This window comes from Pollicipes pollicipes, unplaced genomic scaffold (assembly GCF_011947565.3).
Source record: "Pollicipes pollicipes isolate AB1234 unplaced genomic scaffold, Ppol_2.1 Scaffold_5724;HRSCAF=6776_pilon_pilon_pilon, whole genome shotgun sequence".
NCBI classification, from domain to species: Eukaryota; Metazoa; Arthropoda; class Thecostraca; order Pollicipedomorpha; family Pollicipedidae; genus Pollicipes; species Pollicipes pollicipes.
The window spans coordinates 23,400,273-23,515,417 of NW_023596746.1; the positions used below are offsets into that span (position 1 = coordinate 23,400,273).

The window sequence follows — 115,145 nt, forward strand, 5'->3', positions numbered from 1 at the left end:
AGTGGTCGGACCCGCGCATTCATCAGAGTCATGCAGTGGTCAGAGTCATGAAGTAGCTAGAACCTTCCAGTGGTCTGAGTTAAGAATTGGTTAGAGTCGTACATTGCCATGAGGCTAGAAGCGGTTGGAGCTGTGAACTGGCCACAGCCATGAGGTGATCACAGCCTTGCAGTGCTCAGAGTCGTACAGCAGTCACAAACGCGAGGTGGCGCCATCGCGAACGGATTTATTGACGGCTGTGACTTGTTTTGACCCAAGTAGGACCGTTGCTACCTGACACCACGATCCAAGTCAGACGGTTGTGACCCGACACGATCCAAGTCAGACGGTGGTGACCCGACACGACCCTAGTCAGACGGTTGTGGCCTGACACGACCCAAGTCAAACGGTTGTAGCCCGACACGACCCAAGTCATACGGTTGTGACCCGACACGATCCAAGTCAGACGGTGGTGACCCGACACGACCCAAGTCAGACGGTTGTGGCCTGACACGACCCAAGTCAAACGGTTGTAGCCCGACACGACCCAAGTCATACGGTTGTGACCCGACACGATCCAAGTCAGGCGGTTGTGACCCGACACGATCCAAGTCAGACGGCTGTAGCCTGACACGACCCAAGTCGGACGGTTGTGACCCGACACGACCCAAATCAAACGGCTGTGACCCGACACGATCCAAGTAAGACGAGAACCAGGCGGTTGCCAGACGAGATGGCATCGAGCAGCGGTAGAGGTCTTGCCGGATAAGGAATGACAAGAATTCGGCAGACAAGGCAGAATGGAATCGGTTAGACAAGATCTGCTGAAGCACGGACGAGATTAGATGGGACCGGATGTGGACGATCGACTGGGAACATGAAGATAAAAGCGCGCGGCTGGCCTCGACCTGTTCATCGCAACGGCTCAAAAGACGGATAGACGAACTGTATGAACTCAATACAACAGCACGTGGGACTACATGGCATAACATGGAATCGTTGGGGCACCACTTTGATGAATCGATGCTGTTACAATGCGGATTTGTGCACGTTTGATTGTATGACTGTTTTGGTCATTTCCCGGCTAGCTGCCCAATGCCAAATGGACAAATGCTGCAGAGCATCATGAAGTTGGTGGGAGGCGGATCAGGGGAAATATATAAGCAGACGATAACTCAGATTTCACCCCGAGCAAGTTCGAACGGCATGTTTTCTCTAACAATGTGGCCGAGACATCCCAACAAGTTTTGTGTGGCGTGGGCGGATGCATCATGTCAGGGGGCATCTATAAAGCTTAACGGAAAAGCGGAAATTGTGTGATCTATACGCAATGTCAACACCGTGCGTCACGTTAACTTCCCTGAGTGAAAAGGATGTCGTCAATTTTGTGCCATTTCTGCCGAGCATCGCCCAGGATGCATTCGACTATGTTCTATACTATATTTTCGGAATGCTTGGACTCAGCCTCCCCCTAGTTCTCACGCTCCTGATCTACGCTGTACCATAGAGTGAGTTTACCCCGCTCACTTCGAAAGTCCTACATCCACGGATGGTCAGGAGCACTGTCTCGTAGACCGATCCAGGTTCAGGGAGAAGGTGCCGCTTCAGTGATCTAGGGGAAAGGCGCTGAATTCGTGGTTCAGGGACGAGTCTCCAAACGGATGCGTGGTCTGGCCTGACTGACATGGAAAGGCAAGCCCGGAACTTGCCTGACTGACATGGAAAGCCAAGCCCGGAACTAGCCTGACTGCCATGGAAAGCCAAGCCCCGAACCGGCCTGACTGACATGGAAAACCAAGCCCGGAACTAGCCTGACTGACATGGAAAGCTAAGCCCGGAACTGGCCTGACTGACATGGAAAGCTAAGCCCGGAACTGGCCTAACTGACATGGAAAGCTAGGCCCGGAACTAGCCTGACTGACATGGAAAGTAAGCCCGGAACTGGCCTGGCTGACATGGAAAGCCAAGCCCAGAACTAGCCTGACTGACATGGAAAACCAAGCCCGGAACTAGCCTGACTGACATGGAAAGCTAAGCCCGGAACTGGCCTGACTGACATGGAAAGCTAAGCCCGGAACTGGCCTAACTGACATGGAAAGCTAGGCCCGGAACTAGCCTGACTGACATGGAAAGTAAGCCCGGAACTGGCCTGGCTGACACGGAAAGCCAAGCCCAGAACTAGCCTGACTGACACGGAAGGCTAAGCCCGGAACAGGCCTGACTGACACGGAAAGCCAAGCCCGGAACTAGCCTGACCGGCATGGAAAGGCAAGCCCGGAACTAGCCTAACGAGCAGCAGCCCGGCCCGGGGTGACCGTGCAGTGTGTCAAAAGTCTAAATTTGCTGTTGAAAAATGACGTTTTACGGACGACTTCGGGCTCTCAGTTTAAGACATATTGGTATTTTCCCTCATTGGTGGGTGGATTAAATTTTGTGCTGATTTCGGTCTCCTTTGGTGCTTTAACTGAGACATATCGATCCTCTTTGCATCTTTTTTCTGATTTTGATACACAGCGACAGCGCCATAGCGTCGCACGACACATAAAACCTCCACACAGCTCTGACGCACAGGTCAGGAGCAAACTCCTCAGATAAACCAAGCCGGCGCAACTTTTGTCGTGAACTCAGGGCACAAGAAACAAGCTCCAATTGTGCCGAAAATAGCAGGCCCTTGGATGCGACGGGGCGCGAGCAAGCACACAGATGAAACAATCAGAGGAAGGCCAGGATTGGCACGGGTTCCCACGGGAAGGGATATTAAGGGATAGGAAGGGAAGGGAAGGGATATTAAGGGAAGGGATATTAAGGGATACCAAGACACTAAGACATTCCATGGCGCAGCGTGGGTCAGGAATGCGTGAACTGGGGGTCTCCAACTTTTTGAAAATATAACATTCATATTATTTCATGTTTGGTGTAAAAATGGTGGTGCGGAAAGATGCCCTACATGAATAGACAGCCACGGATACATGTACATCTTGTCGTTGCAGCCAAAAGACCTTGGATGTCCGAATAAAGAGAGGAAATATTTACCAGGGAAATTTGTGTCATCGTCTTGCATGTCACGTTAAAAATCACAAGCGCTGTTCGGCAAAGGTAAATTACTCCATAGCTTTGACAAACTGGCTGACGCAGTTAGTGTCCTAGCATGTTATCCTGCGCAGGTAGGAAGCAAACGCGGTGCTGAAACCTTCTAAAAAAATTCGGCTTTCACCTGTTGTGATAAACGAGAGCATTGGTATGTTCCTCGCAAATCCGTTCGCTGCAGTGGCAAAGGTTGGATGGACACGTGTTGCCGTTTTTCCAGGTGTTACCGCCATGCCGGCCATATCAGTTAGTAACATGCGGCAGATGAGGTGACTGTCGACAGAGGATCATATAGCTGCATCCAACAGCACGCCTGTGCTGGATTACAGCCGTTGTCAACAGCATATCTGCAGCGAATCGCAGGCTCAGCAGACAGACCGTTTGCAAGGGATCGCGGCCGCAGCAGAGGCAGCCCCTGTCTGTACGGGATTACATCCGTAGCAGGCAGCCTGTCTTCGGTGAATCACTTTTGCGGAGGACATCCTGTCTGCACGGGACTACAGCCGCAGCAGACAGCCTGTCTGCGGTGAATCACCTCTGCAGCAGACAGCATGTCTTTGTTGGATCATAGCTGCGACCGATAGACCGTCTGCGGCGCACGACATCTGCAGCTCGCAGACTGAAGCCGACCACAACTGCAACGGACAGTCCATCTGTGGCTCGCGACCGCAATCGGACCCCGTGAATCACAATTACTCACGACCAACCGCCCGCGGACCTGACACAACTCTGCCGCCCGCAGCGTTAGGCTCATGAGCTCATCCGTCTCGGGCGTCCAGCCGGCCCGGATCAGACAACGAGAGCCGGATGGGCCCAGCGGCCATTAACTCTTCGGGCCCGCCCGGTGCATCAAAACGCGAACCCTGGGACACCGCTCAGGGCACGATCTGGGAACCCGACGGAAGGCGGCGGATCGACGGGACCGTTCACCAGCCGGCGGAGCGCGGCCCGCCGCAGCGACGGCTGGCTATGCGACACGCCGCACTCGCTGCCCGGCCGGGCGACGGCGGCGCGCGGCCACGACCTGCTCCCGGCGGCGGAGGCGGGCGACTGCGGGAGCGGGCCTGCTACGGCAGGCGGCGCGGCGGCGGTGCGCAGACCTGTCCCGGCGAGGCGGCGTGCGGCACGACCTGCTCCCGGCGGCGGCGGGGTGCGGCAAGACCTGCTCCGGCGGCGGGGCCTGCGGCACCGGCGGCAGGACGGGGCGGCGAGGGCAGCATGCGGCCCGGCGGCGGCGGCCGTGAGGGCACACCCTGCTCCCGGCGGCGGAGGGCGAGGCGCGGACCTGCTCCCGGCGGCGGCGGCGGCGGCGGCGGCGTGCGTGCGGCACGCCCTGCTCCCGGCGACGGCGGCGTCCGGCACGACCTGCTCCCGGCGGCGGCGGCGTGCGGCACGCCCTGCTCCCGGCGGCGGAGGCGCGCGGCACGCCCTACTCCCGGCGGCGGCGGCGACGTGCGGCACGCCCGTATGGAATGGTCAGCGCTGTCTATCAAGATGCCAGACGTCACGAGCGCGTGGAGGGCATCGATCTCCCGTGCGCTTCACGGCCCGGTGATTGCGGTACTTCGGGAGCCCGCGGGCACGACTGCGACTCGGTTCTGGTGACGCACGCAGCTGGCGATCACGTCACACGGCCTAAACGCAGCCGTAGCTCGAAACTGCCCGCCAGCGCCACCAGTGTCACCGCAAGATGAGCTCGATGCTCCTCTAAGAGAGTAACTTTGTGTACGGTAGTTTGATATGATATTTCGTAGCATAATTCATTTATCACGCCTGTGTGTTATTTCACACGTCATTTACACCGACATCCGTGTGGTGTCTTAGCACGGATTACATGGACTTGTGAGCTTATGCTCAAATGCGTCACTAACTTATTAGTTCAAGGTCTGAGTCGGAGGGCTGAGTCACGTGGTATCCGAGCTATTTAAAAAAAAAAATCCAGACCTGACCAGTGCTCGCCAGTTTAAGCACAGACAACAGTCGTTTGACCTCTGCCTACAGCGAGAGGCAACATGTTTAGCTGATTGCCATTCATGAGGCTATTACTGCAGTCTTTATGCAGCTCCGGAATATCTATGGTGATTAGTTATTCAATGAAAGGCTGCAATATGTCGCAAGCGGGTGTGCAACCCCTACATTGTGTGGCAACATAATAGATGAGCCCTTAAAATTAAACACATGGAGGACGAGGGGACAGGCGTGTGCTTTGAGTACTGACCTCTGTATAACTTACCCCAACGCGATTCAGACGTAAAAATGTATAACGCATGCACTTCAAATTTTCTGATCGATTGCTGTAGGCGAATAGTCGTGAAGCCCCGTGTTAAACATAATATGATTTTGTTAGCATTATAGCATGCGTCTTGCCTCAGCGAGTGAAGTAGGAGGGATATTTTCGAGAGAATAAACTGGAATGTTTTTATGCATGCATAATGTCATCAACTCAAGCGTAATCATTGGCCGTTTCTACTGCATCAACGCCTTTTAAAGATGATACAACGATACAAATTCGTTAAGTAGAAGTGTGGGAGCTTCCGAACATGTCACCCACTCTTTTTATTCTCAACTGCGTGATAGGAAACTGCCCATTAAGCAAAATCGTAACATATACAACATGCTTTAATTTTGTCGTTCGGCAGCCTAGGTTCTGACAGCTCGTAGCGGAGTCGGAACTCGTGGTTAAGATCCGCGTGCTCAGCGACCTATCATGAAAAGTAACACTGCAGCCTGGACGCAGGCTGACTTGGATTTCTAGTGCTCATTTCGTCCGACCTATGTTGAATAACTACGCTCCTGCAGAAAACCATGCTAGAAACGCTCTCTTCCGCTAGGAGCGATCAAAAATGTCTCGTAGCCAGGCGCAACTTTTGAAATACCTTTACACATGACAAACAAAGGAACCTTTTTCACCTGTTTGTACTTAAAAACCCGATACAAAATCAGATCAACGCCCTTTTCACATGTATATTTAAAAGGACATATTGGTCATTAAACAGGGGTCATTAACCAGGTCGCATCCAGACTAGAATTCATGTCAACCTGGTAGCATATAGCTGGTGCGGCTCTTAAAGGAGGGGACCACCTTGCCTACACTGGCCACCTCTCCCCACATACGCCAATCTATCTCATGGACCTGATGAAGAGCTGCACAAAAGGATCACATTTTCTGAGTTTCACGAGCAGTGATGCTGAACTGGTCTAACGATACTGCTGGAACAATGGAAAATTATAGGCAAATACTCTATGCTGGAGATCTCTCCTCAAGGCAGTGGCCTCCGTCAAGAGAATTTCTGCGGGCCAAAATAATCATCATTAACCATGGCTAAAATTCAGGTCTTCGAGAGTAGGTAGACCCATCTCACCAGGATATCAAGCCCTGCGCTTAGAGATCGGTTTTGTGGTAACATCTTCGCATTATTTCCCGTTGAGTGTTTGTTCCATTCTGGTGACTAAATGATTATCTGAGTGGTGTCGTGCGGCTGTGCCGAGTCTTGACCTGGTTCTGATCGCATGTTTCTAGAATTCTACCGTCGGCACCCGCCGGGCTGTTCCCGGTTCAGAGACGGATTTCATGCTCAATTTATCTTGGTATTGATATAGTGAGTGACTAAGGGCGACAATGATAGCCCCCATAAGCACTCTGAGCGACCATGGTCCCTTTGAACAACATTCGGGAGTCATTGGGGCGCCTGCCTTGATTGCACTCGTTCTAGCAGTATAACTAATGAAAATACTTCCCGCCTTCTCAACACCCTATTTTTGTCTCCGACTTAGTGACTCGCACAGCACAAATGTGGTCTTTGACGCGAGATATCTACTTATCTTCCTACTTCAACATCTGCCCGTCTAATGATTTCCTAGGGCAATGTTTCTCAGTGCTGGTTTATTCTGTCCTCCGCATTGTCGTAGCATACTTAGTTCCTGAGATAACATAAGAGGATCATCCAGTGTTACATAGCCCTTTGACCTGATTTGATCTGTCAGAGGCCATATTTAACATTATTGCCACATCTATCATACACGGTTTCACGGGCTTCTCAATGCCGCTTTCCTTGGCTCGAGTCTGCCTACTTATTGTAATTTTAGGGGACCTCTGAGGCCCCCTAATAGTGAAGGTCTTAACCTTCCCCAGGGTGAGGGTTAACGTGTTCTAATGCCCAACGCGATCATTCCTACCCCCTGATGTCGTCTGTCCTTTAGCGTACCGCATGCAACCCCGGTCAAGAACAAAAATAGCGAACGTTTAGAACGTCCATCTCCCCGACCCTCTCCCTCCCCCCCCCCCCCCCCAAGGGTGAATGTGAAGACAGTCGCTCCAAGCAAGTGAGCTTCTGAGACCAGCTTAATTGCTGACAGGTTGTTTTTTATTTCATATTATCAGACACGGATGTGAAATCAACGGAAGATCTTGCAAACCAAAAGCCGCGATAGGAAAACAAATTGATGGCTATAGCGCTTTCAACCTTTAAAATATTCTTCCAATTTAACATAAGTGTTTACAGTGTGTGGTGTGATCCAGAAAGTAAACCAAACTTGAAACGTGGCACGATGGACTTCAATTTGAAATTCTACCTCAAGATAAGAAAATTTTAAGCAGTCTGGCTCAAATGTCCGAACACAAATGAGAGCATCATCCATTGGACTGAAATTATGTGCATCGCATGCACAGCCAAACGGAGGGGGGGGGGAGACGGAAGAGAGCTTCATGGTGGCTTATGTTGCAACGAAGACTAAGGAAATAATCATTTTTGGTCGGTTGACTCTGTTTGAAAGCGAGCACACGGCGCCTGGGTCGTGCTAGATATGGCTGCTGCTCGCTGCAGCTTCTGGCACCAGCTGCATCCGGCCACTGCCGCTGGGATTTTGCGTTAACAAAAGGGGCCCGCCGAAAAATGCCCGTCATGGGCGGCCATCGCGGCGGAGCCTTTGATCTCCTTTCAACGTTAAACCTTCCAGGCTATTTGTAAAGCTTAGTGGAAAGGGATGTTACTTTTTGCCAACCTTCGAACTCGGCGAGATTATAGTTTGTTATTAACGGACTCATATTGCTTCGACGGCTGCGTCCGTTAATATCAGTCATTCTTTGTCGGTTAGACGTCTAATGTAGGCCCATTAAGATGAATCACAGCGAGACGTATTTGATATTTTTAAGTGTCCAGATATCCACGTGCTTTGGTATCACCGTGATCTGGCGCCTGGGGCGGCCAGACACCTGCAGATGCAAACAGGGTCCCGAGAGCGAAACTCCATTATTTGGATTCAACCCAATAAGACAAAGTGGTTGTTGCTGTCCCCAGGGGTGCCATCCGAGGCCACAAGAGGACCACGCTTCCTGGCTGTCATTGAAGGCGGAGAAAACTACTCGCAATGTCCAACGTGTTGTCAACGGAAACGCAGGTTCGATTTGAAAGGCTGTTGAAAGTTTCACAAATCATCATGATGCAAAAGTTGTCTTTTCTGCATTTTCGTTATTTAACTCACATTCTCTCATCACAGCCCGAAAGTGGCAAGCTCTCAAGATAATAATTCGCTTTAGTTTACTGACTGAGCTTGTCACTGAAGTGCAACATGCAAATCATTTTAGCTATGTCATTTACCAATGTATAAATATCGAACACATTGTACTAGTTCTTAAAACTGATGCAATAGGTTTCGCACACACAGCAACATCGCATGCTGTGAAGGAACGGCTGCAATTCGGGGTGAACGTGGCCTCGATTATTTCCACGTGGCGCCGTAGATTCGACGTCAATTTTCCAGGCTAGAGCGGCTGCCACTTTACCCCCACCCCCCCCCCCCCCACCCCCCACCTACTCTCCGCCATTCCTGGTCTGCCATATTGGTTTGAGTTATATCAGGTAAATGAACTCAACGGCACAATTTGAGGTAAAAGTGACTGCAGTGATTAATCTCAGCATGCATTCTGATAATGTTAACTACCCTCAGCCTCAACCTGAGTTTGTGGGTGAGTTATATGCCAATTAAAACAAATAATGTCACAATATGGTATATAAGGTGTATGTCGCCGTCCGTGGAATTCAACTGACAGAGCGTTTAGCACTGACAGATGTTTGACAACCATGTATGTTCACGTCCTAATAACCACGCTCACGTGATCATCTTTGAGGGTCAGCTGACACTGGCAAAAAGACCCGGGCTGAAGAAGGGTGTCCATGCTGTGACCTTGTGTGGCCCATGATATATTCTGGCTGAAGTTTTCAGTGGAACTGAAACCGGTCTGTCCGAGTGCTCAGCCTGAGCCTCTGCAATGAGGTATGCTTAACATGAGCTTCTATCCCAAGTGCATGCCTGCAAAATACTCGGGCATATCTCCTTAAAAACATGCTGCACTGACTTCACCTCAAATGTGGACATAGCTTAGGTGAGTACATGACTTAATTGAGCATCGCTCAGAGCTCATCGAACTCGAACAGGACGTCATCACGCCTTTAATTGTATCTGTTCAGCTGTAATAAAGCACATATTGAGTATCTAAGCCTATCATTTTGCTGTCAGTTCTAGGTAACGGCAAAAACCTGATCAGTGCGAAGGTTAAGGTGCAGTTGACAATAGTTCCACTTATGATAGTTTTTCACCTAATTACGCCTGGTGCGGAAATACGCCGATTTTTCACCATGCCTGTAAAATTTTCTGGTTTGCCGGATATATTTCAGGGCAAAGGGTTTCGCCCACAGTTTCAGCGGGCGAGGCGACATGGTTGCTTTGTTGTCAGGTATGGTTTGGCGAAATATGATTAGTTATGTGTTTTATGGCCGGAGACACTCATGGCCAATCCAATAACTAGGCCAGGTCAGCTACAAAGCCGATCGTTTTTCCCGTCCAACGCAGAGCAGCATCCGACGTCCAGACGATCACCAGACGCCGCCGTGACCTTTACACGACGCCGGCCTGGGTCGTCGGGCAATCTGCATCCAGTCACAGCAAGGCCGCGCGTTTGATCACGCGAACGGCGCATGATGGGAGCCATCCGGATCGAGGACAACCGAAGCCCCGCAGGGGTCACTGGGCCCAGTCTCGTGTGCAAGTGTGGGAAGTACACGTGTGCGAAGCGCCCTAGTTTGTTGGATGAGTCAGCAAACTGTGGCGGCGCCCAGAAATACCTGTCAGACCCATAAATCTTACAGAGCGTCAGGCGGCTTACATTGCCACGTGGGATGTTCGGGGCCGCTCAGGCAGGGCTCGGCTTGTGCTGCGCCAGGCGCGAATCGACGCGGTTTGAGATCGCGTGCCGCATCTGCAGCCGCCCCTTGGCTGGCCTGCCTCCGTAGGCTGTACCGCACGACCGCAGCGTGCGGCGGGACGGTCTAGTGTCCATGGTCCGAGCAGAGGGGCCGCCCGCCGTCGGCGGTAACCGCCTGCATGCTGCGCCGCCACCCTTGTCAGCAAGCAGGCAGGCATGGGTCTGAATAAGAGATGCAACTTTCTCTAAAGTATCAGCCCGCAGCCCAGCCTGCCCCATTCAGCAAGTGATCCAGCTCGCCGAAGTCCACTGTGCTACAATGCTGACCCACCATTAAAGGGACTGTTCCTCATGTGAAGATGATATCGAAGCAAGCGGCAGATATGACGACTTAAGCTCACTTATAACTATCGGCATGCTTTAAGTGGAAAAGAGTGCTCTAGACAACACAATTGCACTGTTCGATAAAATGCTCCTCAATGCATCATTGCTTGATTGCGTCATCGTGCATTCCACAATATTGATTGAGAGCCACTTGACGGCCGTTATATCTGGAAATCGTGTCCACGAACGCCTGATATGAACGACTCGACAATTTCCGCATGGCCAATGGAATGGCAGCATTTTAATGACGTTATTATGGCGTCATGGATGCCTGGGCGACCTTGAAATAGTCTCCCCGAAACAGTCTGGACATCTTCGCGGGCATGTAGCTCAGAAACTAGAGGGGCGTAGGTCTTAAGAAGGTTGGGCTGAGAACTGCACCAAATGATCTTCAAGGTGGCTATTTCAGTTCAACTCCCACACAAATGTGAAACGCTTCCCTTAACCTAGCAGTACTAGATTATTGTAAATATGTTTTCTATTTGGTCGCAATTTTGGCATTTCACCATTTTGCCTTTACCTTAGACGTATACATTAAAGTGTGGATAAAATGGCATGTCAATATCATCTTATACATAACATCGTCTGGCTAACACTGGTGATGTAGCTGAGAGAGCAGCTATCAAAGTGCCTGGATAATGGGATTTTTAATGCACCATAGTAGATCTTAAACACCTTGATGGCAATTTTCGACTACAAATGAGAAGATAGAGGGTGAAAATTGAATTTGTCTATGCTCAAAATATACAACAGATTTCACCTTCCTACCTCACTTCAATAGCCTGCAGGCCATATCTTTTAAAATTACATGGGTCAATTGATGACCTTCCAATGACAGACTAAAAACGCTGGATGTTTCAAGTCATGGAAGGCCCCCTCAGGTCATTGCGCCATGAGTAAGAAAACATAATTCGATCGCGTCTCAATCGCCACAATCTTATGGCTTGCATTGAAGAACAAGAGCCAGCATCTGCCATGGTGTTTGCTGTCCCAAAGTGGATATATGATGCAACAACGTCAAATAAAAGAGCACTGTAGCTTTGAAAAAATTCATATTTCTCACTAAGCACTATCCTTGCTCCACTCCACAATCACTGCCGCGCCGTTTGTATAACACTGTGTGAAAGCAAGAATAACAATCATAGTTTGCTCACGAATACTTCTCTTTTCAGTGACGTCATTGACATTTTGCAATGTTACCAATAAACCAAGACGGTGAAAATAATTTTCAGGAACTATGTCCACATTTCACATAGCCTGCTGAATACAATATTCGGTCTTATTACATTGCTTCATTGACGCTATATGTTGAGATGATTTTTCACACAAAGCTTTCATAGATACAAATAGTGGCAGAAATAGACAAATAAGACAGAACGAAAACATTACTTAAAAATATGTTGAGAAATAACGACAATAATAGCAAGGGAAAACCGCATTAGATGTCGTGTTCTGTTGTCGTGGTCATAAATTGCGTCTTATTCACATGTAAATACATATACACATACATACCCTTCATATATACTTAATATATACATACATAGACAGACTTTACGCCACCATTTCCCCAGTTTCGAAAACGGTTGCACATTTGACACACCAGTAATGACAAGCTTTATTGCCAAGTGAGTGAAGCTAGGGCAAGGAAAAGCTCACACTATCCAATGCATTTCATCGATCATGGATACTGGTTGTAGTTTGTGAGGTATGGTTTGTGTGTAAATCAAGAAAGGTTGGGTGTGCCAGGAGCTTACAATGCTATTCAAGTGCAGTTTATAGTTATACTTATGTTAAGGGCGCACCCAGCTACTGCTAAATAAAATCAGGCCACAGTTTGGAAAATGTTAGTTGTTTTTAATGAATTGTTTGAGTGAGGTGTTGATTAAAGTTGTCCAATTTGTACAACCTGGCTTACTGGTGTCATGTATGCCATGGGTTTTTGTCTCTGGTGCTCTTGCTATAAAACAATGCAGATTAGTTTATTTTATGTTTGGCAGCACACTCCGGTTTTTGGATAATTTGGAACTTAAGGAATAGCAAACAAATTATTTTAGATTGTTAAAATCTTTGACGAGCAAGAGTCCTCCAAGTCTGGCCCATAACCCAGCCAAGCTATGGATCTGCATGCATATAGAACCGTTTCTCCATCAATGGTTGAAGAGCGTCTGCACTTGAGGCTTGAGCCAGGGGTCGCCGTCCACCTATAAGCTCTGAACGCCGTTTACTTCCACCTGAAGCACCCCTCTGCTAGAACATTGGAATGCTCCTCTGCCAATGCTAGCGGTGCCACTCCAGATGTACTTTGGGGGTCCCTTCACCCATGGTTGAGTGCCTGGCTGTCTGGACTTAATGTCAACAGATCACCACGGGTCACAGTCGGTGCGCAGGCAGAAGCGTCTTCTCTGACCAAGCTTTGTACGGATATTTGTCAAGGATGAGGGAGAGACAGCTTTCCACAAGGGCTTAGAGTTGCCCCCCCCCCCCCCCCTGAGCTTAGGGTTGTCCCTTCGCTTGGGGTTAGAATCGGCCTTTCACTTGGATTTTGAGTTGCCACTCTGCTCGGTTCCTACAGCGCACATTTTTGGCCTCCTGTAAGGGGGGCCGAATGATGCAATTTTAACTTGAGTCTAAACCGGATGAACTAGCTGCGATTTCGATCGAATAAGAGACGTTGCGATTTGACCTAATCAGACGAAAGAGCGCCAAAACTACCCGGAGTTGAGAGGCTGTTACTGTTGATGTTTATTTGCGCTGTAATGCGCGTTAACTACAATGGTCATTTTGCGCCCACCATTGTTGATAGGGTGGCGGGTCGTAATGCTCTGATTGGCGTTGTATTGACTCATGGACCAAAAATGGCTTATTCTAACGGATGTGTCATGTTCATGAATGAGATAGCAATCGCAAGGCCGACAAAACGGTTCGCTTCCTGCTTTCTACTTGCCACGCTGCAATGTAGAAAGCAGTCAGCTCGCAAGTCCGCTTAACACGCGCCCGGGTGGCCGGCTAGATAATCTTCGCTCGGTTGGGGGTCAATTTTACCCCCCTAAGATCTTGGGAGCTAAGAAAGCTAAAGACACTAAATTTACAGTGTCTTGAGCTGTACGTAAACTCACTTATGTCAAAGTCTGAGCTTCCTAGGTCATGAAACTCAGGTCAAATAAGAGCAAACAATGTCAAATTCCAGGTTGGTCTCCACAGTGCCCCCAGAACCTAGGAAGCTGTTTCTTAGCAAAAGGTTATAAGCCCATTTAAGGTCAGTGACCTTGTTTGCCCTTTCGAAGGTCATGGTGACAAAAATCATGCAAGACTGCTCTGAGTTTTGCATTTGAATAAGCGGGAAAGATAACGCTAGACAGCATGTTTCTAAAACAAAATGTCGACCCGGGTCATCTTAGGTCAATAACCTTTTCTGACCTCTAAGAAGTCAATGGAAGATGTATGATGCGGTTCCTGTTGTTAATAAATCCAAAATGAGCACTACAATCTATCCCATAAAGCAAGCCCTAGAGTAATAAAAAGTGTTGGTTGTGACCTTGGTCTGGCCTTCATACATGACCTTAGGTCAACATAATTTGCTCATTCAATATTTTTGGCGCCTAAGAAAGCGTCTCAGAGAGATATATGGCTTTGTCAAATACCCCCTTATTGCATTAGATTGGACGACTCCCCAGAAATTGCCTTTGCTGAAACCATGGCCTGACTCGGACCTGCCATAGGTCAGCGACCTTACAAGGTACATCTAAATTGTTTATGCCAAACGATTTTTTTATTCGATGTTCTACAGCTATGCAAAATTTGGTGCGGCTACGCCACGCCGTTCGGAAACCATTCCGGAAAAACCTTCGGAGGGGGTCAATTTGACCCCCGAGCGCGTGTTCATGAATCAAGACCCTTGTTTGCGCTAAAAGACCCACTGTTTTCTTTTTAGAAGTAGTATATCGTGAAGTCATTGGTGGCTTCTCTCATGTTAAATGGGCAACTGTCGAAAAAAGCAAAATACAAATATTCTTTCCTCAAACCAGACGATTCGCTTAAAAACCTTTAGGAAGACGCAGGCAGCTAAGGGGTCACCGAATGGCGTTACCGGGCCGGGTGTTCGCTGTCACCCAGAGACGGCTGTGGGACCCTGACCGGTGACGGGCGCGTGACCCGCCTCGGATAGTAGGTCGGACGAGTGGGCTGTGGTCGTGGGTTCCCTGGTGGCGATGTGTGCTTTTCGTTATTGTTAGGAGAGGCGCTCAGACTGAGGCGCTCCGCTTTTGCATCAATGCACGCACCCGCGGACTCCACAACCGACGTACCCGGGAAAACGTCGAAAGATAGGGTCGTAGTTTCGCACGTGATCTACACGCAGTTGGTGATTTTACAGCAGCTCTTACGCTCACCTGTGAGATCATGTTAAACTGGATCAAATTTAAAACTGCTGATGTGGCCATGGATCAAACTGTGCTTTCGCCGTCCTCGTGGCTCCGCTCGCATAGGTGGAGTGAAGCCAATACAAGTCAAACCCGTCAAAATCGAGCCGTTTCTACACCCTCGTTTTATCTCTAAGGGGTACAACAAGACCACGTGAGGCAATTTCATAACCCCACATGGTTGATTTCGGATAGGCTTGCACTTACCATTGATGATACCGAGACGGCAATGTTCTGCACTTACGATCGACGCCGGTGATATTAGTGTACTGCCAACACATTTTTTTAGCTGTTATGAAGGCCTCGTCTCACGTGATTACCATCTTGAACAGCTTTCACATCACCATTGGTACGCCTCACTGCTTAGATTTGTGAGGTAGTGTGTCATAGAATATTTGACGTTATCTTCAAAATTTTACCCAGTGCTCTAAACCATGAATAATCGTAGGGAAGGTCATAGACATTGGGGTCGTCCATGACCCCGCCCCCCCCCCCTTCTCTTCATTCAGGATTACTGGAAGCAAAGATCCGGGACACATAGAGCAAAAATGCGTCGCAGAAGGGCAATTCATCGCATTTCCACCGCACAGAGTATTAAGAACGAGGTCATAAATCGGTGCACTGATATCGTAGGGACGACAAATTTCCAGGTCAAGGTGTAAAACATTGTACATTTTGCTAGCCAAGATGTCACTACAACTCGCTGCGTGGTTGCTAAATGACTCGGAAATCAGATATTTTGGGGGGACTTATTCCGTTCTGGCGATGGTAAACATTTTAAACTTCTCGCGCTCGGGCTGGAACGGGTCAACTGGCAACCCCCGAAGGCTCTCTCCAGAATAATAACCGAAGGGTGTGGTGCATGTGCAACAAGCTTTGGACGGATATAGGCAATTCAAAATATTTTAATGAGAAATTAGATGTACCTTGAAAGGTTGCGAACCAACAGGAGGTCAAAATGAATCGATGGCTATGAGAGAAGATGGTTCCTAGAGAAGCACTTAACCTCTTTCGGCAACGGAGTGTTTGACCTATTTATACAAATTTGATATGGTTTATTAAGGCAACGCTATTGAAGTTATGATTATCATTACTCATTTCATTTGCCCGAAGTCATGTGAGAAGCTCAATTCAAGGTCAAAGCCAAACCGCTTAATTGATTAGAAAAAGTCGCTACACGGGATCAATTTTGGCGCTCAATTTTAGAATTCCTTGACCACAGGGACAAAAACAGACTAAATCTGGCTTCATGAAAGCCAGGAGGGGTCATTGGCCCAAAGTGGCTTCGGCCTTGGTTTTCAGTAACATGTCGTCTAGAGTTGTTCTAAACTGTTTTCAGTTCAAATATTAAAATCTTGAAGCTTTTTGGCGACCCTTTTTGCCTTTTGATGGCCAGATAACGTCACTGACCTATAACGAACACAGGTGACCTTTTGCTTACAAAAATATATTTAGGTTAAGGCTTGTCGCGTGAGGTCTGGGGCATTTTATGCACATAGGTTGAGTTGGACTCGTTGACCTTATTTGATCAAAAGGTCAGGACCTAGGTGTCTCAAAACTTGACACCAATGAGTTCACATAGATCCACAACTATCTTGCCAATTAAATGACTAGCTCCATCAGCTTTTTTAGATCTCAATGTTAACTCAGTCCCCAATCCGTCCGCGGCGCGTTCAGTCTTTAACACGGGCGTGTGGTAACACACAACTGGGCGTGGAAATTTCCCTTTTATGAGCTGCGCCATGCAAAAATACGTCCGCAAACGAAAAACTGTGCACGCAAGGTGGGCCTTGCACAAAACGGCCATTGCCCTCTCTCTCTCTCTCTCTCTCTCTCCTCTCTCTCTTTCTCTCCTGCTCAAAACTCTATCTACTTCTCGCTCTCTTCCTCTCTCTCTTCTCTCCTCTCTCTCTCTCTCTCCTTCTCCTCTCTCTCTCTCCTTCTCTCTCTCCTCTCTCTCTCTCTCTCCTCCTCTCACTCTCTCCTCACTCTCAGTCTCTCTTCTTCCTCTCTCTCTCCTCTCTCTCTCTCTCTCTCTCTCTCCTCTCCTCTCTTCTCTTTTCCCTCTTCCTTGTTCTCCTTCTCTCTCTTCTCTCTCCTCTCTCCTCTCTCTCTCCTCTTCTTCTCTCCTGCTCTCTCTCCTCTCTCTCGTCTCTTCTCTCTACTCTTCTCTCTCTCTCTCTCCTCTCTCTCTCTCTCTCTCCTCGCTCTCTCCTCTCTCTCTCTCTCTCTCTCTTCTCTCTCTCTCTCTCTCTCTTCCTCCTCTCTCTCTCCTCTCTCTACTCTCTCTCTCTTCTCCTCTCTCTCTCTCTCTCTCTCTCTCTCTCTTCTCTCTCTCTCTCTCTCTCTCTCTCTCTCTCTCTCTCTCTCTCTCTCTCTCTCTCTCTCTCTCTCTCTCTCTCTCTCTCTCTCTCTCTCTCTCTCTCTCTATCTCTCTCTCTCTCTCTCTCTCTCTATCTCTCTCTCTCTCTCTCTCTCTCTCTCTCTCTCTCTCTCTCTCTCTCTCTCTCTCTCTCTCTCTCCCCCCCATCAGGGCTTACCTCTCATGTAACAATAGGCGACGCTCTTCATGTTCTTCCTGGTCAGCACCAGCAGATTGAGCAGATTGCCCACGATGCCCAGAGCACAAATCACCGGCATAGCCACACCGTACGTGTAGTATTGGAGCGCTCTTCATTTCCTCCATGTGGTCAGACGCAGACTCGTTGGCGGCGCCCCAGCGGCGGCGCGTCACAGTAGGCCATGCTGGCGGCGGTGGCGGCCAGCAGCTGTCCAGACCTCAGGCTCATGGCACCAGATGCGGCCAGAGAGCGCCCGGCCTCGTCCAGCTCCGAACCACGTGTTGCCAGGAAGGCTCGGCTGCTCTGCTGGCGGTGTACTGTTCCGGCAGGGGCGCACTGGCGACGGCTGAAATTTACCGTCTGAGTCCCGAGAGTACAACCTAGGTCGGATTCCAAGAGCCCCGGATCCAAATGGGCACCAGCGCTTATTTTTGAGAGCCTGTATATAGCTCGGAAGCCACCCGAAAAGTCTAGGAGCACTTAAAGCTCCCGAGAACGCACAGGGTCTAAGGTATCCAGAATGCCTAGAAACATTAAAATGCTTGGAGTTCGCAGCCTACTTCCGCGTGCTGTGAACCTGTCCAAACGTTTTGAAAGAGCCGTCTCGTCCTGTCCAGTGCAGGCTCAGATCTCACCGAGCGTCCTACAAACGCTGAAAAATGAAGGGAGAGTCCTACAAACTCCTCACTTTAGCGCATTGCTGCGGGATGCGGGAGCGCCAGGACGCCCGGAGCCGAGCTCGGGTGGACTGTGAGCATCCACCGCACCACAGAGTCCTTCACCGCACCAGAGCCTCAGCAGAGTTCAGGTCGAGTCGCACCCAAGCTCGACCCAGCGGCAACGAGTCTGCAGCGGCCAGCGACGCTCAGAGCCTGGGTGACAGTCCGCGTCTCACACCGCCAACAGGCTGTAGCGGGCGGTGCACGGCGGGTCAGCCGCCTTGCGCGCCTGCGGAGCCGGGGGCGGCGCTCACCGACTCTCACAGAGCCGCGGCCCGGAGCGCGTGCCGCCTCTCTCCAACAGGCTCCGCGGCGTCGGCTCCGACGAAATGGCCCGTCCGGCTGCCGCCGCTTGGCCGACCGGACTGATCGTCAGCCGACGGGCGCACGAGGCGGCCGTCGGCGGGACACACCCACGCGCAGCCCGCCGTGCGTCTGCCGTCGGGGCCCGGCGCGCGGCTCTCAGTCAGCACCCACGCTGATCTCGGCTCCTCCGGCCGCGGGCCTCGAGGGAGGCTTGGCGAACGGCTGATTAGCCACGCGCTCAGGTATGGTATGCCACAGGCTTAGGTGCTACAGTACCCTACAGGGTTTGACTTGCGTGGGGAAAAAATCCAGAAGCTGTACACAGCATCGGCTCGGGACACCGCGCGCACAGCTCGGATAGCGCGGAGGCTAGCTCTGGTCGCGGTCGACTTGGTCCCCCGCTATCCCGGTCCCGGCCTGGACCGGGGCCACCAGGATCTCGTTTCGCGTTGGACCGGCTACGCCTGTCCGGCTCGCGACTGGGCGTGGGGCGCCGGCGAGAGGAAGAAAAACAAGCGACACGACGGTGCGACGACTGTATTTGGCGTACAAGGCGTTGCCACCTTGACGCCGTTACTGTGGCTCTGGCGACGAAGTGTTCCAACATACATATGAGTACATCGAGCAACCTCTTAACATACACTGCGGCACACCCAATCAACGCCGCCAGGATAAAGCGGTCCCGGCCTGTTAATATTCAAGCGTACCTCAGAATAACATTCTCGTTATACGAACCCTTAGACTATACTCTGTAAAGGCACATGTTATCAGGAGTTATATGGCATACGAACACAAAAATACACTTCAAAACGCATACAGATGCATGTGCCGGCAAATTAAGTCAGACGCAACTGCACTTTCCCAAGATCAGGGGTGGTTCCCTATTAGATTGGGCGTGTAAGGTGCGGGTGTGGGAGGATATAGCCGCCGTCCACCTTCCACAGTAAGCGGGCCAAGTCCAGGGAAAGCCTCATATTATATATATATATATATATATATATATATATATATTCAGCTTATATTTTTATCATATATATATATATATATATATATATATATATATATATATATTTCCATTCAGCCTCCCCCTGACACAACACATTGCATTCCTGTCTCAGGCTGCATGAAGAAGGAACGCGCGGCGAGTGCTTCATTTTCTGTGTTCAGACCTATCTTAGTCCAGTATCTCAAAGCACACAACAGCATCACAACAATCATGGTCTCCCGACGACATTGTGTCGTATGCCGCGAAGACCTCGGCCACATTACATGCTCCCGAAAATAGCGAGCAAAACCGAGATGAGCACGTCCCAGCATTGGTCATTTGTACGAGACGCCCGGAATACACAGAGCATGCGACCGCAGAGTGCAGAGTATCTTGTACAGATAGTCGTATGCTGAGCCTGTGGACGCCTGCGGATATAAACATCCAGATATCCAAATATCCAGATGATTGCCAGAGAAGGCACAACACAAGACAGATCCAGCAGCGGAGTCACGTGGGGCGCTACGCCCATGCACCTTCCTTGTAACCACACGCATCACGCCGCGTATCACCCCAAACCATGAGTGCACGGGACGTGCAACCAAATGCTAGCGCACTAACCAAGCATGATACAGCCAACCACACGGCAGCCGCGTTCCCAAGACCACAGCCGCCGTAGCTTAGATCCTATGAAACTTGGTCTGGAGAAAGGATCGCCGGGGAATTAATGACCGAACCTTCCGATCCGGCTCTCGCAGTTAGTAGTTAGCGGAACGGACACGTGGCGAGTACCTACACACGGCGGCGATCTAAAAAAGCTACGCACATCATTCGAAAACAACACATGAGAAACATTATCGCCGGCACAGCGCGTGGGGCCACCAATGGCGCATCTCGGCCACCAAAAGGTCTCCCATCATCAGTTCGAACATGCCAACTCACTCGGCAAAGACGTTCGCGAGTTAATGGAGTGTCATTACAACCCACTATCCAGGGAAGGCAGTGCCAATGTGGATGATATCTTTATGCTGTAGTCGTTGAGTTTCAGTTCCCGTGTGATCAAAAGATGGCTGTAAACAGACAAACAAGTAACACGCCAAGGCGCCACTCAATAAGCGCAAGACACACTCAGCGTCACATTGGTAACATCACGTTTGCGTAACAGTCAATATCAGCGGCAGGACACGGCGCCTAGCCCGCATTGGGTAGCACACCAACGAGTGCCACCCCGGACAAACACGCAACAACACCACGGGACAACACGTTTGACACCGGCGACGAGTAGATGGCGCTGCGCGCGCGCGCGACGGTGCCGGGCACCACAACACCGGAGCATCGAACATCTGAACACTCCCAAACCAACACAGCTGGTACAGGCGACGCCGCGCTTTGCACCAGTGAGCTGGGCACGCGGCGTCCCACAGACAACATACCAGGCCGTCAGCCAGATCAGCGGACTGGCCAGGTGCTACGCGTGGATGCTGAGGGTGGCTGTCTTCGGAGCGTGTGCAGTCCTCACGAACAACTAATTGGTGAAGCTTTGGAGCGTGTGCAGCCCCCACGGAACAACTGATTGATGGAGCTTCAGGGTGTGTGCGGCCTTCAAGAAACAACTGATTGATGGAGCCTCAGGGCGTGTGCGGCCTTCAAGAAACAGCTGATTGATGAAGCTTCGGGGCGTGTGCAGCCTCCACGGAACAGCTAATTGATGAACACACACATAAAAGACGACGAGCACTGTGGCGACAAGCAGTTAAGACTATCCATGAGAAAACAACACATTTGTGTGCTCAAAATACCGTGATAGACACAAAGACCTACGGAGCCAATACGGGTCTACCCCAAAGGCCACATCAGCGTGCAATGCCTTGCAAGAGTGCTGCCAGGAATGCGGCGGCGCAGGGCGAAGCAGGCACGCCGGCGCTGGCCAGGCGCGCGGACGGCGCACCGGCCCGGCGCCGCTCACAGGTCCGCCAGCTTGGTGAAGCCGCCGTCGCCGCCGCCTTCACCGGCGCGCATCACCTCGTCGTACGTGGGCGGCGGGTCGTAGTCAGGCGCCTGGCAGGCGGGCGCCGAGGGCGCCGACGGCGCCGACGGCGCCGACGGCGCGAAGTCGTACCGCTGCGCGCTGGTGACGGTGGCCGGGTGCGCCGGGCTGGGCCGCGGCGACGGCTGCCAGGCGGGGCCGGCCGCGAACGGCTCCGTGCCGATTGTGAGCGGCAGGTGCAGGTTGATGTGGCGCGACGAGACCTGGGGCACAGACAGCAGCGCGCTCTAGACCGAGCAGCCACGCTTGGGGGCGCGAAGACCAGCTGCGCTTTGGCCATGGGTGCACACTTAGCCGCTTGGACACGTGCAGTATGCCTTGGCGTGTGGTGACTAATCATCGTGGTACCCATTCACGTCTAAACACGACACCTCGAAGAAGCACCCTTACAAGGTTATACCACGAAAAACGGAAAGCGCTAAGCTTGTCGCGTCGCTGTGCGGTTCGTCGTGATCACTAGAGCAATCAGCACATGGCGACTTATTTGGATCCAAACAGCTGCTGTGTGCCGTACTTCTGAACAAAAATGCTGAACGGATCACACTAAGCCAAGCTCGAACGGTTCTCACTGACAAACTAACATCAAAAGCACAGCAGAGACAAAAGGGCCGTAAAAGCATCAGCAGCAGGAGCGGGCAAAACGACCCTAGGTCGGCGCGAGCTGATCCGTCACACCAGCCGCCCCGCGGACCAGCGCTGGCCGCGGCGGCCGCCCACCTTGATGTAGTAGGTGACGGTGATGATGCGGCAGGTGGTGGCGCTGATGGTGATGGCCTGGTGCGGCGGCACGGTCAGCTGGAGCCTGCGCCAGCCGGACGGCCGCTGCGGCACGCCGGCCACCGTCACCGCGCTCACGTCCGTCTTCGTCTCGCGAGTGCGCCCATGCGCTGTGCACACCGTCCTCTGCGGGCGGCGGCACATCGTCGAAGCACGGGTCCACCGATAGGACGCCTCCCAGGCCCCAGTCGCCGCACGCGCTGGAGGCTGGGGGCTGCGCCAGTCTCGCTCCTGCTCTCGCGTCCGAACACACGCGTGATACCACGAGGCAAATGCTGCAGTGTCAGAGCTGACGGCGGCGCGCACCGCGTCTGAGTGACGACTGGCTGGCGGACACGGTAGCACGGGCAGCTCAGCGGCCGGCGCCGGCAGCGATGCGCTCGGCCGTGCCCCGACTCACCTGCTTCAGCTTCACCACGCCGCTAGCCTTGGCCATCTTCTGGAAGAGGCGGTCGGGGCCGTCGATGGTAATGTCGATAGGCTGGCCGCCGATGAAGCCCTGACGCGACATGGTCATCCGAAAATGGCCGATGGCGTGGCCGAACAGCGACTGCTCCGCCTCGCGCTCCACCACCAGTGGCTCCTGCAGACAGACGTCTGTCAACACCTGCTGACAATGCCGCCTCCGCTGTCACACAGGCGTCAACGACTGCTGGTACTGTCGCCTCCGCTGTCACACAGCCGTCAACGACTGCTGACAATCCACAAACAGACAGCCCTCAATGTCTGTTTACACTCTACCACCACCGGCACCAGCCACCACACAGCCGTCAACGTCTGCATGCACTCCACCACCACTGGCTCCTGCCACCAGACAGCCGTCAACGTCTGCTTACACACCACCAACAGAGAGCCGTCAACGACTGCTCACCTTCCACCACCAACAGCTTCCGTCGCCACACAGTCGTCAACGTCTCCAGACACCCCACCACCAGCGGCTCCCGCCTGCTGGCCTACTCGTGAAGTCCGAACCCCAACATAAACGCCTAACGCCGCAACACACACATCGCAAGCGGTCAGGATGAAGACGGCACACCGCACATTTCAACGTCGCATCACGCAGTAGCTGCGAAGACAACTCATGGACTCATGGCACCAATGACACTTCGATGCGCTGCGTCCGAATCACGATAACGCGCCCTGAGAACTAGCTCACAACTGACGCGGTATCCCGCTTCTCTCCAAAGCCAACATCTGCCAGGCTCCAGCGAAACAAAGCTGCCGTTCGTCTGCTGGGGCTCAGCCTTCCAGCCCGCCGAGAGCTCTCGGAGCTCGGAGCCGGCAAAAGCGTCGCGCCGTCCGAGACGTCGCCGCCCCCGCCCTTTCCCTCGCGGCCCGCTCCTCACCGCCAGCTGAGGCTCCGCGTTCAGATCCAGCAGCGGTAGCACCGTGAAGGTGAAATCCTCCTTGCCGTTGAACGAGAAAAAGTCGCTGCTGATGGCCCGCGCCTTGCACATGTAGCTGATCTGGCCGAACTGCGCGGAGAACGACGGCGGCAGGCTGCGGCGCAGCGTGTATGAGAACGGGTACTGGTACGTCCCCGGGTACAGAGCTTCCACGGTTGGCCCTGCAGCGTAAGGGCCACGGTCGTCCAGTGACATGCCGAGAGGCCTTCGCAACGGTGGTGCAGCAGGTGACGGTCGGACAATCGGCGCCAGGCACAGTGGTGAGACCGGATGAGACCGCCCGACCCAGCCTAGTGAGGCCGCCCGACCCAACCTAGTGAGACCGCCCGACCCAGCCTAGTGACACAGCCCGACCCAGCTCGGTGACACAGCCTCACCCAGACTAGTGACAGAACACGACCCAGCCTAGTGACACAGCCCGACCCAGCCTAGTGACACAGCCCGACCCAGCCTAGTGACACAGCCTGACCCAGCATAGTGAGGCGCCCGACCCAGCCTAGTGCAGGACCGCCCCCGACCCCTAGAATCTAGTGACACTGCCCGACCCAGCCCAGTGACCACAGGCATGACCCGGATTAGTGACACGGTCCGCACCCAGCCCAGTGACCCCAAACCCAGCCCGACCCAGCCCCCTAGTGAGGACGCCCGACCCAGCCTGGTGACACAAGCCCGACCCCTAGCCCTAGTGACACCCGACCCAGGCCTGGTGATACAGCCCCGAACCCAGCCTAGTGACACCCCCGACCCAGCCTAGAGAACACAGCTCGACCCCGTGCCTAAGTGACACCGCTCGACCCAGTCTAGTGGCACAGCCCCGACCCAGAGCCAGTGACACAGCCTGACCCAGACTAGTGACACTGTCCGACCCAGCCCAAGTGACACCGCCTGACCCCGCCGTAGTGAGTGACACCAGGCCCGACCCAGCCTAGTCAACACACCCCGGACCCCGCCTAGTGACACCCCCCCCCCCCCCCCCCCCCCCCCCCCCCGCCTAGTGACACAGCCCGGACCCAGCCCAGGGACCCAGCCTGACCCAGCCTAGTGACACATCCCGACACAGCCTAGTGACACAGCCTGACCCAGCCTAGTGACACAGCTCGACCCCCGCCTAGTGACACAGCCCCCCCCCCCCCCTAATGACACAGCCCGACCCGGTGAATTGGTCGCGACGGAGCCTGGCTCAGTGAGAGGCCGCAGGCCGGTGCGATGGCGGAAAGCATTGTTGGAGACTATGAAAACGTGCAACTGGCCCGTGCAAGTGCGGACCTTTGTTACAGTGACGTTCCCGGCAGTCTTTACTTCTCACCGCGCGAAAACAAATCGACCATGGGCGCCGCAGCCTTGGCAGCGGTCGCCGCGACAGGGCTGGCGAACCGTTTCCCTCTGCGTCTGATTTGATCTCACATCCGAACTCAAGAAATACGGTGCTGACAACCCGCGACACGTACAGTTCTGTAGAGCATCGTAGATGGCCTTTCCTCATATTATAGAAAATAGTCTCGAAAAAGACCAATATCCTACTTTGCTTTGCAGCTTCTTCAGAGCAGCAAAATACATTCCCTTTTTCGGCCCGTATCTACGATACGAGCAAAAACTTACTATGCTTCGCATTCATTTAACTTATCCGGTACCTGTACGCTAACTGCAACATCTACAGCTACGTCTCATGCAGGCCATTCTGCTTTGTTTCACTTGAGAGAGGGTAGAGCAGTAACACTATACGGCAGGGCTGTATCCGAACTCCTTGTCACATCGCCTCCGCTCCTGTTTCATGACAAAGAATACTGAGCATGCAGACAAAGACAGGCGCTGGTCTTCTCCACAATCGCACTACCTCGGATGAAGAAGATGTCTTCCCGTAAGAGCCACAGGTCTTCCGTGTGCGTTTTGGTGTGCCGGTTCTTCCCTGAGCCAGAAGACGTCTTCCATCTGGTTCTAGCCAGTCCTCGCACCTTCACCAGCAAGGCTGCGGCCAGACCCAGGCGTTACAGAAGCTCGTGTTCGAGGCAGCGATGGGGTGCAACCAGTGTTGGAAAACTTGACGTTCCTTGGTATAATGTATACCAGGAGATTTTGTACTCTAGGATTGTGACTAGGTAAAACGAAACATTTTGTAACATAGCGCAACACAGTCACGAATAGCCACTGCGACGCCCTCAACCTCCGCCGGTCAAATATCTGACAGAATGGGAACGGTGTCTGGTGCCTGCTCAGCTGGCAGCACTCTGACAGCATTTTGGCAGCATGATACGCGCAGCAAACATCTTAGCAGGAACGAAGTCCAAAAGCAAGTAAAAACAAACTACATCACATGGCCCTGTGCAAGTCTCGTCGGCCAGTTTGCTGTCCGCTGGATGTCAGGCAGCCAGACAGCCCTACCCGATGTGCCCGCCGCCGGCCGGTGCGCCGAGGGGGGGGGGGGGGGGTACTCACAGGACAGGCTGTGGGGATCCCGGCCCCCGATGGTGAGCGTCATCACTCCATGCAGAGTCTCGCCAGGCCGGTAAGCGCCCGAGCCAGTAAGGCTGGGGCTGAACGATATTGAGATCGACTCAATTCCCATTCTGCAACCAGAGGTGGGCTTGTGAAGCACAGCATGTACTTTGTAAAGTGCAGAAAGCATGACTATGCATGTGTGCACAAGCATGAAAAACAAATACCTGAGTCTTTGAAATGTAGGACTGGTATAGCTACTAAATCATTCCTTTGACTGCATCTTCCACATCAAGACTGCATCAAGAAGTGATATGCATATAATATGCATACACATTATATATTGGTATACTCCAGCCATATATTTTTGCTCAGACAAACCATTTGAGCATGTCAGGTGGAGCTTTTAACAGTTATATATATATATATATATATATATATATATATATATAATGGGACAATATTTCCTATAGGTACAGATGGTTATATGTCAAGGCACAATTGATGACGAGGCAAAACTCATAGACAATGAAGAATGTTTCCTGAAATGTTGTACTGGAATTGTTTGAAAGCCCTGAAAAAGACATAAAAGATAAAATATGCAAAGAAACCAATAGCAATAGCAAGGGCAAGAGGGAGAGCACAGGAGCACAAGTGGACAGGAGCACAGGAGCATGGGAGAACAGGAGAACAGAACAGGAGAACAGGAGAACAGGAGAACAGAAGAACAAGAGAGAGAGAGAGAGAGAGAGAGAGAGAGAAAAAAAAAACAGAAACAGAAACAGAAACAGAAACAGAGACAGAAACAGAGACAGAAACAGAGACAGAAACAGAAACAGAAACAGAGACAGAAACAGAGACAGAAACAGAGACAGAAACAGAGGGCAGAAACAGAGGACAGAAACAGAGGACAGAAACAGAGGACAGAAACAGAGGACAGAAACAGAGGACAGAAACAGAGGATGGAGAGAGAGGATGGAGACAGAGGTCAGAGGCCAGAGATGGAGACAGAGACCAGAGATGGAGACAGAGACCAGAGACCAGAGACAGAGACAGAGACAGAGACAGAGACCAGAGACAGAGACCAGAGACAGAGACCAGAGACAGAGACCAGAGACAGCAGAGACAGAGATGGAGATGGAGACAGAGACAGATACAGAGACAGAGATAGAGATAGACACAGAGATAGAGATAGAGATAGACACAGAGACAGAGACAGAGACAGAGACAGAGATAGAGACAGCAACAGATATGGAGATGGAGATGAGCCTAAAACATGAACATCAAAAACATTTGTACATACCCAAATACAATAAGATGATGAAACATGGGCAGAATCCCCCTATCTGTAATGCTGTAACGTTAACACATTGCTCCACAAGCACCCCACAAAACTTGGATATTTTCACCCCTAAGACTTAAACCTCAGCAAGTGCAATGGTGCTTTAGCTTCACACTGCTACTGTACTATGCCACACAATTTCAGATTCAGAATCAGCTTGATGGTGCGAAGCCAAAAGTTTGAAGCTAGTGCCTGCAGATTTAACATGATGCTTTGAAAACATAACTGTTAACTTCCACAGTGGCTCCACCTTCACAATTAAAGCTTCATGTCCACTGCTTTCGGCTTCGACTTCTTTTCAAGTTATTGTCTTGGTTTTGGATTCAGATTTGAAGTAAAAACCCTGCCATTGTGCCATGCTTGTTTTGGACCAGCACTTAGCCACACATATAACATTAAGCAGCATGTACCTGACCCTTGGGGTTTTGCACTCGGTCAGTTCCACAATTTTCACCTTTTTTGTATGTATTTGCATGTATTTATTTCACATGTATTTCACATGCAAGCCAAATGAGGTAGAAATGCATCTATGTGAAACTTTCATTTGAATGAGCTTCTTATAAAAAGCTCACTTATTTATGATGAGTTAAAACTTTATAGTGCATTCTATTCTTCTCAATTAGGCAGAAGCATTGATTTCAGATGGATGTGACTTCCAACATTATTCTAAATAATTTTTCATATCGGCAGGGCTTGGGAAACTTATAATTCAATAACCAATAGGCCCAATACAGGTAGCATAAAAGCCAATAAAAATGACTGATAACAACTGTCATTAAAAATGGCTTGGCTTACTACCCATCTACCAGGTTTGCTTTGATGCCAGCAAACCAGCACTATGAGGAGATTGGAAACAAAAGTCCAAGTATCTCCTGAATTTATTACTGATTGTTTATTCACTTACACACACAATGAATAGCTTGTATGTAAACAGGTTTCTATCACTGTACTGACTGTTAGTTGATTGGCATGTATGTATGGTTCACATATAAAGCATGCTTCTTCATCACTGCAGATGAATTAGGCTGGACATTGGCTACATGCATGGTACATATGTTTGTGATAATACTGAGTCTATCAAAACCAGACAGGCACAAATCTTCCATTGTAATGTTTACCAAGCTCCATTCATCAATGTTTATTCTGCAATGTTTAGTAACCCACTCCATGGTAATACTGGACAGCTTCTAACTTCGAAATCGAAATTACCCTCACAATTCTTCTTTGAGGGGACTCCTTCACCTCAGTGTACATCACTTCTTACAAATTGATGTTCAGGATTTATGTTGTTGACCATGCTAGTTGGATATACATTAACACACCAGCTTGGGATGCAACACTCCTGTTCTCACCTCCGCACCATTCAATCACCCCGCACTCACCTAATCACCCACGGGATAGTCAATGGAGCTTCGATACTCCAGCACTGGGCATTTCTGGCCTTGGCACTGGGTTATGACTTCATATGCTTCGGGGTTTGGGAAGTCCTTGGCCGTCATTGGCCAACCGATTGCATGTTACAACCTATGACGTCATAGGTGGTGGGTCTACGTCATGCACGGGCGCCCATGTTCATCCACGGCTCGAACGTTACGAATTTATGTACTATTCTTACACAATTTCTACGTCATACGAAGAGCCTTTCTTCAGCCGGTAGAAAAGTTGAAAGTAAAGAAATGAACCGCATCGCGCGACACAACACGACAGTATACGCCTTAATGACTAATCCAAGGCCTGACTGACCTGACTTGTCCTCATTGCGCAATGTTTGTGACGGCGGCGCGCTGCATCATCGCGGTAATGTTCTGAGAATACCTAGAAAACCCTCTTTAGTTGCGCAACATCAGCCACACGTATGACCACGGAGGATGCGAGTGGTCGGTTTCCCGATGGGAATCAGTCCAGTGGCTTAGCCAAATAGGGAACTCTTGGGATCATGCTCGCGGCTCCCACTTAGGTGGGGAGGGGGGGGGGGCGCGGGGGTCATGCAGGGTTTTCGATTTTTGTGAATGATTGCGGGACCAGCTGTGGGATTGCGACCTGTTGCCCCACCCCCCTTTCACAACCAGTTTAGTCATGGCTGGAGGTCCTGCGAGGGGGGAGAGTTTGGACCCCGGGCCCCGCAAAACCTAAAAGGTTGGTGGGGTCCGGGGTCCGAAGGAGGTCGGTGAGGCGGCCCGAGGGCTCCATGGAAGAGCTCTTCAGCTAGCGCAACGCAGAGACAAGATGACCACACTGACTGAGGGACGTGCAAAAATAGACCGCCAAAATGGAGCTTTCGACAATAACAAATTTCCCCTCTGGATATTCACAAGGTCCATTCACAAACCATGGTAGCCCACCCTTTCTGGCCACCCGGGGCATTGGCAAGTCAAGGGCTTTTATAGCTAATCGGGGCCCTCTGGACTTTTTGAGGCCCACCAGAACACCAAGGGACCTCAGACTACCCAGGAAGTCTGGCCGCTAAGGGGTCGCATTGACCGCTCGGGGCCCTATGTGCAGTTCCCTTTTGGTCATTGAGGGTCTCCTTTGACTATTGAGGGGTCCCCAGCCGGTAGTATTTCTTTCGCTTTGACTGTTGAAAGCTGCTCTGGCCGCACAGGGTCAACCCGGTCACCAAAGGGCGTCTTTATTGGTTGAGTGGCCCTTAAAACCCCTGAACAGATTAAGTACTCGTCGCGCACGCAAGTACTCGTCTGGCCATGGAGGGTCCCCTGGCTGCTCAGCGGCCCGTCTGGTCACCAGAAGCCACAAACGTTGAGCTGTATCAGCGCGACACTCTGGACACTAGGGATCTTGTTAATTGCTCAGAGTCCTCTTCGCCGCGCAGGCGTCCCCAACTTGTCAACTCAGAGCAGCCGCAAGAACCCTTAGAGGGAACGACGAGATTACGGTAAGGAGAGCCGACAAAACAGCCTTATGCGTGATTGTTGACAAGTCTGATTACCATAAAAAGAGCAACGAAATAGTTCCAGATGAAGTCAAGTATGAACACATTAAGCGTGACGCTACATCCAGCTTGAAAACCAAAGTAAATAAACTGATCGACTGCGCCAAAGCTGTCAGGGATGGTGTTCATTTCCGGAAGATTATTGGAGAATATCAGCCCGGCTACGCCTATGGCAATGCTGAAATTAATACAACAGAAAACCCACCGCGCCCGATCATTTCACAATGCCCAACGCCAACCTACCAACTGGCCAAGCAGCTCAACTGCCTCCTCGCACCGTACACTCCTATGAAACATAGCCTTAAGTCAACGGACGAGTTCTCAGACACGCTAAAAAGCACGCAATCTTCTGGCTTATTAGCATCACTGGACGTCGAGTTCTATTTATGAACGCTCCGGTAGAAGCAAAGATACAAATCCTATTTTAAAACACCGATCAACACCCAACCATCCCTCCTCCTAAATTCAGTCCCTCCTCCCTGGAGAATCTCCTGTGAGCATGTACGACGGATGCACCATCCCGTGCACCGGACGGCAAACTCTGCGGATAAAAGAATGGAGTGGCCATGAGGTCCCCCTAAGGTCTCCTTTTGTCAACGCCTACATGTGCCACGTGGAGAACAAAGTCCTTGAAAATGTATCCGTTCGTCACGCACTTTACGCACGATATGTCGATAATTTCGCAGACGTTAGTGACGAAGGCCAACTGAATGAACTAAAAAATGCAATGGACCAAGCCTTAGTTCTCCGATTCACCTACGCACTTGGCGGCAATAACCGTATTCCATTTTTGGATATAGATATCACTGCTGACTAACAGCGATTCGTGACAACATTGCACACAAAGCCAACAGATGCTGGAGGATGTCTTAGTGCAAAAGGTGAATGCCCCGATCGGTGCAAGATCAGCGTATTGCGCTCCTGCCTTCGAAGAGTCTTTAAACTCTGCTCTGAGTGGACGCAACTACACTGTGAGCTGCGGCACACCAAACAAGTCCCCGTAACTAATGGCTACTCCAATAGTCAACGGCCATGATACCAGCAGCTTCATGTAACGATACCAGACAAAAACTGCCGCCATCAAACATAAACCAAATCCAATCAAGCTGTTCTATCGGAATCAAATGTTTGATAGTTATAGGACAGACGGGCGAATCCTCAAGAAAATGATGTCTGAAATATTAAAGCCAATCAACCAGGAGGACAAGATAACGTTCACCACCTGCCACAAAAAAAAAACAGAGATCACCCAACTCATCAAGAAAAATAACCTCACAGCCAACTCTGATCCCTTGAAACGAGCTAACGTCGTTTTCCAATTTCGTTGTGACAGGAGATTGCAGGCTGCTAAAGCAATCAAACCACGTTGGTGTCACGACCACTACACTTTCAAGGACGGTTGACGATGCGCTCGGCTGACGGTGGTCCAAAAGAGAATGTGCCTAAAAGAACATGGCCGGAACATCAACTGAGACGACTTCACCAAAAACACTACTATCATGACACCATCATCAAACAGGAGGAATCTTCATGTTCTGGAGGTCCGTCACGATCAAACATCGTCACCGGAACTAAATACGCAAACCAACTCCTCAGTCAGTCCTCACCTCATCTAGGGACGATCAATAGCATCCGTAGATGGTACATCTAAAATCAAACGGTGTTGGTCGCTTGCATTCTCATGCTCCTAAAAAATGCTAACCTTGTATGCTGTGTGGGTTACTTTGAAAATGGAACATGCCGTTCCGAAACGTTAGTACAATCAATAGATGTCAAAAAGCGGCGAGCTTCTGTCTGTCTGAGTCTCAATAGGAAGCAGAGGGTCATAATTAGAAAACTCGAGCAGGACAGAAAACAAATTATGAAATGTACCTACGCAAAGGTCTTGAACGGTACTTGCACATGCATGTATATGCATATATATGCATACACACATACACACACACACTCATACACACACACATATATATATATATATATATATATATATATATATATATGTGTGTGTGTGTGTATGAGTGTGTGTGTGTATGTGTGTATGCATATATATGCATATACATGCATGTGCAAGTACCGTTCAAGACCTTTGCGTAGGTACATTTCATAATTATATATATATATATATATATATATATATATATATATATATGTATATAACTAATAACCAGAACATTAGGCGCGAAATCCGGAGAGCTTTTGGCGCTGCCCGTATGGCCTCCACGAATCTAGCCCCCCCCCCCCAACCATTTTCAGACATTGACGCCCATGGAAGCAAGAGATGCATTTTGCCGGAGCTACCCACCCTCTCGCTTAACCTCACTATTATCTCATCCTCATTGTCGGCGCGCCCCGGCCTTGGTGCCTGATCCAGAACCAGCTTCAGGCAGATGCAGAGGTGTAAGACGGGCTGAGCGTACGCGCGCCAGTGAATCACCCTGCTGACGCGAGCGACACCTGCTAACACCCACAGGACTGATCTGCATTTGAGAAATTGGAAACTCCCACCGTAGCCCCAAGTGGGGGAAACGTCCAGCGCTGCTCTACGACATAAAATGAAGGCCAATGAATCAAAAGATTCATTGTTTTGCCCGCTTTAATTTATGTTTATTTTTTACACCAAACTTGTCCGTCCCAGTGGCTCAGTCGGCTAGAGCGCCTGCCTTCCGATGCGCCCACCCGTGGTGGGGTGGGTTCGAGTCGCTTTCGGACGCTCGCTATTTGCCCTTGACAGGTATGGCATGGAGCCGGGGGCAGCGGTCGCGGTAAAGGCAACCTTTCGCCACACACACAAAACACGAGAATCCATCCCAGGTAACTGAGACCAGGCCACCTGCAACTAGCGGGCGATGGCAGGAGAGAAATTTCATATATGTAACCACAAGTGCCATGAGTTATGGGCCCTCGGAGACACTCAAACCCCAAAATTTTCATCTGATTGATCCACCGGGTGATTCAAGGCTGGGCATCCCACTCCAGGACACAATATTCAGGATCTCAATACTGCAGTGGTCACACTCTCCACCACTTGGGCGCAAAATGACCGCTGCAGTCGACGCGCCCGAAAACTCCAATGAATAACAACACTCTCCACCACTAAGACCGCGACAGTCACCTTCGGTTTGTTTCGTCACGTGCGAGACAAATTTCACATAAGCCGCACGATGACTGCAAAAGATGAGCAGCAGCTTCCTATACAGAGGCACCCGTCAAACCGAGCAGGTGCGCGCGGGCGCTGAGCGGCGGGCAGTGCTGCCCCAGCGGGCCTGCGGGGCGGACCCCGAACGGTGCGCCGCCTGCGCCCGGGGACCCGTCCTCGCCAGACTCCATCCCGTCCAGACTCGTCCTTATATTTCCCGATATCCCCGCCACAGAGCAGCGTCAGATGGTGCCCAGTTCTACACAGACACACCGGCAGCACCGCTGAAACAGACTAACCCCGCTGTGGGAAGTGGAAGAGTACGCACAATACTGGAAGGGAGCGGTAAGTTGGGATTTCGGTTTCTTTCGCGGCGGGCGGTTGAACCGATTGCAGCAGGATGGACGTTGGACAAGGCCGAATCAACCAAAACGACGGCCACAACATTGCCAATGAATCATAACTGCGCCATCAATTGCGTGCCATGTCCAACCATTTCCGCACATTCAATAGCATGCCTTGTTACGGCAGATCGTTGTGATTTCATACAGTAACGGGGTTGCAATAGCATGCTACTGCACTTGTCAAACACAAGATATACTGATTGACACCGGTGATCTGCGGGCCGTTGTGTCCACCCAAAGTATAATGCAGGCGAGTTGCATACTAAAACCAAAATAAAACTACTTGATAAACATTATCAGGCGGCTCAACGCAGGAAAGTGGGAAGGCTCCAAACAGCAAGCTGTCGCCAGCTTCCATTAAGGCGGACACTCGAAACACCTGACAATTGGGGCTGTCTAATACGCGGTTAGCTATTACAAGGTGCAGTTCCGTAACAAACGCGTCTTCCCAGCACGCCCGCTACCAGTCCTAGCAGCATTTGACAGTCTACTTGGGTTACGTGAAGAGCTTCTGGGCAAAGATCACCGGAGGCAAATGAGAAGCTTCTGTGCGGTTAAGCTGGCAACATGAAACATTCGCATTCCATTAATTAGGTTTAGATACTTATCGATACTCTCAACGTTGCTCGAGTCAGATAAACTGTGCGACCACTGCCGACCACACATTCATACCACCATCCACCACACAAGACACACAGATTTCTTGAAATTCACAGAGGCCTGATTACCAAAAACCGTCCTTTAAAGGCCCACGGTAGCGTTTTGCAGACAAACAAATAACCGAACAATTCAGCGTTGCACGCCACTTGTAATCGTAGCCACACCTTTTGCCGTCATCAGATAGTGCAGTCAGGCCTTTTTGCGGCCGATGGATGCGGCAGCGACCTGTAACGTGGTCGCTGGATACGCAGCCGCGTGTTTTTTAGTCCACTGGAAACGGGGCAGCTGAGTGTCCCAACTATCACTGATTGCCGCGGCCACCTCTTTTGGCGTTCACTGGATGCAGTGGCTGCGATAGGTTTCACGTCCGTTAGATACGGTGGCCACGCGTGTTTTGGCGTCCATTAGATACGGTGGCCACTCCGTCCTGACGTCCACTCCCCCGGCAGCGCGTCAGCGTCGGCGCGCGCGGCCCGCCGGCGGCGTCCGCGGGCCGCCTAGTTCCGTTGGCCCCGGCCGCGCCCCCGCTCACCGCGGCCGGCCGGCAGCTCCTCGTCCTCCTGCGAACGGGCCACCGTGCCATGAGAGATCGAACCGCGCCACACACTCACGCCATGACGCGGCACAACAGGCGGCTGCACGACTACGAGCGTCCTAACGGTGGCGGTATGCACGGCGGTGCATACCGTCCTGTAGCACACATCTTGATGGGAACGACACATTGGCCGAATATAGATCATGTCAAGTAGAAGAAATAGTGTACCATCGTACGTTCCAGGCGAAACGGTAATCAAGTTTTTCCACCTGAACCGGAGCCAAACACGCGTGCAAAACAATCCACATTTATGGCCTAAAAGGTGGAAATTTTACGCAAACCGTACCAAACTATTGCTTGAACAATTATGTCACGATACAATTTTGATTTTTTACAATCATTGCTTTCTTCCTTCAAGTGCATATCACAAGAGGAAACAACGGACGCATTACATTCTGGGTTAGCGTCACCAAACAGGCACCATTAATAATTTGCACATCACGCCACTTCGTTTGGCGTACACTGCGGCGCTGACGCCTCGCAGCCACCTACGTTGAAAGACACCAATTCAATGTTGGGTGGATAAAGTGTCCCAGTCGTTTTTAACAATTTATGACACTTTAAGGAAGCTGAATAGTACACGAATTCCAGTGCATGCATTAGCATGACGGCGTCATGCAGAGCATCACGTTTATAGGAAGATCTTACATAGCTTTGTTGAAATATAACACTTCTGGAAACGGCACAACTGGATGCATCACTACTGCAAATGTCTCCTTTCGCAGTGAGTTTCTTGTTTTTGTTTTGGCGTAGTGATGCTTGTTTCCCAGCTGAAGACGCTCCGGTGACAATGCCAGTCAAATTTGTGTTCTTCCAGAGAAATTTCGACCTATAGCCACCAATGTGCTGTAGCCACCAATGTGCTGTAGCCACCAATGTTAGACCACCCCCAACGTCTCAGCTGGCTTAACTGCATGAAAGTGGTTCATTTTTGGACCTCTCAACGACGGATTTTTACATGATCGCATTTGGGCATAACTCACGGGCCGTTGTAAACATGATGCGTGAATAACGGCAACGTCCGGTAACCAATTTCACAAAGCAGAAACGGAGGTCGTAAAGCCTCTGATTTCATCGTAATCGTATCGCGTCTTTCGGATATCAGTCAATAACGTTTCCATTTTGCCGGCATATCATATTCATCGAAGGCATAAGGGATCATATGACACGCTAGGTCCTATATACATCAACTCAACATGTATGCATCGTGATATTAAAAAACAATGTACTTAATGCGCATTTATGTTTTTCCGGTATTGACCTGCGATGCTTCCGTATAAGGAAAACTTCTCAGGTATTTGAAGGCATCTTGTTATTTACGTGTGCTAACGGCATTGGTGCTGGACAGCAGAAACACACCCTGCGTTTTCATCACACTCGATTTACTCTGACGGACTATCACGCTTGATGGAATCACACACAAAGTTGCTGAAAGGAAAGCTTATAAAAAAACGTTAAGTGGAACCAATACGGCTTTGCTAAATGATGCATTTTAAGAACGCAACAAAATCGTTAACAGTGTCAAAACAAACACAAATGATGCACAAAACGCCTTTTTACCTCAGCAGCCTGTGCTACTTGCGTATGTTTTCATCAGTCTGGGCCAATCAACCTACCCCAAATGGTGGGACAGACTAATCTTGCAATATAGCTTATCAAAAGTGATCAATCCAGCTCTCGTATCCACATAACAAACATGAGTGATAATTGGGTTCAGCATGTGATGGGCATAGACCACTTCTCAAGGCGTGACATCCACTTAAGCTAAGGGTTGATCTCAGTTCGTCTTTGTTCATTGGTTTTAAAATTCAGTGTTTTTGCAGTCAATATCAGTGATGCACAGGATTTCCAACACGAAAGCTTTAATACTTGTTAGTGAATGAAAGTATCGACGTGAACAATAGTGAGATTCGGAATTCCTCCCTCTTCGTAAAAATCAAAGTGCGCACTTTTCAAAATCGGTCACAGCCGAAAACCTAGGGGGGCACAAAAACGACAACAAGAACTTGACGATACTGAGGGGGAGCAGAAATTACGCTCACGTCTTAAAATTACGGCAGTGGCTACGCAAAAGCCGATCATAATGCCTTATGCAATAGAAAGCGCGCCATATGTCTTTTCTCTACCGTCAAACGAGTCGCGGCAACTGATTCAGTGCCGGAGTAACTTAGTTTCCTCTTTAATTTGTGCACAGACAGCATTGACCGCTGACAGCAGAGTCTTAAATGCTACGCATTAACGTCACGTCACGTCACGTCACGCCACGCCACGCCACGCCACGCCACGCCACGCCACGCCACGCCACGCCACGTCACGTCACGTCACGTCACGCCACGCCACGCCACGCCATGCCACGTCACGCTGCCCAAAGTCACGTCACCGTCGCCGTCACCCGCCGTCACCGTCACTGCCACTGTCGCCATCATCGTCACCGTCACCGTCAGTCACCGTCACCATCACCGTCCACGCCAGCGCTCATCATAATAACGCCATTAACGGTGGTCCTCATCTCTATTTGATCCGAGAGCTTAACTCGCATGATGCTCCGTTCCAAAGACGTTGGATGGAAGTCACTTTTGACAAACGGAAGGCCTTACCGCCGGTCCTGAACGTACCCGTACGTGCGTAACTCTCCATATACCAGAAGAAAAAAATGGACATTAATCGCGGGGCAGAAACTTTGCAATAATCCAAAATTTCTAACTTGGATCTTCGCGGGGGGAGATCGCCACTTCTGAATAGCACGCAAAACGGCGCGTGGCGTGCCGATGTACAAAACATCCCTCGTGCCTACGAGTTACGAATAGATCTTCTCCCGTAAACAAAAAACAGAATTAAATACATAACTTGTTTCATTGCCGAGAGGGAGAGGCGACATGTCGACCGTAGCGCGGCCACACCTCCGCGTTGACATCGGCCACAACGCTCACACGCAGCCCTGTACTGCGTCAACTGTGTCAGAACGTCATGTTTTTTCGAAAATATGCACAATGTGTGCACATGCTGAGGAAACGTTGGGCAGTGTGTAATGCCCATGCCGGCACGGATGGAGAATGTGATATGGGGACATGGCAGTGCCAACACCCACTCTCATTGGAATTAGTCTCATTTTAAAGGAAACATGCACAGTTGAAGACATTGAAGCAAGCATCATATACGATGAAATAAGCTCACTTATACCAATTGTATAAGCATACTTTAAGTGGATAAGACCGCTCTAGAGAACACAATTTCTTGGTGTAGTAAATATACTCCTCAATACGTCATTGTTTGAATGTGTCATGGGACCTTGCAAACACTGAGGACAGCTGGTTGAAGGGCGTTATATCTGGGCGTAATTTCTGGAAATCATAAGAAACCACGAACGTCACATGTGAACGACTCGACAATCAAATTGTTAGCCTCGATCACTGCAAGGCTAATGGAATGGCAGAATTTGAATGGCGTTACTATGGCATCATGGATGCCTGGGTGGCCTTGAAAAAGTCTGCACGCCATAGTTTGCACATCGCCGCAGGCGTCAAGCTCAGAAACTAAAAGGGTTTAGGTCATAAAAAGGGCAGGGCTGCGAACCACACCGAATGATCTTCAATATGGCTACCTCAGTTCACACCCCACACACATGCGGAATACTCCCTTTAACATTTAACCATTGAGACATACTGACCCAAGCGCCTTCACCACACATTCTGCTTCGCATTGTAATCCCATCAATGTCGGTGTTTCATTGACATTTCGCTGAGCGATTGGATGAATGAATGGCAAGCGCATCTGGAGAGTGTTAGGAGCAGAGTGAGGCATAAATTACGTGACACGCACTATTAACTGTGGACAATGTGCAGTATAACCTGCATGGAACAAAATTACTAACGGCAGAACGAACAAACACTTCATGAATGCGAGCCTTGCACGATTCTGCATTTAAACGGTCGAAATTTCTCATCCAAGTAAATAGCTATATTCACCACTGCTTCCAGCAACAGCACACTAAACTTCGTGCAATATTCCGGTGAAACCACTTAATAGTGAACCATGAAACAAAACCCTGCCTTAGTTTTTGAAGAATTAGCACTGCAGCAGGACAGCTAGCACTGGCGGACGCGGGCGGTCATGCTTATCATCGTCGTAGGGAAGAGAATCGCCATTAAGGTTGAAAGCTGCAGCTACACGAACATATGTGGACTAGTTTGCCTGATTGGTACAACAAAGCTCATCTTGTTGAGCACTTCTCAAATTGTTCTCTCTGACTCGAATCCTACGCCCATCTTCATAACTTACTTTCTTCATCCACAAAATTAACCAAATGATTTAACACACCAACGGCCAAAGTTCTGCTTTAATGGACTAACCCAAATTGTTTGACAGCATTTGGATAGTTTGCATCTTATGACCTGCGTCTGACACCTTATTTCGATAAGCAGTCATTCAGAACGTTCCAAAGCAGCCAAGGCCCATGCACTTCAGCTGTGGGGCGTAATACAAATCACTGTCACGTCAGCAACACCGAAGCTCCGCCCCAAGACTCGCGGCACGTTCGCTGGGACGGCGGGAAGGTCGTCCTGTCCATCGCTTCTCGATTGCCTGCCAGCCATGGCATCAAAGCTACACTGATTCTTTGCTGCCCTCCACAGGGTCAGCCGCCTTTTTTGACTCGAAGTGTTATAAAACGAACTACTTTTGTGTGTTGACGGTACCCAAGGTTTATTATTCAGTGTTAGCGATGGAGATAATTCTTCTCGCACATTCATTACGCAAGGTTTCCGAGGTGTATACAAAGGTGGCACCATGTGCATGCAGACAGTCAGTAAATACACTATGCGAATTTGACTCGAGTCAATTAAAAAAAAAAAACATTGGATGGAATGGCCCTACGTGGTCAAATCATAGTATAATTTTGGGGGGACCGATACGACCATGACCACTCTCTTAGATCTCACCGAGTAGCATATTACACATTTGGTGAAACTTTCATCATTTGAATCAAGCTGCACCAAAATGGCAGGTGGGTGGCCTTGTTTCAGGTGGCCCGGCGACAGGTGACGTCACTGGGGACATGCTGCACGTCACGCTAATTCGTTCTTCAAAGTTATGTCCGTCATTAATTTCCATTTAACTTTCATAGTCGGCCGTACACGGGGCTGAACCTGAGCATACATTTAGTCAGCACGACATTACTGCTGTGACAATCCTAGTCGCAAAATTTAGCCTTATTGAGTTGTAGGCTTGCGCGCCATAGAGTGGTAGGTAGCTCTTACAAGAGAAGGGAACGACGCTACGCAGTATGTATTCCTGACAATGATGCTTGCCCTGCTTTCACGGGAGACTTTAAAAGGCATTTTATGAATACGACCTTTTACAATATTGTATACTACTACTACTCCATACATCATACACATCAACAAACACCAAACAGACCTTCTAGAGTGTCTTACACCATTAGGCAGTGGGTTCTCTGAGAACTCAAAATCTGGCATGGTAGACTGTGTTCTCCTCTCCTCCAGCAAAACTATGAGAACATGAACAATGCTGTCTCCGGAGCTTTCCGCTTCTTTTCCACGATATAACAGGCAGCACATATATCAAGGTATAAGTGCGTGCTACTGTGTAACCTCATGACACGTTTTTAACGTGCCCCACCAAAGTTCAATGCTCTTATAAATGGCCACAAGTTTGAGAGTAATTGCACGCCATGTTAAATTTCGCAGCATAGACTGTCCGTCTCTTTGCCAAGACCATTGTCAAGTCATTCATTGATAAACAAACCTGACAAAGAATCCCACAACTTGCTTTCAAACACAACTCGGAAGCACGTTACAAATCCTACATGGCGTAACTTGACCTTCAATTTGAACCTGAACTTGAATTGCGGAACTTTCGGATAACGCATCAAAGTACCCCTATCACGGTACGAATTGAGATGCATTTAAATACATAACCATTGAGGCAAACCCCAGCGAATGCTGAGTGGCTCCATATGCTTCAGTGAAGTTGTTTGCTTCTTCGCAGTTTGAGGCAAATGCATAATGGTGTTAACACGACCCCGCAGACACATGTGTTAAGTCTCGCCATGTGGCAACTGAATGCATCACCGCTCCGCCTGCCTCGCTTCGGGCGCCAGGGCGGCAGGTCCACCGCCCGGCGACAGAAGCGGCACGTACCTTGGCTGCGTGGTGGGCCTGCGGCTTCCGACCCTCCTCCTCCTCCTGGCGCTGCTCATAGTGCACGAAGTCGTCGAAGATGGAGGTGCGGTGGCCGTACGAGTGCATGATCTTGAGCACCTGGCGGCCCTTGTCGGCCGGCACCTCCTGCGTGTCGCGCGAGTTCGTCACCGGCTTGTTCTCGTTGTTCTCCAGCCGGATGTGTCGCAGCTGCGAGTTGGGCACGTCCTTCACATAAATCCACTTCACTTTGAACTGTCCCTTCCACTTGTCCTGCGCCCAGACGGACACAGACGAGTTATAGTCCAGCGACGAGAGCATCTGCGCCATGCCGCAGAAGTGTCCGCTGCCATTGACCGAGAACAGCAGGTAGATGGGGCCCTTCCCGTCGCGCTCGCGGAACGCCGCGTCCAGCCGCTTGTTGCCGTGCTCCGTGCTGCACCAGATCTCGTACTTGATCGACCGGTGGATGTCGTCCTCCGAGTACGACTTGATCACGAAGAAGCGGGCGTTCTTCGGGTTCAGGTCGAACTCCTTGGGGTTGTACTCGTTGCGGTCGCGCAGTTCGTCGAGCACGGGGTGCGCCGGCGGCGGCGCCGGCGCCTGCTGCGCCGGCATCGGCTGCGGCGGGTAGCCGAGCGGCGGCGCGCCGCGGCCGCGCGGCGCCAGCCAGCCAGGTCGCGCCGACGCCGGCGGGCCCACCGGCTTGGGGCCGCCGTTCTTGCCGTCCCACATGCCGATGGCGTCGCGCGTGCCGCCGCCCACCAGCGGCATCACCATCTTGTTCGCGAGCGGCACGGGCCGCGCCGGCTGGCTGGCGATGCTGGCCCACGACTTCTTCTGCGGCCCGCCCGGCGGCGCCAGGTCGCCGTACACGCGCGGGTCGTGCTTGGGGTCCACGCTGAGGCGCTGCATGCCCTGCTCCACCTGCTTGATGCCGCGCTCGTCGGCGCCGTAGGCGGCCGGGTCGCCGCGGTAATAGTCAGTCGTACTTCCGACCGACGCCGCTGCCCCAGGCTGAGTAGTCGCCGTTACCATGGAACGGGCCGTAGTTGAAGCCCGGCTGGCCGAAGCCGCCGAAGCCCTGGCCGCCGAACATGCCGTCCATGTTGTAGCTGTCGGGCTGCACGGGCGGCTGGCTGTAGCCGCCCATGAAGGCCAGGTGGTCGCCGCCGTTGGACCAGGCGCCGTCGCCGACCCCGAACGTCTGGTACGGCGGGTAGCCGGCCGCCGTGCCGCCATAGTAGTTGGACATGTACGGGTCGGCCGAAGCCATGCCAGACATGGCCGTGCTGTAGCTCGGGTGTTGGTGCGTGCGCCAAGCATCGAACGGCTCCTCCGGCTCCGCTACCACTCCCTCCTTCGGCGCATTTCCTGCAAGGGCAGCTGTGATCAACGCCCAAAAACAACCACCGCAAGCGAATACGCTTACTTTCACATACAAAAGGCTGTCAAAACGATAACAATCAGTCAGAAATCCGGCCTCCCCCTTCCTCTCTGCCTCCTCCTCCCCCCTCCTCCACATAGGTCTTGGCTAAGAACACCCGTAACCAATTAAGAATCAGCGAGATAACGCAAACATTGTCGGGCATACAACGAGCAGCAGCTATCAGTAAGCTTTCCACCGGAGAAGGTTTCGACCGTCTTTGGAAAGATGGCATTTATGCGATTCAGATGAGTTTTCAAACATACGGCATCTGCGGGCACCCGGGCATCGGCGAGTCGTCAACAGTGTAGTGAGGTGCGGCCCGGTAGCGGAGTAGCTTTCGGTCTCATTCCGGCACGTCCACCCTTCTCGGCACGTTGCATTATGCTAGCAATGGCAAGATGCTGGAGAATGCATTTTCCGCCTTGTGTGAAAAAGCTATGCCATCAAAGACGGCCGACAGGACATAAAAACCTAGACAAAGCACTAGCATTGCATGTGCTGGAATGTTTGTTGAACATCATCCAGCCAGCAATCACTCTCTTGGTATGGCATGAGGTGCCGACGAGTTTTACTTGTGGTGACCCCGCAAGACCACGTGACGTCAACAATCGAACAATCCGCCAATTACCAGCATCAAACATCATGTAGCATGCTCTCACCTTGAGGCTGCTGGTTCTTCCTCTGCAATGCAAGAACCGAGTTAGTGAACATGGCAAGGAAAGATCGTTTTCACAAGAGCCATTGTTCATAGTTTAGCAGTGGGCGCGAAAACAAGGCAGTACACGCATAGACCTTGAATGAATATGAGCACATCGCAGGCCTGAAAGGATGTGTACGTGAAGAGAAGACAAACCTTGTAGGCTGGCAAGCGCTAGACAGTACACAAATGTTTATGACTCAGACAAGACACTCATTAGTTATCAGCCTCGCTTAGGATTGGAAAACGTCATCACGACCACCGTAAAACGTTATGTACACCTAAAGACTGCCATACTATGCCAATCCATACTCGGAGTCACCATCCAATGTCATTACACAGTCAAAAAGGAATGGCTGTAAAAATGGTTTATAAGTCTTGAGACAAGACATCATGTCTCAACGCGGATGAATTGCAAACCAGGATCTGGTCCTCTTTGCACAAGCGTCGTGAACCTATCAAAGGCTACGCCAAATTTTGCGGCGACATATGTCCTTTTTCGCGGTCCCACAAATGCCAATTGAGGTTGTTGTGACACCCGCTTTAGCGAGAGATAAGGGGAGAATGACACTTTTTACGTCGATATTTAGTCGCTGAAGTATGTCACCAGGCTATCCAATTTACAAGGCAGTGCAAGATGTCTCTAACTGATAGGAACAAGCTCCAACCTTTCATTCCACTTAGCATTTTGGGCGGATTTTTATCGGATTTCTCGAAACACTATCCCAACACATTTGCTGTTACAAAATATTTGTTGGGGTTTCATCCACATGCGACCAAAATAATTCTCGCCAAATTTGCGGGAAAATTGACTGTGCAATTAATAGCGTGGGAATACCTTATTTTGACGAAAATGGGTCATTCATCAACATCCAGTCCGGTATTATCCCTCAAGTTGAACCTTGGCACCACGACAAATTTCATCTTGTTAGCAGTGCAGACTATCAATGACAGCGAGCTTCTAAAATATGGTCAGGGTCTTCCAAACAACTGACCTGGCATTGGTTATCAACCCATGCACTACACTGGTAGTCATCTGACATAAGATGGTGCTGACCACAGCTTTGATCATTCACGTTTTAATCTGCATGTTATCTAAAGCAACTGTTTCATGCTTGAAGATATTGAAGGAAGCATCAGATATGAGAAAGATCACTTGGAACATTTGGTAATGCTTTTGAGTGTAAAAGGCTATGATAAATTGCACAGTTTCATTAGTCAGTCATCATGGTACTCGATACATCATTGCTTGATTCCACAATAAAACATTCTTATGACGTCAAAGTCGCTGACAGTGCAACTAACTTGTGATACTTCTATGTGTTGCAAGAGGGCACTGTTGATTTATGGATGTTAATTCAATGTGCAAGCATCATTTGTGTGTGTTTTCATACTTTCCTGTGTTGTACCCATATCTTTTTACATCATGGCACCTTCCAGACTTACATTTGCATTTTTGCTTGCCTCCCTATTTTTCAGCTTATCATTTATCAGCCTCATGTTCACCATATCTAGTAGCTGCCCAAAGGCCTGTTATTTATGGGAAAACTGGCTTCATGATTGAGACATGCAACCAGCAGCCCAATCTGGCTGTTAGCCAGGTGCCTTCTAGCATTGGAACATATGGTACTGCATCACTGCAAATTTGAGTGTTTAGTGGTCATATTTGCATCAACCATGGGCACAACACAGCCAATGAGGCGAGGTGATAGTGTGACATCTCTATGACAATCATATATGCCTGGGTGACTTTCCCATAAATAACATGAAACAGGTTGCACATATTCATGAGTATGAAGCTCAGAGAGGATAAGAAGTTTAAAAACGGCATAGTTGTAAACTGCAGAGAATGATCATGGAAATGGCTATCTCAGTTCATTACCAAGTACCAATGCAGACAGTCTCTTTCACTTGCTACAGCTTTAACATTTCACTTGCTTTGCTTGCTTTAAGGTTTCACCAAACACAAAATGTTGCAGATGTAGGGCTTTTTATTTCTGTCAGGGATATATGAGTGTTTTTGGAAGAAATACAGCTACTCCATCTGCCACACATTATTACAACACTGAAATCCCCAACTGTACCAGTATCACACTGTGGCTGGTATAAGATTAGCACAAATATTGACTCCAAATAAGTGCATAATTCACAACCTTTAACAACAAACAAATGAAGCCCAGGTCACACCCACAGAAACTGAGGAAACTCAGCACTGATGATCATGCCTGGACTTGGGGGCTCACACACACTTGTAGATTTTGTACATACTTCTCATTCAGCCTGGCTGGCTTCTCTGTTAGGCCATTGGGGCATCCCCTTACCAATGGCAGGGGGCATCATTCTATTTAACTTCAGGAGCATTCCCCCACATGGCCTCAGTGTTCATCTTCACTTGGAGCCAAAGTAACCACATGACTAAGGGCTTTTACCATAAGTAACCAAAAGACTAGTCTTTACCTGCACATAGTGCCCTCCCCATCTGAGCCCCAGGTGCACCTTCACCTGAAATCAAGGGATGCCCCTTCACCCAGCCTTGGGGGTCTTCTATTTAGGTCTGGGGCAGCCCTCTTCCTGGGTTTAGAAACAACTTTATTTCAGGTTGAGGGCACTGCTAGGCTCATATTTTGTGCTTTGTTCTGATTTGTGAAACACATGTGAAAGTTCTGTTTAGTTATTGACCTTTTATGTGCTAGGAGATACTGGTTGAATGATGTTACAGAGCTAAACAAAGAACATTTTGGTGGAACTATTTTGGTCTGTGCTTATCATTCAGGAGATGGGAACTTCAGGAACATGGAAACTTTGGACATGCAAACAGTTCTATAGCCAGATATTTACCTGTTCCATGCATGCATATCTTCCCAGGTCTGTGCGTACCCTATGAGCCCTATTCATATGTCTTGTGCTTTATAAGCCCTTCTTACATTCTTTAATGCAATAAATATTTTTAAAACAAGCTTCTTGCAGGTCCAATCAATACACACTTTCTGTAGGTCCAAATGCTTAACTCCTGGAAACTGATTAAATGTAACATTCTTACAGACTTCAAGTTAAATATATTATTCTGGCAATGTTTGATTATAGTAATAGGGGCAACTGAAGCTTTATGGTGCTTTCACTGTGCAGTCCTATTAAGGTTTGGTTACCAACTGGTGAAGATTTACAGTTCTTATCCTAATGAAAGCTGTGCAGAACTTCATATCCTAAATGCACTGATAACACAAACTGAACAGCTGAAATTGTGTTTTGAACTATACAACACACCTTTAAGTGGTCACGGATTGAAAGGCCATTTGGCCATCAGTTTTGCTTTTCTGTTCGAGGTAATGAACAATGTAATTTTAGGGATCTGATTGCTGAACATAGCAGAACACCAACTGCAACAAAAATGTTGCCAATGGAATGCATGATTTTCAAATAATTATCATCCATTGTTTGGCCCAAGCACATGTTGCAGTGTCCAATCCACACCACAAGGATTTACCTGACATATATTCTGATACAAGCTTGATGGCATGCAGGTTTCAGGTACTTTGTATGACATGCCCTTAAACCACATATGCATTGGGCATGCCATCTGACCTTTCCAATCTATTCCTTGCAGGAGCCAGCATACAAAACCCTTTCCACCCAACTTTTGATCTGTGTGCCTTGTTAACCAGCATGACACAATGATCTAGAAAGTGGGAACAATATTTCCAAACTTCCCAACAAGCATGCAAGAGACAGCTATGTAATACTGATATTGTAATGTGGTTTGAGGTATGTTAAATGCAACTGTTTTTATTTATACATGCCTATTCTTTATCATTGTAGAGATAGAACATAGTTTCCATGGATGATCTCACATGCATGGCTTGGTTTTGAGACAGCAAAATCTAAACCGACACAAAATGCATACAAGCATATTTAAAATGAATAAGTTGGTATACGCGTACGCACCTGGTCCTGTGCACCGGCTGACATCCCCTCCTCACGCAATAACTAAATTGAGGATTCGGTAACGTCAGTCTAACTAAATGCTTTCCAACACTGAGGATGATAGTTACCAAACCGAATGTATGCAATGTAACGGGGAGGGAGGCGCGAGAATAAAGCGGCGCAGTTCAGCGCTCACATCGGCAGCAACCCACGGACATTTACGTGTACGCTGTGGGAGATTTGGAGTGAAATATGATGCAGCCAAGTCTTATATATCTGCAGATTGTCCGTTGACCTTGTGACTCTTCTCATGAAGTCTTGAAATAGCATCTTGAGAGCTAGTGGTATTATGACAAAATTCTTCAGAAAATGTGCGATAAGACCAAGATATTCTGCCTTTAAGCCAGCATTTGGCAGCAAAATAAGGACAGCCGGAGCCCAAAATTGATGATTACGGGACAAAATAAATTGACAGCCAGAAAGACAACCTCCATCCCCAAACTACACCTTATGATCAACAACTGAATTAGCGAGCCGAAACGGCCGATTTAGCACTAGAAAGGCCGAAACACATCAATGGTGCCAGTTCAAATGTGGTATAGTAAGCCGACCAGACGTGACGTGAGAGCTAATTACATCCAGAATACGTGAGAGCTATTTATATCGCGCAGGTTGAAGCACATGAACAATCGCCGTACCTTACCTTACCTTACCTTAGTGATCGGGAACATAGAAGGCCACTTGGCCTGTCGATCCCGGTTTCGTTGAGCTACCGTTCAGATAACTGGACAGTCTCAAACAAGGGATGTGATCTGTGCGTGATGTCGTACATGTCAGTCCAGTGTAAATTGAGCCCAGATGTTAACTGCTCAATTGGTGTTGACGATACCATTTTAGGTGGCAGAGCATTTCCATCATTGACGACCCACGTCCTGAACGGGTTTCGACGGGCGAGAGCCTCGGTTTGAGGTTTGCTCAGCCTCCATTGGTGCCCTTTTGTGACCTCCGAGTTGGATCTTGCCGGGGCCTCCTCCACCGACAGCGTCATGCCTCCACGAAACATTTAATACGCGGCAAACACGTCTCCCCTGCGACGGAGGAAGCACAGCGAGGGCAACTGGAGGAGTCGGAGCTTCTCCAGATACGGCCGGTGCCTCACTCTGTGGGCACGACGCGTGACCAGTCGTTGTACCCGCCGGTAGCGCAGGCGGGAGGGGGGCACGTGCCCCCTGTGGGCTCAGGGGGCACGTGCCCCCCTTAGGCTCAGAGGCGGCCATTCGGGCAGCTCAGGACGTATGATTTTATTCGGGGCCGGACACTTAAACGCCACCCAGAGGGCGCCGATCGACTTCCGGAGTCGATAAAGGCCTATCTATATGTTGATCAGACACCGCTAAGAACGAACAGTCAGCCCCGTGTCGGCATGGGCCTGAGGGTCCACTCCCCAAGCAGGGACAAGGCAGGAGCCAGCGATTTACATTGGTCGGGGTCCCAGGGTCTACCAGGGCCCCACAGCACCTAACAGGGAACCATTATCCACGGTTAGCATACTGGCATTAGAAATGCCTGGGTGACCTTGAAATAGTCTCCCAGAAAAAGTCTGCACATCCTCGCGGGCGTGTAGCTCAAAAACCAGAGAGGATGGGTCTTAAGAAGGGCAGGGCTGTGACCGGTACCGAGAGGTCTTCAAGATAGCTTTTTAAGTTCAAAACTCCACACAAATCTGAAACACTCTCTCTCTCTCTAAGTTTGTGATCAACGGAGATTCCGAGGTCCTTTTCGGTGGCTGCGACCACGATTTCACCAAAATGAATGAAAACGTAAGAAAAGCACAACCTGTCGTCCTCCGTAGTTAGATTGGTATCAGCTCCTGGCGACCCAACCCACCCGTGACGGCATGGGGATCAAGTCACTATGCACGCGGTCGCAGGGATACGACCACAATCCTCTAACATTATATTCGGGTGGGGGCGGGGGGGGGAGGGGGGCAGCCCAGAGTAAATTCATCACGGTTCTTTTCTATTGTCAGGAGTCATCTTTGGTATGTAAAGAGAAATGCGGCGCTGAGGAATGGGGTAGGAGAGCGCCCCAGCATGCTCTCATGGCTGCGCCCATGTGTGCTCACTAATTGCCCCCTGACTTGGATAGTCTGCGGCGGGTGACAGCTGTTCAATGTCAGGGAGGTCAAAAGGGCAGGCGCCAGGCCGGCTATTTTCGGACACAGTCAGGGCTGGGCAGATTTTGGTGGCAGCACAGCCCGGCCTGAGCCATACTAGTACCCAATGTCTTGTATGAAACGGATTCAGCTGCGGTACTTCTCAGGCAAAACCGAGCTTATGCCCAGCCGGGCGTGAAGCACACTCTTTTCTGCGCGTACCGCTGCAGAGTGTCAGAGAGGTATGGCTAAGCTCGCGTCGGCCCCCCAGTCGTATTGAAATTCCGGCGCAAGGTTTGCCAGCAGCCGCACGACATTTCCATTCGGCGGGCAGTGGTGTGAGTTTTGGGGTGTCGTCGTGAGCGGCCTTTCTGTTGTGGGCTGTCAAACCAAACGAAGGCGTGTTGAGCCGCACAGACATCCAGGCAGGCTGACTGCACGCCCGTTAGGACACCCGTTGTCAGCATGCGGTAGGTCCAGGTATGTTCAGAACTCATTTTTGAACAGTGGGTCGAAAAACATTAGGCTTGCGTTATCAGTTTCATCAACAAGTTATAAAATAAAGAAAATGGAGATTGTCAACTTAATTATATTTTGTAGTTTTTGTAGTTTTCACCTAATTTTAGATCACACGCGCGACGTTTGATCAGACACGCCAGTTTTCTTGAAATCCTTCTGAGTAGCTCAGGATTGTGATTGGAAGTAGCCGCTACTGCGGCGAATTCTTATTGGGCTCCCTGATCACCACCATGAAAGCGATACCCTTTATTTGCGTTGCTTTTTCTAACCTGTGTGTTTTGTAATGTTTGTAACACACTATTTGTCAGAATGTTTGTGTAGGAATTGAAACGAAAGCTTGAAACATTCTGCTTAGACAAAAATATACGAGGGCATGAAGCTATTATCCCGCGAATTCAACGAAACGTTTTACTATAGCTTTGATTTCTCCACTACGGCGTGTATGAAAGTGGCTCTTATCGAAGCGCACTTCGGTTTGGGAAGTGGAACATCATGTGGTCTATAGTGACGCAATGGTCCAAACTTCAACCAATGTGATGCCGGTAACTGGCCTTTGCCGCCCGCTGTGCCAATCACAAACGTTTGTTTATACTGATACCAGTCAGTAACAGATGACAGAGGAGTGTGAGCCCCTTTGGACCTGGCCGGTACTTTACCTCTCGGAAAATACGCGTAGCTCGTCATTGAACCCACTCCAGCCACTTCTGATCCAGCATGCCGGACGGACCCCAGGTGATGATGCCATACATTCGAACAGTTTCGTCAAAGCCAGCATGCCGTGATCATGACAACAGTGGCAGCGTCAAAACGCTTATGTCTGGGAATGACAGTCTTACGACGGCCAGCATTTGGTTGGTCTAAAACCACATTCGCCGTTTGCATGTGGGACATGAGCTTGCATGAGCCTCCACGAAAATTTCAGGATACTTTTCAGCGGACACGACCTCGATTTCGGTGCCGTTAAGGAAGTAGATCAGTCGCGGGTTGCAAATGCTGACGTGCGTGTGGAATGGGAGCAATCGCACTCCTCCGTCCACTCGACCAGGCCATTGAGGTCAACCTAGAGAGGAAAAGCAGCCGGGGCCTCAGAACACGGCAGTACACCTTAGTTCATCCGTACACATCTTGACCGCGCTTTGCGCTTTCGGTAAACCGTCGACGAAATTGATGAACAGAGGCTGATTGCATATCAAAGCTCACGTGAGTTTTTTTTCGTGAGTTTAGGAATATGGGTAGAATTTTTACTCGCTGGCTTGCACCAGACAGCTGAAATAGAAATGCTTGCGTCGTTGAATTTACTCAAGCATCTTATCACAACCAAATAAATCTGAGTCGCAGCGCACGAGTAAAACCTGAAAAATTGGTCTGCCGTTGGTCATACGTGTTAGAAGTGCTTCGCAACTGCCACAAGTTTCACGAAAGTAAAGCAGCAATACACGGAGGACCGCGCCTCGTAACTTTGATGCTGCGACGCCAGTCTGGCGTGTCACGTGTTGTGTAATGGGGCTGAATGTCCTTCTAGTGTTCTCGTAAACATCATGGAAGATTTTGATAGCTTTAATGATGCGGTATTTAGCTGGTTGAAAGCCCAAACCTTGAGGGCGGTTGACTTGATGTGGCCGGTGGCCAGTCCAAGGGAAACACAGAGGATTCCGTGGTAGGACTAATGTAGAGTGGCCCATGCCACCTGCATTCCGGTAGGTTCACGTTCCGTTGCTAATAATAACAACATTAGGCACCTGAAATGACTTGAACAGCCTCGTAGTATTGCTATCAGTGATTTTGACTGCATAAGGGGAAGAACATAGAAGTGCTTAATTACCGATGGGGTGTTTTGCATTATACTTGCCTAGTTCCCAATAAATGCAGGAATTGTATGGATAGCTTTTTGTCCGTAAAAATGACAATATCGCCAAACGAAAAACTAGACAAATAACTTTGACAAAAAATTGTGTCTGACATTGCATTTTTTTCTAACAAGCCGAGACCGGCCGTCTGGCCGGACAGTGGGTGCTTCCAAAGCATTCACTACCAAACTTTGAAATATTCTTCCCATTCAAGTGACAGTACCTGCGCACCCGTTCAATGTCCTGGACCAGGCGGAAATTCATAATCTAGCGGATCTTATAGCGCTTCACCAACGAACGTTCCTCGTCAGGCATGGCCAGGAAAGCGCGGTGGCGAGCGGCCAGCGCCTGCCGATCCGGATCTTCTCGGTCCAGGCAGGAGTCTTGGCTGCTGATCTGTTGTGGCGCGGGGACTAGGCGTGTCGCGATGGCTGGGAGACGGTCGTGCGGGCGAAAAGCTTTTGTTCTTGGCGTCAAACACGTCAAGTTTTGTCTTTGCTATCTCCCAGTCTTAACAAAGGCGGATGTTTTTTTATAGATATTGTCATTCCCAATCATCCCGAGGACACAGGATGCCTGACCCGACGTATGAAGGCAGAGTGTTGACAGAGTATGTAGACATGACCATGGTTTATATAGATACCCATCGCCCTTGAATGCTCTTGCATTCTTCTCTTTTGTAACTGTGCACGACTCTATTTTGTGTCGACCCTCACTGTAATGGACCCGCCATGCTCTTTAAAGCTAGTACACATGCAAATGAGCATATGGGCTCTATCGGTAGATATTGGTAAATATGTCATTTGGTACTACAAAATTCCAATTTTGTGCTTGTGAACAATGCTTTCTCGTGTATGTTGCAGCGGTGATAGGGAAAAAGGAATATTTTCAGGAACTTTATCTTGAAGTGTATTACAGTTGTTCACAGGACTTCGAACCATGCATTTGCTGCTTCTCACTAGAAGCAGGCTTTAACTCTATAGCTTTTTCTACAACTTTAAAGAGCTGTGGTGTGATGCAGTCCATCTATTGTCCAGATTCAAGTCCTATCCCTCGAAACGTCTGTCAGCATTTGCAGGCTGGCATAGCGTTTGATCGAGTGGACATGGCAAATAAAGATAAGCCCTTCTCACATTAGTGTTATTAAACAGGGGCCTAATTTGCCACCAAACCTGAGTTGCACGAAATTTTTTATCATTTGTCGACAGATCTATAAAAACTGCAAATGGTGCTCTGATAGCCATGCGAAACTCGCGTTCCACGTCACAGTGAGCACCCCCGTTGCCACGCTGCATTACTGGCTGTTATCAATAAACGGGCTGCGAACAGAATCATGTCATGTGCCGCCTCTCACACGGTCGGGACTGTATCAGGATGACGTGCCTGGTGACGAGGCGCCGGTCGGTGGCTTTATCAGTCATGTGTCTCCAGTCAGGGACCGTCCCTGTGGTTGTTTTACATCGGGCTGAAATTCGGTGTTTCGTAGCTGCGGCGGAGGTCAAGTGACCACGGCAAGGATTCCGTTGGTTTTTTTCTTTCTGGACATCTCCTCCATGTATTTGGTGACTTAAGTAGGCATTGCGGTAAACAACTTTGTTGTACCAGTGGTGAAAGATCCATATAAATGCCATTAATCAAAGCGGCGGTTTCATTCAGATTGGTGGTAAATGTCCGTTTGGTTATTCTAAGTACATTTTGTAGACTGGTAAATCCGAAGCCATTGTTTACACTCCACGAAACTGCGAGCACCAAGAATATTCGGCAGCGACACAGCCAGCACGTTACAGGGGTGTAACCTTTTGTGAATGGCAGGAAGTTGGGGCCGAGCTTAGGGCCCGATGACCTAACTCCCCTATTTTTCTCAATGTATCTAGCCCACTTTGACACTTTATCTTGACCAAACGCCACCAGCAATACTACTTGCACGTGATATTGCCACGTCATGGCAGTTGCATACCCCGCATCGGACATGGTCCGTGGCAGGGATGGCCGCACGCAGCCGCATTGACATTTGCAACATCAAATCAAAATCTCGTGGGCCCAACTCAAAGCCTGTCACTTTTACCGCGGTTAGTCGCCGATGTGACGCGTAGGCCGGCCGTTAGCTCTGCGTTGTGAGTGGGTGATTTGATCACAAATGGCTCTGTCTGACAACGAAAAATTTACATTGCCGGCCAAGCATTTTACCCCAATAACATCGTTACCGTCAGGCTGCACGTTCCGTGCACAAATAAATGTGTTTCAAATTGAACGCAGTATTTTTGCAAATCACCGCTCCGGCGTGCAATGAGGCATTGTGTGATACGCTGTCAGGGAGTTGACCTGCAACAGGTCAGCGACCTTGCATAGGACATCTAATTTTTTGGGCCGAAAGATCCGCTGTTCAATTGCCTATAGCTGTGCGAAGTCTGGTGCGACTGCATCGTGTTCGGATATTATTTTGTAAATACCATCAGGGGGAGGGACAACCATGATTGCGGACATCGTGAATGAATCACGCTTTTCTGCGTATGTGTGAACATAATCAACGAAAGGATAAGGCGAGGTATATGCGTAAACGTTAGACCTGTGCAGCCGTGAAGTATTTGTTTTTGTTGTTGAGTTTGTGCAATGGTACAAGGGAAGACATCGGCGCTGAACTAAAGAATACATCACGTTACCCCAGTGTGATCTTCGCCTTTCATCCTATGTGAAACGTGGACCGAGCTTCGGTCGCGACCGTCGCTCCTTGTACTGCCAAGCCAGGATCGCGACAGGGGTGCGTCGTATACCGCGTTAGGGCTGGACCACGGCACATGCGTAAGAATCTGCGTGGTCGTGTATTGTCCGACTAATTTGACAATGCGAGCGACTGAACGACGCCACGCGAGGGCCGCGCTCCCGCCCGGCCCCACGACATTAGTACTGCAACTGAAACTCTTGACGACGAGAGTGCTACCATATGACCTACTGTCAGTACGCGGCATTAGTGCCAGGTGACAAAACTCACGCCGCGAAAACTTATGCTCGTCATCACTTCTACTGTGAACGCTTACACATTTATCTACGTCGAGTGGTGACCGTGATACGGCGGCCCGGGAGAAAACCTCGTAGTGAAACCACAAGATTGCGACTGTGCGCGTCCCATAGCTCTGATGTAAAGCTATCAGCTGTGCGCACAACACATTCGTCAGATTTTGGTTTGCCATTGCATTCGGCCTACCCCTACAGCGTATCACACAGTAGTCACTGATTGGCTTGAGCAAGGATATGCGCATACACGGCATCCAATTTGAAATACGTTTATTTGTGCTCGTAAGGTGTAATGTTGCAGTAATGATGTTGCTGTGGGAACGCTATCGGCCTGACAGGCAATTCTTGCATCGGCACACGTGACCTTTTTCATTCAAATCCCACCTTGACAGTGCGCAGCCAACGGGGGCGGGCTGCGCGCAGTGTGAAGGTCATGATTCCACGGCCAAGGGCCATGATTCCACGGCCACAGCTTGTCATCAAACCTACATATTGCAGCTGTGTGCATGTGATCGCATTTGTAGAGGGCTGTCAGGGTTATAGGTAGAGGGCTATATACTGCTAGTACAGCGCGTGCGCAAATGTTGGTTTGGGTTATATTTGGTCGGCCTTCCGACAGAGTATCACGTAATGCTGGCGGGCCGGTTGGAGCGGTGGTTTGCACAGATGTGGCGTCCATTTTGGAAAGGTTTTGGGTGTGTAATGAGGGTGCAGCCTTGCACCAGCGATTTTGGGGGGAACATTATCAGGCGTCAATGGAAGTGTTGCATCTGAAGAAATTACCTTTTGTATTGAAGCCATTGTATTGTGTTGCCACACTCGTCACAGTTTTCTTTGGATTTTGTTTATTTGATCCCCGTTGATATCCCCAATGATGAAGGCCTAGCTGGAGTAGTGAGCTTTCCCCACTGGACGACATTAATGTCTTTGAATCACCTTTAGTAAACAAACATTGTTAACTCTACGCTGCCGTTACAGAGTAGAGTTAACGGCAGCCGGCCATCAGGTGATTACGTGTGACCAAGAATGCGCTTCTATGCATTCAATAACACTGGTATAGGGCTACGAGCTGCCTTTTAAAAAAAATCGCTAGGTTTTGGTTTCGATTTTTCTGTCGACCCGTGAACTGCGTATCAATGAATGCTGACGGACCGGCTGGAGCGGTGATTTGCACAGACATGGCGTCCATTTTGAATTCCTTAACATGCGCACGAAACGCACAATCCTACGCTAACAATGCTTTTATTGGAACACTATCGGCCAGCAGCAAAAAGTCCACATCGGCAGAATAGTCCTTTTTGAACAAATCATACAATATAGCGCGGAAATTACGGAGGCCGGCCAACACGTACAGGGTGATTGTCATAATATGACGGTCCGGGAAAATACTTATAACCAAACTCCAAGATTGCAACCGTGTTCATTCTAAAGGACTGGTATAGGGCTATCAGCCGCTACCGCAACACACTCATAACATTTTGCTTTCTGTTTTATACGGTCGACCCCGACAGCGTATCTCGGAATGCCAGCTGGACGGCTTGTGCGGTAATTTACAAAGATATGGCGTCCGATTTGAAATACTTTTACTTGTGCCACGTTACGGTAACGATGTTATTGTGGCAGCACTATCAGCAGCCCATGTAAATCTCGCATCGGTGGATATGACCTTTGTCATTCAAATCCCTACTGCGCAGCGCAGAGCGTTCGGCGGCCGGCAAGCACGTAGAGTGAAAGCCGCGCTGCGACGGACCGGGAAATTTGCTTATCATCGAATCCGATGATTACGACCGTGTCCGCCCGATGGGATTGGGTAAACGCTGCGAGCGACCCGCCAGCAGAGAAATACTCAGTCGGTGGCTCGACCGACAAGTGGAAACCAGAATCTGTCGAGTGTGCTGTACAGGCACTTGATAGCTCTAGACCAGGCCTTGTGTTTCGAGATTTTATGACCGGATCAGCAATGTCAAAACGCCAATCGCTGACCGTGGTCAACAGCCACCAGAGGGGGTCTTAACGGTGAACACGAGGGAGTTCAGAACAGCACAGGAGGGTGGGGTAATCAAACATTTAGATGGGCGTTTGACCACCTGACCTTCCAGGAGCAGGCAAAGTGACGTCCGGGATGATAACGTCCATCGTATAACAGCACCCAGCACCACCATTCTGCTTCCGTTGAGCTCATGGCTACCGCTCTTCCGACACGTTTTCGATGCGGCCAAACTTCGTAAACAATTTGCGGATGGTGGTATGCTGGTGACCCGAGGTTGGATGCTACTTGTGATATATTCCAGCTATACCGAGCTCCCCGTACAGCTGACCCCGTCGGTAAATTTACTGGAAATATATCCGACTTCGGATATTCAGGGTCATGTATGGTCGCATAATTAGCATTCTCCCTGCATCAGCACGGGTCCGGGAATCAAATCGAGTCCCGAGAAGAATCGGTAGGTCTCAGGGTGGGTCAGAATTTCAGCTTTGTTAATAGCGTACCCCAAAGTCCAGACTCTTGACATAACCTATGACACTAAGGGACCAAGCGACGCGTTCAAACCACACGCACCACCATTGGACTCTGGTCAAACCTGGCCAGATATCACCATACAGTTGCGTGTTCTGCATACCATGCCTGACTGCCCTGTAACCTGTGCACACCTGTAAATCTCCATCTGCAGCGTGGTGCCTCGAAGTCCATTGTGAGTCTCGACGTGTTATCGTATAATGAGCACAATGCTGGAAGGGCATGCTGCTGTCACGTAATGCTAGTTCGGTCCAGGTCGTCTCTGCGATTCGGGACAATTAACTCGTCGATCCTTCAAACGGTCGATGTTTATTGTCCCCTGTAAATCGGTACATATTTGTGTATCTCTGTATGATACACAGGTAAATGAACGTTGCCTACATACCCAGCAAGTTATTGAATGCAAACCACGACTTAAAAAAACGATCGCGTCAAGATTGGCATAGCATCACGTCATGATGCTGCTTCGTAATATCCACACAAAGATCACTCACTTAAAAAAGTTATGCCAAGGAAAACAGTGGTAGAGCTGTAGACATGTAAACACCACCTACCTCCCAAACACCCTGGTCCAGCTCATCCCAAGTTCACTTCGACTATTCCCCTATGCCTACGGCGATGAGGTGAGAAAAGACATGAGAAACAGAAAAAAGGTGCGAAAGTTGTCAGGTACAGGTCCATCCGAAGATTAAGTACTCCATCCTTAGTACGTTGGCAACTGGACAAGGACGACTTGAACAACTCGCCGCACAGAAGAACAGTGAGGACTGAGGAAAATCCCATCGAAAGTAAAACAACAACCGTCACAGGTGAGCCCAGCCACAGCCTCGATGGCCACTATGGCAGTGTTCCCATCAACTATCACCTCTATTGCCACGAGCGCACTGGTCCCGACGGCGCAACAGCTGTCACTGGGACACAGCCCCGCGATCCGAACATCTGAGGCAGAATGTTGAGTCAGGACGCTGGTGTCAAAGCGGCCTTCACATGAGAAGAATGTTTTGACTTCTCGCAACTTTCAGCAACCACAGAAGCCAGCGGCCTTCAGTAACAGCCTTCACGTAATCATTGCTTCACCGAGCCATCAACGAGTCAAGAAAACAGCCTCGCCAGGCTAAGCCGCCGTCGCCAATATAGCCGGAGGAGGCTCTGAACACGATGGCCAACGCAACCGTCGCCGGGCCCGCGCACAACTGTGACGAATTCCAACGGCTAAGCCACACGACAAGACCGCTCAGCTGACACGCGGTAAGGCCGCTCAGCTGGCGTGACCTCCGACGTGACACCTAGTCGGCGGCGCTGTAGTCGCCCTGCAGGCGCCGGTTCTGCGGATCGAACGGCGGCTTCAGGTGCAGCTCTGCCTGCACGCGGCTGCCCATGACGTCCAGGGCCCAGCTGCCCTCGCGCAGGAAAGCGTTGGTCACCTTCTCGCCGGCCGGGTGTCGGACGTAGCCGTACGCCACCATCTTGTCCAGCGCGAAGGCGTGCTCGGCGCGCCGCACCATACCCACCACCTGGTCGTCGAGCAGTATGGCCTCCAGGCCCCACATGGGCACCGGCTCGCGCGCCGTCAGCGTCACCAGCTTGCGGTGCACGCCCTCCGCCTTCTGGCGCTCGACGGCCGCGCGGCCCTCGAACTCCTGCGCCGTCTTCAGCTTGCAGGTGAAGAGCATGCCGGCCTCCTGCGGCCGGTCGTCCGGTCGGATCTCGGCGTGCCAGTGCTTGTAGCCTGGCAACGAGACGCCAGCGGGTCAGGGGTAGCGCGGGGGGCACTGACCGACCTGCCACGACAGACGTGAACGTCCACGTGATCATTCGTCCGTTGTCCGCTGATTGGCGCTGTTGCGCGCTCTAAGCTGCGCTGAACGTTCTCGTCGCACACGCCAGAATGGCAAACTCGACCAGAGTCAGATGAGTCGGAGAATTTGTGTCGTCATGCATGACCCTGATGACGTCAGAAGAGGACACTGACACAAACACAAGAGAAATATACGCTACCAAACTAAAGCTACTGGTGTCCCGGCAGTTGGCCCAGCTCCCCGTTATGCATGCCTTTCATCGGCCCTGGCAGCGGAGTTCAGTGACCGGTCGGCCACGTACAGGCGCAGTGGCTAACCTTTCTCGGCACTCAGGCTGTCCATGGCCCTGTAGCCGGCGTCCACGAGGCCGCGCTGGGCGCCGGCCTCCTTCAGCAGACGGTACACGGCCAGCAGACTCTCAGACGGCACGTGCAGCTCCCAGCCTGCGGCACAGCGTCAGGTCAGGTTAAGTCAGGTCGCGTTTCGTATGCGGCAGCCAGACTCTCAGACGGCACGTGCAGCTCTCAGCCTGCAGCACAGCGTCAGGTCAGGTTAAGTCAGGTCGCGTTTCGTATGCGGCAGCCAGACTCTCAGACGGCACGTGCAGCTCCCAGCCTGCGGCACACCGTCAGGTCAGGTCAAGTCAGGTCGCGTTTCGTATGCGGCAGCCAGACTCTCGGGCGGCACGTGCAGCTCTCAGACTGCAGCACAGCGTCAGGTCAGGTTAAGTCAGGTCGCGTTTCGTGTGCGGCCACCAGACTCTCAGGCGGCACGTGCAGCTTCAGCTTGCACAGCGTCAGGTCAAGTCAGATCAAATCAGGTCACACTTCGCACGCGGCCAACTGACTCTCGGACAGCACATGCAGCTTCGGTCTGAACATCGTCTGGTTAGGTCAGGTCAGGTCACGCCTCATACAAGATCATCCCCCTCGAACGGCACGCACAGCTTGAAGCCTGTGCAGCTTAGATTACGTCAGGTCAGGTCAGGTCAGTTCGAGTGACGCCTCGCAGACAGTCGCCGGACCATCGGATGTCACATGCAGCCCTAGTCTGTACGGCGTCAGTGTCCGGGCCTCAGTGAGGCTCAGGTACGGTGTCGTCTCCCGTCGTGCTGATGCAAGAGCGCGCGGTGCGTCTGCACACTCCCGGAACAGTCTTGGTTATCTGAGGTCCGTGTCTTGGGAAGAAGAGAACCCATAGCAAATAACTACGCATTGATGACTTGGTATAGATGATGGACATGTGGCGGATATATATATATATATATATATATATATATATATATATATATATATATATATATATATATGATGGATATGATAGACACCAGCCGAGAAAGATGCACCGTTCAGCACAGAAGTAGCTCAGAAACAAACACATCAAAGATGGAGCATAGTATGTCAATAGGCCGTCATCAATAAGCAACCATAGGCCTCCACAGCCAACCACAATGATGGGAACATGACTTAGTTACAAGCACCTGAACATGGTCAATGGGGAGCAATGTGCATTAAACCTCACACGCCATTCCAAAGAAACAGAACTCCGCCACACTTCAGGGCTCATTAATTTCTAAAACACAGAGAAAGCGTTCAAATTAATAACACTAGCAATAACATAACAAATAGCATATCACGAGAAGCGATGAATTGAGCCGACACGAAGGTACTGCTGGACGGTACCGGAGTAGCTCACCGAGCTCGCCCACAAAGCTGAGCCTGAGAGCGCGGCACTTCATGCCTCCGACATCGATGACCTGGGTGGTCCCGAAGGGGAAGCTGGTGTTGCTCAGATCAGTCGGGGTCAAACTCTGCAGAATTTCTCGGCTGGGGAACGGAATAACATCGTCGTCCATCAAATGATAAGCAGATAAGGTACTGCATTTCGAAAATACTTTGCATTGGTGATCCTACCTACAGTCAGCAAGCATAAAGCGGTTGAAGTCTACGTGATACCTTCACGACAGACCTTGTAAACAAATGACGACCTTCACCAAAAGACAGTATGCGCAAGCCTCATTTCTCGTTAAAACACGCTAATGTGTCCTTGCAGCGTTTCGTTTCGAGTGGTTACAGGACAAACATTTCTGTATAGAAAGTCAAACAACATATGCAAACTAAATCGCAGCTTCTGGATGACGGGTTGCGTGGATAGAAGCCAACAGGGACAGACGTCAAAAAGAAAATTAAACAGCAGAAAGCAAGCGTGATGTAAGAAAACGAACAAGTGAGGGATTATGTGAAACAAACAAGAAGTCAAAAATGGCATGTTAACAGGAAAAAGTCAAACAGGTCAATACATTTCTTCGAATGGGTTCCGCTGTTCTGCTTATGGTTTAGATAGGTTCGGTTCTGCGATGTCTGTTGGTGAGGGTGGGGACCGGCACGGACTGGGCCAGTAAAGGCAGAGTCCCATCGGACCAGAGACAAAGGCAGCAGGAACAGGACCGAACTACACTGAACCGGGTTCGGCGGACTGAACGCAACAACACGGAACGAGAAAAAAATATCAAGAGCTGGAGCGGACCAGAGGCATTGACTGGCGGAACAGCGAGGGGACAGGGCAGGAGAGGACGGAAGGTTGCAGAACAGGAAGTGCGAAACATAATAGAACGGAACGGGACGCAGCGGAACGGAAGAGGACAGAATAGGCGGGACAGGGATGGGGCAGGGAAGGAGAGGACGGAAGGATGCAGAACAGAACGAGCGAAACATAGTAGAACGGAACGGAACGGAACGGAGCGGAACGGAACGGAACGGAAGACGACAGGATGGAACAGAATAGGATAGGAGAGGACAGAACAAGATAGGAGAGGGCAGAACAGAACGGAGCAGGATAAGACGAAACAGAAAAGGACACGGCAAGAAAGAACAGAGTTGAACAGGGTAGGGCAGGCCAGGGCAGGGCAGGGCAGGGCAAGGCAAGGCAGGGCGGGGCAGGGCATAAAAAACAGGGCAGGATAGAGCAGAAGGGAAACACCACCACTAACAGCTTGCAATGCAACAGAAAAAAGGTATGGCAGGGTTTCATGAGCCCCTACACCAAGGCAGGAATGAAAGCACTCTCCGCTGGCAGAAACGTCTGAACGTAACACGTAGCCCATCGCAGTCCCGAGAACCGCCCACACAACAAGGACAAGACTTTTCAAATCTGAGCTGTACAACCGTAACGGCGTTACCACGCCCCTGTCGTGTCACACCGTCCGGGGCCGGATGTGACGCCAGCGCGGTCCCACCTCTTGGGCCCCTGTACGGAGAGCAGGCCCATGTCAGTAGAGCGGTCCGTCACCGTCGCGTTCAGCTGCCGGTCCTGGATCGCCGTCATCATGTGCGCGCGCACGTGCTCGGCGAACCCGCCGCCCACGGCCACGTAGAATCCACGCCCCTGGCGGCACCGGCGGCACTTGCGTCACTAGGATGCCGGTAGCGTAGTGGTTAACAACGGCGCGTATGGGAAACCAGAGGAACGGGGTTCGATTCCCCGCAGCGTCCGCCCTTCTGACCAGGGTGAGAGGCAGGCGACGCCATATAGTCTCAGCAGCTGAGTGCGTCGTTAAGTCCCTACGACAACAATAACTTGCGTCACTCGCCCCGACACTCACGTCACTCAGCAGAACTCTAACCAGACCTCTGACTCTCCCCCTGGAGACTTGGAGGTCAGCCCCTTTAATGTTGAACGAAATACATACAAACACATGTGTTTGCCATGTTTGGAGTCCGTTTTGGGGGCGTGTTTGTTCCTGTAGCGCTCGCCCTACATCTCCAATGGATTTGACACGGAACACATCCCCTGCATCCCCAATCCATTTGACACGAAATACATCCCCTGCATCCCCAATCCATTTGACACGAAATACATCCCCAACATCCGCAATCGATTTAACGCGAAATCCCACGGGTTATGTCCGACCAACGCAGTCCTGAAAACCGGCCAGGGCTGGACAGCCGTGACCTGACTCGGCCGGGTGTCGCACTGCAGAGGGCTGGACAGGTCGCGTCCGTTCGCACCTGGAAGGCGGGGTCACAGGCGCCGCCGTCGCCCGACTCCAGGACGCTCACTGTCAGGTCGGACTCGATCCCTCCGCGGCCATTCAGCATGCACGTGTACACTGAAACAGCACAGCACCACCTAGACATGCGCTGCAAACGCAAAAAGAATGATAAACGAAAAAAGAGCAGAGAAGGCAGCACATCATTGCAAGCCAGAAGACAGCAGTTCAAGGACAGTGAATGATCTTGTAAGAAGCGTACGGAATAACAAGGCTGTCACCATTGCAGGGGGGGGGGGGGGGCATGACGATCAACATCTAGCGTTGCCCATCCGTTGAGCGTTGTTGGAAATGGGGAATAATCATTTCACGGAGCTATGAACATAATTTGCACCTCATGAAACAGAAGGGGAAGGCTTCACGGCTAGTGAAATTGTAATACGACTATTGTATTGTAAGATGCCAAATCGCAGGAGCATCATATCACGAATGTCTGTCTCAGGTAATATGCATGTCCATCTGAGCTGAAATACAGTCACCATCTTATTCTGAACATGATCGAATATCCTGCGGGGACGGTACTTCGGAATCAGAATGCTTCCTAGACATGGTTTGATGCCAAAAAACCGGATGAATCACCCCAAGAAGGCTATTCCAGCTCAACGACAGCTTTCGCCTCGGCCTGTAAGTCAAATAGCGTCGAGGGATACCAACGCGCTTTGCTATGCGATGAAGCAGTTATGTCGTGCCTGCCTGAACCTCCTAGCCGGTTGCCAAATAGCAGCCAATGCAAGCCACGTAAGTGCTGTTCCGGGGCGCAAGATCATACGTCTGCCAAACAGTGAATAAAATGTCCCGCGCCCAACCCGCTCGACAGCAGGGATGCCAGGTTCCTCTTCATGTCCCGACACGCGAGTCCCTGTCCCCGTCCCCTGTTACTCTACATGTCCCCGGCGGTTTGATGGATGAGCTCAGGCCCCGCCGTCTGCTGATATCAACCATTCCGACGCGCAGCTCCACCACAGCACCCGACCCACCGACGGAGCCGGCCGGCTTCTGCAGGTCGTTGGAGAAGATCCAGTCGACGGCCGCCTGCGCGTCCGGCCCGGTCACGTAGTACTTGGCGAAGTAGCTCATGTTGAAGAGCGCGGCTGCAGACCGACATGCCAGGCTCTCGTCCCGAATCTGGCGGCGGCGGCGGCGGCCGGTCAGGCATTATGAAGGCTGAGTTGGCGAACTTCTACAGGGAGAGCGGACCGTGATAGAATCCGAATGATAAAATTGGAGAGAACACATGTTCGCACTAGTGGGGTTGGTGCTACATTTTTTCTCATGATTCATGCTAAGTCCCTGTCCGTAGGCGGGGACGCTGCCAATGGGGGAAGAGCCAGGCTTCCCGTCCTGAAGTCACGCGGGGCTCGCTTGGCGGCCGCAGAGAATCTACTGTTTCATCGGTCTGTGCCTGGAAAACATCGGCCTCCCGAGCAGAGCTGAAACCACTGATAACCATTGGAACACCTCAGGTGCCAAATATTAATGGCACCACGACAGCAGGGTGCAAGAGCTGCAGGCAGAAACAAATCTGCAAAAAGGCAGCGTTTTTCGCACATCGCTCAAGTCGTTACTATGTTATTTTTCCCTTAGTCGCTGTTCCACTGCAACGCGCAATAAACACTTTCCGCTAAGGCACGCCCTTACGCACCCATAACATCACAACACAAAGGCTCAGAGCAATGATCCCTTCCCCAAGGTACGAAAGCCTTGCTTGGAAGCATAATACTTGGTCAGCGGAAAGACTGTTATCTAGATGTCCCTGCTGGACCTCTAAAGAACTTCACAGAGCATGTGAACAGTAAGGACGGTTCACTTAAGCTGACACTCAGAACAGTGCTTGAATGTCAAGAAAAATAACTATGACACCGGATAAGCTCGTGAACAAAATCAGATAAAACACCCAAAACACAAACACTACGGACGGAGTACAGCCTAAAAATAACATTCATTCCGTCGTTAAAAGGCAGAACAACGCAACACCCACCACGTTGTGATGCGGAGGGAAGTCGAAGGAGTACTCGTGCTTGAGCAGGTCGTAGTAGGTGTGCTCCTGGTGGACGGGCGTGCCGTAGGCGCCGTACCAGTCGTAGGACAGGGCCGGGGCCGGCCGGCGCTCGCGGTGGAACCAGCCGGGCCGCTCCCAGCCCTGCCGCTCCTGGTAGTGGCAGCCGGCGTCCAGCAGCTCCTGGGAGCGGGAGGGGGGGGGGGGGGGAGAACGTCATCGGCGCCCAGACGGTAAGGCGGCTCCGAACGGACCGGGGGCCGGTCTGCCACTGCTGGCATACCGTTACCCTGTGCCGCGCGACCTCTGCGGACGGACCGGAGGCCGGTCTGCCACTGCTGGCATACAGTTACCCCGCACCGCGCGACCTCTGCGCTACAACATATCAGAACGTCCTGAAATATCACCGTGACGTTATCGTCGTTTCGTATTCCTATTGTCAATAGGTCCAGATTTGCGCATACTTGCTACGGTTAATTTCACCCAAGTGCTGACACCATTTTTGCTTTACGGATGATATTTCAGGGTCAAAATCAAGGTCAAATGACCGGTACGCTCGAGAGTTAACTATGGGAAGCACCCCAGCACCCTGAACACAAAAACGTGGTTAGCCACGCGGACTGACTCCGTCAGGGTGACCTGCACACCCAAGGTCACCCTGGAAGGTCCAGTGATGGGGAGTACTATTAGCCACACCGTGGGCCACAACTCAGCGTTGTAAGCACCAGGACGGATTTTGACGCCCTGGTCGAAATAACCTGAATCCTCTGGTCATCCCTCAAGGTAGAAAAATATTGGTCAAAAAACGGAGAACGCCACAGTGACAAAACTACTAAGACGCTTCCGCGTCTGAACACCAAAACGCACATCATCACCCGGACCACCTTCTGTCGAAGTGTCCTGAATGCCTGAGGCCACCCCGAATGGTTAAATATACATGAAATAACTGAGAATACCGCAGTGACCAAAACGTCGCATCAAGCGAAGCATCCCGAACGCCAAAGCGCAGTTTGTTACTCGGACTGAATCTCGGCGCGGTGACCCCATCTCTCGAGGTCATGCTTCAAGGTCAGGTCCCAGGTAAGGTAGCGATCGGCACGATTATTTAACTATGAGATCCAGTGCAGCGCTTAAGCATCAAAATGTCTTCCGTTATCCGGATCAACATTTGCCAGGACAACGTAAACCTTAACGGTCACCTTCCAAGGCCGAAATCAAGGGTTTATAACAGAACACATTATAGCGACCAGACTATGATACCCAACCAACTTTTCGAGCTAAAGAACTCCAGAGCTCGCAGTTTACCACCGGGAATAATCTCCTCTAATATAGCCTGACCTGTCGAAGAACACAACGCTAACGTATCGGGCATCCCTGATGCCGGCATCATAGACTTTATGACCGGTGATGCGCAACGCGCAAGCCGGGGGGGGGGGGGAGGGGGAACAGCAGTCATGACGTGAGTGTCGAAAAATCGCGACATACTACACAGATACCAGACGTCGGTGTCGGATTGATGATGTATGACACGCGACACATTTATCTATACCCATCCGTTTGCTACCCGTCGCTGCCCAGCCGCGTCTTTCTGCCATCCTAACTGTGTCGGTTTAACTCGTCTCTGGTTTATCTGTCCGCTACCGGACCACTGCAAACACAAGTACATAGTGGCAACCGCAGTGCCTTCTGCAGCTTCCGAACACTTGAGACATGCGACCGTCGGCGCCGGCTGCAGCCAGTCTCGGGTTCAGACTCACCTGGTGCAGCGAGCAGCCAGTCTCGGACTCGGGCTCACCTGGTGCAGCGGGCAGCCAGTCTCGGGCCCGGGCTCACCTGGTGCAGGGGACAGCCAGTATCGGGCTCGCGCTCACCTGGTGCAGCGGGCAGCCAATCTCGGGCCCGGGCTCACCTGGTACAGCGGGTAGCCAGTCTCGGGCTTCCCCTCATACGCGAGTTCTGGGGGGGGGGGGGCACGGGGGCATGGCCCCCAAAAAACTCTGAGAGTATGTTTTGTCCCCCCCCCAAAAAAAAAACATTACCACAACTTCATAAAACTTTCGTGTACTTATCGTCTGTTTTGACTTTAACCGCTTTAACTGTTCTGTTTTAACTTCTGTTTAAGATTAAAAAACATTTCGGTGCTTGAATGGTGTCCCTACTAGGCACTCGCGAGAGGCACCATGCACTGGACCTCGGATCCCACATCAGCCAGCTGGCAACGAACGGTTGCCCCCCCCCCTCCCCAAAACCCCATGCTAGATCCGCCCCTGCTTCACCTGGTACAGCGAGCAGCAAGGTTCGGGATAGGGCTCACCTGAGGGCAGCCAGTCTCGGACTCCGGCCCACCTGATACAGCGGGCAGCCAGTCTCGGGCTGGGGCTCACCTGGTACAGCGGGCAGCCAGTCTCGGGCTGGGGCCCACCTGGTACAGCGGGCAGCCAGTCTCGGACTCGGGCCCACCTGATACAGCGGGCAACCAGTCTCGGGCTGGGGCTCACCTGGTACAGCGGGCAGCCAGTCTCGGGCTCGGGCTCACTTGAGGGCAGTCAGTCTCGGGCTCGGGCTCACCTGGTACAGCGGGCAGCCAATCTCGGGCTAGGACTCACCTGATACAGCGGATCTTTGCGCATGTTCCTCCCGGCCAGCGGCTCATCGTGAGGGAACACCATCGAGTAGTTCTTGGCGTAGGCTTCATGACTGCGCTCCTTGATCCACTGCTTGTTGGTGGTCAACTCCGGGTTGAAGCGCCTGCCGGAGAAAAGAGATATGCTGGAGCGGGGAGTCGGAGACTGAGGAGTATCATATCCATTAGGCTGTGAACTATGTTGAAAAAGATAGTTCACATGTTGTACACATGTTGTACATGTTCACCTGTTGTGAACTATGTTGTAATGTTGCCACATGATAGAGTTTCAAACCAATATTCCAGGAGATAATCCCCGAGTGGTAAAGCAAAGCACTGATGGTTTTAAACAGTTTGAAAGATCTTTGCAGTTCATTCTCCCAAAGTTGTTATTCTTCACATTTTTATTATAGATTTTAGCGCCATGGTATCAGTAGTTTAAGCAAGGCTCTCAGTTAAAAAAGTCATGGTTCAAATAGACTTTTTATCAAATATACTGGCACTCACCGCGCCTGAATTCACCGAAAAACTTGCCCTCTGAAGTGATGACAAGGTCCTCATTTTCGCTGTAAAAAAGTTTGGATATGCTCGACCCGCTTACGGTAAGTGTGACTCCAACCTAACATAATCCACTCCCACCTTCAGAACCGCCCTGCGTCCATCGTATGCTCGGGATGATCTTAGCTTTCTTACAGACACCATGAACGATGACCACGTGCACGCTGGCATGTCGCTGGTGGCATTTTCATGCTTTCGCGGTAGCTTTGCTCTTTCGTGCCCTATTTTCTCACGGAGCGGATTTGGCGGCTTTGGGCGAATCGGACCGGATTTGGCGGCTTTGGGCGAATCGGACCGGATTTGGCGGCTTTGGGCGTGACGAACTGGAGGACCAGCGTCACATCATAGTGCCGGCCAAAAAAGCTATCTCGAAGGCATCTTAAAAGCTACTTTCACGTCCCATTAGGTCAGTGCCAAGCAGTGCCACTGCACTGTGATTGCATGATGTTTCCGCATTTTGTATGGCACTGTGATTCCGCACAATTGCGTTATATCCATGACACTACATGAGCTATTGCGCGACGCTGCTCGCTTCCCTTTAAACTTGTTTCCCGCAAGAGAATCGAGAAACGAAACCCTGTTTGCAGAATCTCCACATCCCATCGTGCGAAATGCGCAGATTATGTTAAAAAAGGACCTGTTGCGCGACTGTTATCAATCGACTGAGAGGGCCAAAAGATTAAGTTATGGCCACCAAATCCCACTAATCTATATCAGTTTATGTTGGGGGGTCGCTTTAAAATTGATGCGGATACTTGAAGCACTTTTCTAGCAGCTACGTCTTCTAAAAACTTAGGCGACTAGTTTCAACTAGCCGCGCAGCCAAGACCATATGCTGATCTTTGAAAGGTAAAGCATTTAAATAAGAAAAAACTCAATTATTTGTACCGTCACGGAGTGCCCGTAGTGCATGCTGATCAGTACGGGCTAAGGCGAGTATCCAAATACGGACTGCGCAGCTAGCGATGCGGAGGTGCGAAGTAACGTTCATGTGGGAGCAGCAGCGATAGGATCCAGCAAGAGGGCAGGAGGGTTCGACGGCAGCACTGACCTTACAGGATCAGCGCACTCAACGTTCGCTATTATCTCACTTCCCCCTCCCCCTTCCTGTTCGATCTGAAGACAGGTCACGTTCGGAAATTTGCCTCCTCCTCCTCCTCGTTTACCAAATCAGTGCACATACCCGTAGTAAGTAGTGAGGTGCTAATGCCCATGCTCGGACCTCACTGAACATTTATTCACCGGCATACAGTGAAAAACCCGTCTAAAAAAGAACATTAACTCCACATTTCTCCTTGCGCCTGCTGATATGCCGTTGCAACCCTTTACGCACACAGGTGGTCTAATATCACAAACTCAAGGGCGGAACACAATTACTGATCCCAGATGTTAAAGACCTACATGTCGGGCTAAAACCGAAGGGCTAACCTGATGTCGTAGCCGTACATGTCAAGCGATGGCCGTCAGACTGACCTGATGTCGTAGCCGTACATGTCGAGCGGCGGCGGCAGGAAGACTGAGTCCGAAGCATTACATGTCGAGCGGTGGCCGTCAGACTGACCTGATGTCGTAGCCGTACATGTCGAGCGGCGGCCGACAGACTGACCTGATGTCGTGGCCGTACATGTCGAGCGGTGGCCGTCAGACTGACCTGATGTCGAAGCCGTACATGTCGAGCGAGGGCCGACCGTTGACGATCCACTCTGCTAGCTGCCAGCCACAGCCGGCGCCCAGCATCATGCCACTCGAGTTAAAGCCGCAGTTGTGGTAGAAGCCGCGCAGCCGCGGGTCCTCGCCTGCCGGACAGCGGAGCGGCGTCAGCGCCACCGTGGGCCGCACCGTCGCGCTTGGTGGGGCTCCCCGGCGGAGCACGGAGTGATGACGGATGACGGATGACGGATGACGGATGACGGATGACGGATGACGGGTGGCGGGTGACGGGTGACGGATGACGGGTGGCGGGTGACGGATGACGGATGACGGGTGACGGGTGACGGGTGATGGATGACGGATGACGGATGACGGATGACGGACGGCGGCAGTGTCGTCCGCGGTCGCAGCTCGGAGCCGGCGGCTCGACTTACCCATGATGGGGTTGTGGTCCGGCGTGAAGGACTCGGGTCCGCAGACGGTGGACTTGATGCCGGTCTTCTCCAGCTCGGGCAGCCGGTTGATGGCGCCCTCTATGTGGCACATGAACACGTCCCAGTCCAGCTCGAACAAGCCAAACGGGAAGTCCTCCTGCACCTGTGACACACACAAATAACCATGAATGACAAAAATGGCAATGACAAAAACGGCGATCACCCCGATTGCTCTCGCCCCAGGGTCCGTTGTCCACAACAGCGCTAAACAACGGCAGAAGTGTAATCTATCTTTGGCGCTGGCCAACTTCTCAGCACGTCCGATGATGCTTCTGCTCCAGCACCAAGACGAGTGACATCACTGACGCGCAGCGAGAGGGCGATACACTAATCTAGCTTGAATACCGACCTAGCGTGGCACGCCGGCCACGCAGCTCGCACACTATACCTTGTCCAGGAAGAGGGGGTTGTACTCATATCCGCCGACGCTTAGCGCGTCACCCTGCAGCTTCAGGTAGACGGAGGCGTCGTGGTCGCGCACGTTGGGCGTCATCTCGATGCCGGGGATCTTCTCCGTGACCACGTAGGCGTGCTTCATGGCCAGCAGCGGGATGGTGAGGCCGGCCATCTCCGCTATGTAGTTGGCCCACGCACCTGTCGGTCACGGCAGGAGGCGCGTTCCACTCGCGGCGCGCACAAGCCCGCAACACCGACCCCCGATCTGGCTGAGCGACCGATCCCGCGCGGCGCCCGCGGCCGGCTGAGGCCCAGGAGCGTCACCTGTGGCGTTGACGACAGCGTTGGTGCGGACGCGGCCGTGCGGCGTGACGACGGCGCTGACGCGGCGCGTGCCGCGGTACTCCTCGGTCTCGATGGCCGTCACGCCGCAGCCCTCGATCACCTGCGCGCCAGCGAGACACGCGATAGACACGGGCCGCTGCCGTCCCGCCACCTCGGGCCAGCGGGGGTCGGGGGAACGGGCCGCGAGACTGCACGGGATGCGATCCGCGCCTGTCAGCGACTGAGGAATAGGTAACGGCGACGAAACCTGACCAGGTCAGTCAATATCGACGGCGGGCAGCATCCACGAATTGTATAGCTTGAGTAACTCACCACAGCACCCTAGCGGGAGCAACAAGGGCTATGGTTGGAGTACAGGCTGCGCTGGTGGGTCCGATTCACCGTCCCCGGGTGTGCAGTGGCCTCTCTGCCCCTAATTTCGTGAGATTAAGTCTCGCCTTGTCCCCATCTGTCGAGGGCACTGCTACCTCGGCCCATCTGGTGATATGGATGTGCGTCCTGATCCTATATGGTGAGATCAGTGCTCACTTTGACCCGATTTGGTGCGATGAATGCTCAACTCACCCCTGTTGGTGAAAAAAGTGTTCTCATTCTGGCCCTATGTTCTGGTGGGACCAGTGCTCTGACCCTAGCCTGGTGATCTGGTGAGATGAGTGTTCTCACCTTGGCGCCTTACCGGCTGCAGTGCTCTCACCCTGGCATTCTGCCGGCTGCAGTGCTCTCACCTTGGCGCCCTGCCAGGTGAAGTGCTCTCACCTGGCGCCCTGCCAGGTGCAGTGCTCTCACCTCGGCGCCCCGCCGGGTGCAGTGCTCTCACCTTGGTGCCCTGCCGGGTGCAGTGCTCTCACCTTGGCACCCTGCCGGGTGCAGTACCGGCTGAGGGCGGTGCAGAGGCCGGCCGGGTCAATGGTGCCGTCACCGGGCGAGAACAGGCAGCCGTACATGTCGGTCGTGTTCAGCAGCGGGTGCACCTGGGGGCCGAGCGATGGAACGTGACGTGACGTGACGCTGCCGCTCACCGTTCGGCTCGCGTCGGCACGCAGCTGCACATTGCTCATTACTGCAAAATGTATGTCACAGTAAGTTGCAGCCTCTCCTTTTTGATAATAGAAGAATACGCATGATCCTTTCTATAAACAATACCCGTTTATATCAGGCATGTTGCGTTGTCAAAATGACAAGTAATTGAAGAGGTGAAAAACAAATGATCAAGACTACCACTGACCGCCGCGATATCATGAGCTAGACCGCGCTTACCCCGGGATATGCACCACACATTACGCTACATTTTCACAATTACACTGCGGAATTAGTTTCTACTTGTGAGATCACGGTTGGGAGCTCGTGCAATGCCGCAGTCGTATTACAAAGATGGAACAGGTACTTGTGGGCCATGTCTTTAGCGACTCAAACACAATTATCGATTGATTTAAGCGTCACATAGCGCTACGCACATCACGACATCAAAATATATCCGACCACCTGCTTAAAAAATCTTAAAGGCGTTACTTGGTTAAGCAGGTGTGTACAAAGTGTAGCGATGGAAGCAACACACACGCGGACTTTTGCTCGCCGAAGCAGCGTACCAACGGCACAAAATGACTCATCGCATCAATTGTGTCACGCTTCCATCCAACTGAATAGCCCTAGTTCACTTAGTTGTCGCATAACAGAAGTAAGGACGACCCAATAAGTGGAACAGAACACATTTTGCTAAACCTGGGCGAAAGAAAGTGACTCGATATGTGTTCGTCTAGCAAACGCAATTCTCAGCAAGTACACTTCAGATATCTGGGTCCCATCCGATCGAAAAACGTCTAGTGCGATATCTAGTGCGACAAGTGACCACATGAATCCTGCATTGCACACAGACCATCGTATTGCCCAGACAATCAAAAACGCCCTCCACCTTGCCCCAGCCCCAATCACGAGCGACACAACGGCGCCTTGCGCAACACGTTACGCTTCGACCTGTTCTACCTGCCCAAGGTGCGGGTAGAACGGGTCGACAATGTGACGAACAGGCCGAGTCACAGCTCTCGCGTAATTGGGTCGGATCAGGTGAATGGCGAGGTTTGCTTTGTACCCTACAGTGTCTGCGTTTTGGTTCTACTGTGAACCCTTTGGAGACCCCATGCCCTGCCAATATCGTGTATCAATAGCGTGGCAGTGTCATGCGCTAAGGGTCGCGGCGCAGCAAACCAAAACAAAGAGAGGGATGTTTTCGTCTTTTCTGGGTTTGTCAAGGCTCAAGTGCCACTTTCGAATCCCAATTACTTCCTCATTCTAGAAATCATTGATAGGACAATTGCGTTAGAGACCAAGCCCTCTGAGCCCGGTTCGAAGCCCGAGGGAAATGGGTTGGTTAAATGACCAAATGACGGCACACGCAAGCTCTTTCTACTGTAAGGAGAAGACTCATTCAAGGTTATGCATGTAATCACGCGCACGATCGGCCAAACATTTATACCATTACGTTTCTTACTCAACGATGCCAGAGCATCTACGTCTATATTAGCTCAGTGCAGGGAAGGGTGAGTTACTGAATCAGGCGTGAAAGGGAGCGTACTGAATGATTTCCATCGTTCTGCATTGATGGTCCACGTAGGATCGTTCCACTTCTTAATCTACGTAATCCATCTATACATTTTCTATGTCTATTTTCATACCTATATATTGCTGAGTAACCGCCGTTACAAAATTTTCACTAATTACAAGGGCCCCGCTAACGGAGGGCAGTGTTTCACCTCGTCGTCCCGAGGCCGTGCCACCGCGCCCTACGCTCTGCTCAGCGGCTGTCACTGACCTTGTGCACCTCCGACGGGGCGAGCACGTGGCTGTCGACCCCCATCGCGCTGCCGACCGTCATCAGCCGCTTGTACTCGTCCAGCCGCTGCCGGTTGTTGGCGACGAAGAGGCCGCCGTTGTTGATCCAGCCGACCTCCATGTCGGTCTCGGCCTCCAGTCGCGGCATCTGGGCCACGGTGTGGCCGAGCAGGGCGATAGTCGTGTCGCTCGGGCGCAGCTTCCACACCAGACCTGACACGCAGCGCGGGACGGGACGGTCGGCAGGGCGGCCGGTCGGCGATAACGTGTACAGCCCGCCCCGGATAAGCCTTTAGAAAACCCCTGAGGCGGCCATCGCATGACCTGGTCATCGGTTCGCTGCCTGTTCTTGCTGCAAGTTTGCAATAGCGCTAAATTACGATTTTTGTTGACAAGTAAAGCCAAGCTCCTTAATCGTGTTATGGACGCCTCCAGCTCGTGAATGTGCAGGCGTAATGCCTCCATGGAACAATCGTTAACTGAAGACAATGCACTCAGAGTGGCGATCAACTGCAAGTTGTAACATCTCCTGTCTACCTCGCACTACAAAAGCTCTTCATAGAGTCCACTCCCCGCCGAAAGGACAAGCCTGCCAGCGGCCAACGGGGAGGCGGAAGCGGCCTCCCGACGTACCGGCGGTGTGCCAGGTGGTGCCGGCCGTGAGAGCGTGCTTCTCCAGCAGCACCGTGTTGGTGACGCCCATCTTGGCCAGGTGGTACTGCGTCTGGCAGCCCACACTTCCGCCGCCTGCATGCAGAATGGAGAGCTAAGGCGACTCGTGAAGCGGTGAGGAAATGCCGGATTAACATCAATCGTATTGGGGCCTTTAAATTGGCTTCTGAGGCTATCACCGACGTTTATTTAGTGAATAGTCCAATGCGAATGCAACAAAACCAGGCAACACTCAGCCGCTTTTCATTGTCATCATGGTCATATCTTCAATTCATCGCTACTTTCCCGTTACTGGAGCCGAATGGCGATGCCAGCGGGACATTCATGTCTCTCGTGTCTGCAGAGACAGCCGGAGAACACGGGCGCCCGTTTCCAAGCTGTCGTGTTCAAGATGAGCTGGTGCTGTCCGAAACAACGACCTGCCACTCCACGTCAACAACGACTTGCCATGCCGGAAGACCATCTAATTAGGGCGCGCGAAGAAGGGCGAGAGCACCCTCAGGCATGCCGTGTGCTTGTGACTGCAAGTACGGGGGAGGGGGGCGGTTCCCTCGCCGGCATCTGTTGAGCGTCGCGATCGCACGGGACCAAGGACCCGAGCCTGACCCGGCAAACGTCAGCGTTGGTAAACAGAGCGCTGCGTCGGCTCCGCTGCAGCCGGCATCTGACTCTCGTCAGGCGGCCCCAGTCACCGCGAGCTTTGGAGCACTCGGGTCTGGCAGCGGCCCGAAAGCGCGGCCACTGCCCGGTCCAAGGACAGGCGGACACCAAACGCGGTCAGCACCGCCCAGATCTGCGCACAGATGGTGTTTGGGTTTGTAAAAACATGCATACGTATGCGCCCGTATTGTGGCATACATGTCATGCAGCACTGCTGCGTACACATCGCTTGTGTGCGCGAGGCAGCGCAATTGGGTCACGAGCGCAGAGTCTCAGCCACCGACCGAAGCACGAACTTCGAAACCCGCCCGACGCAGACGCTTCCGAGGATCAGTACGCTGATCTCCGGTAGCCGGCAGATATCAGGACTTCCACGGCAGTGCCTCATCACCGCCAGCCAGTCAAGCGATGTGGCAGCAGTCAACCCGTCACGTGACGGTCACAATTCACCGCCAGTTGACGGGCAGCAGGTCACGTGCCGGGGCGATCCAGTGACGTCGCATATCGAGCCGACCCAGTGACGTCCCTGTGCCCGGGGGAGCCGTTCCACGGTCGATGCGGGCGCCAACCGCGGTCCACGGCAGGGCGGACGGAATGCGATGCGATCGGAGTGGTGCTGGTGGTGCTGGTGGGGCGACCCGCCCGGGCCAACCCGGGCAGTCGCAGCGCCCGGCCGCGGCCCGTGCCCAGCAGCGACGGTCGGCACCATCCGACAGGAATCAGAGTTGGAATCAGCACCAACCTCACCAGCCGCGCCGCGTGCGATCGGGGTCGCGCCGGTGGGGCGGCGCCGGTGGGAGGCCCGCCCGGGCTGACCCAGGCGGCCGCAGCGCCCGGCCGCGGCCCGTGCCCAGCAGCTACTGTCGGCACCATCCGACAGGACGCCCAGCGGTCAGTGATACTGTGGCAGACGTCCTTCGGCGGACCCGCGGTCGCTGTCCTCCATCCCACTGAGGGCCACTTGGAGTTGCAACCAGCCGGTGTGTCGACAATGCTTTGGCTGAAGAGCGGCTCAGGGAGCCTGACTCAGGGGTCTCTTCCACGAAGTTGCTTGAAGGGCTCCAACGATAGGGGCTCCAACTCAGGGGTCTCCCTTTCCAAGAAGTTTTTGAAAGGCTTCAACGATAATTTTCGACTTATGACATTTTTTCCATCACTCACCTTAGCAACTGATCCGCCAAATGGTCAAGCAAGAAATCATTGAGGACCAGTTCCCAAAAGTACACAAAATTACTTCCCCAGTGACGCCTACGCTCAAGTTTCCTTATCACTCGCTCTCAACACCCCAAAAACGGCATATATCCACGTTTCCGCCGTCGATGCATAACAACTTTTAGTCGATGCATACTTACAACCGGCGCCTTACATCCCATTGCTGTTATTGCGAACACTTGCTGTACACATCACTGTTTAGGAGCGAGTCATCACGACTCCCGCCTCTTTTTTATCGTATCTGTCGGGCCGCTCCGAAATGCGTTCTTAAGACGCTTGCATCTGCAAGCCGGCGCATCCACCAGGCCTGTGCGTCACTCTGTTTTGCCGTGATCTATTGCGACTCCAACTCACAACGCATGAGGTTGATTTTGACTAGGAGTGCAATCCGCGGAGAAACAGAGTCTTGAAAAGGTCCGAGCTCCGTCGCATGGGTACATATACATGGTTCCATTCCGGAGCGGTTTCGGATGAGGCATGGCGGTGGGCGGCGCGCTGTGCGTTGCGGTCGCTGTGCGCGCACAAGCGTGGCTTTTGTTTCCCAACATTTACAATCGACGCGGGTACACTTACAGCTTGCAGGATACCAAGTTTTAATAATCGAAATGGCACGGTCACACGCATGACACGGCACGGGATCACAGATAGATTTTGCTCTCTTCCACGGTTTTGCACCTTTTGTGCCACATTTCGGCACCTATGGCACTAACACACCCGTGATTGGCGCGCTTCAATGATGAATGGAAAGAGCGAGATGATAATGTTTGATGACACGTGCCACATGTCATGGCGCCCATGCGTTTAACTATGGATTTACACAATTTCGGTCTTTTGAGGGGCTTGCACGTTTTCGTGATGTCTCAGAAACCAGGAATAAAGTGTACAGCGGCTGGCATGCTTCGATCGGTGGCCTAACGAGCAATCACTTGAAACGTGTGCGATGTCACGCTGCACGTGTCATGTGACACGAGCACATTAGCTGCGAAACTGTATTTTGCCGATTTCGTCCATTTTGACGCTTTACGCGGGATTTCCGCTCTTATGGCACGTAGCAACACGAGACTGGCATGCTGCAATAGGCCATTAAGCGGAAAATGCCATGGTCACATGTGTCACAAGTGCGGGGTGGCACACGTGTGTCCGTGTCGGGCACACACGAGCCAGGAAGATGGCTTTTGCTCTTTTCCACGGGGTTACACGGTTTGCGCCACATCGCGGCACCCAGAGCACGGAGCGACTGGGGAGTGGCATGCATTGATACGAAATCGAATAGATAATGACGCTGCATGAATTGTCATGCCGAACGTGCTGCGTGTAACGCGTTCACGAGCCAGCAAAATAGATTCGGCAGTTACCGGCCGTTTTTCATTCTTCGGTACCATGCAATACTGTTTAATACAACGGCAGTGCGTGCTGTCATCATTCAAAAGGCCGACAGTTGATGGAAGGGGCAAAAATCTCCGGCCACACCGCACGACCATTCGCTCATCCCATGGAATAGGTTCGGCTGTATTGCAGAGAGCGCGGCGAAATGCGCTCTCTCCTGCCGGTGCCCGCCAGACACCGCCAGTACCGCGCGCGGCCTGCGACCGAATCCTTCACACTTTACGCGATATTTTGACAGCCAGGACACCTAAAACCGTGATTCTAGCTGCAAAAGATACATAGTGCAAAATTTTCAAATTTACAATAGCGCAGCGAAGCAAGCGCGCAAGCGCTAGCAGGACACTATTTCGAAAACAGGACACCTATCTCTGAGTGTGAATGTGTGACTGTGGGTTCCATTGGTCCACATTTCAGCAGTTGTAATAATATAACAATAATATACACACACACACATATGTATATATATATATATATATATATATATATATATATATAATGCTGAGTTTTCTTGCTGAGTTGACTCATCAATGATCTGAGTGAATTAACCCTAAATGTGACAAAAATGTTGTCAAGATTCTACGTTTCACTGAGGGAAACAATATCGCGAATTCCAGGACCCACTTCCATCTCTTCCAGAATCGAACCTCCATCTTGCATTTACGCATTCCGATGGCCATTAATGTGTATGTCACAACAGTACGGGCACGTGGGTTAAAAGGGTGGTCAGAATCAGCCGGGCACAGCTGTTCAGTAGAAATTGCAACAGCAAGGGTTGCGGGGGTTAGGGAAAGTGTCACGATAAAAAAAAATACATGCACACTGTTCCCTGTCTTCATTTCGCTGCCTTCGTTGTGATGCGTTTGCTTTGTTCCTGTCTGCACGCACCTGACAACGTGATCTTCAAACCAGCTACCAGTGACAAATCATCACATGATGCATTCATATCGTCAGAACATAGCAACTCACGTCCCAATGACGTCACTGCACCTACCGATGATGACGACGTCGGCCTGCTCGGGCACGGAGGCCGGCCCGGCCACCTGCTTGCCCGCGAAGCTGGTCTCGTAGGGTACCCCAGCATCAGCCGTCGTCGAAGGGCGGCAGTAGCCGCGGGACACGGACGGCACCACCTGCGCAGGCGAGGCCACGGCCGAGGTGACGGCGGCGCCGGACACACCAGTCCCCGGAACTCGCGCTGTTTTGGTTTCGTGTGCGTCTACGGTTCGTTTTACGGCAGGACAAAACATGATTTCACGGAGTCCAATTCCTGGATAAGCGGGACACTAAGCAGAGTTTTCCAACACGTGATACGGGGCCCGTTCCATGGCACCTTAGGCATCACGTTTTCCATCACGTGGTTCGGGCCCGTTCCATGGCACCAAAGCCTGGCTAGAAATGTTTCAGCGGCGCTCGCATTCGAGCAGTTAACACTGCGACGCGAGGAAGAATCAACCTTTTCTACCGAGCTTTCCGCTTTGCCCTAGGCAAGCATTTGACCGTCGGAAAATAAACAACATACCATCAAAATGTTTGCTTCATCGCCTTCCTAAAATTGAGACTGTTTTATTAAGAGCCTATCAAATTATACTCCGATGATAGTGAGAAGGAGAGCTTGCAGCCGGCCGGCAACGTTACAGAGCTCCTGCGCCATAACGCTGCCACGTCACATGCCATGCTTTGGGGGGGGGGGGGATGTTTGCTCCCTGGCTCGTGCTCTTCATCTGATCAATATTGGAGCAGCAGACATACGGTGTCGCCTGCTTGGCTGTTTGTACAAGCTCCACGCTTTTCTCTAAGTCGCGTCGCGTCTTGTTTTCGTCGCGTTCACACATTCTCTGCGATTCTCGCGTACCCACCCTGCGCCGCAAATATCTGCATCTTGAGGTCTCTTGCGCTATCAAAATATTCATTCCATACGATGAAGGATCACGATCCGGCAACTGCAAGGTTTTACCGTTGCGGCGACTTTAATTTAAAGGCATTTTGACTCATTATTTTAATAGCATTTTGACCTAACGTCAGATTTGAATTTTGGCCGGTTAAATACCATGCACTCAGGTGGGGGTCAATTTGGCCCACTTAAGATTTCTAAACCATAAAAAATAGGAAACACCAAATTCCGAGGAGGGTACCCCCGCATGAAAGTCTCGCTTGAGTCAAGTTTTGAGGACCGTAGGTCGCGTACTTCAGGCCAAATCAGAACCGGAAGGTCAGACTCAAGATTGGTCTCCAAAGTGCCTACAGACGTTCTCATGTAGCCACTTTTATTTTGGATAACTCTTCTAAGCGCAGGTTACTGGAGGCCATGTCAGGGTCACTAACCTTGTTTGACCTTGTGAAGGTCAGGATGACCAAGCGCCTTCGAGACTGGCTTGATGTTTCAATTCAAAAAGCATGTGTCAGGCGGTATGTTCTTTACAGAATATATGTTGAGGCCATAAGTGAGCTCCTCCAATCTGCATGCAGCTCATAATATGTATGTTGACGTCCCTGTGATTAATAGATTCGAAATGAACATCACAAACTGCGTTAGAATAGTCTACCAGCACCACAACAATTTGGTTAAAGCCCTGGCCTGAACTTCATACCTGACCCAAGGTCAATGGAATCAGCCCCGATCGTAAACTTGACTCTCTCATTTTTTACCGAACCATATCCAAGATGTATAGCTTCGCCTAACACTCCGTTGTCGCATCAGACTGAACGATTTCCCAGCGATCGTCTTCACTGACTGTCATAGCCTAACACTGGCCATCGGTCAGCGACCTGACCAGCTAAATATTCTTTTTTGGTACAAAGAGATCGGCTATCCAATGCCCTGCAGATATGGACAGCTTGGCACGGCCACGTTGCGTCGTTCAGAGCGTATTTGGGAAAATCTACGGTGGTCAAATTGACACTCCTCCTGAACGCGTGTAAAACGCATATGTATGCTGGAGTTCAGCTCATTCTGAGGTTGTAAACCAATAGGCACTGACGATAGTGAAGCTCTTGTCATTACACGGGATCGCTTGCAAAAAGCATTTTAGTTGTTCACCGGTTTGTATCACCGGTCGCTAATGGAACGTATGGAGTTACATCAATGGTCAGGTATGAATGAATATGTTTTCTTTGATGATTTGTACATGCATTTCGCTGCTCACATATCATTCAAACTCGGATTAACTGATTTTTAGCTACTTTCGGACTGGCAAACAGAGAAGTGTTGACTGTGGCGAAGGCCCTGCCACTGCAGAGCGTCCTCTCTCGACATGTCAACGTGTAAATCTGTGAATCCGCAGACTGTTTCATGAACTTCCAAAGCGTATAGTCTCACTGACCGCTGAACGCAAGGTTTTTCATCATCAGAATCTATCGATAAGACACCATGGCAAGTAAATATTGGTATCAGGGGATACCAAGGTGCAGTCTAGCTCGCTGTTTTCAAGACGGTCCGGCCTGCAAGCTAGGAGCACGTACACCGGGTCCTCTCACGATGGATCCTCACACCGGGCCCTCTCACGATGGGTCCTCACACCGGGTCCTCTCACGATGGGTCCTCATACCGGGTCCTCTCACGATGGGTCCTCACACTGGGTCCTCTCACGATGCAACGCATAGTTCACCTTTCTCCGACCCACTGATCGCCGCCAAAGGTCTTGCAAACGTGTCCTCTTCATGGTCGCTACAGGCAGTATATCTGCAGAGAAGAAAAAGGTATCTCAGAAAGGCATTTGTTTGGGTTCGAGAAGCGGTTGAGAGGTTTTCTGAAAGCGCATCTTTAAGTCTTGATTGGTGAAGCTGGGTAAAGCAGTGACGCCAACCTTTGATAATGCGACTGGCAACATGTCCCTGTTACGACCGTGCCCGATGCCTTGTTGCTCACCATTATCGCTGGTCCCTCTTCATCATGAACCTTCACCCTAGTTCACCATCTATGCCCGTGTCACAGTTGCCGCCCCTGAACACATCTACAACTCATGGACCACCGCCCGAATGTATAACGTTTCCTGCCAAGGTAGCTCGCCTGAGCCGGTACGCCTGCCCGGTTCATCCCAACTGCCGCTGGACTCGCGCGCCTCCAGGGACGTCATCGCCACGGCGGAGGACTCCCAGCGCGCTGCTGCGGCGGGCGTCATCTCGTCCCATCCCACCGCAGACTGCCAGCTGCCGCCGCCGCCGGTCCGACTCGAAGGCACGCGCTGTCGCTGCGCGGAGGCCGGGACCCGTGCGTGACGTCATCACCGCCGAGGCGGCCCGGCGGGGCGGTGCGCTGCTGCGCGCTGCTGGGTGCCGCGCGTTATGGAGCGCCAGCGCGGCGCGCTGTGGTGTGGGACGCAGGACCCTCAGACACTCCTCTATGCGTGGGTTGTGTTTTTGAGCATGTATGTGCATGAGTTCAATCATCACATTTCTTCATGCACTGTCATGACCGCTATCCTTGCTCGCTTGATTAATCCGTGAGCGAGGTGCGAGTGTCGACACCTGAGGATTTCCGGGAGGGGGGGGGGGGGGGGCGACAGCCCCCGGTTGGCGGTCGAGTCCGCGTCACTAGTGCTGCCACTACACTTTCATCCCATTGCAAGCGCGCTTTTTACATAATGTTCACTCTGTGAAGTATCGATACGCCCGAATGAATTTCTGTGCAAGGTCCCGAACTCCCTATAACATGGATAAAAGGCGCGCGCAACACCAAAAGCGCGCACTCCACTGGCCACGGTAAAATTCCGGAACAGGCGATGATGCTCAAAACAAACCGGCACATGTGACAGCCCAGCCCACATGGCCTCTTCCTCGCGAGACATCTGTCCTGTTCACCGACCCACTGGCATACACAAACTGTAGAATTATAGTGGGTGTGGTCTTCTGTTTAGGTCCCCGGGCGTGTCTGGGGCAAGTTCATGACACGTATGCCCGCCGCATGTGTCCGACTCTGGCCTGTCGTTTGGAGGCCACCCGGTCAGGGGAGAGTTGAGCCGTCTTTTTTCAGCGACAAAAACTGGCAAGCCCCTACCTGACACGCGCCCAGCGCGCATGGCGCCGTACCAGCCAGAGCTACATTTATGATACAGGCCCTGGACGGAAGGCCGGCGAAAGCGGCTCGATCCGGATCTAGCCGGTTGCGTCTGGTTTCCCCGGTGATACAACCAGTCGAGGAAGCTCTCCCGCCATGAACTTTTCGCCCCTGTGCAGCTGTGTAGTGGAATATGCATTTTGCATAGCAGAAGGGATGGTGGAGGACGTAATGTGACTCGTGCCTGACTAACAAAAAAAAGTTCGAAAGGCTAGGAACCCAGCTTATATAAACATTGTTCGTACATTTTGGAACAAGAGTGCAACTTGCTGTGAAGAAACCCTTAGGCCAAAGCGATCTGCGGCTAGGGGCCGTCCATGTATTACGCTATGCGTAAAGGAAGAAGGGGTTGGGGGTGGAGCGTAACCGAATCGTACGAGCACAGGGGAATAGCATGACATTTTGAACAGGTGTGGTCACAAGTCATACCTTAGGCATTGTGTTGTATCTTAAAACCTTTATGCCAGATACTGTCTGCTTCCTCTAAGAACAAGCATCAAGTTCATCTTTGTTTCGCACTTCTAGCCTAATTAGGGGCCGGACGAACGTTAACTTTTTTTTGGGGGGGGGGGGAGGGCGTCACATTTATCATCGTATCCAGGGGCCGGGGGTCTTAGCCAGCGTCATTAGAGCGCAACCAGGGGAAAGGGTTGAAAATGGTCAAAATGCATGACACACTACTTGCGTCTTTTGCGATTCTATCTTTGGACCATAATAAACACTGCTCATAAATACAATGTGTAGTTGGTAGTGAAAATGGTCAGCATACTTCTTATGGCAAGTGGGGCATCATCCATGTGCGCTCAACAGCTTGATCAGGGACAGATCGAGACGAGGGCATGTCGTCAGGCCTCCTCTCATTTGAGTCATTCTCAAGGTTTAAGTGCGCCGAAGGGGTGCTACAGGGCTGTTGCCAAGGGTTGCCAATGCGCCCCATGAGGTGCACCTGAACGCTAGTGCCCTCACCTCGTGTGATGAACCCTGCACATGTGAACACCCACGTCCGAAGACAGGCACCGTGACTGTGGCGCGTGATACGTCAGTCCAGCCGCGTCCAGCGCGCAAGCCACCGCTGAGCAGCGCACGTGCGCCTCCTCCTGGCCCCGCTTGGACTGCGACCGGTCAACGCGGGTGGGACAGAAGCGTGTGAACAAGCGCTCAAACCGAGCGCGCAGCCACTGGCACGTGCGCGCAGCCGCATCGGAAACGCATTCGGTAACTGCACTCTGCGCCACGCGTGTTGATCGGAGAACTATAACCGGAGAGCGAGGACTATGTCCAACACTTCACCTCACACGAACGAACGCGTAGTACGCTGAGTCGACGAACCAAGGCAGATTCAGCTTGTCCACAATCGTTTACAGTGTGCTCCCAGTTCAACACATACTGCTTGTGCAAACGTTCCACCTTTAGCAAAAGCGATTTTCGCGGCGGTGCTGAGCACGCGCACGGTCATGTTCAACTCACGCGGGCTGCGGGGACAGGGCGGTCCGCAGCTGCCACCGGCGAACGGACTGGTTGGAGCTCCTGCCGCGCCACTGGCCGCGTCCGAACCGTCTGCGGCGGTCCGCTCAGTTCCACGCGCCGGCGGCGGCCACCGACTGCGCCACACACTTGGCCTGCGGCGGCGGCGGAGGGGGGGGGGGGGGGGGGCCGGCGTCGTCGTCGGCGCACGTTCGGCCGATGGATCTGATCCAAGGACGCCACGCCACGGACATGAGTTTTCGCCGGCAGCTGCTGCATTCCTGTGCAGGCCGACCGGTCTTAACAACCTGATTTCTCAAGTTTTGTTATTAATGTATGTTTTGTTGTTAAGCGTAACTTGTGATTTTCAACAGATGTTGAGAAGGAGAAATCCCAAAGATGTGGCCTGTCATCTAATTTACCTAATTTATTCTTAAGCTCTCATTCCTTCTCGAATATAGGCCACTTTCTTTTTACGTTCAGACGAAAAAGGCCAAAACGTTGTAGCAAGCTATGATATACTCAGGAATGTGCACAACAGCGCTTTTGTGGAGATCACAGGCAGCCGGAACCAAAGGAGATGTTCTACATTTGCATGGGGTTTTGAACTGGGATAGCCATCTTGAAGATCGTTCGGCAGCAATTGCAGTCCTGCCCTTCTTATGACCTAAATCTCTCTAGTTTTTTAGCAACACGCCCGCGAAAATGTACCGACTATTTCGCGCAGGCTTTTTCCGGCCACCCAGGTATCCATGACACCATGATAACGTCATTCGATCCCGTCATTCTATTGTCCATGTGGCGATCAAGGCCAGCACAAATATTCTCCAGTCGCTCATATCGAGCGTTTGTGAACACGATTTCCGGATAAAATAGCCGTCAACTGGCTCTCGATCAATGCTGTGCAAGGTACGATGATGCAACCAAACAATGACTTGTCGAGGAGAATTTGGAGGATTTATCAAATAGATCAATTGTGTGGTCTCGAGCAGTCTCCTTGACTTAAAAGTATAGCCATAGTTATGTGAATTTATCTAACCATATATGATACCTGCTGCATCATCTTCAAATATGAAGCATTTCCTTTAAAGGGAATGTTCTACGTTTGAACATAACGAAGCAGGCATCATATGCGATGAAACAAGCTCACTTTTAACTACTGATGCACTTTTGAAGTGGAAAAGACCGCTTGAGTCAGCACAATTATCTGTTTAGGAAATATACTTTTCAGTGCTTCGTGATTTGAGAACGTCATTGTACCTTGCACAACACTGATTGAGAGCCAGACGACTGCCGCTATGTCTGAAAATCGCGCCCCCGAAGGTCAGATGTGATCGCCTCGACAATCACTATTTTTCATGGCCTCGATTGCCGCATGGCTTGTGGAATGGCAGGATTTGAATGACGTAATTATGACGTCATGAATGTCAAGGTGACCTTCAAATACTCTACCCGATCTATCTTTCCCCATGTTCGCGGGCGTGTAGCGCAGATACTAGAGGGGCTTAGTCTAAAGAAGGGCAGGACTGTGAACAGCACGGAACGGTCTTCAAGATGACTATTTCGGTTCAAACCCCCATATATACGTTGAACACTCCCATAAAGCTGCCATATACCCCAAAATAAAGGTTTGTGAAACTTCAGGCATATCTTACATTCTAAGGTATAGGCGCCTCATCGCTCAACGAAGCGCTCACACGTACTTCAAGCGTTACAATCTCTCGCGATGGTAGGAAGGTACGAAAATGCTGACACATCGAAAAGTTATTTTGTCAGACCCGGAAAATGTGGGTTATGAGCTCGTGACACATGGGCCAGCAAAGGCCAAAATTTCCCTGTTTGCTTGCCGAAAATTCCCTTTACTATATCGCATCATCAAAACGAATCATACTCATCGACGCGTTGTAGTCAATCCCAGGGAAAGCATACATGGTACGTGTGCTTCATATGAGCATCATGACCCACAGGTCAACGAGGCCCAAAATTGCCCATACGGGGTTGAAGTGGCTTCTAATAAGTCAGCAAAGAAACAAGGACAATTTCTAACTTTGGCGACCAGCACATCGCGACGTTCATGGTCCGCATATGTCTTTGCCTCTGGCGAACACGTCCGACGCGACGACTCGGCGTCGAACGTGCGAGATGTCGCACTTGTGTGACTCCACATAATCACACTTATTATGTGACCCCACCCGACGTGACGGCGTCACGCTGTGATTGCGTCACGGCGAGGGATTATGTCACGTCTGGTGGAGTATCTCCTTGCGTAACGTAATCAAGAAAGGCATTGAACTCCTGGCTCATTGGCATCCTTATGAATTTGGCGATTTTGTGCCGAGGATGAATAATCTTCAGTATTCAGATAGGTATTGGTTAAACAACATTTTCAAGCAAGCGTGCATCCCATCGAGAAAGCTCGACGTTTCGGAACTGCTTTCATGGTCACGAGTGCACAGGGTTGAGGAAATAAGAGAGAAAAATATTTGAAGCATATGATATGTGAAATACAGAAAATGCGCCGAACCTATACCGACGCTGTCATAAAACACCACCCTGCCGGCATTGCGATTGGTCCGTCCAATAGTTCAGTTGGTTAGAGCACCCGCCTTCCGTTTCACGCACCTGTGCCGGGGAAGCTTGAAGTTGCTTTAGGCGCTTGCTATTCGCCGTTGACAGTTATGGCTTGCGGCCGGCGACAGCTGCCGCGCTAAAGGTCACGTGACGTCAGGGAGCAGGACAGACCGTGCCGAGCATTGGGAGTACGTTAAACTTTCGCCACTTAATTCTGCCGTTGGCCTAGAATTTCGCAATTGTGTGGTGGGATTCAGAGGCCACATAGGCACTGTTTAGCATGAGCTCTGATCATAGAAATCCATCTATTAAAAAGGTACTGATCGAGCTTTAAACACACGTCACAGTTTGTGCGAAAGGCTACACAAAACATCGTTGGATAAGCCTGAAGGTTACGATGACCCATGTCGAGTACGAGGTCAAACAGTGACGTGCCACGAACATCAGGCATCACGAACATTGCGGAAACATCACAAAAATTATGGTCATTCAGGCTGTCAAATCTTAACACCTAATAAACGATGTTGTGCTGAGGGATGCCCAAAGCATAGGCAGCTAAACCGAACTGCTTCGGTGACCCGTAACAAGTGTCAAGATGCGAAGAAACTTGCCAGAGGGAGTCAGTGTGCATCACAACGACCAGACAAGAGTCTCTAGGCGTGCGTAACCTAAACAACGCTGCTGAAGCCGAGTCACAAGACAACAGCTCTCCTTGTGTGGTGTACGCTCTCCGTAAACGTGCATCTCCAATGTGTTTGTTAAGGTCACGAACGCTACGGTTTGTTTCTCCATGTCCAAACGAAGCGTAGCGATTATGAAACAAAATGCTAGGAAAACAAACCGTAGCGCTCTTGACCAGTCTGATCAACACCCCGAAGATGAACGTTTACGGAAAGCATACACACCACGAGAGAAGCATACCCTAGACCGACATGCGGCGTTAGTCGAATTTTACAGCAAAAATTTAGCAACAGCGAAAAACAATGTGGATCTAAAGATGTGAGGATTGCTCCATACCAGTAATCTTTGTCCGAGGCTGGCCATACAAATGCCGTTTTTGGACTCGGTTTTAGCAACGTTGTTTAGGTTATGTACTTTTATGTACGTTTATGTACGTTTAGGTTATGCATGTTAACGTTGTGTTCTCAAGTTGTGGGTAACAATTGCGTCCGGGGGAAAGTTTCGTTCTATCCTCATACTCGGTCATCGGAAGCTTTTGGTCTAGCCGCGTGTGTTCGGTAACGCACAGTACCGCGTATTCGGTGTTAGAGCGTGAGGGCCCGATCGGCTGAAATGTCCGTGATGTTCGTGCAACGTTCGCGATGCCTGATGTCCGCGGAAAGATGTTTTCTAACTATATGCTGGGTTAAGAGAATGTCGTTTAAACAGCAGTCCCTGCTATATTGATGGACGATTATTTTTAGCGTAGGGATTTCCAGCTCATAGCAGTTCTTTGACATTACTAATTGACGGGCAGATGGTTTCTGAGTGTGTTGGTATTTTTCCTGAGCTTGTCAGCAGTTTACTATCCTGTTTAGGTGTCCTCGCCGACCAGGATCGCCAGATTGCCCGTACTTCGCACGATCTGTTTTATTTCGCCTCCGACCGCAGCAGTCCATGTAATTCGAGCAATCAAAATATAAACCAGCAGAATCATTACAAGCATGAAAAGCACTTATTGTTGATATGCTTGTCCTAATCTGACGACCCATTTATACCAGTCAAGTCTTATTCGATGGAATTTGAAGCTTCTGACTTAACTAGGTGCTGACCGGGCTGCTCAGCGGCACACTATTGAGCGGAGGGGGGCAGATTTGATCCCTTGCTTATATCAAGAACGGCTGGACCGAATTCAAAACTTTCGGTTGCAACTGATAGCGCCGTGATGTACGTTCTTGGAGACACATCAAACATAAGTTTAAGTGAGTATTCAGGTCACAGGTCTAGGTTACATAATAAAAACGTTATGTTGGAATGTGTGACCGCTTCCTCAAGGCACTTCATTAAGAAACGAATTCCATGGTGCCAAATCATTGCACCCTGGTCAAACATGCTACATAGAAAGGTGTCCAATGCTACGCGCGCCGCACAAGGCCTAGAACGAAGGTCATGTGCCGTGCAAATAAGAACTGAAACCTTGGTCTATATGTTTATTTTGGTCTAGTCATTTCCGTTATATTTGAACCATATAAACGCGAAGCGGAATATCTTGGCTACAATTATGGGTATCAGACGCATGAGCAAGGGCTGTTGCTCGTTCATGTATAGAAGGCTATTGATAATGGCTTCCAGGGCCGGCTTTCAGCCGGCCCGGTCAGCGGTTGACCGGCGCGGCCGGCTGTGTTTATGCCTGCGGGCATTGACTACGTGACCTGGCCGAGGTCGCTTGTGCTAGCCAGAGGGGCTGCAGACGGGAGGTAGGGAAGGCCGGGCGTGGCCGGGAGCTGAGTTTGTCCAGGAGAGCGACTGTAATACAAGTGACCTAATAAATCTGGGTCTGCACAAATTGTTTATGATCAGTGTCAAATGTCAAAAAATGTCAAATGTCATCTCAGTGATGAATAAGCGGTTGGATCTATTTCCATGTTCTTTTCGACAGTTCATTCCTGCCGACAGGGCAGCCTGATAGCCTTCAACCCCGCCGTCACTCACGTGGTCGTCGGTTTGCGTGTGAAACTGATAAACGGTTTCCACCACCCCGTCAACGCGCCGCTGCGACTGACCTAAGCCCCGCCGCCCGCCGCTGCGCACCCAGGCCTACCTCGGCATGGGCAACACGCGCTGTGATGCATTGCAAGCCATAAGTCCAGTCATTTTTTACAGATCATTGCTTGAAGATTGATACAAACGTCATTCATAGTCGTATCTAAGATATATTTGTCATGTCTTCATAATATTGAGTCTGAGACAAAAAAATGATGTCCTTTCTATAAATACTTCTGATATTTGGCACACCAACATTTCAAAGTGCAATATTGAAACAACACGACAAAGAAATGCATGATGGACTAATTGGCTCACAGTTCCCGTTGACAGATGTAAAGCATGTTCTTTCGTTCGACTCCTGTGTCAATTGGTCTACGGCTCTGCACTAAAAAATCGGCTAACATAACGTCACTTTGACGCTCCTCACGCCTGATCTATCATGTTCTCATAAATGTTATTTTGACACCAGACGTAGAATTAATCAATAAATAGGTACTGAAAATTTCGCAGCGTCATCTCAAGGCGTGTTCAAATTATCACGTTATTGGAAGGGGGTAGATTTATCTCCCCCCCCCCGCTACCCGCGGTCATTGCCGGGTTAAAATGGTAATTTAACCGAGCATTGACCAAGAATGCCACGACGGTGGTACAGCGACGGCAATTGGAGAAGTTTTTTAGTGCCAAGAGAGTAGTACAGCGAGGGAAACTGGAGGAGTCTAAGCCTCTTAGGGTAAGGCATGCTTGGTGCCTCCTTACTTCATGGACAAGACGGGAAGCTCGTCGCTGAGCCCGGTCAGCCGCCTCTGGTCCAGTCTGCTGAACGGGCCCCAGATGATGTTGCTAATACACATACACACACACATCAATACATGATGTTGCAAATACAGGTGTACTAAGATCTCGAATGGCAGTGGCAGCGTGTGAACATCGAAGCTGCCAAAAGACCGCCTAACGACCGCCAGCATCTGGTTAGTCTTCGAGATCGCCTTTGCCGTCTGCTCGTGGAACTTGAGCTTATGATCCAAGAAGATCCCGTGGTCCCTTTCGGCAGACTCGACCACGATTTCGGCGCCATCCAAAGAAGAGGGCCAGTCTCGGGTCGCAGCTCCCGATAGGCGTTGCTTTGCACTTAATTGCACCAAAGGGGAGCAGCCACACCTTTGACCACTTGGCTGGGGCGTCGATGTCTACCTGAAGAGGTGAGTCAGTCAGGGGCCTCGGGACACGACGGTAGACCATGGTGTCATCCGCGAACATCTTGACCACGTTTCGCACTTGATCTGGTTGGTCGTTCACGAAGACCATGAACAGCGTTGCCCCCAGTACTGATCCTTGCGGGATACCGCTGATGACGTCGATCCAATCCGACTTCGAGCCCTGGACCCGCACTCTCTGCATCCGGTGGGTAAGGAGAGCCCTAAACCAGCGCAGCAAGGTGCCTCTCACGCCGTAGGCATAGATCTTGAAGAGCAGACGCTTATGAGGCACAGAATCAAAGGTTTTGCTGAGGTCCAGGTGCACCACGCCCACCGGCTCTCCAGCCTCTACCGCGTCGCTCCAATCTCCCATAACTTCTAATAGCTGGTCGATGCAGGAACGCTTCGGGAGAAACCCATGCTGAACTTCTTGAAGAAGTCCTGATTCTATACGTGATTAATTAGGGCATCTCTGACGAAAATTCGAGATCTTGGAGGGAACGACAGAAGTTCTCGTATCTTGGATTCTGGTTTTCCGTTCTCTTGGAGGGGACGACGGTAGTTCTTGTACCATCTGACACCTGACGTCTGATATCTGACAAATTTTACTCTAGATAAATCACCCAATAGATGACGAATTTCTTGGATGTGTCTTTTGCGCCGAACGATGCACTTTTGGCTACGCAATGCATATAAAATAGTTGTTTTGGTGCCTTGACATCTTGGCCTTACGATGTCAGCATTTTAGTACAGATGGCCTTGATGTTTGTGTGAGCCTTGGCTATATTGTGCTATCTTGAAGAGAACAGTGGTGTTGTGTACGAAGGGCATTAGCCCCGCGCGAGCTGGCAATTGGCGATAAATACTTTGGCGGACGTGACAGAGGTGCCAGGTAAATGCAATCCTTTTTATGTGCATTGTGAACGCGGATCGCCATTGTTTCATAGGTTGAGTTTGACACGTGCCTGGTGCACCAGAAACCCTATCTGCAAACCATCACAACCATGCTAACAAGATGTTTGAGGGAGACAAAGTCCTGCCCCAAATGAGAATTACTGTTCCATTTGTGGATAAATAGTTTGAACCTTTCTTACCTCTGAAAACATGACTCAATATTATATCTGGTCATCTTTTTGGTGATCATGCCATGTTTTGTATGTCCTAGGGCAGGTGGTGCAGTCATTGTAATTCAATAATTTGTTTCCCAAATTAATTATTTGCTGCCAAGAATTAGAAGTTGTATCCAAACCTTGCCCCAATGAGATCTCATCCAAATCTGCCATGCCCTGCAGACTGGCCAGCAGCCAAACCAAATTTGATGTTGTTATTTGACAGCCAGACAAGTTTTGTTGACATACAGCTTGATAGAATGTTGGATGTTTTCCATCAGCTGTGATCAACACATAAAAGCAAAGTTGTAAGAGTATAAATGTGGGAATGCTGTGAGTAAATTAGGTCGCAACATTCGCTCAACAAATTTGTGGAATACCAAAAGTGGCTGCTCAAATTCCCCTAAATAAGACCATCCTGCAATGCCCAAGCCTGCAAAATGTATAGCAGGCTCTGCTTACCTGTGCCATTTGTGAACCATTGAGTATTTTTGATACAATTTCTGTAAAAAGACGCAGTTGAATGCCCTGGTCCATATAGAACTGGCCTGGCCTGCTGCAAACTCATTAGTTCAGTCTTGGGAATTCTAGACTACAAAGATGCATAGTTAGAATAGTTGAAATATAAAAGGACCTAATAAGCCAAGCATTCATGGCCAGGTCCCCAAGGTAGCTAAAAGTAACTGTCTTTTTGTACTAATTTTAGGCTGGTATGACAATTGAAAGGATTATCCAAACTCAAAATCTAGCCTAGAATAAGCCGAGCACATCATAATCTAGACTAGACTAAGAGATGGACAGAGGCAGATCTAGGATTACCAGCTCTGTCTGTGTCCACAACTATTGAATTAACAGTGCTCTAAAGAATGGACATATTGCTTTGAAATACAATGGGGAAGTCAACCATGCTTGGATTAAAATGCTTACAATGCATTTTCCTGTTAGTCTTGGTCAGGATTTGTCTGCAAATTAAGACATGTAGGTAAGGTACCTAATCAAGGTCTGGTAAGACAGATAAATATATAATGAACTCTAACTCTTGTTCAGGTTCTGGCACCTAGCTAGCTGGTATATATATATATATATATATATATATATATATATATATATATGTTTATTGATATAAATGTATATACAAAAGACATAAATGCTAACTAAATAGTACCTTGTTTTTCAGACACACCATGAGGCCAATAGTGTGAGAGCAGATTACTGCTCTGTGCACCAGCCTGTCAACACTGGCACTCGACAAGCTCTCAGCAGGCATCTTGCCTCAGATGCCAGCCCAGCCCTGCTTCATGCCATGATGGCAGCTGACGACCGGGAGCTGATCGCGCGGACGGCGGCGGCGCTGCGGGACACCTGCGACCGCCTGCTGAACGGCGACGCGGCGCTGTGCCTGTCCGCCGCCGCCGTGCGCGTGCTGCACGCCAACTTCGCCGCCATCGCGCCCGACGGCGGCGGCGGCGGCGGCGCCGAGTTTGAGGCGCTGTCCGGCTCGTCGCTGGTCCAGAGTGACGCACTGCTCGACCTGCAGTTCCTCTATGACGTGGCTCAGCTGACTCGCCGGCTGTGCGTGACGGCCGGCTCGGCCGCCGCCGGGCCGCTGCAGCTGTCCGCCTTCCGGCAGCTGCAGCGGCTGCAGCTGGAGGCGGTGCCGGTGAGCGAGGTGCGCGGATTGCAGGCGCGCCGGCCCTACCTGCGCGCGCTGAGCTGCGCTGGCGGCCTGGCCTCGCTGGCCGAGCTGCTGGCTGGCTGCGGCGGCGACGGCAGCTCGCCCTTCCTCTGGGAGGAGCTGACCGAGGTGCGGCTGACGCGCTGCCGCTTCGAGGCGCTCGACGAGTCGGTGCGCCTGGTGCCGCACGTGTGCCTGCTGGACCTCAGCCAGAACCGGCTTGTGGCTACCGACGGGCTCGAGTACCTGGCCGGCCTGCAGCACCTCAACCTGGCACACAACCAGCTCAGCGGTCTGCCCCAGCTCTGCATGCCCGCCTACCTGGCGCTCCGCTGGCTCTCGCTCAGTAGCAACAAGCTCGAGTCACTCGATGGTAGGTCCATTGCTGAACTGCAACTCATAACTTTATCAAAGTGAGTTTTTAAAAGATGTTGTGCACGCTGCCTTATGAGCGTGCGATTGACTGATGTTGCCCCTAGATGTTTGCAGGTTCCAGTGGATGGGTACAGTACCGACTTAGATACGGTTGATACGATGCACTTAAACTAGAAAGCCTGCTCACACATTACAGCGATAAGGCCCATCAAAGGATGCGTGTTGAAACATCTTGAGTTCATAACATCCGAACGTCGTAACAGTCAAATCACCCAAAATCGCAACGTCCTGCCGCCATACCATCCAAAAATCGTTCAAGCCCCTGGGCAGGGGAGAAGCACAGCACCCAAGGCTGCAGCCTCCAACAGCAACATCCAAAGCTAATAACGTCCAGCATTGATGACGTCCAAAGGTTTGAAAACAGTCGATTTAAGCTAATCAACTGGATGTCGTGATTGCCGCATGTTACGAACATTGGGTATTATGACTTTGGATATTGCGAGCTTGGATGCCATGAATTCCGCCAGTCGGAGCGGAATTGGGTGCACTTTGGATGTTATGAACACTGGATGTTGTGATTTAGGATGATATGAGCTATGCTGCAATTTTGGACATTTGAAGGCTTCCCCCGCCGAAACTCGTCCTTCGACGTACATGTGTAGGGAAGTCTCCCTGAGTCAGGGGCACTGTCCCGGCAGCAATCCGGGGTTTTTCCACTTGTCGTCGGTTGCCGGTGCTGCCTGCATTGCTGCCCGACCGTGCGCTGGCCACGGTTGCGCGTGACGCCGCCCGACCTCTGCTAACAGGCCTGCAGGAGATGGTGGTGCTCGAGCACCTGGACGTCAGCTTCAACTTCCTGCTGTCGCACGCGCTGTTGGGGCCGCTGTTGGAGCTCGGACGGCTCCGGACACTTCACCTGCGGGGTAACCCTCTGTGCTGCTACAGCGACCACCGGCTCCGCACCGCCCGCGCCCTGCACCCCCTCTGCCAGACGGATCAGGTACTGCACCGACTCCGCAGGGGCGCCAGCCGGCATCGTAAGAACCTCTTGGATATCGTCTACGCTCTGCTTGGCTCCACAGTGACAGCTTGGCTAGCCACAATTGTTTGTGTCACTTCGTCCGCAGTGTGCTACAGCTTGCCCTGTGCTGGTCCGTCCCCCGCGTGTCTCGGTTCGGGTTGCCTGTGCTCGCCCGCGCCGTGTGTCTCAGTTCAGGTTACATCATTCCGTCCCCAGTGTGCTGCAGCTCGCCCTGTGCCGGCCCGTCCCGCGCGTGTCTCGGTGCAGGCTGTTTCATTCCGTCCCCCGCGTGTCTCGCCTCACCCTGTGCATCGGCCCGTGCCCACCGCGTTTCAGTTCTGGCTGGACGGCTGGCGCCTGGAGCGGTCTGAGCTGCCGCCGCGCCAGCGTGCGCCGGCGACGAGGCCGGCGCTGCCCTCCGCGGGACCGTCGCCTGGGCCCGTGCGCACCGCGCTCAGCAGCGCGGCCCGGCCCGGCTCGCTCGACACCCGGCCGCCGCCCATAGGTCAGCACCGGCCTCGGTTCAGGCGGCGTCGCTCGGTCCCGGCGTGTGGTGCGGCTCACCCTGTTGTCATGCGCTGTGACAAGGCGTGACGGGTGGTCCACTGGGCCAGCAAAACTGGCTTGGTACTGAGGTGCCAATGGTTGTCCCCTTGCGAGGTGGTGCGTGTTGTTGGCAGCAGGCACGCGTGGCTAGAATTTTCGTCCGCTAGATATGAGAAAAAAGGTCTTCAGCTCCTGGCTTTTCGGGATTGTCAGTTCAAAGTTCTTGTTTGAGTCGATGACCTTTATATGCAAGGAGGTGTGTGCTGGCAAGGCTATCTAACGGATGCTGGGTAAACGGCGTCGTGCCAGAGAACGTGTGTATTTAACGGTGCTTGATATTTGATGCTGCGCTCATCCTCATCGTGGCAAGGATTCAGAAAGGGTTAGCAAAAATGTTACGTTAAAATGAGGCACGCGAATCCAGAAATTCTCTATATCTGCGCAGGCACTACCACTGAAAGATATCAAAAAAGATTACTAATCCAAGCTCCCAGCACCTCATATACAGTTCAGTGTTGAGTGCTGCAAAACAAAAGAAAAATACAGGTTACTGAGTCAGGAAAGTCCGACACAGAGTATTAGATGAGGGCGTCACTTACCGCGATCATCAACCACCTCCAAAATTCCTTAAACTTTGGGAACGTACGTAACCTAAACCCAAAAATGTGAAAAATAGGCATTCATGTGCACGTTTAGCCTAGGGAGAAGAATCCGAATGCGCAGCAGTCTATTCTGAGGTTGGTTTTCGTTGCGCTATGCTCCAATGCTGCGTGTCGATCTGCCATGTTTTCTAGTGGTGCGTACCCTCTCTGCAAACGTGCGTCTCCAAAGTCTGGTCCACGAATGCTACGCGTTATTTCCCGTACATGAAATATCCCTGGGCAAAGGCTACAGGATATCTTGCATACTACGCTCTTCCGTATGCATTTCTATTTCAGCCCATTCACACATGCATGGCAAACCTCATTCTGGACATATTGCGGTCTCTGGCGCTGATCGGACGAGTATGGACTTTAAACCAGGACCGCTAGTCCGCATGGACTTTGTCTGCGGGCCTGTAGCGGAGGTGTTTGTGCTTGCGGCTGCGCGCTTGTTTGCTGCCTGTAGTGGAATCGCTCCTGAAGTGCTCAAGTGCGCCAAATACCGTTGGGCATGGATTGGTGCGTGGGGCAGTCTGGGACGCACAGAAGCCGTGACCCCTCTGGCGCATACGCTTACGCCGGTCCCCGGTCGGCCCGGCAGGCTCTGGCGGCAGTACGCCGGGCTCCCGACGACGGCGCACCAAGAGGCGCTCGCGGGTGAACCTGGCCGATATCTCCGACCTGGGCTCGACCCGGCCGGCTGCCGTCCTCACCACGTCCGGCAGCCTGAGCGACCAGACGTCCAGCCTCGACGGCAGAGGTGCGCCGCGGCCTCCCGCCCGAGCGCCGCCGCTCTCATGGCCGTGCAGAGGCTGCTCAGAGTGGCGGAGCGCATGGGAGACTTCTCGTAAATCAGCTGTTAGATGTCTGTAGATCTCTCATAGAGCGCAGGATGTGCGCGTAAAATGACCCGGTCCGTCGGCGCGGCCCTTGCGCCCTAATCATCTTGGAGCTCAGATCTGTTATGGATGATCTGTGTCCCGAGACGTGATGTGTTTTCATAAACTGTGGCGTGGTTCGTCCTTTTCTTTCACTTTTGTTCGCTTCTTCTTTCCGCCTTGCTGTTCACTTAACAGACATGCATTTTGTTTGAAAACTGACGTCTGAATTATCAAATAATATGACAACGCAACGCTGCAGTTCAAGCACACGAAAGTGATGGCGTTCTAAGTAGGCCCGTATGCGCTGGGCTGGTCCTAGCACCAGCGTCTGTGCGCTCTGACCCGTTCGAAGTACTGGCCTCGGCTGTCACATGTACATCTGTCTGTGCTGTGGTGCGCGGCGCGGCTCCGTGATCACTGCGATTTGACGCTCGCCGTCACAGCAGAGCTACCGTCACACCTGGCCACGCGGGAGCAGATCGAGGGACTCCGCCAGCAGCTGGGCGCCTGACTGGCTGCACAGCCGCGGCGGCACGCTGGTGCAGCAGCTGCTGGGCCTGCCAGAGCAGCCTCCGCCCACCTTCACCGTCGGCAGCCTGGCCGGTCAGTGCTGGCCCGCTTGCCCCTCCCCCCCCCCCCCCCCCCCCCCGGTGGGGGCCACAGGCCCGGCCCGCCCCGTAGACGGCTCATGTAGAGAGTCATTGTTTGTAGTTTTACGAGATGTTCGACACTTGGTGTGAGTAAAAATTGAGTGATTAATCGCAGTATTGCTTTCGATAGTGTTACAGTTAGTTGTTACAGCTATAGCTGACACGAATTTTCGGCGGATGACTGTTGCGCACATCATCAGGTGTTATTTGATCACGAGAAAGGGTTTGTAATCTTTAGGCACATTGTCACGTTCTTATCAAAGCCAGAAGGTTTTGAGTAGCTTCTAGCTTGGGGCGTCCAATTGCACGGATCTTATAACTTACAGATTGTGGGTCAAAGGCTCGAATCCTCGAAAAGTTTTGAAGCTTGTTTAACTTTTAGACATGCGCAGCAATTCTTGTACTCTTGTGAACAAGCTCGAAGCTACCGGAAACGTTGGAGGCTCTGGTACAGACATGACTTTATGCCAAACAAACCCGGATCTGCCCGGAACCAACATCCCACAGCTTCGTCGGGGTCCACGTGCCGTGCAATCCTGCGACGCGGCGGCCCCAAACCAGGCGGACTATCTGGTCATTTGCCATATGGCTTCCCCATGTCAGTTGGGCCGAACGAGGAGCCTGTTCCAGGAGCCGCACCCGTCACGACTCCAGCACAGCAGGCTGCGACCGGAGCGGCATGCTCAGCGTCGCGGCCGTGTGTTTTCAGACAGCGACTCGGGCGGCGGCGCGCCACCGTCGGCCGAGCGCCAGTCGCCGGTGGGGGCCGAGCAGCCGGCGGCGGCCGCCTCCAGTCCGGCGCGCGCCTCGGTCCCGGAGCAGAGCCTCTACCCCAGCCGGGACGCCGACCTGTCCTGGGAGAACGAGTCCTCCTCCGAGGACGATGAGGGTGGGTAGCCACGCGCCTCGGCGACGCTGACCTGTCCTGGGAGAACGAGTCCTCCTCCGAGGACGACGAGGGTGGGTAGCCGCGCGTCTCGGCGACGCTGACCTGTCCTGGGAGAACGAGTCCTCCTCCGAGGACGACGAGGGTGGGTAGCCGCGCGCCTCGGCGACGCTTACCTGTCCTGGGAGAACGAGTCCTCCTCCGAGGACGATGAGGGTGGGTAGCCACGCGCCTCGGCGACGCTGACCTGTCCTGGGAGAACGAGTCCTCCTCCGAGGACGATGAGGGTGGGTAGCCGCGCGCCTCGGCGACGCTTACCTGTCCTGGGAGAACGAGTCCTGCTAGGACGATGAGGGTGGGTAGCCGCGCGCCTCGGCGACGCTTACCTGTCCTGGGAGAACGAGTCCTCCTCCGAGGACGACGAGGGTGGGTAGCCGCGCGTCTCGGCGACGCTGACCTGTCCTGGGAGAACGAGTCCTCCTCCGAGGACGACGAGGGTGGGTAGCCGCGCGTCTCGGCGACGCTGACCTGTCCTGGGAGAACGAGTCCTCCTCCGAGGACGACGAGGGTGGGTAGCCGCGCGCCTCGGCGACGCTGACCTGTCCTGGGAGAACGAGTCCTGCTAGGACGATGAGGGTGGGTAGCAGCGCGCCTCGGCAGTGCCGGCGTCACCGGCTCGTGACACCTCCCGCTTCTGGTACGAGGAAGCGGTGCACGCGAAGATCGGTCATTTATAAAGATTGGCCATCTCGCCAGTGATAATGTGTTGTGGGCGTTAGACGCGGCGCAGGCTGTTAGTTTCCGTGCGCTCCTGTTTTGCGTCGAGGTGGAGACTGTCCGGCAGTGCCCCTCCTGTGATCGTCGCCGTCCGCCTGCCACAGAGGATGTGAGCTGTCTGGTGGTGGCTCGGAGGATCTTGCGCCGCCAGCTGGAGGAGGACGTCATGATCACCGTCACGGACACGGCACTCAAGGAGAAGGAGCTGGACGCCGGTCGCACCGTGGCTGAGGTCAGGCGACGCAGCCGGTCTGCAGTGGCTTAGGGCAGGGGACGCAGCCGGTCCGCAGTGGCTGAGGTCAGGCAACGCAGCCGGTCTGCAGTGGCTTAGGGCAGGGGACGCAGCCGGTCTGCAGTGGCTTAGGGCAGGCGACGCAGCCGGTCCGCAGTGGCTTAGGGCAGGCGACGCAGCCGGTCCGCAGTGGCTTAGGGCAGGGGACGCAGCCGGTCTGCAGTGGCTTAGGGCAGGGGACGCAGCCGGTCTGCAGTGGCTTAGGGCAGGCGACGCAGCCGGTCTGCAGTGGCTTAGGGCAGGCGACGCAGCCGGTCCGCAGTGGCTTAGGGCAGGGGACGCAGACGGTCCGCAGTGGCTTAGGGCAGGGGACGCAGCCGGTCCGCAGTGGCTTAGGGCAGGGGACGCAGCCGGTCCGCAGTGGCTTAGGGCAGGGGACGCAGCCGGTCCGCAGTGGCTTAGGGCAGGGGACGCAGCCGGTCCGCAGTGGCTTAGGGCAGGGGACGCAGCCGGTCCGCAGTGGCTTAGGGCAGGGGACGCAGCCGGTCTGCAGTGGCTTAGGGCAGGGGACGCAGCCGGTCTGCAGTGGCTTAGGGCAGGCGACGCAGCCGGTCTGCAGTGGCTTAGGGCAGGCGACGCAGCCGGTCCGCAGTGGCTTAGGGCAGGGGACGCAGGCGGTCCGCAGTGGCTTAGGGCAGGCGACGCAGCCGGTCTGCAGTGGCTTAGGGCAGGCGACGCAGCCGGTCCGCAGTGGCTTAGGGCAGGGGACGCAGGCGGTCTGCAGTGGCTTAGGGCAGGGGACGCAGCTGGTCCGCGGTGGCTTAGGGCAGGGGACGCAGGCGGTCCGCAGTGACGGAGGGCAGGGGACACAGACGGTCGGCAGTGGCTGAGGTCAGGCGACGCAGCCGGTCCTCAGTGGCTTAGGGCAGCGGACGCAGGCGGTCCGCAGTGGCTTAGGGCAGGGGACGCAGGCGGTCCGCAGTGACGGAGGGCAGGGGACGCGGACGGTCCGCAGTGGCTTAGGGCAGGGGACGCAGGCGGTCCGCAGTGGCTGAGGTCAGGCGACGCAGCCGGTCTGCAGTCGCTTAGGGCAAGGGACGCGGTGTGGATGGCTGAGCCATTATAGTACTCAGGGGACAGGGCCACAGCGAGATCCTGTCTACACGCTGTGTGACGGGTATTTTGTGCGAACAGAAAAGGGCAAATACAATGGTTGCGTCACTCGGAGGTTAACTGTCCTGAACGAGTTGCGTGTTTTCGTGGCTTCTTCCTTTGCGTGACCTTGCACTGGTTGACATGACTTTTTACGTCCCTGCGTCATAGTATGACCCTGTTTCGCTCGTCTTTGAAGCTATTTTCTGCGCATTTACGTTCGATCTTCTGCACCTGCAGTGGGATTTGCAAAGTGTGGAAGGCGTGTCATATCACCAAGATGGAGCCGCTGACAGTGCAGCTAAACTTCGACTACGGTGAAGAAGGAGAAGCAGGAGCGCAACTACCTGATGGAGCAGTCCGAGTGGGAGGTGGGGACCTCGTCCTGGCTGTGACCGCCACCACTGTGTCCGTCAGGAGCTCAGCGCCGTGCCTCGGTTGTGACCGCCGCCACTGTGTCCGTCGGGAGATCAGTGCCGTGCCTCGGTTGTGACCGCCGCCACTGTGTCCGTCAGGAACTCAGCGCCGTGCCTCGGTTGTGACCGCCGCCGCCGTGTCCTTCAGGAGCTTAGCGCCGTGCCTCGGTTGTGACCGCCGCCGTGTCCGTCAGAAGCTCAGCGACGTGCCTCGGTTGTGACCGCCGCCGCTGTGTCCGTCAGGAGCTGAGCGCCGTGCTGCTGCCGCTGATCGAGCAGCGGCTCGCCTCGGAGCTGGCGGCCGGCGCGCTGCAGTGTATGAAGTGCGCGGCCGAGTTCTCGGACGGCCTGGCCCGCACTGCTGCCGCCCAGCAGGACAGCCGAAACGGTACGACAGGGCGCCGGCGCTACCACGCACTAACCCGCGCTTCCTACACACGGCCCGGGGTCCTTACGTTATAAAAAGTAGGCAGCGTTCGGACGATTAGGCAGATTTATGGAAGCCATCGCTCCCACATCCAGCTTTCGAGCATGGTGAGTGAAATTTCCAGAGAGTAATGCCAGGTATTTGAAATATACGCTTCTTACTGCAAACGTTTAGGTGCGGACTACGCCCGTCAGAAGCATATCACAATGCCTGCGCCTCATTCCATCGCCACCATGCGAGGCTTCGTTGGCTGGTGCGTCCTGGGCGGCTCTGTGGAGGCCGTCAGGTGGTGACGCGCTGGTGCTGCTGGTCGTGCACCAGCGACCGGTCCGCCGTCACCCGCTGACTGTTGCCGGTGCGTCTGTGCGCAGGCCGGTTCCGCCACGTGCAGACGTGTCCCAACTGCGGCTCCAACATGATCATCCGGGCCGAGAAGGTGTCGCACCCCAACGCCGAGGTGGCCCGGTCACCCGGCACCCTGGCGTGAGTACTGGTGGGGGTGGCGCCCGGACAGGGCGTACCCCGTGCGAGCAGGGGGTGAGCCCGCTCACTCAGCGAGGCTAGTTTGCTAAGTTGTTGGCCTGGTTTGCTGAGTTGAGTTCGTCGTGCTGGTGGTGCGCGCGGCTTTTGTGCGCCACTTGGCTCGATAAGGGCTAACGACTTTGTAATTTTGGAGTTCCGCTCTTTGAAATAGCTGAGCATTGCTTATGTCTAAGTTCGGTTTTAAAGTTCTGCCATGAAGCGATTAGTATGAATGCGATAAATTCACTTGACCTTTGCCGTTTCAACTGGTTTTATTCATCAGGACGGTTTGTTTGGAACACCCGTCACAGACTTGCTTCAGTTATGATCGCCTCCCTCTGCAGTACGGTAAATATTAAACTCCTCTCCAGGCAAAACTCTTCAAGAAAAGGCATGCTGAAAAAGAGGCTGAGCAGCAAGAAGATTGTGGCCAGCACTCCCAGGCACATGATGAACCTGAGAACCGAAAGTGAGTGATCCACAGGCCGTGCTTCCCCTTCCTGTTCGTCCACGGGTCTTGCACGCCGTAGTCCACAGCGCCTCGCCTGGGTTGCATGCTCTTGCATGAATTGTATTCTTTCTCAGCCTGTTGGGGATTCACTACTTTCCATGGAGATGGATGAAGCATTTTTAGGATACTTATTGGCCATGCTTCACGTCAGCTGATCCATGGGTTGTTTTAGTTGTAAATCAAACAGTAATTTGTTACATAGATCCGGCAAACATGGCGGCTGCATATTTGGATTATTCTGCATTGTGCAGTGTGCCGTCCTCGTGCCTGCTTGCGTTTTCCCCGCTGCCGCTTGTAATACGTGTTCTATAGTATTCCTGATGGTACGCATGTGAGTTTTGCGACTCCCGTATTTTCCCCCTGGCGCTGTGCTTGTGTGCTAAAGGCGTGCATTTCTCCTTGCCGCGCTGTGAAGTATTTCCCCGTGCCTCGGTGTGTGACTGGCGCGTGCTTGCCGTGCTGTCGTGTGCGGTATGCGCGTGTTTGCCGTGCTGTCGTGTGCGGTGTGCGCGTGCTCCCCTCCCACGGCGTGTGACGCGCGTCGGACGCAGGTTCGCGAGGCTCGTCGCCGCCCGCCGACGCGTCGGCCCTGGAGCCGTCGGATCTGGATCAGTCTTCGGGTATCGTGCGGGCGGAGGTACACGCGGAGGCGCCCCGGACAGGTCAGTGTGGCTCCCGCTCCTCGGCACAGGGCGCCGATGTCCCCCCCCCCCCCCCCCTCTCCCCGGGAGTCGTCCACTCAGTGACTGGTGCGCTTCCTCCTGATGAATATTAGGAACTGCGAACTGATGTGCTGCCTCAAAGACGAAAAGTGTATGTAACGTTAGCGCCTTGATGACCCAGCCTCCCGGCGGGGCTGAGACAGTCAGGTATATCGGTCGAGCAAAATATTATGCGTTTTATGGTAGGTATAGTTTGAAATCAACATAGTGGAGATACCTGGTTTTACCTGCGTCTTAGTGGCTGGCATTGTGAAACGTGTTCAAAACGACTGTTCTGAACGCAGATTACGCTGTTGCACCGTAACTGAATAATCTGCCGCATGATTCACTGAATCCCAGCATCTTGACAGCTCATACCGTTGTGTTGGCGTGTGTCAAACAGCGCAAGCCTATAGCTTATTGTAACGGCGTGTGATTAGCCTGGTTTTTGTATGGTACGGACATCGAGGGCTTCCGAAGCAGCAGGCAGGCTGGCACCGGACGTCCCGATCACCGCTGGCTTGGTGAAGCGCTGGATCACGCGCTCCGCCGGTGTGTGTCTCGGCGGCGGCTCGTGTCCTGTTGACATGACCTAGCCAGCTCCCAAGGGCACTACTGGGCCGGACGCCGTGTGGTGCGTGGATACGGCTGCCGACCTCCTCCACCTCCGACTGCCCTGCCACTCCCCAGCTGGCAGTGTGTGTGTGTGTGTGTGGAGGGTGGGGGTGGGGGGGGGGGGGGGGGAGGAGGGAAGGTTGTGACGGACTGAGGCCGCCGACCTGCCCCGCCTCCAGCTGCCCCTGCCATCCCCCGGCTGACAGTGTGGAGACGGGCGAGTATGACGGACTGACACTGCCCACCTCCCCCATCTCCGACTGCCCCCGCCACTCCCCAGCTGGCAGTGGGGGAGGGGGAGGCGCGCGTAACGGACTGAGGCTGCCGACCTGCCCCACCTCCGGCTGCCCCCACCACGCCCCAGCTGGCAGGATGAGGAGGGGGCGTGTGACGGGCTGAGGCCACGGCTGGAGCGCGCCGCCCTGCCGCCAGGTGGTGCGCCCGAGCCGGCCGGCCCCCGTCCAACGTCCGGCTGCGAGTCGGCGACCGAGTCGGCCGACTGCCGGCTCAAGACCGACAGCGACGTGGAAGTCATCAGCAACCCCAGCGAGAGCAGCATCGAGGTCATTGTCGACACAACGGCTGGGTGAGTCCCCGAGACTGCCGGGGAGCCGCCAGGCCGGTCGGGACCCGGTCCGGGCGAGGGTGGGCCCGCCGGTCGCCAGCGTAGCTCCAGCGCCCGGTGGAGTGATGCCCACGTGTTTGTGTGCGTCTGGTGGGATGCGGTATCGCGGGTGGTAACTACGTGGTTTATGAGTCATGACGCCAGCGACGATCTTCGCGCGTGCGCCAGACAATCCTGTGGAGCTGCTAGCACCTGTTTTTTTTTTTTTTGACACCGACATCCGTCGCGCGTCCTTGTGGCACCCCCCTGACAGCCGTGACATTCACACGGCGCCTTTGTGCGTGGCCGCCCAAGTGTCGTGTGGTCGGCGCTGTCGCTGGCGTGGCGCTCCCTGACGGCGCCGTGTGCGATAGGTCACGGCGAGAAGGAGGCCCGGTCCGCTCCGCTGCCGCTGCCGCTGCCGCTGCCGCTGCCGCCGCCACCGCCACCGCCACCGCCACCGCCACTGCCATCGCCACCGACGCCGCCGACGCCGCTAGCCCCGCCGGTGCCGCCCCGCCCATGGAGGAGAGCAGCTCGTCAGGTAGGCCTGTCGCGCCCGGAGGCTATGATCGTCAGCGTCTTCACCGCGGTGGGGAGGCCGCCGCCGGACGCCGCTGCGACTGTGCTGGAGCGGCGCGGCGGCGCAGATCCCACTGACACCGCCCTGTTCTCTCGCTGGCAGGGGTGCGGCGGACCGGTAGGTGCGGCAGCCGAGCGGTGCTGCCGCCGCGCGCGCCACCTGTGATCGCTCACCGGCTGCTCCTCCCCGCAGGCTACTAACGCGGCCCTCCAGGCGGCCTGTTACCCGCGGACTAACGCTGTGCTCACGTGTGTGTTGCTCCGAACTGGCGGTCTGCCGTGGCTGTCGTGTCACCTGTGTTGTGCAGCAGTGCATGGGGCGTCGGGTGTCGAATGCATGCCCGTGTGAATGAGCGTGGGCGGGACGTGTGCTGTTTAGACGGGTTGCTAACAACAGAGAGCATTGACGTGAATGCTTTCTGCTCTGCAAGCCTGCCGTCTTCGCATAGTTGTGCGTCGATTAACAGGGTTTTGACTACCGACCAGGTTCGCAGTGCCGCTGACACTTATCACCAGATCTAAATGCAATGATGCCCTATGACTGAATCCTATTTCTTCATTTCATACTGGCTCCCTGGATTCTAAAGGTTATCCATGTGTCGTCCGCAGCCCTCACATGCTTTATTAGTTTGGGTTTTATCTCATTTCCGCGTTTTTCGCGTACTTCCGGCGGTAACGTAGGCCACGGCGTTACGCGCCTCACCAGCTGCCGCGCCCGTCGCCAGGCTCGCTGTCCACCAGCACGTGCACTGTGCGGGAGAAGCCAGAGCGGGCCGCGCCACCGCCGCCGCCGCTGCTGCCGTCGCCGTCCGAGGCAGAGGCCGAGCCCGGCAGCGCCACGCCGCCGCAGCAAGCGGACGGCGAGCCCGAGCCGGCGCCGTCGGCCGGCGCCGGCTCGCCGTCGTCCGGCGAGGACGGGGCCGGCGGTAGCGCGCCGCCCGACGCGCTGCGGGCCTGGCTGCCGGCCGACCCCGAGGCGGAGGCGCTGGAGGAGGCGGGGAGCGCTCGCCTGCTCTTCTGGCACGACGACCTGACGCGGCTGGACCACCGGCTGCAGCTGCACCTGGACATGAACCTGCTGCAGGCTGACGAGCGGGTGCTGTTCGTGGCCAAGGTCAGTCGGCCGGGACACCGCCGCCCGCGGGGCGGACGGACCGTCAGGCGGCGCCACCGGCGGACGGCGGGCCTGGCGGCGGCGCTCAGCCCGCTGCTGTCTGCGGTTGATTCCTGCACTGACTGTGTGTGCGTCGGGTTGGGAGGGGCCAACCAATAATTTACGACGCCTTAATGGTCCGCAAAGGTCTCTGTGCCTTGTCGGCGTGAATTGGGGTAATGACCACTGAATCCATGTCGTTTGAATGAATGGCCACGAAGGGACTCGTTGGAAAAGACAAGAAAAAGCAGCCTTACGCTCTGTTTTTAGCTGTCGCGAACTTGGCGCCCATTGACACGTCGGGGTGTAAACGACTTGAATCTTGTGCAAACATTGAAGTTGCCTGTACGACGGCTTTTTGTTATTTTCTGATGTGCTCGTTGCTACCAGGATTGTAAATTCTGCTCGAAGTATTGCAGTCTGGGTGTCTGTCTAAATTAATGTAGGTGTATATCTTATTGATTCCTCACTGAAGATTGAATTGGAGGCTCTGCATTGCATGGGATCCCCCCGGGACACTCAACGGGCACCGACTGTAGCATGCTCTTGCGCGCCAGGTCGTGCAACTGAAGCCCTGTGTTCGGGCCACGCTGACAGCGCCGCCATTTCCAGTGCACGTGCGCCCTGGACCCGCAGTACGTGGAGCTCGGCTGCGTGTTGGTTGTCTCCTCGCTCAACATCTACATCCTGGAGATACAGGGCGATGACAGGTGAGCCCCCGGCAACGGCTGAAGACGCGCGCGTCGCGGCCGGCCGCGTCCGCGCGCCGCACCGGCGGCGAACGGGCGGTGCTCCAGCCTCATCAGTCAGGGCGGGGGAGTAGGTTATTGTATTTACGTTAGACTGTGACAGATCGTCAGCCCTACTGGTGCACGCATTCGTCCTCGACGCGGCGCCAAACTGGTGGCGGGCCGTCCACACGGCCAGTGTTCGTGCTGGGTCAAGGCAGCGCGGGTCAGCACGGGCTGGCGGGCAGACGGACGTGGCTGGCCGGACGGTCAGCCTCGCCTGTGGCCCGTCTCGGCTGTCGAGGTTATCACGACAGGCCGTGCTGCCTTCGCCGGCTGCTGTGCGGTGACGGTGCCCCTCGGCGGCGACCGGTGCCGTCACCCGATGGCCGGCCGCCGGTGACGTCACATCACCCGGACCTGGTGACGGGGCGGCGGCACTCGCCGGCGCGCCCGCGCCCGCGTCGAGGCCGATCCAGCGCCGCAGCGCCGCCACGTCGGCGAACCGGCCGGGCAGCCGGGCCGGCACGCGGCAGGCGCCCCATCTCGCCACGCTGGCCGCCATCCAGAGCCGCGCTGGGCCGGCGCCCTGCGGCGTACTGGGTTACGGTCAGGGTCACGTCGCGGTCACGGTTCGGCGGCGGACGCAGGGCCGGCAGGGAGAGAGAGACTCCGGCCCAGCTGAGAGGCTTCGCTGATGGCGGTGCGGCGTCGGTGCCGACCATTGAGTGTAGACGCCAGGGCGTCCTCGGGATCAGTTGGGATGAGAGCGCGGACGGTGTAGTAGAAGGAAAAGCATTACAGTGTGGCGTGAATGACTGTATTGGTTACCAGACTTCGTTGACGTTCATGTTGGCCACACACTAGTCCATGCCTGGCAAGCATGGACTGGTACCAGCAGCTTCTAACGCTATCTCAACTACCACGAAGCACCAGCTCTACGCTGGCGGTGGTGGGATCCGCACCGGCACGCTCTGTGGCGGGGGATCCGCGACGCGTGAACGTCTATGGGATCTTGTCCAGTTTGACTGTTTCGATGGGTGTTGGATCAGTGTCGGAGGCGTGCTCCGTGGTGGCAGGATCTACATTCGCGGCTGTGGTGTCGGGGACGGGGATCATGGTGACGGGCTTCACGTTCGTGGACTCAATGTCGGGTGTATCGGAGCCAGCTGACTCGATGTCGGCTGAATCAGAGTCAGCGGACTCGGGGTCCCCTGCCTGAACGGGCTCAGAGTCGGTCGAATCAGTTTCGGGGGATCCGAGCCCAGCAGACTCAGTTCTGGTAGACTCGGAATCAGTGGACCCGATATGGGCGGACTCGCCGTTGCTTGACTCGATGCTGGCAGAGGCAGACTCGGTGGAATCAATGTAAGCATTCCCGGCGTCGGGGGACTCGCCGTTGCTTGACTCGATGCTGGCCGCGGCAGACTCGGTGGAGTTTGTGTAAGCATTCTCGGCATCAGGGGACCCACCCTTGCTTGACTCGATGCTGACAGCAGCAGTCTCGGTGTAGTTTGTGTAAACAGTCTCGGCGTCGGCGGACTCGCCTTTGCTTGACTCGATGCTGGCAGCGGCAGACTCGGTGTAGTTTGTATAAGCATTTCCGGCGCCGGGGGACTCGCCGTTGCTTGACTCGATGCTGGTAGCGCCAGACTCGGTGGAGTTTGTGTAAGCAGTCCCGTTGTCGGGGGACTCGCCGTTGCTTGACTCGATGCTGGCAGCGCCAGACTCGGTGGAGTTTGTGTAAGCAGTCCCGGCGTTGGCAGGCTCGCCGTTGCTTGACTCGATGCTGGCAGCGCCAGACTCGGTGGAGTTTGTGTAAGCAGTCCCGGCATCGGCAGACTCGCCGATGCTTGACTCGATACTGGCAGATGCAGACTCGGTGAAGTCAATGTAAGCATTCCCGGCGTCGGCGGACTCGCCGTTGCTTAACTCGATGCGGGCAGTGGCAGACTCGGTGGAGTTTGTGTAAGCAGTCCCGGCATCGGCAGACTCGCCGATGCTTGACTCGATACTGGCAGATGCAGACTCGGTGAAGTCAATGTAAGCATTCCCGGCGTCGGCGGACTCGCCGTTGCTTAACTCGATGCGGGCAGTGGCAGACTCGGTGGAGTTTGTGTAAGCATTCCCGTTGTCGGTGCTGCTTGACTCGATGCTGGCAGCGGCAGACTCAGTGGAGTTTGTGTAAGCATTCCCGGCGTCGGGGGACTCGCCGTTGCTTGACTCAATGCTGGCGGCGGCAGACTCGGTGGAGTTTGTATAAGCAGTTCCGGCATCGGCAGACTCGCCGATGCTTGACTCAGTGCTGGCAGAGGTAGACTTGGTGGAGTTTGTGTAAGCATTCCCGGCATCGGGGGACTCGCTGTTGCTTGACTCGATGCCAGCAGCGGCAGACTCAGCTGAGTTTGTGTAAGCATTCCCGGCGTCGGACTCGCCGTTGCTTAACTCGATGCTGGCAGTGGCAGCCTCGGCGTAGTTTGTGTAAGCATTCCCGGCGTCGGCAGACTCGCCGTTGTTTGACTCGGTGCTGACAGTGGCAGTCTCGGCGTAGTTTGTGTAAGCATTCCCGGCATCGGCGGACTCGCCGTTGCTTGACTCGATGCTGACAGCGGCAATGCCGGTGTAGTTTGTGTTATCAGTCCCGACGTCTGCGGACTCGCCTTTGCTTGACTCGATGCTGGCCGCGACAGACTCGGTGGAGTTTGTGTAAGCAGTCCCGGCATCGGCAGACTCGCCGATGCTTGACTCGATGCTGGCAGATGCAGACTCGGTGAAGTCAATGTAAGCATTCCCGGCGTCGGACGACTCGCTGTTGCTTGGCTCGATGCCAGCAGCGGCAGACTCAGCTGAGTTTGTGTAAGCATTCCCGGCATCGGCGGACTCGCCGTTGCTTGACTCGATGCTGGCAGCGGCTGACTCGGTGGAGTTTGTGTAAGCATTCTCGGCGTCGGCGGACTCGCCCCTGCTTGACTCGATGCTGACAGCGGCAATGCCGGTGTGGTTTGTGTTAGCAGTCCCGGCGTCGGCAGACTCACCTTTGCTTGACTCGATGCTGGCCGCGACAGACTCGGTGGAGTTTGTGTAAGCAGTCCCGGCATCGGCAGACTCGCCGATGCTTGACTCGATGCTGGCAGCCGTAGTCCCGGCGTAGTTTGTGTAAGCAGTCCCGGTGTCGGCGGACTCGCCTTTGCTTGACTCGATGCTGGCAGCGCCAGACTCGGTGGAGTTTGTGTAAGCAGTCCCGTCGTCGGTGTTGCTTGACTCGATGCTGACAGCGGCAGACTCAGTAGAGTCGGTGTAAGCAGTCCCGTCGCCAGTGTTGCTTGACTCGATGCTGGCAGCAGCAGACTCGGTGGAGTTTGTGAAAGTATTCCCGTTGTCGGTGGACGCGCCGTTGCTTGACTCGATGCCAGCAGCGGCAGACTCAGTCGAGTTTGTGTAAGCGTGCCCGGCATCGGCAGACTCGCCGATGCTTGACTCGATGCTGGCAGAGGCAGACTCGGTGGAGTCAATTGTAAGCAGTCCCGGCGTCGGCAGACTCGTCATCGCTTGACTCGATGCTCGCAGCGCCAGACTCGGTGGAGTTTGAGTAAGCGGTTTCGGCGGACTCGCCGTTGCTTGACTCGATGCTGGTAGCGGCAGACTCGTTGGAGTCTGCGTGAACAGTCCCTTGCTCAGTGGGCTCAGCGCTGTCGGAGTCCGTGTCGCCGTCAGAGTTCGTGTCGCCGTCGGATTCCGTGCCGCCGTCGGCGTCCGTGTCGCCGTCGGAGTCCGTGTCGCCGAGCTCCGCTCTCAGCTCGGGCGGCAGGCAGCAGAAGCCGATCACCCTGTAACGGAGAGCGGGGACGCGTCAGCGGCCGTCGGCGCCGCGCGGCGGCCGGCCGGCCTGATTAACACGGCCGCTTGCCAGCCGCTGGCCGCTGCCACCGCGGCTCTGATTGGACGGCGTTGGCCGCGCGCCTATCGCCGGGGCGGGCACGGTCGACCCCTCAGTGATGGGCCGAGGCCGGTGCCCGTCACCCCCGCCTCGGCCCGTCACGGCGGGTCGTGACGGGCCAAGCCTGGTCTCGTCCCACCGGCAGGCGTTAGAGGCCCGCGTATCGCTAGCGACCATCGCTCGGGTGGGATCCCCGGCCCGGCCTATCGTCAGCCTTTCAGTGGGACCCGGGACTGCTGGTCTCGGGATCCTACGTGCCGGACACAGCCCGTGTGCCGGCGAAGGTGTCGGGCACCCCGCCGGAGATGGCGACCTCTGGCGACGCAGCACACCACCGTTGGTACGGCGGCTGTTTTGCTGTCTCCCATCTCCGCCACCACCGGTCCTCTGGTTCCTTGGCCACCGGTGTTACCGCCCTGAGTTTTCTCGCACGTCCGTTATGCTTTTTTCGGTGGACGGTGCCGGTTCAGCCGAAGACATGACCGTGGTTAAAAAAAAACAACTTTGCCGCTCGAAATGTCTCTGGAAAACGATCTGATCATATCCTCTGACGTTGATGAAGGCAAGGGCTGGCTGAACTCCCACGATTGTTTGGTCTTACGCCGTTGGTTGAAATGAACGCCACTGGCAAACCAGGGTATGTAGCCATTATATGATTTACCTTTACCATACATTTGGTCATAACTTTAACCAATAGCCCTGTTGACTCCGGCCATTCATCGGAAACTAATCCACGATGCATAGCTAAATAAACCTGCGACCGGGCCGGGTCGGGCCTTCCGTGCGCGGGCCGCGGGCCGCTGACAGCGCGCGGCGCCGGAGCATGCCGCCGGCCTAATATCCAAATGACCGACGAGTTTCGGTCTGGGAAGCGGGCACAGCGCGCCGCACCGGGGGGCCGCAGCCAGGGTCCATTCCGTGCCGTCGCTGTGACTGCGAGCCGGCGGCGCCGCTTCCCCGCAGAGCTCCTCTCTCGGCTCAGGGGTACCACAGTGTGAGATAACGGACGTGCAGTTGTAGTGCGCTTCGACTTCGGCATCCTTTGTGACCGTTTCACTGACAGTTTATGAATATGATGAACTGTCACAGTCGAGGTGCCGACAGCGTAATGGTTAACGCGTCTGCGTTAACCGCTGCGCGTCTGGGAGACCAGAGGTGCGGGGTTCGAATCCCCGCGGAATCACCCTTCCTGCCAGGGTGAGAGGCAGGCGACACCATATGGTCTCAGCAGCTAAGTGCGTCGTAAAGTCCCTACGACCAGACGAACTGTCACAGTCATCTATGAATAGCGGGATGGCAGGCGATCAACAGTAGTGCCTCGACCCAACCAAATTAAGCCGGCTGTTTTAGTGCAGGCTTAAAATGACCATGAAGTCGGGGCGCCCTTAAACACCCAGTACGATCACATAAGCCTGACCGGGCGGCGTGCCAAGCGCAGTGGGCGAGGGACACGGAGCCAAGCTCTGACCGTCTGCCGGCGGCGGTCGCGTGACCCGGCCTCGGCGGTCGGAAGGTGCCGGCGCCGCGTGCGTGCAGGCCTGTCACCGTGCGGGTCGTGAGACGTGGCGGCCGCCGCCGTATTACGCCCACCTTGGGGTGTCCAATGACGCTGTCTCCAGAACTGCTGCCCTCCTGACTTCTTGGTCATGGAATATTAATAACGCTGGCGTGCGTTGCGCTTGGCTAGGAGCCCTGGTCACCCGCATGTAATGGTGAACGTGCCCAGAGTTTCTCGACGTACATTCCGGTCGGCCTGCGACGCCCCCCCCCCCCCCCCTCCCCCGCACGCGTGCCATGCGCGGCGCTAATTACGTTCGGTTGAGGCAGTTCTCGGCGACCTCGGAGTGGGCGCCGTCGTAGTGCGGCAGCTGGTACTGGCAGTAGGTGCCGGCGGCACAGGCCGCCTGCAGGGTGAGCTGGCCCGGCTCGCCGTCCGCCGCGCACACGGCCGCCACATCGGCCGTCGTCAGCGTACACAGCGGCTCCGGCTCCTCCAGCTGCGGCGGGCGGCGGGCGGCTCGTCAGCGGGCGGCGGGCGGCTCGTCAGCGGGCGGCGGGCGGCGCGTCAGCGGGCGGCGGGCGGCGCGTCAGCGGGCGGCGAGCGGCGCGTCAGCGGGCGGCGGGCGGCGCGTCAGCGGGCGGCGGGCGGCGCGTCAGCGGGCGGCGGGGAGTACGTCAGTGGGCGGCAAGCAGCGCGCAGGCGGCGGCGCAGACGGGATGCGGCACTGCTTTTGGTGTGGCGTGGTGGCGCGGCTCGCTGGACAGTGGGTTGTCGCCTGCCCTGACGCACAGACAGCGGGTCATCACCGGAACCGACACGCTGAGCTCCGGGTCGCCAGTCGATCCGCACATATGTCGGAGGGCGTGAGTGTGCACCGCCGGCCGGCGGCCGGACCGGCCTCGCGACCTCCACCAGAGGTGCGCGCTTACCCAGCAGAGCGGCTCGTAGTACACGTGCAAGGCGACCAACGGGTCCGGCTGGGCAGGGCGGCTCGCGGCCCGCCGGGCACCGCCGGTGCCGCTCCTCGGCGCGCGGCCGGCCAGTAGCCGCAGCCGCGCTGTCGGCACAGGGTTCGTCCGGCGATGTTAGCGTGGACCGCCGCCGGGCCGGTCTGCTGCGCCACTCAGGGGCGGCACCGAGCGGCCTGGCCTCTCGGCACGGTCTGTCGGAGTTCCGTCGCCTCTCCGGCGGAATGCCGGCCTGGGCGGGGTTTGTCCGTACGTGAAACGCAGCGTACTGAAGCCGAAGTAAAGGAGGGTGGAGCGAGTTTGCAACCCCCGAGCTGCCTGCGCCTTGTGATCACCAGCCACCCGCCCTTCGTGCGGTTGCAATTTCAACGGGAGCAGTAACGGGCGCCCTCCCCCGCCCCCCCTCCCCGAAGCTTGGACAGCTGGAATACAAGTGTATTTTTTCGACTGTCTATTGAATTAGTTTTGAAACGCATGGAATTGGTTGCTGTGTGTACGTGCCCGTTTTATGACGGTCACGACTTGCGTGACTATTGATGCGATAGAATGCAATGTGCCCGGAGCATAGCAGGACGTACTCTCGCATGGGGAAGGACACCAACTTGACAAAATTGACAGGGCGTTTCAATATGGGATGGCGCTTGCCGGCGCCTGGAAGTACACAAGGCACGGTATGGCAGCGGCTCTGGGGTTGAAGTTGGAAACAGAAATTGCATTTGTGGCAGAGCTCTTTCGGGCACCGCGCCTGAAGCCCGTGTATTCCCTGTGAGGCGACATCCCTCATCCAGCTTCGACTCCGCGTTGTTTATAGCGGCCACGCGGCTAGCCAGACTGTACAGTGGCGAGACTGCGTCTCGAATATCTCCCGCGTCCGCACGGAGCGTGTCCTTACCCGTGTCCCCTGGCGGCCCCGCGAACACCGGCATGGTGTTCTCTGGCGGTCCCCGGGAACCCCGGCATGTTGTTCCCTGACGCCGACCCCCCTCCCCCCCCCCCCCACTTCGCTGTCGGATGATTACGGCATGCGACTCTTCCCGCCAGTCGCGGTGATCCGGTGCGTTTGTCACAATACGACACGCCACCGGACGGTGAGCGGACCTCGCCCGACATACCCGGCGGTCACAGAAGCAGACACAGGCGTCCCGCTCCCGCGCCGTCCGGTCTGGTGTCAGCTCCTCACCTCAGTCACCGCTGGTGCCGGTGTGAACATCCCATCCCCGGCCGTCCCCGGTGC

The 115,145-nt window shown here is 53.0% G+C and overlaps 4 protein-coding genes across 5 annotated transcripts; 1 reads left to right on the top strand and 3 right to left on the bottom strand.

The window, feature by feature from the left end:
* Nucleotides 1-19,732: 19,732 nt before the first annotated feature.
* On the bottom strand, nucleotides 19,733-29,150 carry LOC119103572 (arrestin domain-containing protein 17). 2 transcript variants are annotated; one of them, XM_037227160.1, is made up of 7 exons: nucleotides 29,028-29,150; nucleotides 26,304-26,434; nucleotides 25,705-25,836; nucleotides 23,811-24,031; nucleotides 22,865-23,047; nucleotides 22,405-22,590; nucleotides 19,733-21,890 (listed from the first exon to the last, which is right to left on the bottom strand). In XM_037227160.1, exons 2-7 carry the CDS (start codon nucleotides 26,431-26,433, stop codon nucleotides 21,603-21,605), a joined length of 1,140 nt encoding a protein of 379 aa, XP_037083055.1. In that variant the 5' UTR covers nucleotide 26,434; nucleotides 29,028-29,150; the 3' UTR covers nucleotides 19,733-21,602. The 2 variants fall into 2 exon arrangements, with proteins under 2 accessions (XP_037083055.1, XP_037083056.1); XM_037227161.1 differs by having other exon boundaries at nucleotides 28,855-29,150.
* A 4,776-nt stretch (nucleotides 29,151-33,926) lies between these two features.
* On the bottom strand, nucleotides 33,927-47,812 carry LOC119102569 (YTH domain-containing family protein 3-like). The gene is given in 5 exon segments (XM_037225971.1): nucleotides 33,927-35,355; nucleotides 41,549-42,532; nucleotides 42,534-42,922; nucleotides 43,637-43,658; nucleotides 47,617-47,812. Coding segments are annotated over 5 exon segments (1,482 nt in total). The 5' UTR covers nucleotides 47,641-47,812; the 3' UTR covers nucleotides 33,927-35,292.
* A 10,126-nt stretch (nucleotides 47,813-57,938) lies between these two features.
* On the bottom strand, nucleotides 57,939-84,951 carry Sardh (Sarcosine dehydrogenase). The gene is made up of 18 exons (XM_037226745.1): nucleotides 84,832-84,951; nucleotides 81,917-81,990; nucleotides 79,303-79,441; nucleotides 75,015-75,128; nucleotides 74,362-74,594; nucleotides 72,404-72,526; nucleotides 71,535-71,655; nucleotides 71,203-71,408; nucleotides 70,755-70,917; nucleotides 70,322-70,466; nucleotides 68,096-68,237; nucleotides 65,472-65,672; nucleotides 64,471-64,618; nucleotides 63,453-63,553; nucleotides 62,681-62,829; nucleotides 61,141-61,271; nucleotides 59,763-59,888; nucleotides 57,939-59,375 (listed from the first exon to the last, which is right to left on the bottom strand). The coding sequence occupies exons 2-18, from the start codon at nucleotides 81,968-81,970 to the stop codon at nucleotides 58,933-58,935; spliced, it is 2,739 nt and encodes a 912-aa protein (XP_037082640.1). The 5' UTR covers nucleotides 81,971-81,990; nucleotides 84,832-84,951; the 3' UTR covers nucleotides 57,939-58,932.
* Nucleotides 84,952-93,716: 8,765 nt separating this feature from the next.
* Nucleotides 93,717-98,141, top strand: LOC119102834 (serine/threonine-protein kinase 11-interacting protein). The gene is made up of 6 exons (XM_037226286.1): nucleotides 93,717-93,800; nucleotides 94,095-94,458; nucleotides 95,267-95,460; nucleotides 95,818-95,986; nucleotides 97,270-97,428; nucleotides 97,996-98,141. The coding sequence occupies exons 1-6, from the start codon at nucleotides 93,717-93,719 to the stop codon at nucleotides 98,058-98,060; spliced, it is 1,035 nt and encodes a 344-aa protein (XP_037082181.1). The 3' UTR covers nucleotides 98,061-98,141.
* The last annotated feature ends 17,004 nt before the right edge of the window (nucleotides 98,142-115,145 follow it).

Coding starts and splice junctions, on each gene's coding strand:
- LOC119102834 (XM_037226286.1), top strand. CDS start 93,717: ATGGCAGCTGACGACCGGGAGCTGATCGCGCGGACGGCGGCGGCGCTG. Junction 95,987..97,269: donor CACCCGGCCGCCGCCCATAG/GTCAGCACCGGC, acceptor TCGGCCCGGCAG/GCTCTGGCGGCAGTACGCCG. Junction 97,429..97,995: donor GTCCAGCCTCGACGGCAGAG/GTGCGCCGCGGC, acceptor CCGTCACAGCAG/AGCTACCGTCACACCTGGCC.
- LOC119103572 (XM_037227160.1), bottom strand. CDS start 26,433: ATGGGAATTGAGTCGATCTCAATATCGTTCAGCCCCAGCCTTACTGGC. Junction 25,837..26,303: donor GGATCCCCACAGCCTGTCCT/GTGAGTACCCCC, acceptor GTCTGGCCGCAG/CCTTGCTGGTGAAGGTGCGA. Junction 22,591..22,864: donor GCGTGGTGAAGCTGAAGCAG/GTGAGTCGGGGC, acceptor CGCCGCCCGCAG/AGGACGGTGTGCACAGCGCA.
- Sardh (XM_037226745.1), bottom strand. CDS start 81,970: ATGAAGAGGACACGTTTGCAAGACCTTTGGCGGCGATCAGTGGGTCGG. Junction 61,272..62,680: donor TCCGTACAGGGGCCCAAGAG/GTGGGACCGCGC, acceptor TCCGTTCCCCAG/CCGAGAAATTCTGCAGAGTT. Junction 59,889..61,140: donor CAGCTTTGTGGGCGAGCTCG/GTGAGCTACTCC, acceptor GCTGTGCCGCAG/GCTGGGAGCTGCACGTGCCG.